Here is a 105,882-nt window from a genome sequence, read left to right as displayed (position 1 = left end):
TACACCAGAAGAGGGCGCCAGATCTCATTATAGATGGTTGAGAGCCACCTCTGGAAGAGCACTAAGTGCTCTTCTGAGCCATCTCTCCAGCCCAAATAAATCTGAGAGAGAGAGAGAGAGAGAGAACGAGAAAACGAGCACAGCCAGTGCTCTTAAACGCTGAGCTATCTCTCCCCAGAAGTTCACACTTGTAACACAGAGAGAGGGGTTGAGATAAGGAGGATCAATTTGAGGTCAGCTTCAAAAAATAGTGAACTTCAGGGAGCATGGTTGTAGAGTGAGAACTTGTCTCAAAACAAAACAAAAACTAGGGTTAGGGAGATGGTTCAGTGGGTAAGAACACTTTCTATATAGTCATGTGGATCTAAATTTGAATTCCCAATACTCTTTTTAAAAATCCAAAGATGGCTACATATGCATGTAACCTCAGTGTTGGGATGGGTGGTGACAGATGATTTCTAGGAGTTTCCTGGCCAGGCAGCCTAGCCAAAACAGATTCAGATTCAGTGAGTGGCCTGAATCTGAATCTGAAAAATCTCTTAAAGAAATAATGCAGATAATAATAGTGTGGAAGTGCACACCTGTAATCTCAGCACTGGGGAGATAGAGGCAGGCAGATCTCTTTGAGTCTGATGCCAGCCTGGTTTACAAAGAGAGTCTAGGACAGCCAAGGCTTCATGTGGAAACCCTGTCTTGAAAAACAAAATAAAACAAACAAACAAAATAATAGAGTAATAGTTGAAGAGACCTTATATACCCTGTACCTCTCTAGCCTTAATATATGTACACCTGGACATGCAACACACACACACACCTACCTTCCTAGCCTTAACATATGCATATATGGGCATACAAAACATACACACACACATACCTCTCTAGCCTTAACATATGCACACATTGGCATGCAACACACACACACACCCAAAAAAATAAAAAAAATGAATTCCTAATGCTTAGAGGATAATTAAGCACAGCACTGTGTGTATACTTGGTATCTGAGAAGGTTGGTACTATATGTTTCAAGTAGGTTTGAGGGGTACTGATGGGAGATGGCAATGTTTAGAGTAAGGGCATGTTGAGAGGATGTCTGATATGAAGAATTTGGCAGCTTTGTTTGAAGGAAAGCAGAGAGAGGGGTGAGAAAATATTTGAAGTTGGCTGTAGGAATTAATAATTTACCCCAGAAGAAGATAAGGGAGGGCTATTTATATTAGGTAAGGACATCAAGTTCCAAAAGAGAAGTCATCTGTGTGAGTATTTAGGCAGTCTGCTTCTGGGTTGCTTAGCAACCTGATGTTATCATATGTCCCCTGCCTGGTAGATGCATCTGGCAGGCACCGGTCAGCTGTGCAGGAACTATACATGGACCCCTGCCTCTTACCTCTCTCTCTTGCTCCTCTCTTGCTCTTGTGCTCTTGCTCTCTCCCCTTTCTCTGTTGGAAAGTCCCCTCCCCTCCCCCATTATGTCTCTCTCCCTCTCCTTCTTTCTCCATCTCCATCCAATAAACCTCTTTCATATAAAATCTGTTGTACGTGTCATCATTTCTATCTGGACCAGAGAAAAGATAGAACAGACAGTAGTAAGAGTTGGGACAACATCAAGGCATTTCAGATGGGATATCTGCTACTGAAATGTGCAACAGGACCACAGTGGTGACCCTGAGTAGAGACCCCTGATCCTGTTCTCCAGGCAGGGTAGGAAGGCATCTACACAGGTATGTGCAAGGTGTATCTAATACTTTCAGAAAATAAAGTAACAACAGTTGTTTTGACCAGCTAGCCTCAGGATATAACAACTTGTTTTTTTCTTAAGTAACTATCCCACCAACACTCTAGTAACATATGGATTGCACATGGGTGACCCTGATACAGGACCCTTGGGTGGGTGTATGCTTTGGTGTATATACCCAGTTGGTTGGTCGCAGGACAAACCTAGTCTCGACTAAGGAGAATTAGCCTTCAAAGTTGTCCTGAACCTTTTGGGAATTCAGACACCCAGTGTACCCCACTGTCAGCTTCCAAGTCTGTGTTGGATCAAATGGGAGATAACTCTAGCCATATCTGTGGCTCTCTTAACAGTGTAGCAGTAACTGCTCAACACAAGGACTTAGTTAATTGTAAAACAAATTTGGGCATGGAATATAGTTAAGTTGATAAAGTGTTGGAATACCCAAGTTCAATCTACCGAACATGTTGGTACATGCTTGCAATTCCAGTGCTGGGGAGGTAAAGACAGGAGGATCCCTGGGGCTTACTGGCCAGCTAGCCTAGCTTACTTGATAAGTTCCAGATCAATGAGAGACTGTGGGGCCAATGGAAAAAGATGTATGCCACCAAGCCTGATGACCTGAGTTTTATCCCTGGGAGGACCCATTTGGTGGAAGGAGAAAACCCATTTTCACAAGTTGTCCTCTGACCTGCACCTACACAAACATACATATACATACAGACATTGAACCAAAGTAAACCTCTGAGGTGGCTTGTAAGTTAAGAGTACTGGGTGCTCTTGCAGATAACCTGGGTTAAATTCCCAGTACCTACATGATGGCTCACAACTACCTGTAACTCCAGTTCCAGGTGATCAGATGCCCTCTTCTGGCCTCTACAAGCACTGGAAACAAAAGTGGTGCACAAATACATATTCAGGTAAAATACACAAACAAACAATTTAATTAAAAAGCATTCCTGTTAAAAAATTAAGGAGCAGGGACCGGAGAGATGGCTCAGAGGTTAAAGAGCACTGCCTGCTCTTGCAGAAGTCCTGAGTTCAATTCCCAGCACCCACATGGTGGCTCACAACCATCTATAATAAAAATCTGTTTTAAAAAATTAAGGATGGTGCTGAAGAGATGACTCTGAGGTTAGGAACACTGGCTGTTTTTCCAAAGGTCCTGAGTTCAATTCCCAACAACCACATGGTGGCTCCTAACCATCTATAGTGAGATCTGGTACCTTCTGGCTTGCAGGCACACAAGCAAGCAGAATAATGTATAAAAAAATAAATACCCCCCCCCCCCCAAATTAAGGAGACAAATAATTGAAGAAAACATATAAAGTTGACCTCTGACCTCTACACACCTATGCATTTGCACCCCACCCCATACATCTAACAAGGTGGAAAGTATAAGAACAACACCTGAAGTTGTCCTCCGGCTTTGACTTGTGTATGTGCATGTGCATACACATACAAAGATTGGACAAATACAACAACTGTTTGGGATGCACATGAGGGTCTCAGGCTCTTTCAGTATCATATTAAGCACATTTCAGTGACAGTGTTTCACTTGGGAGTAAGCTGTTAACCTAGGGAGCCTACTCATCTGGTTCCTAACCTCTAGGCACTGTTGTAGCTCTCCTAAACTCACTACGGCCCCTCTTTTGTTCTGTAAAATGACAACAATGACAGGACTCCTGTGGTTGTGTGGACTCTGTAAGCAAGTTGTATCACACTAAAATCTTGAAAGAATAAGTCAAGACTTGCTTGACATTTATTCAGAGCATTATAAGTGTAGCTGAGGCTATACTGACTACATTGTGGAAGCAGGTGAAAAGTGTTCTGGATTTATATTATTCTGTCTATTCCTTGAAATTTTTGAAAAATTCCATAGTAGAAGAATCAAGAGGTAAAAATATATATCTGATAATATAATTATAGATATACATCATTACATGATTTTGTGAACATTCAAAGAATGTGGGCTTATGAGATGGCTCAATGGGTAAAGGTACTTGCTGCCAAGCCCAAGGCCTGAATTTGATCCCTAGGACTCACATGATGTAAGAAAAGAATCAATTCCTTAAAGTTGTCATCTGACTTCTGCACATGCCCACACATATACCCAGAAAATAAATACATGTAAAAGATTAAAAAGATAAATCCCAAAGAATGTATACCTGTAGCAAACCTAATATAAAAATGTAGTTCACTGATTGTGACCAACAGGAGTCAGTCTTATGGGCAGTTTCTGTAATTCTCACTCAGTTTTGATATGTATTTAAAATGGCTCCAAAGAAAGAAACAATTTTGAAAAGGGGACAATAGTAATAGAATTTTCTTTTGGTAGTGATGGGGATAGAACATAAGACTAATGATCCCCCAGAATATACTTCACAGAAGTTTGGTACAGGGGCTAGAGAGTGTTCAGTCTATAAAGTACTTGCTGTGCAGCATGAAAACTGAAGTTTGAGCCCCAGAAACCATATAAATAAAAAAGGCAGGCATGGGGGCAGTGCTGGGGAGGCAGACATGGGCGGATACCTGGAGCTTATTGGCCAGCCAGCCTCACCTAATTTTGACTTCCAGGCTATTTGAATAAACAAATAAAAGCAGTGGAGTATGGTGGTACATGCCTTTCATCCCAGGACTTGTGGGACAGAGACAAGCAGATCTTCTGTGAGTTCCAGGCCAGCTAGGGCCATACAGAAAGACCGTTCTCAAAACAAGTATCTAATGCTGGGCCTGGCATCTGCCTTTAATCTTAGCACTTGGGAAGCAGAGGCGGGAAGATATTTGCAAATTGTAGGCCAGTCAGTTACAGTGAACCCCTGTTTAACAAACAAAACTCTCCAAACAACAGCAACAAACTCCACCAAAACCCCAAACCAAACCTAAACCAAATAAAGCTCAAGGTAGACAGTATTAGAATAAGGACACTTAGGGTTGACTTCTGGCCTCCATATGCATTTGTATGTGTACATACATGTAGCCATATGAACATGCACACACACACACATACACATGAACACAAAGATTTCAGACTCGGGTGTTATCACTATGTCTGAGACAAGAATCTGAGCCCTGCTGATTTTCCCGCTTGACTCTGTTAGTCCTGGATATAAAACTGTCTCTTCCCTGGCATGCCTCTCCTCCTGGACACCCCAGCCCTCTAAACCAGCATACACCTGCTACTTAATACTTTCATCCCCTTTCCTCTTTTTTCCGTTTTTTTTTTTTTCTCTCTCAACATTTACTTATTTAGTGTATGTTCATGTACATGCCTAAACATGGTTAGAGGACAACTTGCAGGAAGGAGTTGGTTCTTTTCTTCTACTATGGACTTTGGGGATCACCAAGTTTGGCAACAGGTGCATTTATCCCCAAGCCTCCTCCCACCTTCTGGATGCAGAACCTCATTGTAACCCAGGCTGTGCTACAATTTGCTGAGTAGTAACAATTCGATTTGAACTTTTGATCCTCCTTCCTCATTCCACTTCCAAAGTGTTGGTATAATAGATGTATACTACTATATGCAGGCCTACTCTCATTCTTTGAGGCCTGGTTTGTCCTAACCATTTTTTCCCCTGAGACTCAGTACTTTCTCTCTCTCCCTCTTTCCCCACCCTCTTAAAAAGATTTATTTATCTTATGTATATGAGTGCTATGTTTTCATTCACACCACGAGAGGGAATCAGATTCTATTACAGATGGTTGTGAGCCACCATGTGGTTGCTGGGAATTAAACTCAGGATCTCTGGAAGACCAGCCAGTCCTCTTAACCAATGAGCCATCTCTCCAGCCTGAAACTCAGTAGTTAACACCAATGGGCTAAAGGCTTGGAAAGCCTTCTAAGTTTATCATCCCTGGCATGGCCACCTCAGGGATACTTTGTGGGATCCTCAAATTACTATGCCTTGATGTCTCCCAGCTAGGAATTCCAAGTTGTGTTCTCTTCTTTTTTACCAGGTTGCTTCTGCATTCCTAGAGTTATTTCAGTGCCTGTACTGGCTTTAATTTTTCAATTTCCATCTTTTCCCTTATAAGTCACACTGGGTTAGTGAGTTTCCTTGGGTTCCAGAGTACAGAACAATCTCTCTAATCGAAGCCATGGGTAATGCCAGCTGGGGAGCCATTCTGCCTCCTGAGTCACATGTTGGTTGAGCCTCTGGGACTTATTTGTGCCCTCCACACATACAAGACAATACCTCCCTTGATTCTCCAGTGAGGACAACATCTGAACACACTTTATTCTACCGAGAGTGATTATTTTATTAACAAACAGGTCATTTAGAAGGTGAGCCCTCTGACAAATTGCATACAGTCATACACTTTGTGAGGAACTTTGATTGGACTCTAGCTACTTGGGCACCAAAGGCCAGATTCCTCCATTTAGGCTTGCAGAAGTGATCTGATTAAGCTCTAATTTGGATCACATTGAAAACAGGGTTGGATGGTAGTGAAGTGCCTTTGGGAGGGAGGGAGAGTTTCTGGAAGATATCCCAACCTACGGGATGGCTGCTTTAATGAGAGGGGCAAGCACTGAAGACCCTTGTCTCTGGGAGCACTCAAGAAATAGAAGGTGACACAGGAGGGACAGAGGAAAGGGCTTGGTATGAAGTGACAGTTGGAGCAGCTTTAGGAAAACAAGGACACAGGTACCTAAGCTCCATGACAAAGTGAAACGGGCCAGCCCTGCGGCCCCTATGACCTTGAGGCCACTTTCAAGCCCTGATGTATTAGGGCAGGGTAGCCTCATGCCAGAGCATGGGGCAAGGCCTCCACCCTCCACTGGTGCCACGTTGCCTCCTTCAGTCTGGTTCCAGGGTTGTGCTGTACTAGCCTGCCATGCTCCTTCGAGGGATACAGCCTTCCATCTCCAGGGCCTCTGGCCAGCCCTCATACTTGTTGGTGTGTTTACTGTTCTTCATATGCTGCAGAGGTTAACAAGAAGTCATAGCCTGACCCTCAGGGGCCAACCACCTGGATACTCTTCAGTCTGATGTCTTTCCCTTCACACAGGGATAATTGGGGATGGCTGCAGTGGCCTATTCCTTCACAAGTGAACTGGGGATGTGTCATGGGCCTGATGTACACTAGGAAGGTGAGTACTGTGGACAGGAGGGAGTCCATATGGCCCTAACTTCAGGAGAATACTGGAAGCTGCTGCCCTAGTTGGGGTGAAAGGTCTTGGACGGCATGAGCTTGAGTTGTTTTTTGTCAGCCACAGCAATGGAGAAATTTGTATTTGTTGAAAGCAGCACTTGGAGGCCTACCTAAGACTTTTTGCTGGGAGCCTCCTTAGGTAAGGGTGATGCCAGGGGTTGTTCTCTCCCTAGCAGCTCCTAGCATCAAAGCACAAAATCTGACTGGCGTAGCCTAAGAGGGAACACGGGGAAGGTGATGAAAAAGGAGTGTGTAGCATAAATTGGGAAACTGGATTGTGAGAAGGCTAGGGATGGAAGTGAGCATCTTTTTTTTCTTTCTGTTTTATTATTATTATTATTAATCAGAGACAGTATCTTATATAGCCCAGACTGGCTTCAAATTTGCTATGTGGATAATCTTGAACTGTACAGGCAAGGATCCTCTTGCCTTTACAGTGTTGGCATTATACAGGTGTGTCCCCATGCCCAGTTTTATGCAATGCTAAAGAATGAACACAGGGCCTCATGTATGCTAGACAAACACCCACCGTAAGTAAGCTACATCCCTGGACTGAGTATCCTGAAGATGTTTGCAAAGATTTCTTAGTTATAAGTCTGGCCAATATGCAATCAAACATTTAAAGACTCTTTAGGGTGGAATACATACAGGACAGGGGAGAGCAAAGTTACTGTCTATCCCTATGGTGATTAGTAAGGGGCCAGGGCAAGGGACAATCAGAAACAGAGATCAGAGCCCTACTGGGAAGAATTCAGGGAAGCTTTGATGTAAAGAGAAGTGGTGGCTAGGTTGCCAGCAATAGCAGGCAGATGTGCCGGGTTCTTTGCTGTACCTGCTCAAAGGGGCTCTTGTTCTGCACACCCTTGGCTCCCACAAACACCCAGCTGTCACGGAAGGATAGCTCCTTGGCGTTCCTGCTGCCCAGCTCAGAAAAAAGCTTCCTGGTCTCTTCATTCATCCTATTACACAGTAGGAAGAAATGCAAACTGGGGACTGTTACTGTCCTGGAACACTGAAGCTGGACTTGGAAGTCACTTACTTGGTAGCTGGATCATCATAGGATGCCACGAACACCAGGGTACCTTCATGTAATGGCCGGATGAACTTCAAGAGATCATTGACATCTGGTAGAGATGGGCCCACAGAACATGGAGCTTCAGGTTTCACCTAAGTAACCCTTCCCCACCAAACAATATTCTTCAAATGAGGGGAAAAAAGTAGGGACTGGGCTAGGTCACATCAAGGGCCATCGGTATGAGCACAAACTGGTAAAGAAGCTAGGGCCATCAGGTCACAAAACACAGAATCCAGAGAGATCTCCCCATCCATTGCATTTTGTGAACTCCAGGCTATACTTGAACAGCTGAGTGCAAGGACACAGAGGGCAGAGTTTCAGAAAAAAAAAAAATGTACAGTAGGCTGCTGTGGTTGCTACTCACCTCCAGCCCACATGTCAAAGGCTCTGGCTTCTAGGAGCTCACCGCTGACCCCTGTATCAAAAAGAGGAAGACCTGTTGAGCAAGCTGCCTGGGCCATGCCACTTTAACACCTTAGCTCCCAGCATGGTGTGTGGCAGCCCTTTCTAGAAGCTTCAAACATATCCTGTCATCCTCTCATTCACAGAGCTGCAACCCATGGAGCACTCTGGCATCTGAGTTCCTAAGAGTCCACCACTATTATCACTGCTATCACATTTACTGGGTAACTTCCTTTGTGGAACTTTCAGCTGGGATGGAATCCTTCCCAAGCCTCCCTGGGAGTACCCAGAAGCCACCTGCAACTACAGAAGGAGTAATGAAGTGGAGGGGGCAGGCCATAGCATGGTATTTGCTTCTATGGGTCTGAAGTCTGACCCCACAACATGGGGGACTCACCATTCACCAGGGCGATATTCAGCCCACGGCCCACATTGTCCTTGATGCTGCTCATGAGCCTAGCAGGGGCAGAAGAACTTTTGTGGGCATATCAGCTTTGTTCTTCTTCACACAGCCCCCAGCCCTTGGCCTTTACAGACCTGGCCTGAGGCTCCCCTCCCACTTCCCATCCCATATGCTCACATCTTGTCCTCGAGGCAGATCTTGGGCCCGATGACATTGGCAGCCCCGCTGACTATGCGAAAGGCCAGGTGCTCCTCAGGACATGGCTGGGGCAGGCCACACTTGTACTTCCTGGCCCTTGGTTCTGAGTAATGATAGCAGATGTGACTCATGTGCCTGGCCCTGGTGTCACCTGAGATCTGAGAGTGGAGGTCAGGACCAGACACAGGGCTGAAGGAACAGCCACAGAGCATAGAAATAGGGAAGGAGGTAGGCAGGGCTCAGACCAAAGCTGGGGTTGCTTCCAAGGGGTGTTGGCAGGGCGGTAGGGACTCCAAGAATAAGGCTTTTTTGCTACTGGTAGGAAAGGGAGAAGGGGGTTGACAGCTGGCTTAAACCCCTTATACAACCAGAACAAAGCAGAGGTCTAGAAAGTCAGGGTGGGAGCTCCATGAATGAGGCACACAGTCAGACCAAAGTGGATAAGCTGAGCATGGTGCTCTGGTAGCCTCTGGATTTCTTCAGGGTGAGGGTAGAGATGATCTCTGTTATGGCTTGAATTATGATCATACAAAATATACTGGAATCTGAACTCTTAGTTCCTCAGAATGTGACTTTGCTGCAGACAGATAAGTTATGATGAAGTCAGAATGGAGCATGGTGAGCCCTTAACACACTGTGACTGGTGTTCTTATGAGAAGAGACAAGATAAAAGCACACAGAAGATGCTGTGAGACAGTAGAGGCAAAAGACAGAGTAGTGCAGCTACAAGATGAGACAGAGAAGGCTTCTAGAATCTGCAGAGGCACAGAAAGACTCTTACCCGGTGCTGACACCTTCATTCATACTCTTTGTTTCCAGAATGGTGAAAAGGTAAATTTTGTTTGTTTAAGGCACCTGCTTTATTCTGCATTTCTTAGAGTAGCTATAAGAAGCTAATACAGGTTTGGTGCCAGGAACTGGGGGTTTATATAAACAAATACCACAAATAGCTAAGAATGTCAAAATAGATTTGAACTGGGTAGAGTAGACAAAGGCTGTAGAGTTTTGATGTGTATAATAGAAAGAACCTACACTGTTTAAAACAAGAACTAAAGCAAACAAACAACCCCTCCCCCTTACCAATCCTCCTGGTAAGAATACAGAGTGAAGCCAGGAATGTTACTGCATATCTGTAATCCCTGTACTTGGAAGGCTGATACAGAAAGATGATGATTTAAATGCTACCCGGGCTACATAGGAAGTCTCTGTATTAAAACAAATTTAGCAATATGGTTGGTAAACACATTTTGCTACAATCTCAGAAAGAAGAGAGTAACAGAGAAAGATTCTTTTGTTGAATCTTTCACTTACATCATCATCCTAAACGAAGTCTTCATAGGAACATTACATTACAGATCTTTTGGTGAGACCTTAGAAGGAAGTTGAAAAAGCCATTGTTGGGCATGGGAGGAAAGGCCATCATTGTTATAAAGTGTCAATTGATCTGGTGTTTTGTAGGAAAGAAAGCTTGTAAAATATTTAGCAGAGGAGATTCACAAGCACGGTGTTAAAGGTATGGCCTGGTTTTTCCTTGCTGCTGTTCATGGTAAAATGAGAGTAGACAGAGCAGTTGGGGAAAGAACTATCAATCATGAAGGAGAACAGAAACACTGTCAGCCTATGAAAAGAACAGAGATGAGAAGAATATAAGGGTGGAAAAATTAAAGGAAGGAAAGAAGGAAGGGAGGGCAAGAGGAAAGGAGGGAGAAAGGAAGAAAGGAAAGAAGGTTAGTTCTGAGTACAGAGCCAGGGATGAAGAGGCCAAAGAGGGCCCATTCCAGAGGATGGGGTCACTTCATTGGGCCTAGAGAGCAGAGTATCTGGACATAGAGATTTCTTCTCAGGCCTTGAAATCTAGAATTTGCCTTACTTCATACCATGAGCTCCCTTTCTTCCCAATATCTTCCGTTTAGAATGGGAATGTTTTTCCTTTGCCCGCCCCTCTCACCTTCTGATGGTGGCTAACTCATTTACTAGGTTCACAGCCCAGAAGGCTGACAGGTAGTTGGGAGAGGTCCAGATGGAGAACAGAAATCCTGGGTGGCTGGCTGGCAGTAGGCAGGGGTATGACACAAGGCAGAATGAAATGCAGGCACAGGAGGAAATAGGGAAGGGACAGGAGGCTTACCTGCAGTCACTGAGTTCTCTGGGCCTGTGGATAGAGAGTTTTTTTTTCTGTTAGCATGGAGGCCTCCAGGAGTCTACAGCAGAGTAGCCAGGCTCAGGGACTTAGGGCCAGCTCAGGCTACACTTGGCATGTTCTCCACTCAAGTCTCAGTGATGCCCTGATGTAAAACTGTCTGCTCCAGGAAAAGGATGAAATGGAATTGAAAATAGTGCTTAGGTGACTTGGCACCAGTGATAAGATTTAGAGTCCCTTGTGTATCTCAGAGCCCAACAGAAGAGTCCAAGACATCAGTGTTCAGTGGAGGCCTTTCCTTACTCTTACTCTATCCACTCAATATTGGATTGCAATTAGGTGGTGTTGTTCTCTAGGTCAGTTGGTAAGAAAAAGGGTACATTTGTGTTAGAAGGTAGGCCTAGTGCAGCAGAAGGAAGTCTGCCAAGATGATGGAAAACCACCACACCCCATATTGGACACTTCTACAGTGAATCAAGAGGGTCCCCACACTCACTGGTGAAGAATTGCTGAATTCGAGGAAGGCCACTACCAGGACCACCCAGGAGGATTGTGACTAGGATCCAGGTGAGACCCATAATGATGATTAGGGCCACGATGCGCAGGGGGCCTGCAAGCAGGATAGACACAGGGCAGGACTATCTCAGACACCAGTGAACAACCCTCGCAATAACCCATTACCTCACATGACCAGATCTCCTCTTTTACTTGAGAACAAGTGATGGCAGGATTGAAAGGTGGGGCACCCATTGCTACACACCATATCTAAGAGGGAGACTTGAACTTCCTCCTGGTAGAGGAAAGAGAGTTCAAACCTTGAGGATGATCTGTTTGAGTCTCCCCAGTAGGTTTGGACGGGCCTTTTAGAACCCATGCTCTGGACAGCTTCCATAGCACCAACCTCAGCATCTTACTTCTGAAACTGTCAGTATATTTACAGCTCACTTTTCTGCCTCTCCTTTTCTCTTGTTCTGATGGAGATTTATATATCACAGAGATCCACCTGTCTCTCCTCCCCAAGTGTTTGAAATTAAGGCTTGTGCCACCACACCCAGCTTCCATACTCCTTTTGAAGACTTTCTACCTGCTTCAAGATCCATTAAGTTCTTTCCTGTTTTAGATACATTGTGCTAAGACTCCTTTCTAGCCTCACTTTCTTTCATATTATCAACAGGTTGTAACTTAATAAGAAAAAAAAAAAATGAAACAGCTCCTGCAAGAAAAATTTCATCTTCTGACTCTTCACCTTCCACTTCCCCACCAAACTCTTTAAAAATTTATATTTTGGCTGGGGATATAGCTCTCTGGTAGAGCATTTGCCCAGCACACATGATACCCTGGGTTCCATCCCCAGCATACACATAAAAAAGTCATCTACATTGTGATTTCTATCATCTCATCTCCCAACTCTCTCCCAAAATTCTTCCAATCTAGTCTTGCCCCATCAACCCCGACCAAACGACCTTCCAAACCAGACCACCTATGACTTTCATGATGTCACATTTCTGATTGACTGTGTGTTCTTTCTTGACCTCTCAGTGGGCTGCCCAAGTCCTCCTGATGCAAACACTTCACTGCTAGCTTCCAGAACACCACTGTCTCCTGACCCAACTCTCTGAGACTTCCTCTTTGTTGCTTAGATTGTCTTCCATTACTTTCTCCTTAAAAACTGTACTTTTCCAGGCTGTGTTCTCCAGTGTTCATACTCTCGTTATGGGAGATTTTATCTACTATAGGTATCAAGTTAAATACCTTGCTTCAATGACACCTTATTTTCTGCCTCCAGTCCTAATCTGTCTTGAACCCACATCTTCCTAGTCAGTTCCTTGCTGCCCAACTTGGATTTATCCATGAGCTGCTACGTTACCAGTTATCAAATTCTACTCTCATCCCAATCAGTCCCTCTATGAGCCACTTTTTACCCCCACAAGGCATTTTCATCTTAGTTGTCCAGCTGACAGCAGATCTGCCACTTGGATCATGTTCAACCTCACAGGCACCTAAGTCAGTTTTCTTCTAAGGCCATGCCTCTCTATCTGTACTCTTCACCCCTCTCCATTTAGCCACTAGGCTCTCTGGAGGCCTGTTTCTCACAACTCATTTTCAAAAAGCAATTGGCCTGTTATTTGAGCTGGGATATATATCTTTAACTTATAGTTTGGGAAGCTGAAGTCCTCAGAGGTGAAAGAATCTGATCATAGAATGAGTGCTTGTGCAATCCAATCATCCATTAACAAATAAACCAGTGACCACCCAGGCCCCTCCTAACACAGACACTAGGGCACCTGGCCTCTCTTTCATTTGCTGTGGAAGCCACCCACCTGCCAACCTCATGTCCACTTCTCCCGCTGGCTTGGGACCTCCGGCAGGTGCACTGTTTGGGGACCGAGGGCTCTGGGAGGAATGAAACAGGTGAGTAGGTTTGGGGTGGGGTGGGGGCAGGGGAAAGCCTGTGCTGGGCGCGATCGGTGCTACGATTTGTTCTTCCAAAAACCAGACCAAGCTCAGTTCCTCGTGAGCGCTGGGGGAAGCCCTGCCTGGCTTGGAGGGCTTTGAAAACCCGTCGTGCCTCACAATCTGGCTAACAGAAGCGTCCAGGACTGGAAGGTAGCAGTGGTTCTCCCCTCCTGTGCTAGGCCCCGGAGCTCAGGTCCGTCCTCTCCAGGCTGGTGGCAGAGACCGGCGAGCCAAGGACGTTGCCTGAGTGTAGGGAGACGGAGACCTGAACAGGGAGTTCCCCACTGGTCTCGCTCTGCCAGCTAGGTGAAGCAAAAGAGTCACGTAGAGAAAAAGCTTGGCAGGCACAAGCACGACAATGGCGGCCCAGGGAGGGCCACAGCCCACAGGCGTCGCTCCGCCATAGGTCCATAGGCTGTGCTGTGGGGCCGCAGATCCTCACGCAGGCTCCACCTCCAGACCCGCCTCTTCCCTCTTCTCCCGAGGCTGGGTGGGAGGTGCCTAATGTGGCTGTGCATCTGCTGCTTGTGCTAAACCTGAGCCAGCTAGCTTCTTAGAAAGAATCGGAGTCACTGCTGCCTGTCCTAGACTTTATTTGAGGTAATTATTTGCTGTGTTCTTTCCTGAGAGTGTTTTTTCTGTTTTATATATCATTCTCTGAGGGGATGCCTGGAACGTTGCCCTCGATCCTCAGGTTTGAGCTTTTTGCCCCAATTTCTTACAGTGTCAGGATAGCTGGGCTGGTCCTTTCAGCTGGATCCATCTGTCTCTTAGGCAGCATCTGGACAGAACCAAAACAACATTCTTGTCGTTTGACCCAATAATCCTACTTACAGGAACTACCCAACTTGGGTAATGCTCCAAAAACACAGAAGCACTTTTTTGGATAGAATATAGCATTTTCAATTTGGTTACACCTGCAATCTCAGCACTTGGGGGGTGGAAGTAGGAGGGTCAACAGTTTAAAGCATCCTGAGCCACTTAAATTTGAGGTCAGCCAGAGCTGCATGAGACATTGTTTAAAAAAAAATGGTGGGAATGGAGCCAGATGTGGTAGCTCACACCTGTAATCCTAACATTTGGGTGGCAGAGGCAGGAGGGTCAGGAATTGAAGGCCAGTGTCAGCTAGAAGTGAGTTTGCGGTCAGCTTGAACTGCATGAAAATGTATCTCAGAAAAAAAAAAAAAAAAAAAAGACAAGCTGGAGTAATATCTCAGTGGTTAAGATTAATTGTTGTTTTTTCCCAGGTTCGGTTTTCAGCACCCACATTGTGGCTCACAACCATCTATAACTCCAGTCCCAAGGATTCTGATGCCTTATTCTGACTTTCTCAGGCATTAGGCATTAGGCATGCATGTAGTGTACATATATACATGTAGGCAAAATACTCGTATACATAAAACAAAATTTCAAAAACTGTAGGGGCCTAGAGAGATGGTTCAGTGGTTAACAGCACACTGTTCTTGCAGGGTTTTATTCCCAGAACTCATGTGCAGCACTCATATCAGGCAGTTCATAACTGCCTGTAACTCCAGCTCCAAGTTTCTGACAACTTTCTAACCCCCTCTTCCTCCTACACACACACACACACACACACATACACTAAAATTAAGCTTAAAAACATTTAGTAAAGATAAAATAGTAATAAAAACAAAATGAATACAAAACAAACAGAAAAGAAATACAGTTGTTTCCATACCGGCTGACTGAGCAGTCTCTCACAGACACTCTTTTATGCTTATGCTCAAGGCCATCTGTTTTAGCAGCCTTCTGCTGCAGTCAGGGGTTTGTGTTTTGGTTTTGTCACTGAGTTTGGTGGCCTCGAGTACTTCTGGCATCAAACCCTGGGCACAATACCCTCCTCAGTAGGACTCAGTAGAAGCTGCCAGCTACTAATATCCTGAAACTGATAGGTCACCAGGTATCTGCCAGATTAGTGGTAATTAGAAAGCAATGTTTGTAACTTGCTTAGAAAAGCGAGGAAATTTGATTTAATAAGTCTCTTTGAAGGCCTGAGGCAACTCCTTACTCTCCAGGGTCACAAGAATGAACTATTCAGTTAAGTAAATATCTACATGGAAAGGAATCATAGCTTCTGCCTCTTAGCCCCAGGTAAGCAGTAAACATGAAAGAATACCAAATTGTCAGACCCTAGTTAAGCTGGCTCAATTGATGCCATGCTGAGCAGAGATGAGCCGGCCCTGGTGAGACTATGTCCAGATTGCAAACAACCACATGTAAAAGAAAATAGACTTGTTATTTCAGATCACTACAATTTATGGTATTTTATTTTTTTTTATTTTTAAGTATATAGGTGTTTTTGCATGAATGTATGTCTGCATATCACATGTGCGTAAAATAGACTTGTTATTTTAAATTACTACACTCTATGGTATTTTCATTTTTATGTATATGGTTTTGCCTGAATGTATGTCTGCATACCACGTGTACATAAGTGTGTAGTACCTGCAGAGCCAGAAGAGGGTTGTGATCCTCCTGAGAAGGGAGTTATAGATGGTTGTGGGCTACTGTGTGGTTGCTGGAAAATGAACCTGAGTCCTGTGGAAGAGCAACCAGTGTTCCTAATCACTGAGCAATCTCTCTGGCCTTTTAAATTTTTGTGACATTTAAAAAATTATTTCTTTTATTTTTGAAATTATAATATAATTACTTCATTTCCTGAGTAGAAGCTGCCTGTTTGTTTTCTAATGAGTGATAGAAAGGGGAAGGATGAGGATAGGTAGAGACCCTGGAGAGTGAGGAGTTACCCCTCGGACTTAAATTCTTTGAGACACTGTTTTTCTGGGTAGCCTTGGTTGTCTTGGACTTTGTAAACCAGGCTGGCCTCAAACCCACAGAGATCTGCCTGCCTCAGCCTGTGTGCCAAGCGTGTGCCACTGTGCCCGGCACCCAGCAGGATTTTTAGATTTAACTGTAATGTCCTAATTTTTTTGCTATTGTATGTATGTGTGATATGTGTGTATGTATATATCAATGCTCTTGTATGTTGAGTGTAAGAATGTGTGTACCAGGCCACATGTGTGGAGATCAAAGGACAACCTTAGGTGGTTGTCCTAACCTTCCACCTTGTTTGAGATAGGATCTCTTTTTTTAATTGATGTGTATGCCTCCCTCCCTGGCCTAAGCACTTCTAATCTCTGTCTTCCATCTTCTCATAGGAGTGCTGGAGTTAGAGGCAGGTGCTAGGGTTAAAGGCATGCACCACCATGCTCACCATAATCTCCTAGGTGCTTTTTACTCTAAACAAGTTGCCAATTCAGTCTTAACCATTATAGTCCATTGTGGTGACTCAAGCCTATAGACCCAGCACTCAGAAGGCTGAGGCAGGAGGATCACTGTGAATCCAGGCCAACCTGAGTAGGCTAGATAGTTTTATGTCAACTTAACACATGCTAAAGTCATCTGAGAGGAGAGAACCTTAATTAAGAAAATGCCTCTGTATGATAGGGTTATATGCAGTCCTATAAAGCATTTTCTAAATTAGTGAATGATGGGGATGAGCCTAGTTCATTGTGGGTGGTGCCAACCCTAGGCTGGTGGTCCTGAGCAAGCCATGATGAGCAAGACATGAGAAGCACCATTCATGGCTTCTGCATCAGCTCCTGCTTCCCGGTTCCTTCCCTGTTTGATTTCCTGTCCTGGCTTCCTTTGGTGATGAAATATGATGTGGAGGTATGAGTCAAATACCAGCCCCTCCACTCCCCCCCCCCCCGGTAGCTTTTTTGTCATGGTATTTCATCACAGCGATAGAAACCCTAAGACTCTGGGTTATAGTTATTCCTTATCACAAAGAAAACAAACTAACAAACAAAAAGATTTAACTATCATAGGTTCCCTTGAACCTAATTTACAAAATAGGTATGCTTTATTTAGCCTTGTGCCAAGACATTTAAATTTAGTCGTATATTTACCATATTCTTTATTTTTTTTCTCAGAGGTACCAGTTTTCTTCTATGCAAAATATAAATTTAAAAACATATTAATTTGGTGTGTGTATACCTGCCCATAAGACATGTAAGAAGGTCAGAGGACAACTATCAAGAGCTAGTTCTCTTCTTCCATTATGTGGGTCCAGTGGATCAAACTCAGCTCACCGTTATACACTAAGCCATCTTGCTGGCCATAGAATGTATCTTTTTTTGTGATGACATGATTGTAGGAAATTTTCTACTTTTTATTTGCACTATCTCTCATGTTTGAAAGATATTTTAGTAGTGATGGAGAGTTGGCTCAGTTGTTAAGAGCATGTATTACCTTTCCAGAGGACCCCCAGTTCAGTTCCCAACATCCACATGACAGCTTATAACCATCTAATTCCAGTTCTAGGTGATCCAAAGCCCTCTTTAGCCCCTATGGGCACAGGTATGCATATGCACATATAAAATAAAACAGATAAAATCTTTAGGAAAAAGAAAGATATTTTAAAGATGGGCATGGAGTGTACTTTTGTAATCCCAGCACTTGAGAGACTGAGGCAGAAGGATTGCAAGTTCAAAGCCTGCCTTGCCTACAAAACTTGGTCTGTGTAGGCTAGCCTGGGTTACAGGAGACTCTGTCTCAAAATAAACAAAAACAGGGGCTGGGGAGATGGCTCAATGGTTAGGAGCACTGACTGCTCTTCCAAAGGACCTGGGTTCAATTCCCAGCACCCACATGGCAGCTCACAACTCCAGTTCCAGGATACCCCCACACATACGTACAAGCAGGCAGAACACCAATATACATAAAATAAAAGCAAATAGATAATTAAAAAAAAAAAAAAAAACAACCCAAAATCCGACTAAGGGCCTTTGAGAAGTTGAGTGTTAAGGTTCGAAAATCCAAAACAACCCAAGCAGTTACAAGAGTCCAACAAAGCATGACCTTTATTTGAATTTGGCAGTAAAAACTAACCAGTAAGGGACAACACCTCTATAGATGTGGGTGCTGACTGCATCTTCAAATGTTAGAATAATGTTAGTTAAGTATTTAAGCAGATGACAAAAAATTAAGAAGATGACAAAAATATATTCTATTCAAGCCAGTACTGATCAATCAGGGCCAAAGAACATACTTGGGAGCTCAACTGTGATCCCAAGCCAGAATGTTACAGAGTTTTTAATCCTGAAATTAAAAACATCTATGCTGAGTTATGCTACCAATCAAGATTTAGGAAGAGAGGACTTTCTTAGGAACATGTCTTTGTGGCACACTTATCCTGGCCCTATTGGTTGGGTTATTGAATTATGGTGGGTGACTTGCCTAGTATTCATGTCTCAACTTGCTAAGCATGATGTCAGTTTCCCAAGTACATGTCTCTTTTTGCCAAGCAGGATGTCAGATACAGGGAGGTTTTATGAACTTAAACTTTATTTACCCCTAATCAAAATGGAAGTTTTATTCAAAATGGCTTCAGTTTGGTTCCTTCTTACATTGAATATCTTTTTTAATCACTCTCCACTTTAAGTTTTTTTTTTAATTTGTGTGTGTGTGTGTGTGTGTGTGTGTGTGTGTACATGTGGAAGTCATAAGACAACTTTATGATCAGTTCTCTCTAGCCACATTTATGTGGGTTCTGGGGTTCCTACTGGGACATTTTGCTAGCCTCCATATTATGTTTTGAGATGAGGTCTTCCACTGAGTCTGAGACTTGCTGATTTGCCTAGGCTGGCTAGCCAGTGAGCTATAGGGATCCTCCTGTTTTTACCTCCTCAGCACTAGTACTACAGATAATCACTGTCCTGACTGGCACATGGGCACTTGACATTGAACTCATGTTCTCATGTTTGCATGGTAAGCACTTAATTAACTGAGGGAGCTTCCTGGCTCTGACTATTTTTTTTTTCCTGGGCATTTTGAACATTTTATATTTCTCTCTGATTTTTCTGTAGTTTCCATTATTATACTTCTAGGCATTGATTTATTTTGATGCATTCTTCTTGGGATTGTTTTTGTTTGTTTGTTTGTTTGTGTTTTTTGCCTAAAGATAAAATTACAGCAGTTTGATTTTATGATTTTTAATTTGTTTTTGTTTTTGTTGTTTTTAGACAGTTTCTCTGTGCAGCCCTGGCTTTCCTGGAACTTACTCTGTAGACCAGGCTGGTCTCAAACTCATGGAGATCCACTTGCCTCTGCCTCTCAAGTGCTGGGATTAAAGGTGTGCAGCATCACTGCCCTTCGTAATTTTTTTCTGTAAGTAAGTATTTTGTCTGCATACATGTATGTGTTCTTAATGCAGGCTTGTTACCCAAAGAGGCCAGAAGAGGACACCAGATCCTTAGGAACTGGATTTGCAGGCTGTTGTAGACTGCCATGTGGGTGGTAGGTATCAAATTCAGGTACACTCTCTGTAAAATCAGCAAATGCTCTTAACTATTGACTCTATCCTCCAGATTCTGATTTCATGATAGTTAATAAAAAGTTTAGTTGGGCTAGCAAGATGGCTCGGTGGGTAAAGGTATTTGCTGCCAAAACTAACAGTTAGTTCTGAGTTTGATTCCTAGCACCCATATGGTGGAAGGAGAGCACCATCTCCTACAAGTTGTCCTCTGATCTCCACACAAGCTCTATGGTGGATTGAATGATTATATCCTCCATGGACTCATATGTTTTAATACTTGGTCCACAGTTGGTGGAACTAATTGAGAAGGATTAGGAGGAGTGGCCTCATAGGAGGAAGTGTGTCATTGAGAGCAGGCTTTGAGGTTTAAAAAGCTTATGCCATTCCCAGTTAGCTCTCTTTGCTTCCTGATTGTGGATCAGATTTAAATTCTCAGCTGGTCTGTGAACATTTCCTCCTGTGTTCTTATTATTGGGGCTATGATTCAGTCAGAAACTGGTAACTGAGAAGTCTTGGGTGCATGTTGAAGAGCAACACTGGGATAAGTTTTTTTGTGGGGAGGGGTAAAAAGCTTATTAGAAGAATTATTAATTTCACTGACAAAGAGACAACACCCTGGCAGGGCATTTGAGGAGAGTTCTAGGTCTAAGTACCAGAGACAGAGGTTCTGAAGAGAGGCACCAGAGATCTCCAGGCAGAGTTAAGGTCCTTTCTTAGAGCTCTCTGAGGAAGAGGGGTGGTGTATAGTACCAGCCTGCAGATAGGCTCTTTGGTTTCCAAATGGAAGTTAGGGAAGGTAGTGGGGATCAGGACATGTGGTGCACCTGGAAGTCTGTTCGAGATTAATAGAAAATGTCTTCAATAAGGGCCTGTCAGTAGATGTGAGAAGAGAAGGGCTGCTGCAGGTACTGTGGCATGAGCAGCAGTCTGGTCTGAGCTCTAATACTGCATTCTTACAATAACACCATGGTGAATTGTTTTTGTTTATTTTGAGAAAGGGTCTCTCATGTTTTCCAGCTGTCCTTAAATGTGCTATGTAGTTGATGCTGCCCTTCAACTCATGATTCCTATTGTCACCATTTGTGAAGTACTGAGTTCACAGGCATGTGCTACAGATGGCTTTCAGAGGGAGAACTCTAGAGGCGCTTTTAGAACAGCAAGAATGATCCCCTCTGGTTGCTTCTCGCTTCTCAAAGCCCAAGTGAGACTACAGGCTCAGAGAAGCCCTTCCCATATGTATTGCTCTTTCCTCTGGTCCTCCTATGTCCTCCTGCTCTTCAGCAGGTAGGTCAAGCCAAGCTTGGGTTTTGACCTTTTCTACCTGCAGTTGGTTGGTGGCTCAGTACCAGCAGTGAGCCAGATTTGGTTTGAGGGAGGGCAGGAACAGGAAAGCATCTGCTTTTGTCTTCTTGTACTGGTAGACCAGATCCTACTGAGCTACTGTGATGGCTTTACTGACAGGTTGTCAGACATATGTGAAGATGTGGATGCAAGTCACGGATTTCTGTGTGCCTGGGGTTCAGACTGAATGGTAAGGCCAGGTGTGAAGTTTTTATCCAGCTTAGTAATTTTCAGGCATGGACTATGATACTAAAAGCTGAGCACTGTGTCTCTGACAGGGGACACAGGAAAGGCCTATTAAATTTCTGCCTGTTCTAACTTGGGTGAAGCCCTGAGAGATAAGCAGACAATAAGTCTCCATAGACACGAGAAGACGGGTAAAGCCTTTTTACATCCCTGAACTGTTTGACAGGGAGGTGGGTGGGACAGCTGGCCTGAGTATATCTGTGTGGACAAGGATATGAATTTGGGCTAGCTGCTGGCTTGGTCTAATGCTCCTGAGAGCTTCAAAAGGCCAGTGAGGAGTATTTGTCAAGGGAGCCCACAGGGCTTTGGTGTCCTGCATAGTCATCCAGGACCCTGTTCTCAGGACTACACACTTGTTGTGACATTTTGCAGTCACCATTTTAAAATCACTGATAAGTGCATCTGTGATAACTTTAGGTACATAAAGTTAGATGGGACAAATTGTAGCAATGCAGTAAGCAATGGGTGTGCTGACTCTGCATATCCTCTGTTCTAGGGTGACAGCTGACAGTGCCCCATGAATTGAGAATTCCTATCATTCTAGGATGTGCAGGTTACCTCTACAGCAGAATAAGTGGGCACTGAGGGACCCCCAAAGGACATACTGCATACTTTCATTTACATATTTCCTTTTATTTAATATATATTTTTAGATTTCCTTCCTTCTTTTCTTTCTCCTCTCTCTCTTTCCCCTCTTTCATTTTGAGGACAGTATCTTGTGTAAGCCCATTTGGCCTTGGAACTTGTTATATAGTTAAGGAGGACGGTTGTGAACTCCCAATCCTCCTGCTTTAACCTCCAAATTGTAAGAATTATAGGCATGTGACACCATCATGCCTGTTGTTGGTAACAATTAATATTTACTATTGGTTTATTTTTTAGTAATGCTGCTGTTAGTCCTAAACAGCTGTTTACCCAAATCACTGAACAGACACTGGGATTTATTTAATTAACCTAGAACACAATGCTGGGTAATAATTGTTCCATCCTAAACCTCCGAGCCCACGTAGTTTCTATCGTTCAGATTTCCCACATTATACTTGCTTTTTGTGATATATTAGGTCCAGTCCATCTCTCCACGTTGTTCCAAGACCTCTGCTCCTGCCTCTGCTCTCCCAGCCTCTCCTGCCCTTCTTCCCTCCTCTGCTTCCCACCTTCCTGTCCTTTGGCTCTTCCCTCTCTTCCTGCTCCTTTCCCTTGCTCAACATTGAGGCTAGTTGCTTTATTTTGGCATGTTTACACAAAGTTGAGATAGGTGATGGTTAGAATAAATATCAGAATGCAATGTCCGGATTGAAACCAGAGAGTGGGGGAGAGGAATCAGCATTTGAATGAACAAGGGTAAAGTGTATACGTTCCAAAAGTACATTATACCAACACATGCCCCTGTTTTTCATTTTCATTTTACATTCTGACCACAGTTCCCCTTCCCTCCTCTCCTCCCAGTGCTTCCCACTTACCATCTCTCCCCATCCACCCCCAATTTCTCTTCAGAAAAGGGCAGGCCTCCCATGGATGTCAGTCAGCCACGGCATAACAAATTGAAGTAAGATTAGGTACCTCCTCTCCTTTTGAGGCTAGATAAGGTGACCCAATTGGGGGAATGGGGTCTGCTTTTTAAAGAAATTTTTTTAATTTAAATTTTTATTAATTACACTTTATTTACTTTGTATCCCCCCATAAACCCCTCCCTCCTTCCCTCCTAATTCCACCTTTCCTCCCCCTTCTCCACTCATGCCCCTCCCCAAGTCTGATGATAAGGGAAGTCTTCCTCTCCTTCCTTCTGATCCTAGTCTATCAGATCTCATCAGGAGTGGCTGCATTGTCTTTTTCTGTGGCCTGGTAAGGCTGCTCCCTCCTCAGGCCGATGTGATCAAAGAGCAGGCCAATCAGTTCATATCAGAGGCAGTCCTGTTCCCAGAAAATTGTTTTATTTTATCTGTCTCTGTCTGTCTGTCTGTCTATGTATCATTGATCTGTATTGTGATTTTGTATGTGTATATGTACTGGAGTGGCACAGCAATCATGTGGGGGTCTGAGGGAAATTTGTAGGAGTCAGTCCTTTCTAATATGTGAGGCCCATGGATTGAATTCAGGTCATCAGACTTGGCAGTAGGCACCTTTATCATCTGAGTCCTCTCAGTGGCTGTTTTTGTTTTTGTAACAAGTTCTCATTATAGCCCTGGCTGGCCTAGAACTCTCTAGGTAGATCAGGCATTAATTTCAAACTTGTATTAATTCTCCTTCTTTGGCCTCCAGAGTAACAATGGGATCAGAGGTGTGCATCATCATGCTTGGTATTCTTTTTAGTTTTAGAAACTATCTTTTGTAGCCAGGCCTGTTGCAGGCCTATAATTCCAGTTACTTAGATGGCTGAGGTGGGAAGATCACAAGTTCAGTGCCAGCAGGGGCAATTTAGTGAGAACATGTGTCAAAATAAAAAGTAAGAAAGGGCCTGGCATGATAGAACCTTCCTTTAATCACAGAACTTAAGAGGCAGAGGCCGGGGAGATCTCAGTGAGTTCTAGCGCTATATAGTGAGACTTTCTCAAAAACACAAAACAAAACAAAATGTAAAAAGGGCTAATGGTATTATCCTGGGTTCAATAGATAGTACAACAAACAACAGAAATCAAAACAACTGTCTTTTGACTTTTAATGACATTTACCCTCTTATTATTAAAAAAAAAAAAAAGTTTTAAGACAAGATCTCAAGTTTTCATTAGTTGGCCTGGAACTTGCTATGTAGACCAGACTATCCTTGAATTTACAGAGATCTGCCTACCTTTGCTTCCAGAGTGCAGGGATAGGCATGTGCCAACAAGCCCAGCTCTAAGCCCCCCTCTCATTTTTAACCAGAGGGATAGCTCTCCCTTTTTTTCAGTGCCAGGGCAACCCAGGGTCATGGGCATTCTAGGTAAATTCTAATGAAGTTCTGAAACATCCTTATTTTTGAATTCTTTTTTTGGAATGTGGTGATATATTTTTTAATTTTTATTAATTACAGTTTATTCACTTTGTATCCCAGCTGTAGCCCCTTCCCCAGCTCCTCCCAAACCCACCCTCCCTCCCTCTTCTTCTGCTATGCCCCTTTGAATTTTATTTTATTTTACATATTTATTTATGTATGTGTGTGTATATGTGCAGGCATGCACATGCCACAGTGTGCATGCAGAGATCAATGGACAAATTGAGGGAGTTTTTTTTCCTTCTATCATGTGCATTTCAGAGATCAAACTGAGGTTATTAGGTTTGGTAACAGGTGCTTATAGCCATTAAGCCATTTCACTGGTCCTTCCCTCAAGTGTTTTGAGACAAGGTCTTGAATATTGTTCAGGCTGACCTTGTCTAATTGATCCTCTTGTCTCTGCCTCCACAGTGCCAGGATTACTGGTATAAAACATCTGACTGAGCCAGGCATGTGAAGGTAAGAATCAACTTTTGTGGAATCAGTAGTTTTCTTGTCTTACATAAGTTCCAGGTATTAAACTTGGGTCACTGTGCTTGTGTTGGGCTGACAGGCTTGTATTTGATTGAACTGATTTTACCTGCTGAGCCATTTAAGCAGCCCTCATCCAAGGCAATTTTACTTTGAATGGGATTCTGAAAACTTTATACCCTAGCCGGGTATTTTAGAGGTCCTTGTGGGCATTCTGATAGGATTGAGCTCCATAAATCAGAAACTCCTCCAGTGTAGGCTCTTGGCCTCTTTCTTAGTGGCTCAGTACCACACACTCACATTTACACAGACTGAAGGAAACAAGCTGCATATAAGCCTGTGTACTCCTTTTTATTTGTTTATTTTTTGAGATAGGGTCTCATGAAGCTCAAGTCCTCCCAACCAAAACCACAAAAACCCTTAAAAATAACCAAACAACAAAACCTGGGCATGGTGCTACACTCAAGAGCAGTGGTTCTCAACATTCCTGATCCTGTGACCCTTTAATACAGTTCCTCACGTTGTGCTGACCACTAACCATAAAATTATTTCATTGCCACCTCTTAACTGTAATTGTGCCACTATTATTAATTGTATTGTAAATATGATACGCAGGATATCTAATATGTGAACCCCAAAGGAGTAGTGACCCACAGGTTGAAACCTATAATCAAGAGAAAGATAGGAGGATCAAGAATTCAAGTTCATCTTCTATTACATAGCAAGTTTGTGACTAGCCTGGCTGTATGAAACTCTGTCTCAAAAACAACAACAACAAAACAAAGTACCCACTGAAAATACAGTTAAAGCAAACAGAATTATTAAATACAAGCTACTTTCCTTTGTTTTTAATTGTCAGTTTTCTTTAGTGTTTATCAAAGTCTCCAGATCTATTCTTACACCTAGTGCATTGAATTACCTTTATGTCACTGTCTTAGTTTGGGTTTTATTGCTATGAAGAGACACCATGACCATGGCAACTTGTAAAGGAATTTTAATCCAGCAACATGGCTGCTCTGATCACATCCAAAGACCTTCTAGGTCTGTGTGATCCAGCTGAATGCAAATATGCCTTTAATATACACCCTTAATCCCAAACAATGAAGGTAAAGTTAGTTTGTAGAAGTCAGCACCTGTATTTGAAAGTGATGTCTAATTGAGAGGGAGAAAAGGTGACATATCAGAGAAAGATTTGTCAGAATGAGTCAGAATGAGCTATGACCAACTTGCACGAGAACAGAGAAAAGGAGTCTACTTAAGGGAGAGTGGGGCAGAGAGAGAGGAGAAAAGGCAGTTTTACCCAAATGGTTGTACAGAGACAGGTTGCAGAGAGAGAACAAGCTAGACACAGGTGAAGACTGAATGAGCCAGAGAATGAGAAGGAGCCAGAAGGTTAGAACAGATTGCTAGAGTTAGTTTGAGGCCAAGCATAGCAATTCAGTCAGAAACTGAGAAGCCAGTTTGAATCAATCAGCTTGGAGAGGAGTTTGAATCAGAACAACTGAGTACCAGCCAACCAGTGTTCAAAAAGAGCTAAAAAGGGTGAGCATTCTAGGCCCAGGTTAGATTGTATGGAGGCTGGAAGCTTCCAAGACTAGGCCTAGGTTAGCAGATGGAGGCAGTAAGCCTCCCAGACAGCAATTACATCAGACAAATAAAAGTTACTTTTACATCAACTCTTATAAAGGAGTTGTCTTACAGTTTCAGACATTTAGTCCATTATCATTATCATCTTGGTGGGAACCATGGCAGTATACAGTATACAGGCAGACATGGTGCTGGAGAAGGAACTGAGAGTTCTACATCTGGACCTGGAGGCACCAAGAGGAGACGATGTGCCACACTGAGTGTAGCTTGAGCAAATATGAGACCTCAAAGCCTACCCCAACAGTGACACACTTCTTCTAACAAGGCCACACCTACTCCAACAAGGCTACACCTCCTGATAATGCCACTCTGTATGACCAAGCGTTTAAACATGTAAGTGTATGGTGGCCATTCCTATTCAAACCACCACAGTCAAATTTCCATTCTTCATTTTAAATTTTGAGATGAGATGCTTATGTTTCTAATGCTGGCCTCCACTTTGCTATATAGCTGAGGATGGCCCTGAACTTCTGATCTTTCTGCCTCTACCACCCTAGGGCTGGAGTGATAGGTGTGACCTCAGAGCTGAGGTGACAGTGGACTATCCTCACCTTTTACTTCTATCCTAATATTAAGCAAGATCCTAGGTGACAGTTGAGAGTCTTTCTGTGTTTTTGTATCCCAGAGTTGAAATGGCAGCTGAATGACTTCCCCTATTCCCTCATTCTGTCCAGCATAAAGACCAAATTCTTGGATTTCACTTGAAGGCTATCACCTGGATCTTCATTTCTTATTTGTGTGCTGGAGCTAAGGTGGCTTTTGCTGTCTGCTGAGCTTCATGCCATGTCCCTGAAGTAGGATAAGGTAGAAAATACCAAATAGTAAGTACTGGTTTATTTATTTGTTTAGTGATTGACCTACTTTGTGTACTGCCCATCTGCCAAGCAGGACTTCACTTGCTGCCTGGAAAAGAATGACCTGGAGGAACAGCTGAAATAATGCATCAGTGCCCTTAACAACCTGCTGACTGCCAAGTATGCTTCTGCTTCTGTAAAATCCTGCAGGCCCCACGTCGTGTCTTTAGGGTATAATATGACCCAGACCCAGAAAGACATGCATGGTATACACTCACTTATAAGCAGATATTAGCCATCTTTCCAGATTAACCATACTACAATCTCCAGATCTAAAGAAGCTAAACAACAAGGAGGACCCTAGTGAAGATGTTTAATTCTCATTCAGAAGAGGATAGATATCGGAAATGGGAGAAGACAGGGAATAGGACAGGAGTCTTCAACAGGGGTCCTCTGAAAGACTCTACCCATCAGGCTATTGAAGCAGATGCTGAGACTCATAGCCAAACTTGGGCAGAGTGCAAGGATCTTATGAAAGAAGTGGGGGATAGAAAGACCTGGAGGGGACAGAGCTCCACAAGGAGACCAACAGAGCCAACAAATCTGGGCCATGGTGGGGGGTGGGACCTGCAGAGAATGATGCACCAATCAAGGACCATGCATGGAGAGGACCTAGACCTCCTGCTCAGATGGAGCTGATAGGCAGCTGTCTCCATGTGGGTGCCCTAGTAATGGGAGCAGAAGATGTCTCTGACATGGACTCTATTGCTTGCTCTTCAGTTACTTCCTCCTGGCAGGGCAGCCTTGCCAGGCCACAGAAGAGGATGCAGGCAGTCCTTATGACACTTGATAGGCTGGGGTCAGATAGTAGGGGAGGAGAACTCCCCCTTTGTGAGGACTAGGGGAGGAGGTGTAATGGAAGTTTTAGTTTTTTTAAAAACTCAGTTATGTTATGTAAATATGTTTCTGTTTTAGTTCCAAGTATGGGATATTAGTTGGTCTTTAGTTTGTGCACAACTAATAATTGTCTTGTGCAGGGCATTGTCTTTGCCAGCTGGTAACAGCCTGCCTCATCCTGCATGGAGAGGGGCATGGTCTAGGATTCTGAGGGTATAAATATGAGAGCCCAGAAAGAGAAGGTGTGGCACGTGGTGGTGGTGCATGGCCAGTGGCAGTTTGGAGAGACCAGTGATGGAAACAGACAAAGAGAAATGTTTCAGCACAACTGATTGGAGGATACTGTGTGCTGCATTTGCTGTTGATGGAGATTGGTATAACCCCCAAAGAACCCATTGACCCTAAATAGCCGGAAGAAGTAAAGAGGTTTGCACCTGTCTCTTCCCACTAACTTTCTCTCTCCTACCTGGGGTTGGGAGGTTGGAAGGGAGAGGCTATAAGGAACACCAAATAAAATAGAGTTTAAAAATGAGCCCAACAAGGGGGATGGGGGAAGAGGGAGGGATGGTAGGACCAGGAGAAGAGGAGGGAGGGGCTTCAGTTGGGATTTAAAGTGAATAAATTAAAAAAAATAAACTTAACAAAAGAAGAAAATGGCCACACTCTTACTATCTATCAGGTAAGGCAACAGCAGAGTGTCCTCACTAGAGCTTTGGCTTCTGTTTCAGTGCATGTTCATTCACAGTCAACCTTCATGTGCCTTCTGTACTTCAGGCTCCCTGTACTGACCCTGTATACACAGGGATACTATGCCAGCAGGTCCCTACTCCCAAAGTCTGCTACATCTCTTGAAGTCTGTAAAAGTTGGGTTACAATCTGAGGGTTTCAACAGCACTCTAAGCACCAAGAGCCTCCACATGGTCAGGATGATTTTCTTGTGCCTTTGCTTTAATACCATCCTCAGGCCAATGTCTGAGGCAGTGAAGACCCATTCAAAGTGGTTGAGGATTTAAAAGGCTCTTTTCCAGGAGCTGGCATGAGGCTGGTACCCCTTGGTGGTTTGTAGAGGAGGCTTGGAGGCATCTTTAGGGAAAGCTGGGCAAGATTCTGCCATTTGGGGGTTGACAGGCTTTTACATCATCACTAGCACTTTATGAAACCTGTCTACTCATAGCCACATGGCTACTGTACCAGGAGTCAAGAGAAATCCTCTCTTCATCATGGAGTTAGAGAAACTGTGTGGCCTTTTGTCTAATCATGGTGAGCAGAATGATATTCACAAGAACCATAGGAGATGACTGTGTGGAGGTGGTATTGAGGGCTCAATTGGGCTCTGTGCTCTGTCCTCAGGAAGCTATTCTGTTGTATCTACCTGCTTTCTCCTGGGGTATATTAAAAGTGGTGAGGCTAGGTTGGAAAGCCTCCATAGCTCAGCTCACAACTGTGAGCCCAGAGGATACTGGGGCAACCTTGGCTTGCTGGTACATACATCTCAGCCATAGGTACCAGGAGGATGGAGAATGAAGGCAAGACCCTGTACTAAAGCTTGGCCTTCAGTTCTGTCCATGGAGCCCTGCTGGTTGCTCTGGAGGACCTTGTTTAGAAGTGTAACTGTCACCTGGGCATGGTCCTGCACACCTGTAACCTCAGCACTCTGGAAGGCAGAGGCAAGTGGAGTTTGAGGCCAGCCTGGTCTACAAAGTGAGTTCCATAACAGCTAGGGCTGTTGTTACATAGGGCTGTTGTCTTGAAAAACAAAAACAAAACAAAACAAAAAAGTCTGTCATGCTTTAAATGAATGAAAATATTCTATAGGGTAGTAATAGGTTTCTCTGCTGATGTAATTAGCCAATTCATGCTGAATTAAAAGTATAAAAGCAGGTTGATTTGGGAACAGTTCTTGGGTGGTTCATTAGTCTCAGAGAAAGAGGCCAGAGAAGTTGCCATGCAGATAAACAGACAGGGAGACAGATAGGGTGGATAGAGAGATACACAGAGAAAGGGAGACAGATAATATAGAGAGGGAAAAGAGGGGAGGTAACTAAAATGTCTGGATTATATAGGGAAGAGCCACTGGGGGAAGGTCAGCCCAGGCCCTATGCTGTAAAGCTGAGGGTAGGGGGCAAGTTATGCCAGCCATACCTTGTATCAGGTAGGGACTGAGGGACGCTAGGACAACCTGGAGGCCAGGTGTGCTTTGATGTGTTAAATAGCCTGCTTCTCCCTTGCTGCTCCTGATTGCTGTTGAGAGACAAGAAGTTGGAGATCTCCTGAAACGTGGATTGGACTGGCTCGAAGAAACCCAATGATCCTAACCAGCAGGAAGCAGCTAAGAAAGAACTGCGCCCCCCCTCACACTAACCCTTTCTCTCCCCTACCTGGTGTTGGAAGGGATTGGGGTGGAGTAAGGAGAAAAAGTTAAAAGAAATGTAAATATTGTCTACAAACTCATCAACTCTCCTTCCTAATACTGGGTGGGGCAGGGGCAGGGTCTGGGTAAAGCTAGTTGATTTCCTGTCCTGCATGAACAATAAAGCAGTAGATGTATTTGTGTGGAAGGTAAAAGCAAGGGTGACCTGTCCTTGTACTTCAGGATAGTCTCAATGACAATGTTGTAGATTCAGAGAGTAGGCTAGAGAGACTGGTGGTCAGACCCAGGCTCCTGACTGAACCATTGTGGGAGACCTCAGAAGTGAAGATGACAAGAGAGGCAGGAAAGGAGGGAAGGGTGGAGCAGATGGTGGGGTAAGAACCTACAGGGTAATGTGGTATGATGGCTAATATTGTCAGTTCAACTACATCTGGAATTAACTAAACCCAAGAAGTTGGGCCTATCATGGAGGGATTTGATTTTTCTTGGATTATTGGAAGTGGAAGACCCACTCAAAATCCAGACCATTTGAGGTCAGAAGACCCACCCAAAATTTGGGCCATACCTTCTGGTGACTACACACATAAAAGAAGGAAACTTGATTTTTGCCTGCTTGCCGTCTTGCTGGCAAGTTCATCTCGCTTATTCATGAGCCATTTGTTTGCTGATGTTAGAACCCACTTCCTTGGGATTCGAACCTAGAGAGAAAACTAGCAGCTCTCTAGGCCCTCCCTGGAACTCCAGTGTAAGATTGGGCTACTGAGATATCCAATCTCATAGATCCTTGGCCTTTCCATCAGGAGATAGCCATTCTTGGTCTACTTGGACTGCAGCTTGTAAGCAACTCCAATACATGTTTTATCAGTTTTGTTGTTTTATAGAGCCCTGACTAATACACATCCTTCACGGTCCTGGACGGCAGGAAGAAAGTGACAAGGAGACAGGTAAAATTGTTTGAGAATTTAATGGCAGGGTTGGGGTAGGTAAATCCTAGCTGCTGCTCCTGCCTTCCTTTGGTCAGGAGGCTACCTATGGGTGGGATGAGGTTGACTATGGAGTACTGAGTTTGTTAGGAGGTATCTAGCTAGGGCCCCAAAATATTGCTAGGCAGCGTGAGGTCTCTTCCAGCTGGTGAGGAGGAATGTCAAGTAGCACATTTAGGCAGGGTGGCCACGGGCAGGTCCTCTCACATGGGTGTCCTTGACCATTTCCTTCAAGTTCTGAGGTGCTTGCCCATAGGGAGTATGGTTTGCTCATTGTCCCTCTGAGGCCCAATGCTTCTTCCCATTGTTCCTAACTCCCATCTTAGGGAGTCTAGAGGGACTTTCTGAGAGGTGTTTTTCTTCTTTCTGCAGGGGCTGGAGGGGAGAGGGTGATTCGGATCTGCGGAAAGGTGGGTGGCTCAGATAGGGCTAATGGCGGCCCAGAAAGTAGTACAGTGAGTTCTGAATGCCTGGTAGTTGAGGAATGTAGCTTGATTCGATGGTGGTGGCAGTGGCAGCAGCAGTAGTGGCAGCGACAGCGACAGCATAGGACAGAGAAATGGGACTGGAATGTGTGGCTAAGGCCTATGGTCCCAAAGTCCTTCCAATATGGGGTCAATAGTTGTAATATAGGGATAGATGGTGAGGGCAGATGCAGGAAGGGTGGCCAAAAGGGGCAAAGTGAAGATGGTGTAAGTTCTCAGAGCTTGTGAGGATTCACCCACTTGTACGTGCCCTCATACTGGAAGCCCACTCTCTTCATCAGCTCATCTGCCTCTGTGGGCCCGCGGCTGGGAGGCAAAGAGGAGACATGAGTGAACTTTGTTCCTGGTAATTCCTACTGTCATGCTTCATTTGGCTTGCCTCCCTTAGCTCCCATCCTTCCCTTACCTGCCATAAACATAGGGGATGGGTTGGGGCTTCTCACGATCAATCTTGTGCAGCAGTGGTGTGAAGATACGCCAGGCTTCCCTGAGTTCATCACTGAAGGGATACAATGTAGGATGGAGTGGATGCACATAGGGATGTAAGGAGAAGACCACTTCTCTTGTGTAACTGTATTAGGCTGGGGGGGGGGGTCCCTCACCTGCGAACAAAGTGCATCTGGCTCCCACAGAAGACATCCAGGATGAGGCGTTCATAAGCATCAGGGAGCTTCACATTCTGCAGGGTTGGGGAAGAAGGAATGTTGCTGATACTACTGTATTCACTCACCAAGGGCCTCCCTTACAGCCTTCCCAGATGATCCTCCCTGTGGGAACCTTGTATCTGTTGCCATAGGTCAGGTCCAGTTCAGATTCCTCAGGGTTGAAGAACATGCCAGGCTTCTTGGTCATCATTTTGGTGTATACAGCCTCATTGGGCTGCACACGGATCACCAGCTCGTTACGCTTGCACTGCTGGTGGAAGATGTCGCCTGCCACATCGCGGAACTGCAGTCTCACCTCAGCCTTGCGCTCATTCAGGGCTTTGCCACAGCGCAGGATGAAAGGTACCCCTAGGGGGTAGGGCTGGCCTCAGGGACTGGCTTTTCTACTGTCTTGTGCTGTGCTGTGCTGTGGTGTGTGTGTGTGTGTGTGTGTGTGTGTGTGTGTGTGTGTGTGAGAGAGAGAGAGAGAGAGAGAGAGAGAGATCTCCTGTGCCTGTGCATATGTGTGAATGTGTACATGTAGAATAAGTATGACTAGGGTGGTTTCCCACTTGTGCTAACCCTCCTCTCCAGCATCCTTTACCACTGAGCACCATGTATCTGAACACACCAAGAAGTGTCTCATTGAGGGTACATCTAGGCCTACCTTGCAGGGTCCTAGAGGTATCACCTACCATCCCACCGTTCATTCTCCACATAGAGGACAGCTGCTGCAAAGGTGGCAGTGGTGGACCCATGGGGCACTGTGGGATCATCTAAGTACCCTTTGGTAGCTTCTCCTTCTCCATTTGGGTTCCCCACATACTGGCCAAGGACGACATTGCAGGTTTCCACCTCTGAGATACATTTCAACACTTTGACCTGTGAGAAAAGTGGGCAGAGTGGGCTCCTTGGTAACACAGAGGGTGTAGGGGAATGGACATGAGCCCAGCGTCTTGTCATAGAGTGGCTCGCTCTGGGGCATGGCTGCTAGGGGACCTGGTAGACCAGCCTCCACCTACCTTCTCATCACGGACATCATCTGAATCTGTGGAGGCAGGCTTTTCCATGGCCACTAGACACAACATCTGCAGGAGGTGGTTCTGCATAACGTCCCTAGTAGCAGAAGAGGCAGATGCTTTGCTCAAGTGCCACTTTCAGGGTGGGAATGAGGGGATGACCAAGTTCTAGGGGCCCTAAGATTACCAAACAAGGCTTTCTAGCAACAAGTTTGGAATCCTTGACTCCTTATCCCTAGTGTCTTACAGGTTTCCTAAGGTAAGGAAATAGACACTGACCCTGAAAAACATTTGGGGTTTGGCTGGATGGTACCCTTCGTGGCAACCCACAATACCTAATTTGAATACTAGCCCTCAGGGTGTGAAGATGAGCTGAGTTCAGGTTGGATATGGGTTCTTACCTGATGATCCCAAATTCATCAAAGTAGCCCCCACGACCCTCTGTACCAAAGGGCTCTTTAAATGTGAGGATTACACAGGCAATGTTGTCTCGGTTCCAGATGGGGCCAAAGATCCTGTTGGCAAATCTGTGGGAGGTACAGCAGAGAGACTAGCATGCGAGACATTGTGGGAGCATCCATGAATGGACCTACACACTTGGGATTCTACAGTGGTTTTATCTGAGCCAAGCTAGAGCTTAGCACCCTGGCCAGCATTGAGAAAGAATTTGTCTTTGGGGCAGCAGAGCCGGTAGGGTTCCTCACATTGCCACCCTTGCCCTGGTCCCCTTTCACCCTGTCCCCTGTGTACCTCAGCACCATGAGGTTCTGGACCATCTCCTTGCCCAGGTAGTGGTCAATGCGGTAGATCTGGTCCTCACGGAACAGAGAGGAAATGTGGTTTGATAGCTGGTTGGAGCTCTGTAGGTCTCTCCCGAAGGGCTTCTCCACTATGATGCGGTTCCAGCCTCTGATGGGAGTCCCAAATCATGTTATTTCTGAAACCTTTTCCTAGGAATAGACCTATGGCCATGTCACCCTGACCCTCACCCCAGGGACCAAGCAGGGCTTTCATCCTCTTCATTCTCAGGTGACCCAGGGAAGTTCTGCAGGGTACTATTGATCCTTACCCTGAACAGACAGCATCTTAGAAGCCTTCCTGCCAACATGCTAAGGACTGGAAGTTTCTGGGATTTGCCCACCTTGGTGCTAGGGTAGGATGACTGGAACATTTTTGGGTGGCTTTGTTCCTCTCCTTTCCCGTGCCAGATCCTCAGTGAGTGAGAAGTGGCCCAGCAGGCAACAGACGGGACATCAAAGTCACAGCTTCCTTACTAGTTTTACTTTAATTAGTTTAAGATACGGTCTTATGTATCCAAGGATGACCTTAAACTCCTGATTCTCCTGCTTCCACATCCTAAAAGCTGGGATCACAGGCATTGTGCCATCATGTCTGGCTTCCTTCATTGGTTTTATATTCTTGAGATGAAGTCTTAGTATGTTGCTCAGGTTGGCCTGGAACTCCTGAGTTCACAGGGTATTCTTGTCTCATGTCTTGAGTCGCAAGGACTACAGTCATAGCCCAGTGCAACTGACTTTTATTGGCTTTATTTATTTTTAAACTAGCTTTTTTTTTTTTTTTCCTTTTTGAGACAGGTTCTCACTATAAAGAGTAAACTGACTTCAAATTCGGTATGTAGCTTAGGCTGGTTTTAACTACATAGTGATCCTGAGCCTCCCGAGTACTGGAAGTATAAGTGTGTAACACTATACCCAGCTTAATTTTGTTGTTGGAGACAGTTTCACTCTGTAGTCCAGGTTAGCCTTGATCTCCAAGCAATCCTCTTGCCTTAGTCTCCACAGGGCTGGGATTATCTGTGTGAATCACCTTGCCCAGATTTCCAGTGATTTTAAAATAGCAGGTTCCTTTCTTTGTCAAGAAGAACAGAGCACTATAATTGTTTTCTAAATTCAAAATCAGTAACAAGAAAAATGGCTTTCAGTCAGCAGTAAGCTCTTATGAAACAACACTGCCACCCTGTGGCTGTGCTAGGTATTTAGGAGGGGGGGGGTTTCTGTGGAGCAACACTGTCATCTTGTGGTCCTGGGGCGAACTGTTGCAAAGTGCCAGTATTTTTTAGTGAGAGCCTTGGAAGTGTATGTGATAAATAGTAAAGGCTGTTAGAAAACTCCAGTAGTTATAGCCTACTATAGCCTGTACCCTTTTCTTCAGTGCTGATCCATGTGTACGACAAACTGGGAGCATCTTTTAGCTTGCCTACACTGGCTTGATCTGGGGTCTGTTTGGAGTAACAGAAACAAGAGCAAACAGACAAGACTGGAGAAAGACAGGCCTTACGTCTGACTCATGCAGGTCTCTTGGATGTTCTTGGTGACAGCTTCATAGACTGTAGGAGGCAAGGCCAGGTAGAATAGGCGGTTGGCCTGCAACCCCTGGTGCAGGGAATTCATGTGGCTGTTAAGGTGCTTGTAGGAGGCTGGATCATCATACTGGCCAGCCACATAGGAGTTACGGGCAAAGAACTCCTCCAGTTTGGGTCTCTCTTCTGGGGTGGCCTGGGAGAGATGCACAGACAAATGTGAACGCCTGCTTCTCTCAGAGTCTACACTTGTTGTACCCTAAAGGAGTAGGCAATCTCTCTCTTTATTTTCAAGACAGGGTTTCTCTGTGTAGCCTTGGCTGTCCTGGACTTGCTTTGTGGACCAGGCTGGCCTTGAACTCACAGAGATCCGCCTGCCTCTGCCTCCTTGAGTAGGATTACAGGCGTGTGCCACCATGCCTGACTTCTTTCTCTCTTCTTTATTTCTTGTTCCACAGCTAAGGTGTGCTTCCCTTCAGTCAACTGTCCTGGCTCCACAAGTAGTTTACTTCATTCTGGTAACTTTGTGAGGGAGGAAGCTGAGGCACACAAAAAAATACTATATGCCGGTAGAGCAAATCACTGGTACAGTTTGTATATTTTCAGGGCCCTCATGCCTACAGTAGAAAATGGATTTCAGGAAACTCTGAATGATGGAGAAGGTTGTCTATCCAAAATTATTACAGCAAACTATAGGTGCTGAGAAAATGCCAATATAGCCCATTTACTGGGGAGAAGAAGTACTTGAAAGAATCTTTTCAGCTGCTGCCATGTCTCAGTGTGGCACCAAAGCACAGCAGGAGGGAGCCAGAGAAGCTGGGTCAGAGTGGAGCTGGGAAACAGATCTGAGCCTGAAGACATCATCTTCCTCTGTCTTTGGTTAGAGGTCAAGGAGAAGGTTGCACAAGTGAATGAACACATTTTTTTTGTGTGGCTGGCAAGGGAGGGTAAGGATGTGAGATACCAGGGCTTGAGTGTTCTGGGTGACCTTGACTCTCAGCAAGTCAAGTGAGAAGTAGGGAGGGAAGTGTTGCTTATGATAAGAATGGAGACATGTCTCCACATGGGCTGCCTGGAGCTAGTCTTGCTGTGGGGTACAGGAAAGGGGAGAGCAAGGCTCTGGGATCTAATGTCACTCACTTTAAAGAAGGGCTCACTCTGCTTGCGGATGTCATCCACTGTGAGTCTGGAGCGGGCATAGCCCACAATGAAGGTGTCTTCGGGTAGAAGGCCATCCCGGAACAGCCACCTAAGGGAACAACATAGCTGTTTTGAGACTGGGTATGGTAGGCCAAGGCCTGTTCCTGGTAGTTTTCTTGGGAAGTGTAGAGTTATACCTACCAGATGGTGGGATAGATCTTCTTCTTGGCCAGGTCACCCTACAGCAGAGAAAACATGTGGTCAGAAAGAGCTGACATGACCTAGATCATTCCTACCACTGGTGACCTAGATCCTTATTTAGGGTTACTACTCAACTACAAATGTATCTACTATGCCCATATTTCATCAGAGGAGCTCTGAGACTCAACTCTGCCTCACTCTTGTATCAATACAGATAGATAATTCTGCTGGATTCAGGATGAAACCCCAGACATTGCATTCATTACAACTTAAGGATGATAAAAGCAGCACATAAAGGAGGCTGGAGAGATGGCTCATTGGTTAAAAGCACCGACCACTCTTCCAGAGGACCTGGGTTCAATTCCCAACACCCATATGTTAGCTCACAACTGTCTGTACTCCAGTTTCAGGGGATCCTCTACCTTCACACAGACTCATGCAGTCAAAACAGCAATGAATATAAAATAAAAAAATAAATAAAAAATTTAAAAAAGCAGCACATAAAACCAAACCAAACCTGTGAAATATGACCTCAGATGTCACATTATCATGAGAGGAGCTATAAGGTAATGAGATGTTCAATTTATGAAGTTAGAAAAATGACAGCAGGTCAGGTTTGATGACGGAATATGAAGTCTTGTTCTCAGTAACAGAGGCCAGATTTGGTGGTATACAACCTCCTAACATATAGGGGAGACACTTTCAAAAACCCTTCCTCCAAATTAGAATTTTAAAATATAGCGATGAAAAAAACACAATAGAAAAATTGGGCTGTGAGTGATGCTCAGTGAGTTTGGAGAAGGCACAGGCTTTCATTTTCCACCCCTGCACTACAAAACAAACAAACAAACAAACAGAATAAAAAACTAAGAAAAGAGAGATGGAGGATGGGGAGGAGAGCGTGAATTGCTATCTTCTGGATATGACATGGCTGTGGTACACATGAGGAAGTCACAGCAGCTATGATTGCCTGCAGAGGGTCAATATGCCAGCACAGTGTGTGGTGTGTGTGTGTGTATGTGTGTATCTAGTTCACTAGCTAAGGATCTGTTGGCAGTTCTTCATGGGCCCCTTGTACTTGTTCAAGAAGTAGATGGTAGTTCATGCTCATTAGCATGTAGGAAGCAATAATTTCACTTAGTGGGTTATATAAAAAAGAAAAAATTGGTTTTTTGAGACAGAATCTCTCTACATAGCCCTGACTGTCCTGGAACTCACTACATAGACAAGGACCTAAGTAAGTTTGATCCCCAGAACCTATGTAAAAAGCTGGGCATGGCAGTGTGTATCTGTAATCCTGAAGCTCATTTGCCAGCTAGCCTGGCTGAACTGATGAACTACAGGTTCAATAAGAGTTCTTGTCTCAAAGAATAAAGGTAGAGAGCAATGGAAAGAAGATACCTAATGTCGGCTTTTGGCATCTACACACATGTACATGTTATCTACACATACAGAAATATGGATATCATTTCAAAGTTAGCAGTCTCTCAGGGTGAGACATAGTGGTACATGCCTACAATCTTAGTACTTATGATGCTGAGGCAGGAGGATGGTGACTTCAAGGCCATCCTGGGCTATAGACTGAGACATGTCACAGAATAAATCACTGAAAAAAATCACATTAAAAGATCAAAACAAAACAAAACAGGTTGAAGTGATGGTCCAGTGTTGTTAAGAACACTTGCTGTTTTTGCACAGGATCCCAAGTTTGGGAACCCATGTCAGGCAGTTCAAAACTACTTTTAACTCTAGCTCCAGGGAATCTAATGTCATCTTTTGGCCTTTGTGGGTATCTTCATACATGTGGCAGATTGGCAGATTGGCTGCCTGGCAGACAGACAGATAGGCGCGCGCACACACACATATACACATTTAAGAAAAAATAAATAAAAAAAAGAAAAAAAGAAATTAGCCCAGTGGTAGCTGTGCACAGATTTAATCCTAGCACTCACGAGGCAGAGGTAGGCGGATCTTTTAGTTTGAGGCCAGCCTAGTTTATAGAGTGAGTTTCAAGATAGCCAAGGCTACACAAAGAACCCTATCTAAAAATAAAATGGGGGTGGGAATAACCTAATTCCCTTCCCCGCAAAAGAAATTAAATGAAAAATTCTGAAAAAAAAAATCATTGTGTGTGTCTGTATGTTTTCTGGTGACTGAATTCAGGGATTCAAATATGCTAGGCAACTACTTGACTGACTATGGAGGTATAGTCCCTGTCCTGGCTAGTTTTATGTTAACTTGATACAGCGAGAGTCATCAGAAAGTAGGGAGCAAGGAGTCTAAATTGAGAAAATGTGTCCATAAGATCCAACTGTAGGCAAGCCTGTAGAGCATTTTCTTAGTGATTGATGTGGGAGGGGCACAGCCCATTGTGTGTGGTGCCATCCCTGGGCTAGTGGTCCTGGGTTCTATAAGAAAGCAGACTGAGCAAGCCATGGGGAAAAAGCTAGTAAGAAGTAACCCTCTATGGTCTCTGCATTAGCTCCTGCCTGCAGTTTCCTGTCCTAACTTTCTTCAGTGATGGACTACAATCTGGAACTGTAAACCAAATAAACCATTTCCTCCCCAACTTGCTTTTGGTCATGGTGTTTCATCATAGCAATAATAACTCTAACTAGGACAGTCTTTACTTTTTTTTTTTGAGATAGGCTTTCACTGCTTATTCCTGGATGACCTAGAACTTGCTATGTAGAACAGGCTGGGTTCAATTTCACAGAAATCCACATACCTCTACTTCCTGGGATTAAAGTCATGCCTGCCTAAAGGTTTTTTGGTTTTTGAGACATAGTTTCAGGTTGGTCTGGAAGTTACTCTGTAATCCACATTGGCTTTGAATACTTACCTCAGATTCCAGAATAGCTAGGGTCACAGGTCTGCATGATTAGACCTTCTGAGAAATTTTTAGCTATTTTAGTCTACTGATTTTTAAACTGTAGCAACTTTGTTAAGTCTAACATGATGATAAAGGGTTTCAGAAAAAAATCTATTTAAGTCAATTTTTTTTTCAATCGAAGAAGGAATGATATCTCTTTAATTTGATTTGGGACATTTAGCTCACTTTCTCCTGTTTTCTTTTTGTTCAGTCAGGAACACCAACCAATAGGGTGTGCCATGAACATTCATGGTAGTCTTTCTTCCTCAGTTAAATCTCTCTGGAAACATGATCTGTGTGTCTATGAGGAAATTCTAAATGTTTGCTATTGTCTCTTTAGTCAGTCTTAAACTAGAAGCCTTTGCTAGTATCATCAGACAAGAAAATGAAAAGGGTATAAGGTTTGGAAAACAAGACAAAAACCTGTCATTACCAGATGATAGCTTGTTTATTAAACATACCTCAAATCAACCTACAGACTAATTATTAGAATTAATAAGAGCTTAGCACAGTTGCTAGATTTAAAAAAAAGCGATGAGTAGATAGAGATTTCTTATGACATAAAGTAACAATCATAAGCCAGCATTGTACTGCAACCTATAATCATAGGACTCCAGAAGTACAGGAAGGAGGATAAGGAATTTAGGGTTATCCTTCGATACAAAATGAGTACAAGGCCTACACAGAGAAGTGGTGCTGGGGGAAGGGGAGTGTGAATGGGAGAGGAAAGAGAGGCATGAAAATATGAAGGGCATGCATGAGAATTTTGGTTCAGTTTCTAGTATTATGAAACAAAAGAAAGAAGAAAGGAAAATAGATAGGCAAGCCTAAGCATTATGGGCTTAGTGGTAGGGTATGTACTTTGTGTGTGCAGAGCTCAGAGTATAATCCCTAGCACCAAAAAAGCCTCAGAGATAGCATTCACTAAACTTACCTGTATTCAGAATATCTAACTAGCTCCTATGACACAATGAAAAACAATCTAACTAAAATGGGTAAAAGGTTTGGCTAGATGTTTCACCAGAAAGGAAATGAATGGCCATTTAATACACAGGAAGTGTCAGAAAACGCAAATTGAACAAGAAACCACTTCAGACTCATTAGAATGGTCATAATCCAAATGATAATAGTTGGACATGTTGGTACATAGTTATAATTCAACTCCGTGGGAGGCTAAGGCAGGAGCAACTCTATGAATAAAAGGCTAGCCTGGGCAACATAGTGAGTTCTAGGCTAACATGAGACCCTGTGTCCAATAGAACCCCCTCCCTACAAAACACCAAAGCAAATTACAAACCTAATGTTGGTGTGGAACCCATAGACTGTGGGTAGAAATGTGCAATGGTTAAATCTAAAACAGCCTAGCAGCCTCTTATTAAGTAAAGCACCTACACATATCTTATTCCTCTCCTAGGTGTTATCTCAGAAAAATAAAGTAGGCAGCTACCCACCCAACGATTTGTGCATGACTGTTCATAGCAGCTTAAATTGAAAATAGCCCGGAAATACTCAAATAACCAGTATGCAGATGAACAAACTGTATATCTGTATTCAGCTACTCAGGATGAGCAAATCTCAAATACGTTACGCTAAACCACAGACCCTAGATACAAGAGACTACTCATGGGTTCACTTAAAAGTCCCAGAATTGGCAACAGGAGTTTATTATGACATAACTCAGATGAGTGATTGCCTAGGGAAGTAGTAGACTGGCTAGCACAGGTACCCAAGAATTTTGTAAGGAGACAGAAATGTCCTAGATTAGGCCATCAACAATACAGCTACCATTTATGTATTACAATATGTACCAAGACAAGAGGGTGAAAATAATTGAGCAGAGGGTAGAGAAGAAGTTTGACATTAGCCCTGGGAAAACAATGACTGCAAAATAGGGGACTTCTTGGGTATAGATTTTTTTGTGGTAGTTTTGAGACAGAGTCTTGGAACCTGTTATGTATCCCAGACTGGCCTCAAACTCAAGGCCAGTCTCATCCTCCTAAGTATACCTGGCTTTAATCACTTAGAATTTTTTTTGAGACTGGGTTTCACGTATCCTAGGCTATCCTCAAACTCATTATGTAGCCCAGACCGGCCCTGAACTCTTAATTCTCCTGCCTCTACCTCTCTAGAATTACACGAGTATACCACTATGTTTTACTTTGTTTTAATCCAGGGTCTTGCTGTTGCTTAGGTAGACTATTTTTGAATGTCTTCCCTGAAATGAATCTCCTGCTTCAGCATTTTAAATCCTAGGACTTCAGATGCTAATACTGTTTCTTCTTTTTATTTAAATAATTATTTTATTTTTAATTATACATATGTGGGGGGGTACATGCAGGTGCCTATAGAAGGCAGAAGAGGGCAGTGGATTGGGAGTTATAGGAAATTGTTAGCTACCTGATATGGGTGCTAGGAACCTAACTTGGGCTTGAGCAAAAGTAGCAAGTTTGATACAAGTTAACTGCTCTTACTAATATCAATCAGTTGGCAAAACAGGCAATTTCAAACACTACCATTTATAAAAGTAAATATTGTAAAAAAAAAAATCCAAAACTTAAGTTCAATAGAATACATGTCGGTTTACAGAGAAAATTATCTAATGCCATTAAAGATGACCCATATAAGACCCCATGTTCTGGGGCGCCAGGAAAGATCATGATGCTCCTCTCCACACTCACGTGCTAACCCAGTTCAGTCTCCCAGTAACCATCAACAGCCCAACATGCTTTCACCTCGTACCCTGCCAAACTAGGTGCAAGAAGGAGGAGCAGAAATGGCTCCCAAGCTCTTAAAGAATAGAATAGGGCATCTGCCCTTTCATCTCAAATCCTATAATTAGGAACATGGGATGGGTGTGATCCCACGCTACACAGGGACCTGAATATATATGTGAAAATAATTTGTTGAGGGTGATGGTGGCGCACACCTTTAAACCCAGCACTTGGGAGGCAAAGGCAGGCAGATCTCTGCCTGCCTGGTCTACAGAGTGAGTTCCAGGACAGCCTAGGCTATTGAGAGAAACCCTGTTTTGAAAAACCAAAAAAAAAGTAAAAAAAAAGAATTGTTGAAACTTAAAAAAATATTTATTTTTATTTTATGTGCATTGGTGTTTTACTTGCATGTATGTCTGTATGAGAGTGTCAGATCTTGGAGTTACAGATAGGTGTGAGCTGCCATGTGTGCATGCTGGGAATTGAACTTGAGTCCTCTGGAAGAGCAGTCAGTGCTCTTAATCTCTGAGCCATCCAGTCCTTGTTGAAACTTTTACTACAGGTACATCCAATTAAAAAAAAAAATCAAAACACACTCTATCTAACAAGGTATTTTAGTACTAATTTTTCAGGTATTTGGGATGAGTTTTCAGATAGAGTTGGTCTGAGTGGCACGAACCTTGCCAAGTTTAAACTATGTAGAATTCAGCTATAACAATACTCCTTACCTGGGCCCACCATGACCTGGGAAGATGCTAGGCTCCATGGATGAGGGAACCCCCCCAGAAAGTGAAGTGAACTGCTGTCCCCTTTCACACAATTTTCAATAGGCCACTCTTGTCATCATAAGTGGACAAATATATAACATAGCCTAAGCTGAGTAGCTCTTTAAAATGAAGAGGTGGGACTGCGGACATGTCTTGGTGGTTAAGAGCACTGGTTGTTCTCTCAGAGGACCCTGGAACTTCCATATAGTGGCTCACAACCACCATAACTCCAGGTTCAGGGGATCTGACACCCTCTTCTGACCTCTGAGGGCACCAAGCTTGTAAGTGGTGCAGACATATATGTATGTAAGATACCTATACACAAAAAATAAATAAAATCAAAACACTGAAGAAAGTAATACCACCCTAGATACAAACTTCAGAAATGACTGAGGCAGATGTACTTGGGAGGCTGAAATAAGAGAATAACAAGTTCAAGGCCATCTTGAGAAACTTAGTGAAACCTTGTCTCAAAAAAAAAAAATGAGGGCACAGGCTCAGGGGAGGCTAAGGCAGAGTTACTACTTGCTTACTATGCAGGAAGCCTTGAGGTTCCAAGTAACATATTAATAAACAAAAGAGACTGAGCCATGTGGCTGCATTGATGAATCTATTTCTATAAGAAATGGAAGTTTTGGATAAAGATGGGAAATCTGGGACTCCCAGGGGCTTGAATGTTTGTCTTCAGAGGTTTTCTGAGTGACAGGTCCATGGAAACAAGTGTGTGGGTCATTTCTAGGTTATTCTGTGTTCCCAAAACTCTCATAGGGGGCTGTTGTTAAACTTTGGCACCCTGTGGTGGCCTGAGGGAGCAATTCCCTCCACGCAGTGCTCATGTCTGTTAACTGCTCAGGATTAAAGTCCTGAGCACTGGCAAGTGGGTTCCTATGATACTGCCACTTTCCATGTGAACTTCTGAAAGCCTGAGCCCAATGGCTACCTTGTAGCCTCATGCTATGAAGACTATCATTAGGAAAATGTCTAAGACTTGCTAGCTGTGCTCCTATTTCTCAGGAGCTTCCTCATATGTTGCTCCCTCATGTGATACTTAGTATCACCATCTGACTGACCTAATTACTGTTCCCTAAGTCACTCATTTGGGCAAAACTTTTACCCTGTAGAGCGAGATAGCTGCCCTTATAGGTTCCACAGAGCTCAGCTTACACAAGTCCCATTCTGGGCCAGGATCTCCCACCAGAGTCACTCTTAGTTCCTCAGAGTACCCTCCATGTCTGCCTCTGGCACTTTTTACCAGTGGGATGTGCGCATGAGCAGTAGCTCATGTTCAGAGGGCTTTATCCTCACTGATTACATTCCAGAAAGGGCTGGCTTGCTGGGAACTAGACACTGAAAGAAACAATGAGAACCCTGGCTTGTAGACATCTGTAAGCGGGCAGTGTTTGCTTATGATCAAATTCCACCAGACTGGGAGGAATCAGAACAGACTCCAGCCAATGTATTGGTGGCAGGGGACTGGTCTGCTGAGTCACGGTTGCCCCACACTCAGAGCTGTTTGTTCTTGTTCCCTTTGGGATTAACCACAGAACCTGCTCTCCTTGTTTTTGATCAGTCCCTGCAACCAGCTCTGCCTGGCTTCGAGTCACCCAAAGGAGGCGAGGTAGGACTAAAGACAGTGGGGGTGGGAGGTAGCCATTCTTCTCAGGGAAGGGGATGGCCCTGCCTTTCCTGTTGGCTCCATGACTTTCACTGAACTCCTCTTGAAGTAAGGAAGAGGAGAAGAACTAGGATCTAAACTTGCCAAGTGAGGAGTGAGGTCAATTAGAGAGGTAGCTGGAAGTCTCTCATCTTTGCCACCCCCTCACATTGCCCCAAGGACCATGGCAGGGGAGGGATCTACCTAAGAACATGTGGTGATTTAGAGAATTAAGGGATAATTATCTGGTCAGATAAGGGCAAAGAGACCCGAGTACCAGCTGGCCTGTGTTTAGCTGAGATTTGGCCTCTTGTATTATTATAAACCCAAATTACACCCAGCTTCTTGTTTTGGGGGTGAGAAATTCAAGTGAGGGCCTTGCAGGAAAGAGACACTCAGTTCTCAAGGGTTGCTGGGGAGGAGGGATCCACCTAGCTTCCCAAGTTGGAGTTCTGGGTTGTGACTGAGGATCATCTGGTTTCCAGCCACTGGAATGAGACATGGAAACTTGTGAGATAGGTTTAGGCTAAAAATCTAACAAAAGGCCTCCTTCCTACACTCTGGGGTTCCATGAGTCACCCGGCTTTTGGAAGAATGCCAAGGTCATCATGACACAGCAAGAATCTTACTAGCCCAAGGGAGAAGTCAGCTCCGAAATGATTCAAGAACAAGGATGGGATGGGACTGCCAGATCACTCCTCACACAGGCCTGTTAGCAGGATGGCTCCTGAATACCCCGAGTCTATGGGTGTCGCATAGTTTCTCCAGGTGGAGAAACTGATATCTGGAGAAATGAGCCTTGAAATGAGCCCATTTGGCAATGTGAACCCCCAGGCCTACTCCTTTTCTTCTGCATAGAAGAAGGGTCACTCTCTAGCCTCACCAAGGCCCTGTTGGTTGGGGGAGATGCCCTTTTAGGCCCAAAGTTCCTTCCCTGCACTGGTCCAGAAGGATAGGGTTTTCTGGAGTGGGACAGTAAGGATTTATGCTCTTTTTGTTGTTGGGGTGGGAGTCCTGAGAAGACTGGCTACAGTGAGGCAGACAAAGAATGCCCCCAGGAAGGAAGGAAGGTAGATAAGTAAGGACCTGGGGAGGAAGAAGGAGCAGAGGACAGCTGCCTGAGATCAACTTTTCCTAGTGTGTTCCAGTTTCCTAGGCTTGGAGCCTACCAGCCATTAGCTTCCTTTTAGTTTCTAAGTCACACTGAACTTGTTTCCAACTTAGAGGGCAGTTGTTCTTATCCTCAACTTGCCTTGCTCTCTAGGTCGTTTTGGAACCTGTGTGTTGCAGGGGCCTTAGTACACAAGAGCCCATTTGTAACTTCTGTTACATGCAGTTCCGCAAAGTACACTGTCCCTACAAGGAGGATAGGAACTGAGGGTGTTGTAGATTGGAAGAGACACTCGATTGTTATGTTTTTAATGAATGGAGAACTTGTACATTTCCTAAATTAGCTAGCACCTTACCTGACTCCTGCATTCAGTGAAGTGTCAGGCAGAAGCTACTCTAGGGTCTGTGTCAACATAGGGTCCTCTCCTATGTCAACATAGGACCTGTCTCGGGTCCTCTGACAGGAACAGAGAAAAACAATGATGCTCTTCAGCAAATCTCTTTTTCTTTTCCACTCTCTCCTGCTGGAGCTAGCACTTCCCACGTCTATTCTAGAAGCCTGGGTTCTCACTGCCACAGCAGAGGAGAACAAAGGGGAACCATACTGATTGCAGTGAAATGAAGTTGCTCAACTTCAGGCTAGAACTCACATAATCAGCCTAGGATAAAGCCAGAGGCTGCTTGGCCCTTATTTGTAAGGTTTAAACCACTAAGGTTCAGAGAAATGTAGACATCTGTTTCAGGTCACACAACAAGCAATCAATGAGGTATGTAAGAGTTCAGATCCTGCAGTTATAAACCATCTTTGCTGTCTGGGTTATGCATGCTTATGAAAGTATGGGTGGGGCAGGGGAAGTAATGCTGTTACTTTCTCTTCCAGTTGGTGCTTTAGATTAAATGGCCTAATAGTCAGAGTTCTACAATCTAAGGTTTGTGGCTGATACATGCACAGCTCCTTTAAGTGGACTAGGCTGGAGCCAGGGCTGAGGGTAGGGCTGCTGTACTGTGTGTTCCGAATGGGTACCTCCCTTGGGTCTTAAGAGTTACAGGGAGTCAGGGGACAGTGCCTTGGAGTATGTGTTTTTCTTTCCCTTTTAGTAGCAGAGCCCTTCTCCATTGTTTATTTCTGCATTTGCTTTTCTAAGTTCTCCCACTCCCAGTTTTGCTTAGAAACATAAGGCTAACAAAGAAGAGGTTTGGCAAAGGGGTGGCATGTTCTGGTTTCCACATTTTTGGTAGTATTGGGATTGAATTTAAGACCCCATGCATATGATTTTGTGTTCTACCACTGAGCTACAGCCCTAGCCCTTGGTAGGTGGCAGTACTCTGTATGAAAAAAGAACCACAGAGTTCCTCCACATTGAGGGGCCCAGTGTGGAAGGTGCTGAGCCAGTGCAACCTTCTCAAGAACACAATAGCACTGATGAAGTTCTTGCCCAATATTACACAATAAGTTAATGGTGAAGATGGTCACACAAGGGTGAGCTGATTCCAGGGTTAAAAGCAAGCAATTGAGTTTACCTTTGACATCAAACACTGGTCACTGAACATGCCCTGCTGCACATACGAGAGGGTGAGCTGGTCATGGTTTAAGCCCTCACCTGTCCCAGTCTCACTGTATACCATCAATAAACAATCCCTCTGACTGTGCTGTTCTTCATTTTTTCCTAATAGAGCACAATGGTAGTTGTTCCAGTTGGTCAACTGGGACCAGGCGAAATGAACAGAGATCTGCAGTAGCTTTGGAAGATGTGGCAAAGAAGTGTTTGTTCCCAGGGAACTTCATACAGTAGAGAGAAAATGGACAGAGGCAGGACCTCAGATCCTTCCACTGAAATCGACTGTAATATTTATCAAATAACAGATTTGTTAAAAATATAGACTTTTCCCTGATTGTACCTCAGTTTTTTTTCTATCCAGGAGGAATAAGTCCAACTGTATGGTGCTTTAGAACCTGGACACTCCAAGTCTGGTCTACATTCAATGGCTGGGCACAGATTTCTGAAATTCCTCGCAAGTGAGAAATGTGACACAAGTACGTTGATACCAGGTACTGTTGTGATGATCAGGACACACAGGTGGGAGCATATGCCATAGAGTTCAACCTGGTAGAACGTGTGGGTCCCTCAGCAGTCAGATGGGAGAGTTGAGATACACAGAGATTAGCACCTTGCATAATACTATATTTGATCTCTTAGACTCAGGGCCTGAGGGGAGACTCACCGATGCACCCATGATGATAAATATGTGTGTGTCAGCTTGGTGGAAGGCATCACCCTGGTACAACTCTTCCCTCAGGATCCCACACACCTGGGTCCGGCTCAGGGCCACTTGCTCTGCCATGATGTTTTCTGGTGGAAGAAAGGCTCATTGATAAGACAGGAAAAAAGAAGAGCATTGACAGCTTAACCTTATCCAAGGGTCCTTTGGGTTCTCACCAGGTTGGTGACTGATTATTAAAACCACTGGCTGGGAATGCTCCCTCTCTCTCTCTCTGTGTGTGTGAGTGTGTGTGTGTACATGCGCGAACACTTTGCAGAGTCAGAAACTGCTGCCTCTGGTCTCCAGCCAATCTATGCCTTCTATGTTGTTTTCTCAGGGGGCTGCACATTACGCAATCACTAAAAGCATTACTGGAATCCACGTAGGGTATCTACTCTGGGCAGCTAGATAAAATCAGGTCAGGAATAGTACTATGTGTCTGGGACCATCGCACTCTGGTCTCCGCCAGAAACTTCACAATGAACTGAGCACGTTTGATTGTGCAGATGATGGAGTTTAGCTTCAGCTCTCTTCTGGCTCAGCTGAGTGATCCAGGAAAGTCCCTTCTCTTCTAAAAGTCTAGCCCTCATGGGCCCAATGCAGAGGAAAGTGCGGGGTACAAAGGGATGGGGTAAGACCTCGTAGATTTTTTTTCCATACCCAAGCATAGCAAGTAGCGCGCATCAAAGGTAAACGCGGCGCACAGGCGTGCAGCATGTCCCTCCACCAGTGTACCGTCAGACCACCCCTTTACCTGCGGTTAGTTTAGTTGCCGCTGCCATACACGCTCACAGCTCTGGAGTGCACAGCCTGTTTCCGGGGGCTGCGCTTGCTGGCCCATTTAACGCAGGAGGGCGGGTGCTTTGACTGAGCTGACCCGCCTCAGGAGAGGCAGGAGGGGAGGAGCTTCAGATTACTCCATCAGTGCGGGGGGGGGGTGGAGGGTGGAAGGGAGGAAGAGTAGCGGTAGGTGCGTGCGCATCTCTAGCCAGCCCCGCCCTGTTGGCCGTCCCAGATGCCTCTGCTCGGCGATTGCGGTGTTTAGCTGGCATAAGTGCAGCTCCATACAGTTCTCCTTTGTCCCCATCGCCATCCCAGTCATAATGTATGGTCTAGTTTTCCTCTGGACCCCGGAGACCTGTCGCCTCCCCATGACCCCACTTCCTCTATCAGCGTAGCCACGCCTTCCTTAGCTGATTAGTCTTCTGGGCTGGGCATTCGCAGCTTCCTCTAGGCTTTTTCCATGGGGCCTGGCGGCAGAGATCCCAGTGGCAGGACCAGACCAACACTAGGGTGTTTCAGTGCGGATGCGACGCCTTGAAAATGGGGTGGGGCGAGTGTGGTTGTGGTGACGCACTACTTTAATCCCAGCAGACGGGAAGCAGAGATAGGTAGATTCAAGGCCAGCCTGATCTACATAGGGCAGCTAGGATACACTGCTTCAAAAAAAAGTGTGTGTGTATGCCTCTGTGTGTTGAGTGTGATCTTTATCAGTGAAGAGCGTTGCACTGTTCTGTTGGCCAATGCAGGCCAGTGGTCTAAGGCTTTTCTTTGGAGCAGGGTGAGGCACTATTGAATTTTCGCATCTCTAGTTAATCTCCACGGCCTCGAGTCTGTGTTTTACTTCCGGATCCCACACTTACGACACCGGAAGCCGGAAGCGGGGTTTTCCACAGCAGAAAAGGGAAAGGTGACCGCCTGATTAAGACTTTGTAGGAGCTCCGATTCTGTCGGAGCGGTCGGATCCCGCTTCTCCCGTCCTCTTCACTTCAGGCCGACTCTGCTGACAGGTGTGGTCCTCTTCTTCAAAGACAGGGCTACATCGGTGGCCATTCCGCAGCTTCCGAAGCTCCAGAGGTCCACCCCCACCCCCACCTTAGGCCCAGTTTGTTCTGCCTTATGTTTCTAGAGCATCGGTTGAGGCGCGCTGATTTGCTACCCAGGTGGGCGGCTGGTCGGCCTGATTCTTTTCTTCCCTCCACTGCAGCTGTCGCCTAAGGGCTTAGCTTAGCACCTGGTGCTAGAACTCTTCTGGTTTCGAAGACCTTTTCTGTCGATCAGATTCTTCTGAAGTACATTTTGCGATGTAGGACAGGCAGACCTCGAACTCAAGATTCTCCTGCCTCAGCCTTTCGAGCACTGGAGTAACTAACAGGTGTGTGCCAACAGGCCAAGCTGTTTATCGAACTTGAGTACATTTGAAGTCTTTAAAAAGTTTTCAAGTGTACCTTGACAGCTAAACATAGCACGTCAGTTCACTTTGCAAATGATTAGTAGTAATCTGTTTGCTTGTCCGCATACCACTTATTTGACTTGAGAATGAAAGTGTTGTCTTGGCATTTCCTAGGAAAAAGGAAGGACTGGTAGCAGGAGCAGAGAGAGCCAGGGAGGAATAGTTGGCTGAGAGGAAGGAAGGCAAGCAGGAAGGAAGGAAAGGGAATTAGGTGGTTTGGGACCTTGTAGGCTGTTGTACAGATTTTTTCTTTTACAATGGGAGAAATGGGTTCATGGTAGAGGAGAGAAGTAGTCTGAGTTATCTTTGAGGTAACTGGCTCCAGTTGGGTAAAATGAATGTAAAGGGCAAGGGAAGAAGCAAAGTATGGTGGTCTGTAAAGAGATTATTCCAGTAATCCAGGTGAAAGATGGTAGTGCTCTCAGACTTTTATTTTTGAAAAAAATTTAAATGTACAAAAGTAGAAATAATAATAGAGTAAGTTCCATGTGCACATTTCTTAGGTGTCACTATTAGCTCATAACTAACTTTAATTCACACCTCTTATAATCCTCTACCATGATTATTTTCTTTTTTAAAAAGGTGTTATTTTATGTGTAGAGCTGTTTTGCCTGTGGGTATGTATGTGTATTACATGCTTTCCTGGTGCCCAAGGAGGTCAGAAGAAGGTGTCAGATCCTCTGGGATTGGAGATACAGATGTTTGTGAGCTACCTTCTGGGTGCTGAGAACTATCCTCTGCAAATCCAGCAAGTGCTCATAACCACTGAGCCCATCATCTCTTGCTCCACCCATTATGATTTTCAATAACAGCATTATTGAAACATAATTTGTATGTTACGTACAGTATTTACTTACTGTTTGTGTGTGTGTGTGTGTGCATGCATGATGTGTACACGAACACAGGTGCCATGGCCAGAAAGTGTAGAGGTCAGAGGACAACACTGACTCAGGTATTTCTTTTCCACCTTTACTTGTGTTCTCAGGTCGCCAGGCTTGCCTAGCAAGAGCATTTATCCACTGAGCTGTCTCACTTGCCCGTAATTCAATATTTTTTGAGTCAGTCTCATGTAGATCCCTTTCCCTTGAGTTCCTAATCCACTTGAGCTGGGGTTATAGAAGGTTGTGAGCTACCCAACATGGGTGCTGGGAACTGAACTTGAGTACACTGGAAGAGCAGTGAGGACTCCTCTAACAGCTGAGCAATTTCTCCAGCCCCTTGAGAAGACTTCTAAACATCCAAGTAGTTTGATATTTGTATCTAGAATTCAGGAGTGAGGACAGCTTGGAACTGTTTGGCTATTTACCCTAAAACTGTTGCTACCCACAGATCCATCTGCTAGAGCTTACCCAGCCGACCCTACCCTCCTTTTCACCTTCAGCTTCCCGAAAAGCCTCCTCTGCTATCTCACTCTCTCAAAGGCTGATCCTGCTCAGGTTCTTTTACTTACACTGAGATTGTCCTCTTCCTGGTAGTCAGTCTTAGGCAGGATTTAGAAGGTCTCTGGATTAGCACTGTTCTGAATGCTCTCTAATCTGGTTTACAAGACAACATAAGCAAATCACGGGTCTTTTGTCTCAGACTGACACCCGAAGTTAGACTTTCAAATTTCTTAGCATACAGAATACACCAGAGGTTCCCTCCATCCTCAAAGAACACTTCTCAGGTACAGTGTGGTCTCCTGAAGTCTCTCTTACCAAACTGAGTTTTCTTGATTCCTATAAGAAGTAACCACAGGGCCTGTGGCTTAAAACAACAGAAATTTTATATCTCACAGTTCTGGAGGTCAGGAGAATAAAATCAGAGAGTAAACTAGGCTATGGTCCATCTGCAAATTGTATAAGAATATCTTTCCTGTGTCTTTCAATTATTGGTGGCTCAGTTGTTCCTTGGCTTGTGGTTATATCAATCTAGTCTCAGCTTCTGTCTTCTCATGGCCATTTCCCTGTGTTTCCACCTATTTTCCTCTTTCTTCTGTCTCGTATGTATATGTGAGGAGCTGGGAATTGAACCTAGGGCCTTATGAATGCTAGGTAAGTGCTCTACCACTGAACTACATTCCCAGACCTGTTTTGTCTGTTTTTTCAGAAGGGTACTTGTTCTTGGGGTCATAGACCATGCATGTAACTCTGTATGATCTCAATTTGAGAGCCTTAATTTTTGCCAGACAGGTTCTTACTATGTAGACCAGGCTGGTCTTGAACTCAAAAAGATTTGCCTGATTACCTTCCAAGTACTGAGATTAAAGACATATTCCACCATGCCTGACTTAAGATCCTTAATTTAACTATATCTGTAAAGACCCTCCACCCCCCCCCTGCCTCAAGTAAAGTCATATTTATAGGTTGCAGGGTTTAGGACATGGATATATCAATCATTCCGCTACATTTGGTGAGGAGCCAAGACCCTCTCCTTCTACTTGAAGGTGTGTGGGAGATATACAGCTTCCAGTATACTGTCCTTTCTCGCTATAATTCTCTTATTTTGGAATGGGAGTATTTGCTACATCTTAGACCCCAAACTGTACTTTTGTGTCTGGTTCCACTAAGACAAAATGACCGGCCTTTTGCTATGAACTGATGTTTATAGCTTCTGTACAGATTAAGTGCCTTGTGCTGTTTGAGAGAACTCTGCTCTGTGTCATGTACTCCTACTGCCTTTTTGTTCTAGACACTGTCTTTTTGGATGAGCAGGCACCTGTGGAAGAATCAGCTGAGTGAGATGGTGCAGCCCAGTGGTGGCCCAGCAGGGGATCAGGACATGCCGGGTGAAGAATCTTCTCTAGGGAAGCCAACAATGCTACATCTGCCTTCAGAGCAGGGTACTTCTGAGACCCTTCAGCGCTGTCTGGAAGAGAATCAAGAGCTCCGAGGTAAAGATTGCAGTGTGAAGGAAGCATGAAGTAAAAAAAAAAAAAAAAAAAAAAAAAAAAAAAAAAAAAAAAAAAAAAAATCAGGAAAGGCCTGGCACACTAAGGACAGAATTTCTTTTTACCTGCACCTCATTATTGGCAGGGTATGAGATCATGATGTGCCCCAGAACCAGCCAGCATTTCAAACTTAGCCATCTTCCTGCTTGGTTTCAGGTGGGGTTCTCTGTGAAGATTCACATGCAGGAAATACTGTGGTTCAAAGCCAGTACCTGGGAATGGAAAAGGGAGGGGGAAGGAGCACAAGCTGAGAAGCCACAGTGGGTAGGAGAAAAGTGGGCTGTAGGGATCAATGGGAGTAGGTTTGATCTTTCTTGGGACACAGCAAGCTTTTAGGTGGGAGGGGATATGGTTTTTCTTGGGGGAGAGAGGGTTGTTTTCCTAAGGTGGACTATGGCCTGCTCTTGGAAAGACATAGCTAGCTCCAGTGGTAGGAGATCTTTGAGTGTGTCTTCTGCGCTGGCACTGCTCCTTTCTCCTGTCACCCTCATTTTGTAAGGTGGATGTTAACTGTTCTTGAATATGCAGCTGAAAACGAAACTCAGAGTGGCTGCTAACTTCTCCTGTCTGCACCTTCTGGGCTCCCAGGCTGCAGCTAGAAACTACAGAGTGAAATTTGCCTTGGGGACTGTCTCCCTACCTCCCCAAGTCCTGCAGGCATGTTTAGGGCCCCCCATCCTGGGAGGACTGGGAATTCCTGTTCCAGGGTAGGGATACCTCCAATTGACCAGAATATAAATGCTATAAAAGAAAGTTGATTTTGATGTATTCCTTTAATGTGGATGATGTGTTTTACTAATGCATTGGAGATATTTGGGTGCATAACTCAGTGAAATTGGCTGGGAACTAGTTTGACTTCTTAGAGAAAAGCCTCCTAGTATTAGAGGAGTGCCTGGCTGTCAGGACTCACATTTCCTTTGCTATCTTCCCTGTGCCCAGATGCTATCCGACAGAGCAATCAAATGCTAAGGGAACGCTGTGAGGAGCTGCTACAGTTTCAGGTCAGCCAGCGGGAGGAGAAGGAATTCCTTATGTGCAAATTCCAGGAAGCCAGGAAGCTGGTGGAAAGACTGAGCTTGGAGAAGCTTGACCTTCGGAGGCAGAGGGAACAGGCCTTAAAGGATATGGAGCACCTGAAGAAATGCCAGCAGGTAGCTGATGGGTGGGGAGGCCTTTCTGCCCCACCTGTGTTTGAAGACCATAGTGATGCTCATGTTCCCAGAGAAAGCATGTTGTTGGGGTTCCTCAGGACCTCTTCAGGCTTGATTGCTCCCAGCTGTGAGCAGTGGGGCCAGCGTGCATAGAACACTGTCACCTAGGAAATGTGCTTGAGCCCTGGGAGCCAACGTTTATACTGGGCTCACTTTTGAAGGCATGGAGTGTTTGGGTACCTGACCCAGCTTGCTTAGTTTCAAGCCACCCTGAAGTCTACCACGCACCATACCATGTGTTCCAAAGTCCTCACAGACCCTGCCCAGACAGCCTAGCTGACCCCTAAGCCCCTAATAAATCAAGGTACTCACATCAGGTAGGATTTCCCAGGGTGCTCAGAAATGATCCCCAGGAGCCTTGGGAGGAAATATGTGACCCCAGGCCTGTAAGTTGGCCCTGTATTGCACTCTCCCTAAAGAATGGTGTGCTTAGTGTGGAGTGAGAGTATACTTCAGGACCTTTTTGGACTGGCTGTTTTCAGGACCCTAGTGACAATGGTTGAGAAGGGATTGTGCCATCTGGGAGTGACAATCTGGGGAGAAAGGGTAGGGAGGATGTGCCATAGTAAAGTTTTACATTGTGGGGCTAAGTTCACAGTGAGGCTGGGAGTACCTGGTCAAAGCATTTGCTTCTTATCTGGGGAAAGAGCAGCAAGGTATGCACACTGAGGGCTGAGACAACAGAGATTGTCCCTAGTTTTGGAGGTCAGAGGCCTAAGATGAAGGCATGTGCAGGTGGCTTCCTCACAAGAGCTGTTTTAGGTAGTACTCCAACTGTATTGTCGGTGTTGGTAATCCTTGGTGCTTCCCAACTCTCTTGTCACATGGCCTTTTCTCTTAAAATTTTTTTTATTAAATTTTATTTTGTGTACCGTGTACCTGTTCATGCCCTCACACATGTGCCATGGTGTGCACATGCGGGTCGCAGCACAACTTTCAGGAGCCAGTTCTCTCCTTCTAATGTGAATCCCAAAGATCAAACTTAGGTGGTTAGATTTCATGGCAGGCATCTTTACCCACTGAGACCGCTGAGCTGTCTCACAGCCCTCCTCTCTTTATAAGGATACCAATGTGAAACATAAAGGTGGACAGTTACTAAGGCTATGAAAACAGGTTTTGTTTCGTAACTGATGACAATGAAAGGGAAAGAGCTAGATGAGTTCTGGTGATCTGCAGAGGTAACTGGGTATTTTACCTTTTTTTGAGATTTATTTTTATTTATGTGTCTTATTTTTGTGTCTGTGTCTGTGTCTGTGTGCAAGTGCCCTTGGAGGCCAGATAGTATCAGATCTCCTCAAACTAGAATTCCAGGTGACTGTAAGCTACCAGACAGTTGTGGTGCTAGGAACTGAACTCTGGTCTTCTAAAGAGTAGCAAGTACTTTTAACCACTAAGCCATCTCTCCACCCGATGACTGAGACTTTTAAAAATGAGAATAGGGCCCAGAGTGTGGCTCAGTAATAGAATGCATTCTTTGCATGTGTGAGGCCTGAAGTTCAGTTTCTAGGACTTCAAGAAATAAAGACAGAGATAGAGCTAGAAAGAAAATGAAGGATTTACTTTACAGCCAGTCCTGAAGATACTTGATAAACCAGAGTAAGATGAAATGGGAGGAGGACCTCCCCTATCAGTGGACTTGGAAAGGGGCAAGGAGAAGATGAGGGAGGGAAGGTGGGATTTGGAGGGAATGAGAGAGGGGGCTACAGCTGGGATACAAAGTTAATAAACTGTAACTAATATTAAAAAAACAAAAAAAGAAAAAAAAAAAGAAAATGAAGGATTTGGTCAGAGGAAGGAGCTCAAGTGCCTGACAAAGGAAATTAGTGTCAATGTGATGAGACCAGTGTCATTACAGGCTTGTACAATCAAAGGTAGTTTTTTTTTTTTTTTTTTTTTTTTTTTTTTTTTTTACCATACTTGGAGACTAGAAGTCTAAGTCCTTTCCCTACTGATGATTCCATTTCAAAGGAGTTGCAGTCAGGTTTTTGAGACAGGGTTAGGGTCATAGGAAATACATAGGCTTTGAGAAGGATAGAGGAAGGAGTCATGGCTGGCAAGGCTTCTAGCAAAGGTCAAGCCTATGTCAAGTGTCAGTTTCTTTAACATTTAAAAGTAGGATCCACGAAGGGGCCTGGAACATTATAGGAATGTCATCTTAAACTGTTTGAATACATGTTAAAGTTTGGTCAACCTTAAAGTTTGGCTGAGCTGATCATGGTTTACACTCAGAAGAGACTGTTATTAGTTGGTTTCTCTCCTTTCACCATGTGGATTTTGAAGATCAAACTCAGATTATAGGCCTTGGTAGCAAGTATCTTTACTCAATGAGCCTTCTTGCTGGTTTAGTGCTCAGTATTTAAAAAAAAAAATCTAGTCTCCTTTGTCATACTGAAACTTCTCACTTGTTGTATGTATGGACTAGGTGTTTATTTTTGTTGCTGTATTTGAGTCTGGTCTCTTTTTACAGAGTCTCAAAGAGACTGAGAAAAGTTCATTACCAGCTGAGAGTCAAGGTTGGTGACTGGGGGAAGACAGATAGCCACTGGGCTAATGAGGTTCCAAAGTATCTAGGTTTATAGGTGCTGAGAGGCAAGAGAAGCCCTTGATACATCAGCGGCTTAAAGGCTGCCTCAGGTCTTAGGGAAGTCAAAAGTGGGCATCATGGGAGAAAGCAGCACTGATAGGAAATGACCTTTCTCTTACAGCAGATGGCTGAGGACAAGGCCTCCGTGAAAGCCCAGGTGACATCACTGCTGGGAGAACTCCAAGAGAGCCAGAGTCGTTTGGAGGCTGCCACCAAGGAACAGCAAACTTTAGAGGGAAGGTGAGTGGGGAGGAGAAGCTAGCCCAGTGGGCCCCTTCCAGGATTTGGAATGAGGCAAATGTAGGTGCCCCTAGGAATTCCTCTGTCCTCTGAGAAGAATGACTGACAATCTTTTCCTAAATTCCCTGACGCTCTCAGGGCTGCCTTGTGAGAGCCCTGGCCAGCTATCCAGGAATCTAGTTCCAGCTGTTGCTTCTAGGCTCTGACTCTTTATTGGGTGCTTATTTAGGATTTCTATTGCTGTGAAGAGACACTATGACCATGGAAACTCTTGTAAGGAAAACATTTAATTGTAGCTTGCTTATATTCCGAGGTTTAGTCCATTATTTTCGTGGTGGGAAACATGGCGGCAAGCAGACAGACATGGTGCTAGAGAGGTAGCTGAGAGTTACACATTTGGATTGTCAGGCAGCAGGAACAGTGAGTGAGCTACTGGGCCAGGCTTGATCATTTGAAACCTAAGCCCACCCCTAGTGATTCACTTCCCAACAAGGCTGCACATATTCCAACAAGGCCACATGTCCTAATCCTTTCAAATAATGCTACTCCTATGAGCCTAGGGGAGGAATTTTCATTCAAACCATCACATTGGGATTCAACTTATTCTTTAAGAAGCACTGTAGGGCCCCTAAGATCATACTTAAGAGCTTACTCTCCAGACTGATACGCAGTGGGATTCTACCAAGGCAGAAAGTCCTAGGTGAAGAAGAATGAATACATCCAGTCATTTCCACGAAAAGCACAGAGCCCTCATGAACTACTTTTTATTAGAGACTCTGGACCCCATGTTTCTGTTGGGAATTGGTCAGGTTGGCATCCTCTGCCAGGCATGTACCAACATTTCTGATTCCTGGCAGAAAACTGAGTTTGGCTGGTTTTGTCAGCTAGTGTCCTTGGGACTGTCACTCACTTTCTTTTGCCAAGGGGATTGGGTTGTCACATGGGATTATTGAGTCACAGGCATGGCCACTATTGTGCCTCTCATACTGCCTTGCTGCTGTCCTCTAGGTAGTTGGTGAAGCTAATAGGGTAACCCTGGCCCTCTCAGTGCAGTAGATAGTCATTGTGTTTGTAGAGAAGTGGGTTGGGGCTCCTATCCTGTGGGAGGGAGGAGAGTTAAACTTGCGTTTAGAGACCACTGGTGGTGGGTGGGTGGGGGAAGGGCAGTGTGAGACTAGGACAAAGGGGAGCAGGCCCAGTCCAGACCTGCTTTAGCAGAATTGAGGTGATCTGCCTTCAGAGGTCTTCCTCAAGAGACCCATTCTTTTGTAATGAGCACATAGGACACAGGGAGATACCAGGGTGCTGAGGAGTTGGAGGAAAACTGTGGGGTGTTATGGGCCAGGGTTAGAAGATAAGTGGACCATGGATGATATAAGTGAGACAACATAAGCTTTTACAGTATAGAGGGAGAGATGAATTCTCTGTGGAGACTATTGATGCGGTGTCCTACACCGTGAGGCTGTATAACCCAGGTATGGAACCTGAGCCTCAAATGAGGGTGCCTGGGACTTCAGCTGAGTTGTGAGTATCACAGTACTTCCTGCCTATCCCTGAGCTCAGTGCTAATGAGCTCAGATGGCAGTCTACCCTGATGCTTCTAGAACAGTCTCTTGACATCCCTTTACCCAGACTGCTTTGGTACCTTTCCAGGGACTCCTCCCACCTGGTCCAGCAGCAGTTTAGGACGCAGGTACCTTATCCTCTTCTTAGTCTACCTCCTTTCCAACTGCACATGACTGTTGGGCCCCTGCGTAGAGGCAATACATGTCAGGAGATGTTTTGTATTTTACATATTCCAACTGCTGTCTTGACATGGTCCCTTTACCCTGCCACCAGAATCAGCTCTCAGACACAGGTTATTCAGGACCCTTCTACAGTCTGCCCTGCTCACAGTTCCCTCAGCATGTTCTCTTTTGTTGCATATCAGGATGCGAGCTGTTAGTGAGCAGGTCAGACAGCTGGAGAGTGAGCGGGAAGCCCTGCAGCAGCAGCATAGTGTGCAGGTGGACCAGCTGCGCATGCAGAACCAGAGTGTGGAGGCTGCCCTTCGAATGGAGCGACAGGCTGCCTCAGAGGAAAAGTGAGTGGCTGGTAGACTCGGGACCAAGAGATCAGAGGACCCGTGGTGCTTTCTGCCTTCTGGAGAGTCCTGGTAGGAACTGGCTGTGTAGAGAAGGGCCAATTTTCTCCCCCTGCCTTGTTAATGACAGAGTCAACTATTACATGTAAACAGAAATATTTTCCATTCACACTCATAGTTTATTGTGTGTCCTACATAGGTTCTTTTCACCAGAGTTAAAATAGGCTCTTGGTGTAAGGAAAGCAATGAGCTATAGTGGCTTTAAGTTGTCCCTAAAGACTCCTTATCTGGTCTACAATGCCTGTACAGGTTCTCAACCGGCTATTGGCATCTGGTTTAGCATCCTTTTGGGTTTCCTTTAATTTAGAACAATGTCCCTTTATTTTCTTTTCTGTGCTAGAGATAGAGTGTAGGGCCTTAAGCACACTAGGGCACAGGTTCTACTCCTGAGTTGTACTCTAGCCCTTGTTAGAAACATTCCAGGACTTTGGCTTTAAGGAAAGCATGAACTATGTAGTAGCCAAGTCAGTTGAAGTGAATCCTTGCAGTTAGCAAAGCTGGCCTTAAGAGTTGATGGCCTCAGGAACCCAGATATAATCCAGAAAGCCCACACTTCAGCTATTTTATGGGACAAGAAGGAAGAGGGTGAAACTTTAATATGCAGTCTGTGGCTGTATTCCTTTTGCTCCTTTTGCACAGGCGGAAGCTGGCTCAGTTGCAGGCAGCCTATCACCAGCTCTTCCAAGACTATGATAGCCACATTAAGAGCAGCAAGGTGAGTGACGAACACAAGTTCATAAGTATGACTGCCCTGGGCTTTCCAGGGAGAGGCTTTTTTCTTCTTTTCTTAGGGTACCTGAAGGTGAGCAGTATGACCTTTGAGATCTAGAGCACCTAGCTTTTGAAAGGGTCTCTCAAGTTGTCTGACACCGTCATTGGGGCTGCAGCTGTGACAGTTTATGGATAGCCACAAGGAGATGAGACACATCCACAGGACATCACTAGGATATCTGTGTCTAGGACCTTCAGATAAGGTCTGTGGCAGGGCTATTTTTCTGCATAGCCAATCCTTCATGCTTAGAGCCATGAAGAGTCCTAGACACATTTCTTCTCTAAAACATTTTTTTCTCTAAAAACATTTTGATATTTATTTAATATAAAGAAGTATTTTGCCTCCATATATGTATGTGCACTGTGTGTGTGTGCTTGGTACATGCTGAAGATAGAAAAGAGTGATAGATTTCCTGGAACTGGAGTTATAAACAGTTGTGAGCCATGTGAGTACTGAAGACTGAACAATAAACATTCTTAACAGCTGAGCCATCTTTCCAGCCTCTCTAGTTTCCTCAGAAACATTTCTGAGGTGGCTCAGAGCTTGTCAGTTCTAGTGATAACTTTGTGTGTGTGCCTATTCACAAATATATGTGAAGGTTGGAGGACATCATTGGTGTTATTCCTCAGGAGCTATACATGCCCAGCTCTTTTTCCTATGTGGGTTCTGGGGCTTGAATTGAGGTCCTCACAAGTACTTTATTAACTGAGCTATCTCCCTCACCCATACTTTTTCAGTTTTTTAAAGATGGTGTCATAACCCAGGCTGGCCTTGAACTCTTAGGTGGCTGAACTGGCCTTGAACTCCTGATCCTTTTGCCTCCATCTTCCATGTGCTGAGATTCCAGTGTGTGCCACTATGACCAACATTGTAGTGGTCACATTTTTTTTTAAACAGTAAAGTTTATTAGCTGTCCTCCTCTTTCTAAATAGAAATAGACAGAATGGACTGTTGATAATTCTTTACAACTCAGTAAGTCATATAAAAAAATGTAACAAGGTTGTCAAAAGCTCACATATTGATTCTGGGCTTGGTGGCAGATACCTATAATCCCAGCATTCTGGAGGTAAGGCAGGCATATCATCATGAGTTAGAGGTCAACCTAGTCAACAGATTGAGTTCTAGCACAGCCAGGGATATGTACAGTCTCAAAACAAAACAAAACAAAACAAACAAACAAAAAAACAGAAGAACCACCCCCAAAACAAAAACAGCCCTCCCCACTAAATAAACAACTCCAGAGAGCAATGGGGAGCTAAATGATATTAGTAGACTAGAGAAACTGATTTATGAAGGCATTGCTGCTTCTCACTAAAATTTCTTAAAAATGTTTACCATAAAGATCTGTGAAGTTCTAGAACAGTGTGGCTATGCAAGATGAAATGTCTGAAGAGGGATTCACAAAAATAGGAGTTTCTCTGTTTTTTTCTGTTAATAAAATGAGGAGAAATAGAAGGAAAGGCAGAAGAGCAAAATAAAGCTCTATGATGTATGTGTGTGTGTATGTGTGTGTACAACTGTGCAAAAAATAGTTCTCATAGTTGCAGAGTTTAAACAAAATTTTATATTTTTATACATTTATTTTAACAAAATAGGCAGTTATTGTGGATAAAATTTGACTCCTCCCTAACTTAGGCTAAGAAAACCATACAATGGAAAAAAAGATAACATGTTCAACAAATGGTGCTGGTCTAACTGGGTATCTACATGCAGAAAAATGCAAATAGACCCATACTTATCCCCCTGCACAAAAATAAAGTCTGAGTGGATCAAAGACCTCAACATAAAACCAGACACATTAAACCTGTTAGAAGAAAAAGTGAAGAACCTTGACCTTACTGGCACAGGAGACAAGTTCCTGAACGGAATACCAACAGCATAGGCTCTAAGACCAAAAATCAATAAATAGGACCTCATGAAACTGAAAAGCTTCTGTAAAGCAAAGGACACTGTCATCAGAACAAAATGACAGCCTACAGACTGGGAAAAGGTCTTCACCAACCCTACATCTGGCAGAGGGCTAATATCCAGAACTGAATATAAAGAACTGAAGAAGTTAAACAGCAACAAATCATGTAATCCAATAAAAAATGGGGTACAGAACTAAATAGAGAATTCTGAATAGAGGAATATTTAATGGCAGAGAAACACTTAAAGAAATGCTCAACATCTTTAGTTATCAGGGACATGCAAATTAAAACAATCCTGAGATTTCACCTCACACCCATCAGAATGGCTAAGATCAAAAACTCAAGGAACAGCACATACTGGAGAGGATGTGGAGAAAGGGTACCCTCCTTCATTGCTGGTGGGAATGTAAATTTGTACAATCACTTTGGAAATCAATCTGACACTTTTTCAGACAATTAGAAATAGGGTTACCTCAAGATCCAGCTATACCCACTCCTAGGCACATATCCAAAATATACTCAAGTATATAACAAGGACATTTGTTCAACCATGTTTGTAGCAGATTAATTCATAATAGCAAGACTTTGGAAACAACCCAGATGTTCTCAACTGAGGAATGGATACAGAAATTGTACATTTACACAATGGAATACTACTCAGCAATTAAAAACAAGGAAATCATGAAATTTGCAGGCAAATGGTGGGACCTGGAAAAAGATCATCCTGAGTGAGGTATCCCAGAAGCAGAAAGATACACATGGTATATACTCACTTAGACGTGGATATTAGACATATAATATAGGATAAACATACTAAAATCTTTACACCTAAAGAAGCTAAGCAAGAAGGAGGACCCTGGGTAGGATGATTAATCCTCATTTAGAAGGCAAATGGGATGGACATTGGAAGTGGGAGAAAGCAGGGAACAGGATAGGAGCCTACCACAGAGGGCCTCTGAAAGACCTAGCAGAGATTTGAAGTAGATGCTGAGATTCATAGCCAAACTTTGGGCAGAGTGCAGGGAATCATATGAAAGAAGGGGAAGTTAGAAAGACCTGGAGAGGGCAGGAACTTGACAAGGAGAGCAACAGAAACAAAAATTCTGGGCCCAGGGGTCTTTTCTGAAACTGATACTCCAAACATGGACCATGCATGGAGATAACCTAGAACTCCTGCACAGATGTAGCCCATAGACTCAGTCTCCAAGTAGGTTCCCTGGTAATGGGAGCAGGGGCTGTCTCTGACATGAACTCAGGGACAGACTCTTTGATCACCTCCCCCTGAGGGAGGAGCAGCCTTACCAGGCGAAAGAGGAAGACAGTGCAGACAGTCCTGATGAGACTTGATAGGCTAGGGTCAGAGGGAAGGGGAAGAGGAACTCCCCTGTCAGTGGGCTAGGGGAGGGGCATAGTGAGATAAGGTGGATAGAGGGTGAGATTGGGAGGAGCTGAGGGAAGGGGCTACAGCTGGGATACAAAGTGAATAAATTTTAATAAATAAAAAGAAAACATAGGGAAACACACAAATAAAAATTTAGGCTAAGAACTGGATGCCATAATGATTATTATATCTCCATGGGAGTATTTTTTTTTCTTCTGCAGTTATCACTGAATTTTTTAACCTTCTATGTAAAAGGTGAGCATCTCTAGCACCTAAATATGGCCTTAATTTATAAAATGTATGAACAACTTTTGAAAGACTATAAATAGTGTTGCACAAGTAGATTAAAAATACTTGAACACTATTATTCTTAGCAAATGCTTTAAGGGAGGGCTTAAACAATAAAACATGAAGACCTTTATGCAGAAAAATCCCTCATTAAATGAGTTAACTCAGGTACTAATTTAAAAATAAAAACATTTTTGTCTAAAATTTAAATAATAATAGAAGTGAACTGAGAAAAGACCTTGAAAGCTAACACAAATTGTGCATAGTTAAACAGAGTTAGTGGTCACTTTTTAAGAAGGATATTGTCAACTATAATGTACTCATAGAAGATTTGTAAGGATTAAGCATGAAACCAGGTCACAGGATGAAGAATTAGTTATATGGCTGCTTAAGGGATTAGAAAGATGATTCAGTGGTTAAGAAAACTTGCTGTTTCTTCGTAGGACCCAAGTTTTGTTCCCCGCCACCTGCAACTCTAGCCTTGGTAGATCTAATTAATACCATCTCTGACTTCTGTGGGTACACACACACACACACACACACACACACACACACACACACACACAGGGAGACATAAATTAAAATCTTTAAAAATGGCTGCTTTAATCCCAGGAGGGAATTCCTGGTTGAGAGCATGTGTACATGTTTATAGGGTGTGTGTGATGAGCAGACCTTTGACCAAGTGGCAGAGTGGAAGGACCCAGGGTTTCAGCCTTGCCTGGTGTATGGTAGGACTGGAGCCTGGATGGTTAGTACATAGTACTTACTTGCTGTGAGTGGGAAGCCTCAGGAGGGATGGTGGCTTCTGTTCTTGAAGGGTCAAGGGGAAGGCTGCCTAGCTGGGGATTCTCTGAAGGAAATGACACAGAGTAGGAGGCAGTGCTTATAGCCTGAGAGTTCCTATCAGTCTTAAGATCTTTGTGCAGCCTAAGAAAGACCTCAGCATTTCTTCTGTACTATAGGGCCACAACAGGATGCAGTCTTCTCCCTGCACATATTAAGATCTGAAGTCCAAAGGTCCGGCTTTGTTCCAGCATTTCCTTCTTAGTTCTTAGAACAGTGGCCAGCCAGGCAAGTAGTTTGGTCCCACTGTAGGCCAAGAGACTGCCAGAATTCTTTGTCCTTCTCTAGGGCATGCAGCTGGAAGATCTGAGGCGACAGCTTCAGCAAGCCGAGGAGGCCCTGGTAGCAAAACAGGAATTGATTGATAAGCTGAAAGAGGAGGCTGAGCAGCACAAGATTGTGATGGAGACTGTACCAGTCCTGAAGGCCCAGGTGAGGTCTCTGTTCCAGCCTGCTTACCATATGAGTAGCCTTCCCACCCAGGCCATAGGGTCTTGTGTACCTTTTTGGCACCATTTTGTAGTGGCCTCTCTTAGTCTTCTTGACTCCTTTGCATTGTTACTTGACCTCTTGGTGTTCCTGGGATCACAGGCTTTCATATCTGTTCCTGGTATACTATCATGGAGTCCTAGGGGACAGGACAGGGCTCCATTCCTCCGGGATATGGTATAGAATGCTTGAAGGGCAGGTGATGGATGGTAGGCATACCTCTGTTCTTTTTGCCAGGCGGATATCTACAAGGCTGACTTCCAAGCTGAGAGACATGCTCGGGAGAAGCTGGTGGAGAAGAAGGAACTTCTGCAGGAGCAGCTTGAGCAGCTACAGCGTGAATTCAACAAGCTGAAAGTTGGCTGCCATGAGTCAGCCAGGTGGGCCTTTAAGAGTGTAGCCAGGAGCACAGCCACACACAGAGAAAGTGGATACCGGTAGTAGCTACAGGAGATTGATGGCTCTTGGCAGTTGTATTGAGTTTCCTATACCTCCTGCTGCTCTCCCTGTGTCCTGTCCTTCCAGCAATTACCTTTCCCACTGGTCCAGCCAGAAACTTCACAGCAATGCATGTATTGAGATGGCATTTCCAGCCCAAAGTTCCAAAATCCTTCCACAGTCTTCCACAAAACAACATGGTCATGTCTGTCTCAGCAATTCCCCAAGAACCTATTACTATTGTCTGTCTTAGTTTGGTTGCTACTGCTGTGATAAACACCATGACCAAAAGCAACTTGTGGAGGAAAGGGTTTATTTCAACTTATAGTTGCAATCATGGAGGGGAGTCAAGTCAGGAACTTGAGATGGGAACTGAAGCCAAAACCATGGAAGAACTGCTTTTTGGCTTGTTCTCCGTGGCTTGCTTGGTTTGCTTTCTTAGAAAACTCAGGTGCTTACCCAAGGAGTGGCACCATCCCTAGGGAACTAGGCCCTCCCACATGAGTGTTCAATGAAGAAAATGCCCCACAGACTTGCTGACAGGCCAATCTAATGGGGTATTTAGTCATTTGGGATTCCCTTTTATCAGATGACTCCAGCTTTTAAAAAAAATATTTATTATTTAAATAATAAATTATTTTTAAAAATAATTCTTTTTATTTATTATTTAAATAATATTTTATTTAATAATAAATACTTTTTAAAATCAATATTTAAATAATAAATTGTTTAAAAATATTTATTATTTTAAAAATATTTATTATTTATTATTTATATAGCACTCTGCCTGCATATGTGCCTGCGTGCCAGAAGAGGGCGTCAGATTTCATTATAGATGGTTATGAGCTACCATGTGGTTGCTGGGAATTGAACTCAGGACCTTTGGAAGAACAGAGAGTGTTCTTAACCTCTGAGCCATCTGTCCAGCCCACAAAAATATTCTTAAAGTATACTGATGATTGGACATGCTGAATAGAGTAAAACCCACTGAACGATACAGCTTAAATTGCTGAACTGTATGGTACATGAATTATATCTCAATGGAAGTATTTATTCATAAAAAAAGCCCCACAGACATTGATTGAATGCTTTCTGTTTTTCAAAGGATTGAGGATATGAGGAAGCGGCATGTAGAGACTTCCCAGCCCCCTTTACTCCCTGCTCAGGGTGAGTGAACAGGTGGTAGATGCTGGGAGGAGATGGGCAGGGGGGCAGAATGTTGTGCTGAGGAAAAGCCTGTGTTGGCTTCTCTGGTGCTGTGATGTGGGGAGGTCCTGTTGGCCACCCCAGTCAGTAGCCCACATCACTTTGAGTCAAAAGAAAAACTGCTGGTAGAGGTTGCTCCCAGCCACACATGTAGTCAGATATGGTGGTATCAATAGGTCTCAGACCTTGTTAGCTCCTCCTTCTCTTTGAGGTCTACCCAGGCTGTGCATGAAGCCCACTTAGCTATCCTGTGTTCTTTTTTTTTTTTTTTTCTTCTCAGCTCACCACTCCTTTCATTCGCCCTTGTCCAACCAGCGGAGGATCCCTCCTGAGGAACCACCTGACTTTTGTTGTCCCAAGTGCCAGTATCAGGCTCCTGATATGGACACTCTGCAGATACACGTCATGGAGTGCATAGAGTAGGGTCAACAGATGCAAGGCCACCTGTAATACCATGTCCCAAACTATGCAACTGTGCTTTCCTGTTCCACCTGTATAGTCCACGATTAAGGGCTGTCAAAAAGTGGGCCCCAGGACCTAGCAGAACCCCTGCTTTACCCTTTTGGTGGTCTGTTAGTTCTCTATTAAGGTAAAGAGCCCCAGTCAGGGCTGTTTTTCCCCCCTTTTCTTCTGTGTGCCTGAGCCACTTGCCTCTGGTGGCTTCTCCCTTCCTCTTCTCCCATTTTCCTAGGGAGTCCAGAATGGAGGTCAGGGGCTCTCAGGGAGCACCCCTTCTCCAAGCAGGGCTGGGTGCAGCTCTTCTTCCCTCCAGCTGATGCCTTTCTTGCCTGGGAGTGGCAGGCTCTCTTTCCAGGGCATGTGGCACTTAGGTTCATAACGTGTTGCCTGTGATAGACATTTGGGAGTATTCTGTCTTTTTGCTACTGTAAGTAATGGTGCAGTGAAAGTACTTGTGCACTGATCTGTGTGTACCTTTAGGACAGATGCTTAGATGTGGCATTGGAGCCTTGCCATGGTAGAGGTCGGCAGACCTTTGAGTTTCTACCATCTGCTAGACGTGTAGTTCTTTTGTAAATAGTGTGCTTAAGTGTCTTTTTCTGGGGTATATGGGTCTTTTTTAATTCCTTTGATGTAACGTGACTTTTCATAATTCCTAGCCATCTTTGATGATCAGCCAAGTTAGTTCTTGACTATCACAGAAACTGTACACCTTGTTCCACTTTGTGTTACTGTTTTGGGAACTAGAAGCTGTTATATACTTCTACTTAACCATTCTTTAATTTTTTTTTTTTTTGGCTTTGGAGTTATGACTGCTTTGTGTTTTGATAAAAGGATATTTCACATACACTTTTGTTCTAGCCCCAGTGTGCTCTTGTTTTTGCCAAGCGCATTGTTGCCTTGTATGAATGGTGGTGGCCATAGTTCACACTCCAGGAGTTTGTGATGGCATGTTTTTCACCAGCCCAGAAGACCTGTCTTGGGAACCATTTAGCATTGACTGGCAGATTATGAAAAAAGGAATGCGTCATTTTCTTTACAAGGTTCTAGACATTTCTGAAACCTTACAGTCATTAGTATTACCCTTGGCAATTCTAGTAAAGGAAAGAAAGTTGGAGTTGAAAACTTTGCTAATCCTCAGGCCTGAAATCCTTCCTGCCCTCCTGCAAACTTTCATGGTTCTGAGTGGGATCAGTAAATCCATGCACAGGTTTTTATTCACAGAGCTTCTTTCCCAATAGGAGTGAGAAAGCTGAGTAGAATTCAGACTTTTTTTTTCTGCTTTTTTATTTTAATTTTTTTAAATTTTTTATTAATTACACTTTATTCATTTTGTATCCCCCCATAAGCCCCTCCCTCCTCCCCTCCCCATCCCACCCTCCCTCCCCTTTCTGCATGCATGCCCCTCCCCAAGTCCACTGATAGGGGAGGTTCTCCTCTTCTTTCTGATCTTAGTCTATCAGTTCTCATCAAAAGTGGCTGCATTGTCCTCTACTGTGGCCTGGTAGGGCTGCTCCCCCCTCAGGGGGAAGTGATCAACAAGCAGGCCAATCAGATTATGTCAGAGGCAGTCCCTCTTCCCATTACTATGTAAACCACTTGGACACTGAACTGCCATGGGCTACACCTGTGTAGGGGTTCCAGGTCATCTCCATGAATAGTCCTTGGTTGGAGTATGATTTTCTGGGAAGTTCCCTGTGTTCAAATTATCTTGTTCTGTTGCTCTCCTTGTGGAGTTCCCGTCCCCTCCAGCTCTTACTATTTCCCACTTCTTACATAAAATTCCATTCACTCTGCCCATCAGTTGGCCATCAGGCTCAGCATCTGCTTTGACAGTCTATACTGCAGAAGCTTTCAGAGGCCCTCTGTGGCAGGTTTCAAGGTTGTTTCCTGTTTTCTTCTGGCTTTCAGAGGCCCTCTGTAGCAGGTGAATTCAGACTTTTAAAAAGGATTTAAAAAGTAAGCCTGAGCCTGGGGACTTCCACAGAATTCTCAGAGATGGGGAGCAGATTTTCCATTTCCTAATTCCCAGGTATCTAATGGGCAGCTCTTTGGGAAAATATTAAAGAACAGATAAGTTCTTTGTTTATGAGTTTTTCTTTTTTTAATTATTTTAATTTTAATTTTTTTCTTCACAATTTATTCATTGTATATCCTGATTGAAACCCCCTCCCTCAATTCCTCCCAGTCTCATCCTCCCCCCCTCTTCCCCACTATCCTCTTCCCCTAGTCCACTGAAAGGGGGAGTTCTCCACCATTGCCAACTGTCCATAGTTTGTTAAGTCTCACCAGGACTGCTTGGATCCTCTTCCTCTGTGGCCTGGTAAGGCTGTATCACCAAGAACGAGTGATCAAAGTGTAGGTAACTGAGTTCATGACAGAGGCAGTTCCTGTTCCCCTCACTTGGAGATCCACAGGGAGACTGAGCTGCCAATCGGCCACATCTGAGCAGGGGGCCCTCTCCATGCATGGTCCTCCATTGGTGCATCAGTCTCTGCAGGACCCCCTGGGCTCAGATCCTTTAGCTTTGTTGATCTCCTTGTGGGGGTCCTGTCCCCTCCATGTCCCTCTATCCCCACCCTCCTCTTCTTCTACAAGACTCCATGTGCCTGCTCAAAGTTTGTCCATGAGTCTCAGCATCTGCTTCCATCCCCCGTTGGGTAGATCCTTTCAGAGGACCCTCTATAGTAGGCTCCCGTCCTGTTTCCTCTCTTTCACTGCATCTAGTGTCTATCCTGTTTGCCATTCTGAATGAGATTTAAGCATCCTCCCTAGGGTCCTCCTTAGTGACTAAGCCTCCAGTTCCAGGAACAAGATCATAAAATCTCCCACCCAAGAAACAGCATAGAGATAAGCGCAAAAATGCAAAGGGACATCTGTTCTGGGCAGCCTTATCTTGTGGTAGAACATTCTTAATACAACAATGTAGCCCACTGACCACCTAGACTGGTTGCAAGCCCTTAAACCCTTGTGATTTCCCTGCAGCCCACCAGTTTGAGCCAGTTTGGGCCAGTTTAGAGAGCCCCCAACCTCTAATCAGGCTCTAGCTAGCCATAGCCAATCATAGATGTACTTATACCCTTGCTTTTTATGTGCACCAATCATGATAAAGATGACCTATCTGTCACTGAAAATTACCCAAGTTTCCTATAAGAAGACCTGTGCACCTTTGTGTAGGGTTGCCATTTTGCCTGGATGGTGGCCCCAGCATGCTGGTGTTCTGCAGAATAAATGCCCTTTGTTGTTTGCATGCTACTTGAGTCTGGGGTCGTTCTTTTAGTGTCTTCTGGACCTTAACTTATCGTGCTTTGGCTGGAAATCACTGAGGCCCCCTACTCAAGTAGTAAGGTGTTTAAGGGGAACCCATGACTTCCCCACCAATCTGTAAGTGAGTTAGGAGGACACGCCCTATTAGAGATACTGGTTTGGTTTATGTTTTGTGTTTCTTTGTGTCTGTGTTCTTGTTTCTGGTGTTTACTTTCTTGGTTTTGGTTTCCTTTTGCAAAAGGAGTTGGAATGGGCCCTTGGGATTAGGGGATGTGCTGGAAAATCCCCAGCCTGAGGTATGGAAGATGTTCCTGTCACGTCTTTGGGAGAACTTGAGGGTTCTCATTTGGCTTTGGTTTTGGATCCCTCTCTGGAAGAATGTGATAGCTCTCAGTTGTTCTTGGGGTCCTCTTCAAAAGAGCGTGACAGCTCTCAATTGGATCTGGATCCGGCAAAGGGTCTCTCTTCCTACCAGAGCTCACTAGTTGATCTAGCTTTTTTGCTTCTTGTCTTCACTTCCCTGGGAACATGTGTCTGTGTATAGTTGTTTGTCTGGCTGTGATTGTTGTCGTTTTATTGTTGTACTTCTTGGAGTAATAGAATGGGCCAAACGCAGACCACTCCCCTGGCCTTTCTCCAATCTCACCTTAAGGATTTCAGGTGGCTAGCAGATGATAATGGTCTGTTTGTCCGCCCTAGGAAGTTAACCACCTTTTGCAGTAGTGAGTGGCCCACTTTTAAGGTCAGATGGCCAGAGGATGGGACATTCCATCTCCCCACAATTACCGGGTCAAGGAAGTCCTCTTTGGGAGGCCAGGACCCCCCATTAGGTGCCCCACACAGTTATCTGGCAGTATTTGGTGGAAAGCCCTCTTTCCTGGCTGAAATCCCACCTTCCCCCACTTCAGGAGGTCGCCAGTTCTCCCCCTCCCCCCTCTCTGGACAGCGCCTGAGGAAGAGCTAGATCCACCTCCCTTTGCACCCCATCAGGACCCCTCACTGGAGCTAGATCAGGCAGAACTGGAACCTGTGGGAGAGGAGAACAGGAGGCGAGGCTCAGCAGGGAGGGAGGCAGATAGAGAGGAAAAGAGAGAGAAGGAAAGAGAAAGAGGCGGAAGCAGAGAGAAAGAATGAGGGACAGAGACTCTTCAGACTCTCAGTGGAGGTCCCCATGCACGCAATCACATGCTGGGCATCAACCCAACTCCATGGTAACCTTACCTTTGCACCCAATGCCCCACCAAATGAGAATGGTTACTAATTCCAGACTTATGACCTTTTTCCCACTAGTGATTTGTATAACTGGAGGGCCCAGAACCCCAATTTTTCTGAGATACCCTCAGACCTCATTGAGCTCATAGATTCCATAATGGTGATATATCATCCCACATGGGACGATTGTCAGCAACTCTTGCAGACCTTCTTCATTGCTGAGGAGAGGGACGGTACTTTAGAGCTGCCTGGAAATTGGTATGGGAGCCCAGACTCTAGACAAGTTGATGCAGCTTTCCCCTTGGACCGGCCAAACTGGCTGGAATCCCCACGTTCTGATGGGAGGTCTCTGGGAAGCCACTTGGCGACCCAGAAATCTAAAAGTACAATAACTGAGGTAATGCAGGAGAAAAAATGAGGCCCCCTAGGAACTACCTGCAGAGGCTCCTGGAAGCCTACCAAACCTACACACAAATAAGACCCAGTAGCGCTGGAACACCAATCTGTGATCAACATGACATTTGCGACCCAAGCTGCCCTGGACATCCACCAAAAGCTCCAGAGGCTTGATGAGTTTGTTAGCAAGAATAGAGGAGAGTTAATTGTCATAGCAGAGAAGGTCTACAACAACTGAGAGACATTGGAAGATCAACAAACTTGGGGAATAACCCAGATCCTCCTTGCGGAGCAAAGCAGTCCAGTGTTCTCTAGCAAAAGGATGGGGTAGAGGTAAGCCTATGACAGCTGGCTGCTGGATGGCCATAGGTGGTGGAATAAGCATCTCTCCCACCTGTAGGCTCCTACAGAGAGACCTATGTACATATTGCAGGGAACTGGGCCATTGGAAAAATGCCCCAAGAATAATTGGGGGAGGCCCTAAGGTCCCCGAGTTAGAAGAAAATTGATGACTGAGGATGTCAGGGCTCAGCACCCCTCCATGAGCCCTGGGTAACCTTAAAGGTAGAGGGGACACCCGTGGGCTTTCTAGTGGACACGGGGCCTCAGCAGTCAGTGTTGAAACAGCTCTGGGACCCCTCTCTGACAAGAAGACATGCCAAGGGGACACAGGAACTAAGCCTTACCTGTGGACTACTCAAAGAACAGTGGACTTAGGAATGGGATGGGTAACCCATTCATTCATGGTGATCCCAGGATGCCCCTACCTGCTTTTGGCACTGGACCTCTTGACCAAAATGGAAGCGCAAATCTATTTTGGGCCAGAGGGAATACAAGTTAGGAAGTTTACTGTCCCCATTCATGTCTTAACTTTGGCATTGGAGGAAGAATAAAAACGGTTCCCCCAGCCCTCTCACCCTGCTGAGGGTTTTCTATTGGATGAATTCCTGAATGCAGTCAAGTCTGGGCAGAAAACAACTCAGTAATTTTGGCCAGACACAGGGTTCCAATCATTGTACAATTAAAAGTAGGGGCCACCCCGGCCAGAGTCAGATAGTACCCAATGCCTCAAGAGGCAAGAGCAGGAATTACCCCCCCCCCCCCCCGTCAATAGACTGTGGGAGGCAGGCATCCTGATTACCTGCCAGTTGGCTTGGAATACTCCCCATCTACTTGTGAAAAGGCCTCATTCAAATGACTATCAACAGGTGCAGGACCTCAGGGAAGTCAGCATCCCACTGTGCCAAACCCTTACACTTTGCTGAGCAGCCTTCCCTTGAACAGACAATCTACACCGTCTTGGACCTGAAGGACACTTTTTTCAGTTTGTCCCTGGCACCCGTTAGCCAACCTCTTTTCACTTTCGAATGGCACAGCATGGAGAGAGGCTTCAACGAGCAGCTCACTTGGACTCTCCTCCCACAAGGGTTCAAGAACTCGCTGACCATCTTCAACGAGGCCCTGCATGAGGACCTGGGTGAGTCAGACACAACCACCCCCAGTAAGCCTCCTCTAATCTCATCATGGCTCCAATGTTGGCAACATGCCAGGAGGCTAACTGAGAGCTGCTGCAAGAACTTGGTTGTCTGGGATACCTAGTGTCTGCCAAGAAGGCCCAGCTCTGCCAGTCAGAGGTAACTTACCTGGGTTACATTCTCAAGCGGTAGGGTGCAATGTATGTTGTCCCCCACCCAAAAAGAGACTATTTTAAATGTCCCTGTCCCCACCTCGAGTAGACAGGTGAGGGAATTTCTGTTATCAGCAGGATTTTTCAGACTCTGGGTGCCTGGATTTACTGAAATTGCCAAGCCCCGATATGAGGCCACAAAAGGCAAGAAATTTATTTGAACTGGACTTCTGAAATAGACAATGCTTTCCAGAGACTCAGACAGGCTCTGTTAGAGGCACCAGCCCTGGAACTACCTGATACTTATAAACCATTCCATTTGTATGTAGACGAGAACAATGGCATAGCTAAAGGGGTCCTAACACAGCCTTTATGCCCGTGGAAGGGACCTGTGGCCTACTTATAAAAGAAGCTGGACCTGGTGGTTCAGGGCTGACCCCCTGTCTCCATATTGTGGCTGCCACCAACTTATTAAAGATGCAGATAAGATTACCATGGGAAAAGAACTAGTGATCACTATACCTCATTCTATAGACGGAATTTTAAAGAGCCCACCTGATTGCTGGCTATTGAATGCTAGGCTGGCACATTACCAGGCCCTGCTCCTCAACCCATCCCGCATTCGATATGGTCTCACTTCAGCTCTTAACCCAGCAACACTCTTGCAGGATCCTGACTCAACAGTTCAGCACGAATGTCATATCGTGTTTTAACACATTCAGAGCTTAAGGCCAGAATTGACAGACATCTCCTGGCCGGATGCAAAATGGATACTCTTCACCGATGAAAGCAGCTTTGTTCTGGGTGGCACCAGGTATGTGGGGGTGGCAGTAGTAGACCTTATGGAGACTCTCTGAGCTCAAACATTAACCCTGGGCATCCCAGGTATGCAAGAGTGGTTCAGTATATGGAAATTGATCAATGTAATCTACCATATAAACAAACTGAAAGAAAAAAACCCCACACGATCATCTCCTTAGATGCTGAAAAAGCGTTTGCTAAAATCCAACACTCGTTCATGTTTAAAGTCCTGGAGAGATCAGGGATAAGAAGGCACATACCTGAACATAGTAAAGGCAATATACAGCAAGCCTATAGCCAACATCAAACTAAATGGAGAGAAACTTAAATCAATCCCACTGAAATCAAGGACAAGACAAGGCTGCCCACTCTCTCCATATCTCTTCAACATAGTACTTGAAATCCTAGCTAGAGCAATAAGACAACTAAAGGAGATCAAGGGGATACAAATCAGAAAGAAAGAATTCAAAGTATCACTATTTGCAGATGACATGATAGTATACACGAGTGACCCCAAAAAATTCTACCAGGGAACTCCTTCAGCTGATAAACACCTTCAGCAAAGTGGCTGGATAAAAAAAAAAAAAAAAAAAGTAACTCAAAAAAATAATCAGTAGCCCTCCTATATACCAAAGACAAAAGGGCTAAGAAAGAAATTAGGGAAACAACACTTTTCACAATAGCCACAAATAACATAAAGTACCTTGGGTAGCTAATCAAGCAAGTGAAAGACCTATATGAAAAAAACTTCAAGCCTCTGAAGAAAGAAATTGGAGAAGATATGAGAAGATGGAAAGATCTCCCATGCTCATGGCTTGGCAGGATTAACATAGTAAAAATGTCCATCTTACCAAAAGCAATCCACAGATTCAATGCAATTCCCATCAAATTACCAACACAATTCTTTACAGACCTTGAAAGAAAAATTCACAACTTCATATGGAATAATGGCAGAGGAGGAGGACCTCCCCTATCAGTGGACTTAGAGAGGGCCAAGCAGGAGATGAGGGTGGGAGGGGGCTACAACTGGGATACAAAGTAAATAAACTGGAATTAATATAAAAAAAAAAGTAAAAAAAAAAAAAAAGAAACCCAGAATAGCTAAAATAATCCTCTACAATAAAAGATCGTCTGGAGGTATCTCCATCCTTGATGTCAAGCTGTACTACAGAGAAATAGTAATAAGAACTGCATGGTACTGGCATAGAAACAGAATGGTGGATTAATGGAATCGAATAGAAGACCCAGAAATAAACCCACACACTTATGGACACCTGATTTTTGACAAAGATGCCAAAACCATACAATAGGAAAAAGATAGCATCTTTTTTAACAAATGGTGCTGGTCTAACTGGAAGTCCACATGTAGAAAAATGCTAATAGAGCCATAGCTATCAACTTGTTTTATTTAGTTTTATTTATTAGTTTTTCATTTAAATACCTAACTTCTCATTTTCCTTTAGTAGTACTATTGGTCTTGCTTGATTGAGTTCAGCTGTATATGACTTTCCTATAGCTGCTCTAAAAATGATCATAGACTTGAAAGAGCAAAAACAACAACAAAAAGTACTCTTTCATGTCTGGAAGCCAGATGTTAAGTTTTGTGTGGAGGTTTTGAGAATCAGTTCCAGGCTTTCTCTAAGCTTTGGGTGGTTTCTGGCTGTCTTTGGTGTTTCTTGGCTTGTAGACCAATCACTCCAATCTCTGGTTCTAAGGCCTCATGGTTTCCTCCTGTCTTTGGTAATTTGGAATTGCAAACCTTATTGTAGATGTAGGGTCTATCTGGTCAGATGAAAGAGGATCTCCAGCTCAAGATCTTTACTATACTCTACCTACCAAGACTCTTTTCCCAAATAAAGTCATGTTCTCAAGTTCTGGAGGTCAGGGCTTAGATTAGCAACACCATTAGAACCTGAGTAAATGCAGCCCAAAGGCAGGTGCCTTTAAGCTTTGCAATTCTACTAGAGAGACTAGTTTGGAGAGGTCAGGCCCTTGTAGCAGGCCCTTGTAGCAGGCCCTATGCTGCTAGCAGGGTCAGTGAGTCTGACTGGGAAAAGTAGGTTGGCTGCCTGCAGCGGTTGTATGGGCTCCATGCTTCTTGGATAAACAAAGTTACTGGTGCATTTCTGACCAGCACTTTATCCCGAAAGTGGTTCAGAAAGCATGTGTGACCCAGATTGCACAGCAGGATCACCTGAGAGTTTGGAAACATTCTGACTTGTCTCCATGGACTGGTCAAGCCAAAATCTAAGGGTGGCTCTAGACAATGGTTGGGATATTATCCTTCCAGAAGGTGGGGTCCCTTGCTAGTTGCTTACCCTGCAGTATGGTCAGTAGGATTTACCACACATCAAGGATTTCATCTTCCCTGACATGGGGGATGCCACTTTTCTAGAATTACTTAAGCTAGACCTAGAAAAACTGGTTGCCCCCCTCCAGCAAGAGAATTAGCCTACTTGCTTTTACACTTTTTGTTTTTGTTTTTTGTTTTTTTTTTTTCAAGACAGGGGTTCTCTATGTGGCCCTAGCTCTCCTGGAACTCACTCTGTATACCAGGCTAGCCTCAAACTCAGAAATCCACCTATCTCTGTCTCCAGAGTGACAGAATTAAAGGTGTGTGCCACCACACCTGACTCTTTCACACAGATTTTATGTGGCCCCTGTCATACAACTTCTGAATACAGGCAGCTAGAAGCATGTCCTTTCTAGAGGTCTAGTTACTGTTACATATGCTCTCTTCCTGTTGGTCTATGCCCAGGAGAAATCCAGAGAACCAGTAAGACAATGCATAGTACTTCACTCACTGCAGTAACAAATGATAAGGTACAGATGTAAGTAAGGATGATGTCAAAATAGGAACAGTTGCAGCCCTGTGTGTGATACCTTCAGGCAAGGTGAGACCTTTCAGTATTTCTCCTTTGGGGGAGGGGAGGATGTTTAGTGAGATGGAACAAGCACTTTGGAAGCATCCTCAGCCCTCTTTACCTCCTGGCAGCTTGGTCCTCACCATGACTACTTCATTGGAGTGGTCCTCATGGCACCATCATCTATCACCACCAAAGGCTGTGACAAAGTGAGCCACCACATATCTGATGACACAGGCCTGCATGACCAGCATTTTGTTACGTGGAACATTTTCTGTAGCATGGTGTAAGAAGGCCAGTGGATTAAATTGTGCGTAAAATGTGAAATGAAGAAGTAAGAACTGCAAGCATGCACCCTGTCCTCACTTGGTAGTTGTAGGGGTAGGATTGTCAGTAGCAAAGCATTCCTTTTGTGCTATTTCTATGCCTTTAACTCTCATGCATTATATAGGAAGTAGCTGTTACACACAGCTTTGAGGTTTCCTCTGCCTGTGGCTGAGAAAAGCTCATTGATGACACAACAGAGTGGTGCAAGGGGCCAAGTCAACTAATTTGGAGCTTGGGTTTCCTGTGGCTGCAGCAAAAAAAAGTGCTACATGTTGGGGACTTAGGCAACAGAAATTTCCTGTTCTCCTCTTGTAGACAGCAGGGATGTCTACAAGATGAAGGTGTGGTCAGAGTGGGTTCCTCATAAGAGATAACCCATTCCAGGTCCATCTCTCACTGTATGGCAGGTCTCAGCAATTCTTAGCTCTCTATAGTTAGACCTGCATCACTGCCTTTGCCACTTTTGTCACACGGACACTTTGTGTGTTTCCTCTTTATAAGCACACCAAACTCACACAAAGGTGAATATTTGGAAACAGCATGGAAGCATTAGTGACTATGATGGAAAGAGCTGACCTGCAGAGATGGTCAGAGCAGCATGAGGGTCTTAGGTATGGTGTTGTGACCAACATCATGGATATGGAGGAGAGAGGACAAGGCATCTAGTAACTGGTGGGTTTTTGGTTTCATAACTGGGTACCTGGGCCATCTATGCTACTGGAAGGACTAGGGAAAGGGTAAGTTAGAGATGAGAGAGTAGCTATTCAATATTGAATTCTCATCCATCAAGGCTCAGTGTAAGATGTCCTGGGTGTTAGGATTGTGCAACAAAGTTACACGATGGGTTCACAAATCACTATGCAACTGTTTCCACGTGGGAGGTTTTATTAAGGGAAGGGGGAGGGGGTCACAGAGACCATTTCTTGGCAGGGTAGAAGAAAGAGAGCAAGGAGATGGTGCGAATTCTCTTATAAGGTGACCCAGAGCATGTGCAGATGGTTTCAGGTGGTCTGCGGGTAGTCCATAGGTGGCCTCACAGATGCTTGATGTCCCGTTTGTCAGGTCCCTTGGGGCTGGCCATAGAGATGCCTGCTTATGAATACCAAGAAAAGATCATCCTGAGTGAGGTATCCCAGAAGCAGAAAGACACACATGGTATATAGTCACTTATAAGTGGATATTAGACATATAATATAGGATAAACATATTAAAATCTGTACACCTAAAGAAGCTAGGCAAGAAGGAGGACCCTGGGTAAGATGATCAATTCTCACTAAGAAAGACAAATGGGATAGGCATCAGAAGAGGGAAAAAACAGGGAACAGGACAGGAGCCTACTACAGAGGGCCTCTGAAAGACTCAACCCAGCAGGGTATTGAAGCAGATGCTGAGACTCATAGCCAGACTTTGGGCAGAGTGCAGGGAATCTTATGAAAGAAGGGGGAAGATACAAAGACCTGGAGGGAACATGAGCTCCACAAGGAGAACAACAGAACCAAATATTCTGGGCCCAGGGGTCTTTACAGAGACTGATAATCCAACCAAGGACAATTCATGGATATAACCTAGAACTCCTGCACAGATGTAGCCCATGGCAGCTCAGTCTCCAAGTAGGTTCCCTAGTAATGGGAACAGGGACTGTCTCTGACGTGAACTCAGTGGCTGGCTCTTTGATCATTTCTCCCTGAGTGGGGAGCAGCCTTACCAGGCCACAGAGGAAGACAATGCAGCCAGTCTTGATGAGAACTGATAGGCTAGGGTCAGACCTCCCCTGTCAGTGGAGGGAGGGAGGGTGAGATTGGAAGAGGATGAGGGAGGGGGCTACAGCTGGGATGCAAAGTGAATAAGCTGTAGTTAATAAATAAATAAACAAATTTTAGAAAAAGGAAAAAATGAGGTAGGAAGGGGGTGATGGTGGGGAGGGTATAGAGGTGACTTTTGCTCTTCAAGCTACTTCCTTCTGATTAGGGGTGTTGTCATTCTCAGGGTATTTCCATGTGGGGTTCTCGAAGGCCCAACACTTCGCTTTTGTAGATTTGTCTGGAGTTGTTGGATTTCGTCTTTTACTATAACTGACTGGTTGACATAAAAACAGCATTCCTCCTGGAGGAAGATGCAAAGGCCACCTTCTTTAGCTGCGAGGAGATCCAATCCTCATCAGTTTTAAAGTACTAGTGCTGCCAGTGAGTCATTCTGTCCTTGGAGAGTTAGTATTGTCTGAGCCACTTGCTGGAGGTCCTGGATGAACTGGGAAAAAAGCTGATAATACAAAGTTAATGAAGTGGCTAGTCCTCCTGTCCCGGTCCCAACAGCTGCTGTGATTCCTGAAACAGCCAAGAGGGGCAAGATTTGAATTGCTCTCTTATCCTGCTGAGTAGCTATTGAATCCATGACTGGGATTGGTAGGGGCTCCTTTTCACCCCCAGCTTGGGGAAGAGGTGCAGCAGCATGCAAACTCCTGACCAACCAGCAGGCAGACAATGGTAGACCTGAGTACCACAAAGAATTGAGGTATTATTAGCAGTAGAGTATTGGGGTTGAGATGAGGTATCAAGGATATAGTTTTATTACAGTCTAAGGAACTCAGCATCCCTACAGAATGTGTCCTGGATGCCTTGAAACAGCTTGCCATATCAAAGGGTAATATGATAAAGGTAGGGGGTTGTGGCAACATCAGATCAGGGCAGTTAGTGAATGGTGAAGTAAAGTTACTTGAGTCACCAGAGAAGCTGTCAGTGTAGTTCTGTGTTGATCCAAGGTGGGACACACAACCAGTAAGTTTTTAAAATGGCCTGGTTGGGTCACGTTAAGGAGCTTGTAGGCCAAGGTCAGAGTCTGAAGTAGGAGACAAAATGGCAGGTTTGCATTATTTAGGAAGGGGGATGTCAGAGAGGCAATGACCTTAGAGGAGTGTTTAATTACTTTCTCTGCTTCTCCCATCCCCAGGGACTGGGTAATTGGGACGTATTTTCTCTGGATATGGATGGTACTTATTGGTAAATTGGGTGTGTAGTGGTGATAGAGTTTTCCAATGACACCTGTTTCCCATAAGCACAGCCCTAGAACCCATGCACAAAAGTAAAGCTCGGTGTCCAAGAGGGTTCCCCAATAATAGGAACAGGGACCGTCTCTGACATGAACTCATGGGCTGGCTCTTTAATCACCTCCCCCTGAGGGGGAGCAGCCTTACCAGTCCACAGAGGAAGACAAAGAAGCCAGTTCTGATGAGACCTGATAGTCTAGGGTCAGATGGAAGGGGAGGAGAACCTCCTCTATCATTGGACAGGGAGAGGGACATAGGAGACGAAGAGGGAGGGAGGGTGGGATTGGGAGGGGATGAAGGAGGGGACTGCAGCTGGGATACAAAGTGAATAAACTGTAATTAATAAAAATAAAATTAAAAATTAAAAAAATCTGAGGTCTGGCAAATCCTATAAGAGGCTGTAATGGTCTTTAAGAAACCCAAGTCCTCAGGGCTGGGCTGCAGATGGGTCTTGACAAAGTTAGACAAGGCTCGACTGTTAGGATGAAAGAGCTGGTGTAGATAGGACAGAATCTGACAGGTGTCAGGAGATGACAGGGGAGGTGTGGGTTGTAGTGTAAGGCTGTTCTTTGGTGGGTGAGACAAGTCTGGGCCTTTAAGGGCCACAGCCTTAGCTGTCTCGTCATCCCGGTTATTTCCTTTGGAAACAATGGAATCGTCTGTCTGGTGGAACTGGCAGTGGACTATTCCAATGGCTGTGGGAAGGTGGGAGGCTTCTAGCATGGCCATAATTTGGCCTGCATTAGTTACAGATCCTCCCTTTGCTGTAAGTAACCCACACTCTCTCCAGATGGCAGCATGGGAGAGAAGAATATGAAAGGCATATTTAGAGTCTGTGTAGATGTATTGTCCCTGGGCCAATTGGAAGGCATGGGTAAGAGCTATTAGTTCGGCCTGTTGATTAGTGGTGTGGTCAGGGAAGGCTTGTGACTCAGCCACCTCAGTACACGACACTATGGTATAGCTTGCTTTTTGAGCTCCCTTGTGTACAAAGGAGCTTCCATGTATATACCAGTTATAAATGGCCTGACGCAGTGTGCCCTCCTGTATGTGTGAGGGATGGGGCAATAGTTCCTCTAAGGTTTCAATGCAAGAATGATATGGGGAGTGGTCAGAGTTAGGTTGAGGAAGAAGGTTTGAAATATTAAGAGGTGGGCATGGTTGGAAAGTAAGAGTGGAGTCTTCTACTAGCACCACCTGGAGGGAAAGAACCCTGGAGGGAGGTAGAGTTTGTAAGTCTTTATACATTAAAAGGTGAGACAGATTGTGAGAAGAGAAGAGAGTAATAGGTGACCCGAAAGTTAGTTTTTTGGACTCTTGAATAAGGAGCTCTGCAGCTGCTAAGGCACAAATACAGGGTGCCCATCCCTGGATTGTCAGCTACAGGATCCCACCAAATCTCAATACCCACTTCTTCTCAAATAATGAGTATTTTTTGATAGGTATGCTACAGTGCAAAGGACAGTCCCAGTTGGTGACCCAGGGCTCCAAGGGCATATCCCTCTTTTTCTGTTACACAGAGGGAGAAAGGATGGGTTAGGTCTGGAAGATGTGGGGCTGGGGCCTCAAGAAGAGCCTGTTGGAGCCTCTGAAAGGGTTTAATAATGGGCTTAAAAAGTGGTTCATGCAAGGGCTCTAAGGCTGCCTCATGTAAGGGGCAGGCAAGAAGGGAAAAGGAGGGGACCAAGGACTGTAAGAAACCAGCCATTCCCCAAAATGATAAAATTTCTTCTTTAGTGGAGGGAACTGCTAGAGACTGTATTAGTTCTTTTCTATCTAGAGTGATGCCCTTGTGGGTTGGGGTTATTGTTAGTCCCAGGTATGTGACCTCAGAGGTGGACAATTGGATCTTAGAGGGTGAGACCCGATAGCCCCTGCTGGATAGGAAATTTAGAAGAGCAGAAATGTTAGTTTTGCTAACTTGTAGGGATGGGCTGCAGAGGAGAAGGTCATCTACATACTGTGTAAGTTTAGATTTAGGGAGAGATAAGGAGAGTAGATCAGAGGCTAGGGCTTGGCCAAACAGGTGTGGGCTGTGCCAGAATCCCTGGGGTAAGACAGTCCAGGTAACCTGAATGTCAGGGTCAATCCAGGTGAAGGCAAAGATATTTTGTGACTGGGTGTCTCAAGGAATAGAGAGACATGCATCCTTGAGATCCAGAACTGAGAAATAGGAGGTATCTGAGGGGATAGTGGAGAGGAGAGTATAGGGGTTAGCTACAACAGGGTGGAGGGGGACAGCTGCAGAACTGAGAGGACGAAGGTCTTGAACCAGGTGATAGGTTCCATTGGGCTTTGTAACTGCAAGTATAAGGGTGTTAGAAGGAGAGGAAGTGGGCCAAAGGAGTTTTTTTTTTTCTTAGAAGGTCAGAGATAATAGGCTTAAGTCCCCCGAGACTCTTGAGAGGAAGTGGGTATTGAGCTTGGGTGATATACCGGGTGGGGTCCTGTAGCTCAATGACTACAGGAGAATGGTGCCTAGTGACAGAGGGGTTTGGGACATCCCAGACCTGGGGGTCCACTTGAAAGGCTGGTAATGGAAGTGATGTGTCACAACTGCTAGGCAGGGTAGCTAGGAGTAGGAGAGAGGACACTGGTGAGCTTGGGGTCAGGCGAATGGGTGGAGTAAAGGAGATAGAGGCTCCCACTTTGTCTAAAAAGTCCCTTCCCAGTAAGGGGACTGGACAGGTTGGCATCACTAAAAAGGAATGACTCAAGGGAACACCCCTGAAAATACAATTAAGTGGTGGAGTCTGGCAAGGCTGACATGGTTGTCCCCATACCCTGACAATAGAGGAACTACAAGGAGAAATTGGTCCCCAGTACTCTGTCAAGGCTGAGTAAGCAGCTCTGGTGACCACAAGGAAGGAGATGGGCCATCCTGATACCATGATAATTACCCATTGCTCCCTGTTAGTGATGGCAGTGGTCTGGTCAAGGGAACCTTGGCACCTTCAATCATCCATAGCCAGACCTAGGATATTGGCCGGAGGGCAATCTGGGAGTGATACCTCCATATCATGGGAGAAATGGTGGCAGTCAACACCTCTGTGTTTCTCTTGGTGGCATTTTGGATATGGCCCTGGTAGCTTGCAGGGGTTAGGACAAAACCTGGCCCAGTGACCTTCTTGACCACATTTGAAACAGGGAGCCTGTGTTCCTCATGCCTTAGGAGGCAAGGGAGCCTGGGTAGTCACTAAGGCTGGTCAGATGGCCTTGGCCAGCATTTGGTATTTTTGCTTGCAGTCTTTCTCATCTCTCCCATGGTATGCCTTAAAGGCCAGCACTAAGACTTCTGCCTGTGGAGTCAGAGGTCCTCCCTCCGAGCATTTAAGCTTAGCCCTGATGTTGAGGTAAATCTGGGAGAAAAAAAAAGGTCATCAGGAGTTGTCTACCGTCTGTACTTTTGGGGTCTACATTAGTATGTTGTAAGAGGGCCTTTGTAATGTGCTCTAGAAATTGAGGCAGGTTTTCATTCTTGTCCTGAATGACCTCTTGGAGCTTCTCATAATTAACTGGCTTGAGGGCAGCTTTGTGGAGACCAGCCTGGAGGCAGGTTGTGAACTGATCCCTAGCTAAAATGCCTTCCGGGGTATTATATTTCTACCGTGGATCCTGGTCAGGAACTGCCTCAGCCCCAACCAGGTGTGCTGTGTTTGTTTGGTGAACCTCATCCGCATGTGTTCTAGCCTGTTCCCAAACTCGCCTGTGCTCCTCAGGTAATAGGTTGTTGGTAAGAATAATCTATCTATCTATCTATCTATCTATCTATCTATCTATCTATCTATCTATCTCTATCTCTATCTCTATCTCTATCTCTATCTATCTATATATATATATCATGGAAGACTATAAGACTATAAGATTGAGTGAGATATTGAAATTTTTTTAATGAAAGTGGAAGGATGAGAGGTATAGGATCCTAGTCTCTTTTCTACTTGAGAAAGTTCAGTTAATGAGAAGGGAACAGGCACCCTAACTAAGCCATCCACACTGGCCACCTCCCACAAGGGAAGAATTGAGACTGGTTTATGCTAAGTACAAGAAGAAGGGGGCTTCGCTACACAACAAGAGTGGGTAGCAGGGGGGCTAGTATCTGTTGGTGGGGTGAAAGTGGGTGCCAAAGTAGGATGACTAGGATGGCCTATTGCTGGGGAAGGAGGTGAGGATGCTGGAGAAACCAAGGAGGAAGAAGAGGAAGAAGATGAGGAGGGAGAAGCCAGAGGTTGAGAAAAGTGAGGCGGAGGTTCATCTGCAGGGTCAAAGGTGGCGAACTCTTGAGGTTGAGACTTTATAGCTAGAAGAAATTGGGTAGGAGAACAGGAAGAACAGAGAGAAGGTTTAGAGTGGAGGAGAGAGAAAGCTTGAACATAAGATACCTCCTTCCATTCACCAGATAGCTGACAGTAATTAAAAGATCCCATATAATAATGGGATTTAATGTGCTGTTAATTGGCCAGTTTGAACCATTATTTAAGGAATATGTAGGCCAAGTTTTACTACAGAGGCATATGAGCCCAGAGAACTTTAACTTAGGCTCCATGCGTAGGGTTTTAAAATTCTCCAGAAGACATCCCAGTGGGGATGCTGGGGGAACAGACGAATGGGTAGTCCATATTGGAAGGATAGGAGTCACTGATCTGCCAGAGGCATCCCAAAGTCAAAGTTTGGCTCAGTAGAGCAGTATGGTACTACTTGATCCAACAGCTCATCAGCTTTGGCCCGTAGTAGATACCGATTACCTACTGCTAGGATTTCCATAGACGAGTGTGTGTGTGTGGGGGGGGGGACTGTGCCAGTAGGAGGAAAAATCTCACCCAAGGGAAAGAGAAGCCCTAAATGGAGGTCAGCCAAAAGGGTCAACCGTGGCCAGTGAAGGCCATGGTTGGGGTTCCTCCACCTTGAGAAGTACCAGGAAGTTGCCTGAATTGCAATGGTCAATCTTCCCCTACCAATAGAGACGTTTACACTGACCAGTGAGGGGAACTCACCAGTCAAGCCGGTGTTGCATGTAGGAGGTAGCGATCTGGTTGCTGGAAAGTGGGTCACAGGAAGATTTGAAATGAAATTGGTTTCCAGCAGCTATGGTGGTGGTGCTGGCACCAAAAGCAACCACCACGTGGTGTGGCCGCTGAAAGCACCTATTTGGCCCAATGCACTAATGTTAGGATTGTGCAGCGAAGTTACATGGCATGTTCATAAATCACACCATGGGACTGGTTCCACATGGGAGGTTTTATTAAGGGAAGGGAGAGGGGGTCACAGAGACCATCTCTGGGCAGGGTAGGGAAGGGAGAGGGGAGGGGAAAGGGAGGGGGAGAGGAGATGGTGTGAGTGAGTTCTCTTATAAGGTAACCCAGAACATGCGCAGGTGGTTTCAGGTGGTCTGAAGGTGGTCTGTAGGTGGCCTCACAGTTGTCTGATATCTCATTTGTCAGGTCCCCGGGGGCTGGCCGTAGAGATGCCTGCTTATGGATCCCAACACTGGGTCCCTTCAGCTTGCCTTGACTGTTAGGTGTGGTTTCATGTTGAGACTGTAGGCTCTATTTTTATTCATTGCTTACGAGAAACCAGCACGATATGGTAATTCTGTCTCCACTTTGCTTAATGTCCTCCACTGATTTTCTGTTGTTTAAGGCCTAAACTCCATCCTCAGCCTTGTGCTGATCTAACTTCATCTCATCTTCCCTAAAAGCCCGGTCATTCTATACTGGCCTTTTTTTTCCCCTTCCCTCAAACACAGTTAGCACTTCTATTCCTTAAGACCTTTGTTCCTGCTGTTTCCTTTGCTAGGAAGGCTCTGTCCCCTTATCTGCGCAGTTGTATTCTTTTTGTCATTCATCTAAGTGTAAACAAAAGTTCTGATGACTTTATCCTAAATAACATTACCCTGTTTTAACTCACAACAAAACCACTGACCTTTTCTATTCTGTTTTTTTTTCTTTCCACCCACTAGAAGCAGCTAGAAGCCTTGTCTAAGCTCAAGGAGACAGAAACCTTGTCAATCTAGTTTAGTCACATACCTAGACAGGAGCTCAGCACAGGGATGCTCTGTACATTTACTAATGGCTGAGCTTGTATGAGACCTCAGGATTCCTTTGACAATATTTTCATAGACATCACCTGTCACCATAGTTGGTGACTTGTAAAAGTTATTACGTTAATGTACTAGAAATTATAGTACAAAAATCTTATTTTAGAACTGTAGTGGCTCTAGGTTTTTTTTTTTTGTGTGTGTGTGCTGAGGATGGAACCCAGGGTCTTGCCACATGCTAAGTGTGCATACCACCACTGAGCTACAATCCCAGCTTCTCTCTTTTTTTCTCTACCCCTCTCTTTGACAGAGTCCCACTCGGTAGCCCTGCCTAGCTTGGAACTTACTATGTAATCCAGGATGGCCTTGAATTCACAACCATCCTCTTGTCTCTGCTTCTCCAGTGCTAGGGTTACAAATATGTGCCACTATGCCTGACTAGCATTTTTTTTCAAATTGTTCAGAATTTGAATATGTTTCTGGACATAGTGCATAGTGGCACACACGATTCCAGCCCTTGAGTGGGAGAGGCAAGAAGACTACCATGAGTCTGAGGCCAGCTTGGGCTACAAAGCAATACTAGGAAAAATGGAATTTGGAAAAATAGATCATGTGAACTTTGTAATGTAGAGTTAAGGAAACTGATTCTGAGGTTATATAGACAAGTCCCAGTCTGGATATTAAAGAAATCCCTGAGCCTTGGTTTCCTTATCTGTAAAATCACAAAGCAATTTAGGTTACACCCAAGTCTAGATTTTTTTTTGTTAGGTTTTGACTGCTGGAGAGAAAGTCAGTTAGACCTGTCTATGGCAGAGCATGCACTCAAAGTTGAAGCAAGCTGTTAAAGAGCTCCAAGCTAAGATAGGCTACCTAGCAAGATCCTGTCTCATAAAACAAACAAAAAGTCAATCAATGATTATCTGTGGATGAGTGGGGTGAGGAGAGAGTGATAGTTAATGGGCACAAAGTTCTTTGAGAGCAATGAGGATATTCTGAAATCGGTCATGGTGATGCTCATATGTCTGTGAATATGCTAGAAACCATTAAATTGTACACTTCAGTGAATGACTTGCATTGTATATGGATTAGGCTGCAATAAATTGACATTTAAAATGTTATCTAAGCTCTGTGCAGTTTCTCAGAACCTTTTTTGACAGTGCAGATGAAGATACAGATGAAGATTTGACAAGCTGTTTGACAAGTGGCCTGTTAATGGGCTCCTGGTGTTGTTCCACTAACTAGAAGGGCAGAACTGGAGGTGAGGCATATGTGATTGACTTTGTCTCATAAAATAGATTGATCACACCATGTCCTTTCTCCAGAGTCCCAGGTTTGGAACTAACTGAAGACTAGCAGCTGCCTCTTGACCAGCGTGGGGCTGGAGGGCTGGGCAACAAGTGGGCAGTATTATATCACTAGAACAACAGAATTAGGTGAGCAAGTATAATAGGTATTGGCCAGTGGGGAAGCAGGGACCCTTAGGCATAGGTTTTTAATTTATTTTTTATTATTTTATTTTATTTTTTAAAAGACTTCACTGGTGCCAGGTGTCCCAGAATCAGGGCAGGGGATGGAACTTCATTTGCCAGTCTGGCAGAGCCATGGTAGACACATGTCTACCAGAACTAGAAATAAAAGCCTTACCACATATTCAGGAGTTGCTGGCAGCTGGGATGAAGGGCTGTGTGTCTACCCTAGCAAACACTGCAGAATAGTCACTGCGCAGAGAAAGCCCAAAATTAAGCAGCAGCAGCAAGAAAAGAGGCTGAGTCAGATGGCTCACTGAGTAAATGTGCTTGCTGCTGAGCTTGATTACCTGAGTTTAATTCTCAGGACACATTATGCTCCCATATATGCTCTCTCACTCCCTATAAATGAATACCATATATATGTATATACATATGTATGTGTACACACACCACACACATACTTGTTTTTTTCTTTTTTCTTTTTTTTGAGACAGGGTTTCTCTGTGTATCCTTGCTTGCCCTGGACTCACTTTGTAGAACAGGCTGGCCTTTGCTGGGATGACAGGCATGCCCCACCACACCCATCCATAAATCTTTTTAAAAATTAATTAATTAACTAATTTACTTTGCATCCCTGTCCCAGCTTTTCTTCCCTTCTCTCCTCCCAGTCCCTCCCTCTCACCTCCTCCCGCCCACTCCTTCTCTCCTCGGAAAAGGGGAGACCTCCTGTGCATATCAGCCAGCCTTGGCATATCAAGTTGCAGTAGGACCAGGCACAACTTCTATTGAGGCCAGGCAAGGCATCCCAGCTATGGGAAAGGGATCAAAGGCAGACAGTATAGTCAGAGACAGCCCCTGCTTCTGCTTTAGGAGTCCCACATGAAGACCCAGCTACACAACTGTTACACATATGCAGAGCACCTAGTTCCACCCCATTCATGCTCTCTGGCTGTCAGTTCAGTCTCTATGAGCCACTAGGGGCCTAGGTTAGTGATTCTGTAGGTTTTATAGTGCTGTCATTGACCCCTCTAGCTCCTTTAATCCTTCTTCCCCCCCTTCCATAGGATTCCTTAATGTTTGGCTGTGGGTTTCTGCATCTGTGAAGCCTCTCTGATGACATTTATGCTAGACTCCTGTCTGCAAGTATTGCAGAATATCATCATTAATAGTGTCAGACCCCTCTCATGACCTGGGTCTCAAGTTGGGCCAGTCATTTATTGTCCCTTCCCTCAAATTCTTCTCCATCTTTACTCCTGTAATCTTGTAGGTAGGACAAATTTGTGGGTGGGATGTCGTCCCCATCCCCCCATTGGAATTCTCACCAGGTTACAGGAAGTGGTTATAGGTTACAGGTTACAGGTTCCATAACCCCTGTTGTTTAGGAGTCTTAGCTAGGGTCATCCTCATAGATTCCTAGGAGTTTCCCTTGTCCTAGGTTTCTGGCTCATCCAGAGATTGCTCCCCCCATTTCAGTTCTCTTTCCCAGTTCTCCTTCCCTCAGTCCTCCCCACATATGATCCCTCCTGTTTCCCCCCACCCCTGCTCCCACTCATTTTCGTCTCTTCATCTACCTCCAATGTCCATTTTATTTCCCCTTCTAAGTGAGATTCAAGCATTCGCCCCTGGCCTTCCTTGTTACTTTGCCTCTTTAGGTCTGTGGGTTGTAGCATGGTTATCCTGTACTTTATAGCCACTTATAAGTGAGTACATACAATGTGCATCTTTACGGGTCTGGGTCACCTCACTTAGGATGATCTTTTCTAGTTCGCACCATTTGCCTGCAAATTCCATGATTTCTTTGTTTTTTAATAGCTGTGTAGTGTTCCATTGTGTAAATGTACCACATTTCCTTTATCCATTCCTCGGGTGAGGGACATCTAGGTTGTTTCCAGTTTCTGTCTATTATGAATACAGCTGCTATGAACAAGTTTGAGCAAGTGTCCTTGTGGTATGGTGGACCATCTTTTGGGTATATGCCCAAGAGTGGTATAGCTGAGTCTTGAGGTAACACTATTCTTAATTTTCTGAGAAACTGCCAGATTGATTTCCAAAGTGGTTGTACAAGTTTGCATTCCCACCAGCACTGGAGGAGTTGTTCCCTAGTCTACATCCTTGCCAGGATGTGCTGTCACTTGAGTTTGCCTCTTTTTGTTTTAGAGATTTCAGGTGTGCTATTAAGTTCCTGGTATGAGATCTCTTCAATTTCTTAATAAAGGCACTTAGTGCTATGAACACTCCTTTTATCACTACTTTCATTGTGTCCCATAAGTTTGGATATGTTGTGCCATTGTTTTTATTTGAATTCTAAAAAGTCTTTAATTTCTTTATTTCTTTCTTGATCCAGTGGTCTTTGAATAGAGAATTATTTAGTTTCTATGACTTAGTAGATTTTCTGTTGTTCCTGTTGTTGTTGAAGTCCAGCTTTTATCCATGGTGGTCTGATAAGATAAAATATTTCCAAAAAATTTTTTATATCTGTTGAGGCATGTGTTGTGACCAACTATATGGTCAGTTTTGGAGAAGGTTCTGAGAGGTGCTGAGAAAAAGGCATATTCTTTTGTGTTTGGGTGAAATGTTCTGTAGAGATCTGCTAGGTCCAATTGATTCATAATGTCTGTTAGTTTCCTTAGTTCTCTGTATAGTTTCTGTCTTGATGACCTGTCCATTGGTGAAGGTGGGATGTTGAAGTCTCCCACTATTAATGTGTGGAGTTTGATGAGTGATTTAAGCTTTAGTAAGGTGCTTTTGCATTTGGGCATAGATAGTAATAATTGAGACCTCATCTTGGTGTATTTTTCCTTTGATGAGTATGAGGTGCCCTTCCCCAGTTCTTTTCATTAATTTTTGTTTGAACGTCTATTTTATTAGATATTAGAATGGCTATTCCAGCTTGCTTCTTGGGTCCATTTGTTTGGAAAACCCTTTTCCAGTCCTTTACTTTGAGGTAATGTCTATCTTTTTGCTGGAGTGTGTTTCTTGTATGCAGCAGAATGATGGATCCTGTTTTTGCATCCATTCTGTTAGCCTGTGTCTTTTTATTGGGGAATTGAGGCCATTGATGTTGAGAGATATTAATGACCAATGATTGTTAATTCCTGTCACTTTGATGTTGTTGATGGTGGTAGAATATGTGTGTGTATATAATGTGTGTTCTTCCCCTCCTTTGTTTTTGCTGGCATGGAATTATTTCCTATTATCTTGGATGTAGTTAACCTCCCTGGGTTGGAATTTTCCTTCTAGTGTCTTCTGTAGGGCCATATTGTGGCTAGATATTGTTTAAATTTTGTTTTTTCTCATGGAATGTCTTGGTTTTTTTATCTATGGTAATTAAAAGTTTTGCTGGGTGTAGTAGTCTGGTTTGACATCTGTGATCTCTTAGAGTTTGCAACATATCTTCCCAGGCCCTTCTGGCTTGTAGAGTCTCTGTTGAGAGGTCAGGTGTAATTCTGATAGGTCTGTCTTTATATGTGACTTAGCCTTTTTCCCTTGCAGCTTTTAATATTCTCTCTTTGTTCTGTACATTTAATGTTTTGATTATTATGTGGTGGGAGGATTTTCTTTTCTGGTCCAATCTGTTTGGTGTTATGAAGCTTCTTTTATGTTTATGGGCATCTCTTTCTTTAGGTTGGGGAAGTTTTCTTCTGATTTTGTTGAAAATATTATCCTATTTTTTATTTTAATTTTATTTATTTTTTTTTTGCAATTTATTCATTATATATCTCAATTGAAAACCCTCCCTCAATTCCTCCCAGTCCCACCCTCCTTGACTCTTCCCCCCATCTCCTTCCCTTAGTCCACTGAAAGGGGGAGTTCTCCTTTGCTATCTGCCCTTAGTTTATCAGGTCTCATGAGGACTGCCTGGATCCTCTTCCTCTTGGCCTGGTAATGCTGCATTGCCAGGGGAAGTGATCAAAGAGCTGCCAACATAGTTCATGACACAGGGAGCCCCTGCTCCCCTTACTTAGGATCCCACATGTAGACTGATCTGCCACTTGGCTACATCTGAGCTAGGTCCTCTCTGTGAATGGTCCTTAGTTGGTGCATCAGTCTCTGCAGGAAGCCCTGGGCTAAGATCCTTTAGCTTTGTTGGTCTCCTTGTAGGGCTCCTGTGACTATAAACAGAAAGTAAATAGTGTGTAGTTTTAGTTTGAAATAATAGCATAAACTTGCTTTATTTTTTTCTTTTTGAAAAAAAAATGTATTTTTTTTTTCTCATCTTGTTTCAGAAGACTTGTGGAATTGGTTCTGTCACATCATGTGTGTCCTGGGGATTGAACTCAGGTCATGAGGGAGCCAAGTGCCTTTACCCTCTGTGTTGTCTTTTCAGCTCAAATCTGAGACAGCTTTTAAATTTATTATTATTATTATTATTATTATTATTATTATTATTATTATGTGTCTATATGGTGTGTATATGGTGTGTGTAATAACACAGCATGTGTGGGGAGGTAATACAATAATTTTATGAAGTGTTCTTTCTACCTTTATCTGCTGAGTCATCTTACTGGGATAAATCTGAGACACCTTAAAAAAAAAACAATAGAGGTTGGGGAGATGGCTCAGTGAGTAAAGACTCTTGCTACATAAACATGTAGAACTGCGTTTGAATCCTATCACCCATGGGAAAAGCCGAGTATGGCTACATTTGTCTTGAACCCCATCACTGTGGAAGGCTGAGACAGAGGAATGACAGGGGCTTACTGACTGCCAGGCTAGCTTCAGGTTCAGTAGGAGATCCTGTCTCAATTGGCTGCAGAGAAGATGATAGAGAAGGACCCTTGGCATCTTCCTCTGGCCCCTGCATGTGTGGAGAACTCCCACATATTAGTACATACACTAATACAACATAAGACACAGAGAAACTGTCAAATTTCTTGGACATTTGTGAGGAAGTCATCACTAGATATGAATGTGGGATCATTAGAAAAAAAAAAAAACAACTCTGCAGACTTTCTTGCCAGTCTTTCCTCCTGCCTCTATCCCTTGTGCCTGTGCTTCTCAAAGCTCTTATGTATGTGAGCTTTAGGGGAGGGCAGGGATATTGGAGACAGAGTTGTCCTGGTATGAAGAATAGTTCCTTGCTGATCACAGCAGCGTCCTACATGAGAAACATTTGAAGGATTCACAGACTTATGAGAGAAAGGCATTCTCAGGAAGAATGACAGTGTCTTGGAGTCTGTGAGAAAAGTGTGTTATGTTAGATGGGGGCCGGATGTAGTCTCAAGATTGAGTACACAAAAAGTTTATTAATGGAAGGGGGACCCAAATGTGGACAGGGTAAGAAGATTGCTCTAAGTATTTTGTGTGACTGAAAGAAAAGTTCAGGATGGGTTACAATATCACCATTGGATGAATTGTGTCACCATTGTCTAGAGCAGTGGTTTCAGTTGTGTGGGTCATAACCCCTTTGGGGTTGCATATGAGATATATGCATGGCAGATGTTTACATTATGATTCATATCAGTAGAATAATCACAGTTATGAGGTAGTAAAAAGAAATTTTATGGTTGGGGGCACACTACAACATGAGGGACTAGATTAAAGGGTTGCAGCATTAGGGAGGTTGAGAAGCAGTGCTCTAGAGGATTGCTGAACACTCTGTGGATTCCACTGTGGCTATAACAGGCACAGAGTCACAGAGATTGTAAGCAACTTATATCTGAGTTCAGTGAAAGGTAATTACATTACCCAGGAATAGGAAGACTTCACACTAAAGATACAAATGAGGGGTTCTGAGCTGTGGAGGCTTAGGTTTTGTAACATTTTACTTCACTGAAGAGAAGGGGGCTTACTAAAGAATTGACAGGTTCCAGGGCTAGGGCAGAGAAAGCACAAAATGATCCAAAGCATCTTGTCCCAGAAATATAAAGATGCTCTTAAAGAATAACATTTTTAGTTATCCCTGTTTCACCAGGGATAAAACTCAAAATGACTGCCAGCTGAAACAAAACTAGGCATATAACTACTAACATTGTTATTGTGCTACAGTTGCCCTCAGTGTTTGTTACCTTGAAGGGAAGAAGAATTCAGCTGAGAAGCACCTCCAACAAGGATTTAATATATTTAGCAAATGATAGAACACTCCAAAAGTTTAGCAGGCCAAGATATTCGATGTCATTTAAAAAAATACTTTCTTGTAGTCTTCTCTGGTGGATACCCTGTAACAAAACAAGCACCCTAAACTGTTGGTGTACTTTTATTTTTTAAACTGTTTTATTTACATTTCTTATGTCTTTTTCTCCCTGCTCCGCCCCAATCCCTTCCAACATTCCAACACCAAGTAGGAGAGAGAAAGGGTTAGTGGGAGAGGGGGTGCAGTCATTTCTTAGCTGCTTCCTGCTAGTTACAGTCATCGGGTTCCTTGGAGCCAGTCCAATCCTTATTTCAGTAGATCTCCAACTTCTTGTTTCACAACAGCAATCAGAAGCAGCAAGGGAGAAGCAGCAATGGCCTTGTTCTTTCTCTTGCTCCACTGTCTGGGCCTTGGCATTTATTTTCTTTCCAGAGTTCTCAGATCTAAACTGACTAAAACTGGCAAAGAGTGCCTCTCAGAGGCCAAACAAAGCAAATAGTCTGCTGTTGTGGACCATCTGAGTCAGTCCCATATCCCACACCTGGGACAAAAACAAAAAGCATGTTTATACCTACAACACTAAGATTATATATCTTAGTGTACTTCTATACAGCTATGTAGCTGTATACCATTTGGCTCATAATAGGAGGCTCATAATTCAACCTGAAGACATTCATTAATAGAAGAGAGGACAAAATCTGATGGTATCTGACCATCAGGTGACACAGTCACCAAGTTATAGCTGCATATTTCTCTCAAGTCTGCTTCATGCTTACTCAGTCTCAGCAATGCAAATGTTTCTCTAACCTCTTTTAGTTTTGAATCAAGAATTAGGAACAAGGAGCTGGAGAGATGTCGTAGTGGCTAAGAGCACTTGCTGCTTTTCAGAGGACCTGGGTTCAGTTCACAGCATCTACATGGCAGCTCACAACTGTAACTCCAATTACAGGAGATCCCTCTCTGTCCACAGCAGGCCCCATGCACATATGTGCACATACATGTAGGAAAAATACACTTAAATCTGAAAAGAGAATTAGGAAAAAAATTTTATGTAAAAATACCACAATTTCTGTATCCATTCCTCTGTTGAGGGACATCTGGGTTGTTTCCAGGTTCTGGCTATTACAAATAAAGCTGCTACAAACATGGTTGAGCAAATGTCTTTGTTGTGTACTTGAGCAAATTTTGGGTATATGCCTTGGAGTGGTATAGCTGGATCTTGAGGAAGCAGTATTCTTATTGTCTGAGAAAGAGCCAAATTGATTTCCAAAGTAGTTGTACCAGTTTACATTCCCACCAGCAATGGAGGAGGGTTCCCCTTTCTCCACAACCTCTCCAGCATGTGTTGTCATTTGAGTTTTTTATTTTAGCCATTTTGATGGGTGTAAGGTGCAATCTCAGGGTCGTTTTGATTTACATCTCTCTGATGGCTAAGGATGTTAAGCATCACTCTACCAAGGACCATGTATGGATATAACCTAGAACCTCTGCTCGGATGTAACCCGTGGTAGCTCTGTAACCAATTGGTTTTTCCCTAGTAAGGGCAAGAGGGACTATTTCTGACATGAACTCAATGACAGGCTCTTTGACCTCCCCACCCCCCAAGGGAGGAGCAGTCTTGCTAGGCCACAGAGGAGGACTTTGCGGCCAATTCTGAAGATACCTGATAAAACAGGGTCAGATGAAAGAGGAGGAAGTCCTCCCCAATCAGTGGACTTGGAAAGGGGCAAGGAGGAGATGAGGGAGGGAGGGTAGGATTGGGAGGGAATGAGGGAGGGGGCTACAGCTTGGATAAAGAGTTAATAAAATGTAACTAATAATAAAAATAAAAAATAAAATATGAAAAACAAGACAAAACAAAAAGTTTATGAATACTTAAAGGTTTCTACTGTGCTCTTAAAGATACATATTGAAGAATTTTTTTCCCTGAAGATTATTTTGTGGTTGGTATATAAGAATGGTCCAACATCCCATCATTGAAAAGAAGGCATTTACAGTAGACTTGTAAGTGTTTTCTATCTCAAAGAAAAAAAAAAAAAAGAAACTCTGTCTTGAAAAAAAACAAAACAAAACAAAAAAACCCCAAACCTGTATAAGAATATGTTTACTGATACTCCAACCAAGGACCATGCATGGAGATAACCTAGAACCCCTGCACAGATGTAGCCCATGGCAGCTCAGTCTCTAAGTGGGTTCCCTGGTAATTCCAACAGGGACTGTCCCTGATATGAACATAGTGGCTGGCTCTTTGATTACCTCCCCGTGAAGGGGGAGCAGCCTTATCTGACCACAGAGGAAGACAATGTAGACATTTATGCATAAGTGCCTAGGCCATAAGCTTTGGCTCATTATCCGACTAGCTCATAACTTATTGTACCCATTTATTCTATTCTATGTGTGTCAGATGGCTGGTTACCTCTCTTCAGTTTCATGTGTTCATCTTCCCTCAAAGTCCAAAGCAAATCTCCCATTTGACTCTATCCCAGAGTTCATCTCTCTCTGCTGTAACTCCCACCTCTTATTTCCTGCCTCACCTAATAGGCCATCAGCTTTTTATTGACAGGTGATACTTCCATACAGGACACAAGAGATTCTCTCTGTAAGTACCCACATACAAAGCTGGGCATGGGCGCAAAAGTCTATAATCCCAGTATGAGGGAACAAAGACAAGTAGCTCTTGAGAGGTTGCTAGCAAGCTGCTCTAGCACAAACTTCCAGTTCAGTGAGAGACGCTGTCTCAGGGCAAAAAGGAAAGGACGGGAGCAATAGAGGAGGACACCTGATGTCCTGCTCTGGCCTCCACATGTGCATTAATCTAACCTGCATGCATGCACCAGACACATGCACTCAGCTCAGCCTGGTGGTAACCATGACCTCATGAAGCTCCTGTCTTACCTGTCGACCAAGTGAGGACAGTGCACCCATGAGGTTTTAGCTCAACCTGCAGCCCCATTTAGGACTGCACACCAATGAAGCTTCAGCCCTGCCTCTTGGCTGGGTGAGGTCAGCATACCTGCTGAGGTTTCAGTCATCCATCTGCCCCAGTGATTAATTAGGCAGGCAGGCTGAAGCTCCAACAACCTAGCACGCAAACACTGCAGGGACTCTAATCTGTCATGTCCCCCAACTCTGTTAAGTTGGCAACCACCCCAGGTACACTGCCAATCTGTGAATCAGAGCTGTCTCAGCCAGTGACTAACATGGAAGAGTTGCATTGGAAATTTCACAGAAACATAGAATTGGTGAAATATTGAATTGGTGAAAAGTAAACTTAGAAAGTACTAGAGTTTGAGTCTAGTGCCTCAAATACCAGTCTAGCGGAGCGGGAAAAAAACAAAACAAAACAAAACACTGACCCTATAACAGTGTAGTTCCTCTTGAACAGTGTACACATTCACATTGAAAAAAATATAAAAGGCTAAATAAATAAATAAATAAATTTATTCATCATCATCTAGTTCCAGATGTGTGAATACCAATGCAAAAACATAACATGAAAACCCAAAACAACATAACTCCTTAAAAATTAATTTAGGCCGAGTGGAGTGGTCAGTGTCTTTAATGCCGGCACTCAGGAGGCAGAGTTGGATCTCTGTGAATTCGAGGCCAGCCTAGTCTACACAGTTGAGTTCCAGGACAGCCAAGGCTACACAGAGAAACCCTGCCTCAAAAAACAAAACAAAAAACCCCAAACCAAACAAAAGAAAAATAAAAAAAATATTAATCCTAAGGTAATGGTCTCCAATGAGAATGCACTAGATGAAATTCCAGAGAAAACTCAAAAGAATGTTTATAATTACATTCAAAGAAATTAAAAAATAGGGGTGGAGAGATAGCTCAGCAGTTAAACAGCACTGGCTCCTCTTCCAGGGGACCTGGGTTCAATTCCTAGCATTCACACGGTGGCTCACAAATGTCTATAATTCCAGTCTCAGGAAATCTGACAGCCCCTTCTGCTATCCACACATGTACATGCAGACAAAACACTCATACATATAAAATAAAAAATAAACAATTAAATAAAATAACTCCTGAACAAATGCTAAAAGAACATAAACAAACATCTGAATGAAAGAAGGAAGTCAATTCAGTATATTAAAGAGGAATTCAATAAAGCAATACAATTTTGCAGAAAAAAGAAACTAAACACAGCAAATGAAATAAAAAAATCTGTGGAGGGCTGGTGAAATGGCTCAGCATAAAAGGGGAGCTCTCAAGTTGTCCTCTGACCTCCATACATGCATGGCACACATAAACACACACTCACACAAAATAAATAATAAATAAATGTTAAAAATACCCTCTGTGGAAAGCCTCACCAATAGAATGGATCAAGGAACTCACATACAGGTGGAAAGAAAGAACTGACTATACAAAGTTGTCCTCTGATCTCCCCAAATGTTGTGACATGTGCACTCTCAAGCACACATCACGTACACATAATTCATTAATTAAAAAACAAGAGTGGATCAAGGAAAAAAACAGAATATTTGAACTTGAAGACAAATGGAAGAACTGGAATATGTAAACAAGAAAAAGATACATTACTAAGCTATCTATGAGTGTGACTTTCAAGATATTATGGGTACTACCACAAGGCCAGGTTCAAGATTCATGGGCACAAAAGGTGAAGAATTCTATTCTAAAGGCATAGAAAAAAATTCAGTAAAATAATAGAAAAGTTTCCTAAATTAGACAGATGTCAACTCAGATACGAGGCATTTATAACACCAAACATACAAAACCAGACAACCTCCCTTCCTCATGTTATAATTAAGCCACTAAATATACAGAACAAAGAAATGATACTGAAAGAGCAAGAGAGACGCAACAAGTCCCCGGTAAATGTCTATGCACCAAGCATTGGTGTATACAGTTTCACAAAACAAACATTACCATAGGTAAAGTCACAGATTAACCCCAGAACCACAATAATAGTGGACATCTACAATACCCTACTTTCACCAGTAGGCAGCTCATCTGGACAAAAAGTAAACAGAAAGACTGAAGGTAAATGATGTCATAAATCAAACGGACTTAAAAGACATCTAAAAAAAAACCCCAGTCCATCCGAACACATTCTTCTCAGCAGCCATGGGCTTTCTCTAAAATCAATTATCAAACATGTCTTACCAAATGCAGGAAAATTGCGCCAATTTCTTATGTTCTATCTGATCACAACGGAGTAAGACTACAAATCTATAGTGAGAGAAATTACAGCACATACACAAACTTGGCATAGTCACATCTATGGGAACAGCAAAAGTCATAAAGGCAGCACAACTACTTGACAGAGATTCAGCAAAGCTGAGTGATGCAATTGCTGTGGTGCAGTCTCCTACTTTTTGGTCTTGAGCTCCACCTGTTGCGTGCTTAGGGGGCTTTTATTATTTGTACATCTTGGGGATACTGGATTGATGGAAATTTTCTTATGAATCATTGACACCTTCTCCCAGGAGTACTGCTTCTGAACTTTCCCAGGAATGTCTTGACCATACTACCCATCCTGCTAAATTTTAGGGAGATATCCTTATCTGGCCCTACATGAAGGTCTTCCTTATGCCCTGGAGGCTGTGACTCTCTGACTCAAATATACTCTTGGCACATGTGCCCCTGCACTTACTCAGGAACAAGATAATCAGAACAAAGTAACTTAAAAGGTAAACAATATTGGTGGGCCAGAGAAGTTGGCAACAGACCAAATTAAAAGCCTCTTCTAGGAGCTGGAGAGATAGCTCAGAGGTTAAGAGCACTGGTTGTTCTTCCAAAGGTCCTGAGTTCAATTCCCAGCAACCACATGGTGGCTCACAACTCTCTATAATGAGATCTTGTGCCCTCTTCTGGTGTGCAGACAGATATGCAGCCAGAATAATGTACAAATGATAAATAAATGAATAAATAAACAAATAAGACAAAAAAAAAGCCTCTTCCTACTGATGGAATACCAAAGAATGGTGTGTATTAATGATAAAAGAATAACATTAAGACCTCTCTTTCTTAGGAAAAAGTAAATTCATACAGGACCACTGTGGTGTCTGTCATATGACCAAAGAACAAAAGATTAGATGTATAAATAAATTCTACAAATATATGAATTATAAAAGTTGTGTTGTGGCAGAAATTGAATAATAACTACAGCAGCTTTGGCCTGAAGATAGTTCTTGCGCCTAATGAGAATTAGTACTCAGCTTACTAAAAGCTGATAATCCACTGCTTGGGACATGGCAATCTGCCCAGGCTGGCTTTGAGATTTTATGTCTAGTGCCCTTGAATCTGCAAGAACTACCAGCTTGAGAATAGGCTGTCATGCTTTGGCAAAATATGCCCTTGAAACTGCAGGACTGTTAAAAATTGGGTTGTGGGGTTGATAAGGGAAAATGATTGTAAAAGATAATTCTGTTCTGTCATGGTTTATCAGTGATGACTGTTGGTATAATGTTCTTGTGGAATGTATACAATTTACCCTTGTTCGTCCAAATGCCGATTTCTCTACCCCACTATCTGGTTTCAATCTGAACACTGCATTGAGATGTTTATTCTAAGCTTCGTCTACCTCAAGTCTGTCTAAACATGCCACCGTTTGTTCTCTGTATTGTCAATAAAACCACCAGCCAGTGCTGAGCAATGGAGAGAATAGGGTGGGGCATCCTAGTCCAGAGGGGAGAAGGAAGCGAGTGGGAGGAGTGGGAGAGACAGATCGGTAGGAGAGGACTTGGAACCACGAGGAGAGATGAACTGGACCTAAGACATGACTCAAAGCAAGTATAATGTGAGAAATCTGAATGGGAGGAAACTATACGGGCTTGGAGGTTTAGGATGGAGTAACTATTGCCCAGCATTGTGCTCTAGGTTAATTAAATAAATCCTAGTCTCTGTGTGGTGATATGGGTATACAGCTGGTTTAGGAATAACCACTGTTTAACTAAAAGATAAATCAACATTAAGTATTAATAACCAACAACAGATGACTAATTTATGACCAAGAGGAAGTTGCAGTATGTTTCCAGGGACAAAAATGATATGATCTATGTTTTGGAACAACATGCACCTATCCGTGCCTGCCGAGTTCTATAAAAATAAAAAAGCACCCAGACTGCCAGTCAATCAGTATGTAAAACTACTCCTAATACCTGTGCTTGACTTCCTCCTCCCTCCCTTACTCCTTATCTTCCCTGCAGGATCTCTCCAGTACTAGGGCTGGACCCTGGCACAAACTCATAGAGATTAAATAACACACTAATTTTTTTTTTGAGACAGGGTCTCTTGTAGTCCATATTAACCTTTAACTCACTATGCAATTGAGACTGTCCTTTAACTTCTGTTCTTTCTCCTTCTACCTCCTAAGGTAAAGGATTACAGGCATGTGCTACCATGCCCAGCCTAAACACCACACAAGTGCATGGCTAGTTCATTAAAGAAATCAAAAGAATTCAAGAAATTACTAGAAATGAATAAAAATATAATATTCTAAAACCCAGAAGGTAGAATGAAAGCAGTCCTAAGAAGTGAGTTTATATGTCTAGGGGCTTATATTAAGAAAGCTGAGGGATCTCAGGACTGGAGAAATAGCTGTTAGTAAAGTACTCGGTGAGGCAGCAGGAGTTTGTATCTCAAGTATCTGAATAAAAGAGCCAGGTTCAGTGGCCCATGCTATAATCCCAGAGCTGAGAAGCCAATGATGGGAACTCCCTGCGAGGTTGCTTGTCAGGCATTCTAGCTAAATGGGCAAGCTCCATGTCTGTCAGTGAAATCTTGTTCCCCAAAATAGGGTGGGATGATACAGGAAGACAGCTGACATCAACCTCTGACCTCCACACATGAATGAACACAATTTCCCCTGCTCCACTTCTGTGAAATCAGACATCTCAAATCAATAACTTAATGATATGGTCCTTGGAAAAAGAACAAGCTAACCCACAACTCAGTATATGGAAAGGAAAAAAAATAATTAAGATTCTAAAGGGCAAAGGGAGACAAGATGGGTTATTGAGTTAAAACCCTTGCTTCACAAACCTGGCAACCTGAGTTTGGTAACTGGAATTGACGTAAAGGTAAAGAGAGAATGAGCTTCACAGATTTGTCCAGATATACGTCATACACATAATAAAAATAAGTAAAATAACAATAAAAAAATGTGGAGATGAGAAGGGAGACATTTTGACAAATACAAATGAAATTTAGGACATCACTAGCCTAAAACTTAAAAACACATATATGCTTTACCATATTGGGAAATCTAAAATAAAATAATAAAAAAAATAGACAAGTTACAAGATTGAAAGAGCATTAAGTAAAACAAAAACAAAAACAGAAACCAAAACCCCAAGATTAAAAATTTTATGCCCTGATGGCATCACTGCTGAATCCCAGATCTTCAAAGAAAAACTAAAACCAATATTTTTCAAACTGTTCTATAATTAAGGAAAGGAACAGTACCAACTTTTTCAAGATACAGGCATAGGTAGGGACTTTCTAAACAGGACTCCAGTTGGTAAGGAAATAAGGCTAACCACTGACAAACAGAACCTAACAGGGAAACAAAACTTCACTGATAATCTGTCTCATGAGCCCAGTTAGAATGGCTAGTATCGAGACAACAAATGGTAGCAGATGCTGGTGAAGATGTGGGAAAAGGGGGGGATCTTATTTACTGTTATTGTAAGATAGTACACTAGAACACAAAAAGCTGAAAATACAACTACTTTAAGACTCTGAATAGCAACACTGAACAAATACCTAACAGACTCTATATAAAAACTAGAAAGGCACTTGCTCATCTTATTCTTGTTACTTGCAAGTCCATTCATAATAACTAAAAATTGGAATGATCCTAGCTGTTTATCAACAAACGAATAGAAAATGAAAAAGTGGCACGTACATAAGGAATGTCATTCACCCACTAAGTAATGAATTTGTACAATTTGCAAGAAAATGAATGGAGCTGTAAAATACATTAAAGAAAATCTTAAAAATAAAAGAATATTAAAAAAGAAAAAAAAAGAAAATCAAGGCTCAGAAATAAAAACCCAACATGTTCAATATATAAAACAAAAAACAAACAAACAAACAAAAACCTTCCGATTTTTACGTAGACATAAGGGACTTAGATGCTAGTAGAGGGGCCAGAAAAGGGGGAAAAGGTTTAGGAAGGATCAGGAAGGGTGACAGAACATATCTATATGAACTAAAAGGGAGAACGATATTGGAGATGAAAGGGTTAAAGTAGAGATAGCTGTGGAGAAAGGTACAATACAAAAGAGCACACTAAAAACCAAGTGTACTAGGGCAGATGGTGGTGGCTCAAGCCTTTAAATCCAGTACCCAGGAGGCAGGAGCACACTAAAAACCAAGTGTACTAGGGCAGGTGGTGGTGGCTCAATCCTTTAAATCCAGTACCCAGGAGGCAGAGGCAGGTGGATCACTTGCTGGTGATAAGCATTCAAGGCCACCGTGGTCCACAGAGTGAGTTTCAGGACAGCCAGTGTTACACAGAGAAACCCGTCTCAAAAATAAAAAGAAAACCAAAGACAACCGTGTATGAAAATGCCATGAGGAAATAAGATACGTTGCATCTAAAATTACATTAAAAAAATCAACCCAGACGGACATGGTGATACACACCTTAATCCCAAAACTCCGCAAGTAGAGACAGGTGGATCTTTGTGAGTTCAAGGGTAGCCTGTTCTGAAAAGAAAGTCCAAGACACCCAGGGCTCTGTTACAAAGTTAAACCGAGTCTCGAATGACACCGCCCCCACCAAAATCAACTCAAATAAATTCTCTAAGACTATAATTAAGTAATTAAAATTTTCGTACATTTCCTAAATTGTCTTAAATTATTTTGGACTACTCAAACATTTAAATTCCACAACTTCTTCTCCAGAGAAGCACACAGATGAGAAAACCCGTAGGTTTCTACCACAGTCAAAAGTAAAATCAGATGAAAAATTTCGAAAAAAAAATTTTTTATTTCGTTCAGTAACATTTAAACCATCATTCCTTCAGCAACTGTGAAACAATCCAACCAACTGACTGATATGGTTTACTTAGCAATAAGATGCTACGTTCAAAATAACAAGTTACTCAAAACACAAAACGCTCTGACTTTTCTTGTATCTGGTAAGATGTTAGGGTTCACGGAATCTTCTCTGTCCCCGTCTGATAACAGCCACGAACTCCAGGTGTTGAATGTTTCTCATCACCAGGGAGAGCTGGTCGAGGAAAGTGTTGATGGAAATTCGAAAGAGGAAAGGGTCTTCGGTATCCCACCTACTAAATGAGAGAGAGACACCATCAGGGCAGTGATGACGGATCTGTTCGGGTCCACCACACCATGCCTTCCCTGCTTACATTAAATCCACCCAGGACTCCATTAGGAAACCCCCACAGTTGAATTCATGTCAGAAATAGTCCCTTTTCCCCTTATTAGAGAACCCATTTGGACACTGAGCTACCATGGGCTATATCCGAGCAGGGGTTGAACTCAACGGCGAGCTCTTCGACCCCCCACCCCCACCCCAAGGGAGGAGCAGCCCTGCTAGGCCACAGAAGAGGACATTGCAGCCAGTCCTGAAGAGACTTGATAAGCTAGGGTCAGATGGAAGGGGAGGAGGCCCTCCCCTATCAGTGGACTTGGAAAGGGGCAGGGAGGAGATGAGGGAGGGAGGGTGGGGTTGGGAGGGAAGGAGGGAGGGGGCTATGGCTGGGATACAAAGTAAATAACCCGTGATTAATATAAAAATTAAATAAATTTTAAAAAAAAGGAAAGCCCCACAGTGCACGTCGCCTCCCAGCCTTGAGGCCACCCCCACCCCAGACTTTTGGAAAACTCACACAGCCAGGA

The 105,882-nt window shown here is 43.9% G+C and overlaps 3 protein-coding genes and 1 long non-coding RNA gene across 17 annotated transcripts; 2 read left to right on the top strand and 2 right to left on the bottom strand.

The window, feature by feature from the left end:
- Positions 1-5,964: 5,964 nt before the first annotated feature.
- Fam3a (FAM3 metabolism regulating signaling molecule A) lies at positions 5,965-13,993 on the bottom strand. 2 transcript variants are annotated; one of them, XM_055591815.1, is made up of 10 exons: positions 13,676-13,993; positions 13,423-13,495; positions 11,598-11,711; positions 11,090-11,113; positions 8,941-9,064; positions 8,758-8,816; positions 8,323-8,373; positions 7,923-8,007; positions 7,716-7,842; positions 5,965-6,651 (listed from the first exon to the last, which is right to left on the bottom strand). In XM_055591815.1, exons 2-10 carry the CDS (start codon positions 13,433-13,435, stop codon positions 6,556-6,558), a joined length of 693 nt encoding a protein of 230 aa, XP_055447790.1. In that variant the 5' UTR covers positions 13,436-13,495; positions 13,676-13,993; the 3' UTR covers positions 5,965-6,555. The 2 variants fall into 2 exon arrangements, with proteins under 2 accessions (XP_055447790.1, XP_055447791.1); XM_055591816.1 differs by having other exon boundaries at positions 13,671-13,676.
- A 92-nt stretch (positions 13,994-14,085) lies between these two features.
- LOC129665267 (uncharacterized) lies at positions 14,086-28,800 on the top strand. The gene is made up of 4 exons (XR_008718364.1): positions 14,086-14,158; positions 19,797-19,879; positions 24,865-24,912; positions 27,246-28,800. It is a non-coding gene; the product is annotated as an uncharacterized LOC129665267 (long non-coding RNA).
- Positions 28,801-31,422: 2,622 nt separating this feature from the next.
- Ikbkg (inhibitor of nuclear factor kappa B kinase regulatory subunit gamma) lies at positions 31,423-71,182 on the top strand. Of its 13 annotated transcripts, none has more exons than XM_055591827.1 (12): positions 31,423-31,577; positions 48,460-48,589; positions 50,789-50,956; positions 53,705-53,906; positions 54,903-55,114; positions 57,880-57,998; positions 59,929-60,081; positions 60,781-60,856; positions 65,624-65,767; positions 66,062-66,204; positions 67,368-67,429; positions 67,749-71,182. In XM_055591827.1, the coding sequence occupies exons 4-12, from the start codon at positions 53,720-53,722 to the stop codon at positions 67,889-67,891; spliced, it is 1,239 nt and encodes a 412-aa protein (XP_055447802.1). In that variant the 5' UTR covers positions 31,423-31,577; positions 48,460-48,589; positions 50,789-50,956; positions 53,705-53,719; the 3' UTR covers positions 67,892-71,182. The 13 variants fall into 13 exon arrangements, with proteins under 13 accessions (XP_055447802.1, XP_055447801.1, XP_055447800.1 ...); XM_055591826.1 differs by lacking the exon at positions 31,423-31,577 and adding an exon at positions 45,280-45,393 and having other exon boundaries at positions 48,460-48,574; XM_055591825.1 differs by lacking the exon at positions 31,423-31,577 and adding an exon at positions 45,280-45,393.
- On the bottom strand, positions 31,579-49,675 carry G6pd (glucose-6-phosphate dehydrogenase). Its single transcript, XM_055591823.1, has 13 exons — positions 49,556-49,675; positions 48,763-48,890; positions 37,426-37,463; positions 37,225-37,333; positions 36,063-36,280; positions 34,515-34,673; positions 34,166-34,291; positions 33,768-33,861; positions 33,441-33,627; positions 32,879-33,114; positions 32,704-32,780; positions 32,508-32,600; positions 31,579-32,407 (listed from the first exon to the last, which is right to left on the bottom strand). The coding sequence occupies exons 1-13, from the start codon at positions 49,581-49,583 to the stop codon at positions 32,317-32,319; spliced, it is 1,584 nt and encodes a 527-aa protein (XP_055447798.1). The 5' UTR covers positions 49,584-49,675; the 3' UTR covers positions 31,579-32,316.
- Positions 71,183-105,882: the final 34,700 nt, after the last annotated feature.

This window comes from Psammomys obesus, unplaced genomic scaffold (genome assembly GCF_907164565.1).
Source record: "Psammomys obesus unplaced genomic scaffold, mPsaObe1.curated_primary_1811, whole genome shotgun sequence".
In the NCBI taxonomy this organism is placed as follows: Eukaryota; Metazoa; Chordata; class Mammalia; order Rodentia; family Muridae; genus Psammomys; species Psammomys obesus.
This window is presented reverse-complemented; position numbering and strand designations above follow the sequence as displayed.

What these genes read in the sequence shown, in the direction of transcription:
- Fam3a (XM_055591815.1), bottom strand. An exon ending in AGAGAACTCAGTGACTGCAG is followed by an intron (nt 9,065 to 11,089) that starts GTAAGCCTCCTG and finishes ATCATTACTCAG; the next exon opens with AACCAAGGGCCAGGAAGTAC. An exon ending in GAATATCGCCCTGGTGAATG is followed by an intron (nt 8,374 to 8,757) that starts GTGAGTCCCCCA and finishes TTTTTGATACAG; the next exon opens with GGGTCAGCGGTGAGCTCCTA.
- G6pd (XM_055591823.1), bottom strand. Translation starts at nt 49,583, where the DNA reads ATGGCAGCGGCAACTAAACTAACCGCAG. An exon ending in GGCAACTAAACTAACCGCAG is followed by an intron (nt 48,891 to 49,555) that starts GTAAAGGGGTGG and finishes TTCTTCCACCAG; the next exon opens with AAAACATCATGGCAGAGCAA. An exon ending in CAGATGCACTTTGTTCGCAG is followed by an intron (nt 32,601 to 32,703) that starts GTGAGGGACCCC and finishes GTATCCCTTCAG; the next exon opens with TGATGAACTCAGGGAAGCCT.
- Ikbkg (XM_055591827.1), top strand. Translation starts at nt 53,720, where the DNA reads ATGAGCAGGCACCTGTGGAAGAATCAGCTGAGTGAGATGGTGCAGCCC. An exon ending in AGAGAATCAAGAGCTCCGAG is followed by an intron (nt 53,907 to 54,902) that starts GTAAAGATTGCA and finishes CCCTGTGCCCAG; the next exon opens with ATGCTATCCGACAGAGCAAT. An exon ending in ACCTGAAGAAATGCCAGCAG is followed by an intron (nt 55,115 to 57,879) that starts GTAGCTGATGGG and finishes TTTCTCTTACAG; the next exon opens with CAGATGGCTGAGGACAAGGC.